The sequence below is a fragment of the Corticium candelabrum genome, chromosome 5 (assembly GCF_963422355.1).
Source record: "Corticium candelabrum chromosome 5, ooCorCand1.1, whole genome shotgun sequence".
Taxonomy (NCBI): domain Eukaryota; kingdom Metazoa; phylum Porifera; class Homoscleromorpha; order Homosclerophorida; family Plakinidae; genus Corticium; species Corticium candelabrum.
The window spans coordinates 3187016-3310525 of record NC_085089.1 but is presented as its reverse complement, the minus strand read 5'-3'; the positions used below and the strand labels follow the sequence as shown (position 1 = coordinate 3310525).

General features: G+C 40.7%; 13 protein-coding genes and 2 long non-coding RNA genes across 21 annotated transcripts; 4 read left to right on the top strand and 11 right to left on the bottom strand.

Moving 5' to 3' along the window:
• Positions 1-7406: 7406 nt before the first annotated feature.
• Positions 7407-23332, bottom strand: LOC134180286 (tubulinyl-Tyr carboxypeptidase 1-like). 3 transcript variants are annotated; one of them, XM_062647410.1, is made up of 11 exons: positions 23090-23332; positions 20182-20270; positions 20057-20113; positions 19915-19989; positions 18012-18089; positions 17835-17928; positions 15983-16028; positions 15834-15913; positions 15681-15769; positions 15550-15612; positions 7407-7669 (listed from the first exon to the last, which is right to left on the bottom strand). In XM_062647410.1, exons 1-11 carry the CDS (start codon positions 23261-23263, stop codon positions 7621-7623), a joined length of 894 nt encoding a protein of 297 aa, XP_062503394.1. In that variant the 5' UTR covers positions 23264-23332; the 3' UTR covers positions 7407-7620. The 3 variants fall into 3 exon arrangements, with proteins under 3 accessions (XP_062503394.1, XP_062503393.1, XP_062503395.1); XM_062647409.1 differs by having other exon boundaries at positions 15550-15626; positions 15686-15769; XM_062647411.1 differs by having other exon boundaries at positions 15686-15769.
• Positions 23333-23397: 65 nt separating this feature from the next.
• On the top strand, positions 23398-30580 carry LOC134180284 (thyroid receptor-interacting protein 11-like). Of its 2 annotated transcripts, XM_062647408.1 has the most exons (17): positions 23398-23508; positions 23578-23654; positions 23752-23862; positions 24022-24270; positions 24330-24386; positions 24438-24603; positions 24674-24720; positions 25758-25844; positions 25902-27551; positions 28854-28975; positions 29038-29201; positions 29262-29365; positions 29423-29522; positions 29581-29662; positions 29726-29840; positions 29909-29983; positions 30043-30580. In XM_062647408.1, the coding sequence occupies exons 4-17, from the start codon at positions 24034-24036 to the stop codon at positions 30436-30438; spliced, it is 3402 nt and encodes a 1133-aa protein (XP_062503392.1). In that variant the 5' UTR covers positions 23398-23508; positions 23578-23654; positions 23752-23862; positions 24022-24033; the 3' UTR covers positions 30439-30580. The 2 variants fall into 2 exon arrangements, with proteins under 2 accessions (XP_062503392.1, XP_062503391.1); XM_062647407.1 differs by having other exon boundaries at positions 25758-27551.
• Positions 30581-31571: 991 nt separating this feature from the next.
• Positions 31572-33833, bottom strand: LOC134180374 (cation channel sperm-associated auxiliary subunit gamma-like). Its single transcript, XM_062647522.1, has 10 exons — positions 33683-33833; positions 33492-33613; positions 33357-33437; positions 33235-33285; positions 33014-33164; positions 32461-32623; positions 32318-32398; positions 32167-32262; positions 32013-32109; positions 31572-31947 (listed from the first exon to the last, which is right to left on the bottom strand). The coding sequence occupies exons 1-10, from the start codon at positions 33777-33779 to the stop codon at positions 31783-31785; spliced, it is 1104 nt and encodes a 367-aa protein (XP_062503506.1). The 5' UTR covers positions 33780-33833; the 3' UTR covers positions 31572-31782.
• A 135-nt stretch (positions 33834-33968) lies between these two features.
• LOC134179272 (uncharacterized) lies at positions 33969-34463 on the bottom strand. The gene is made up of 3 exons (XR_009969858.1): positions 34398-34463; positions 34212-34325; positions 33969-34151 (listed from the first exon to the last, which is right to left on the bottom strand). It is a non-coding gene; the product is annotated as an uncharacterized LOC134179272 (long non-coding RNA).
• A 91-nt stretch (positions 34464-34554) lies between these two features.
• On the bottom strand, positions 34555-36618 carry LOC134179340 (uncharacterized). The gene is made up of 9 exons (XM_062646207.1): positions 36436-36618; positions 35958-36367; positions 35673-35880; positions 35497-35595; positions 35377-35428; positions 35188-35307; positions 35058-35120; positions 34876-34992; positions 34555-34820 (listed from the first exon to the last, which is right to left on the bottom strand). Exons 1-9 carry the CDS (start codon positions 36616-36618, stop codon positions 34555-34557), a joined length of 1518 nt encoding a protein of 505 aa, XP_062502191.1.
• A 1043-nt stretch (positions 36619-37661) lies between these two features.
• On the bottom strand, positions 37662-66949 carry LOC134180283 (echinoderm microtubule-associated protein-like 6). The gene is made up of 36 exons (XM_062647406.1): positions 66753-66949; positions 66538-66632; positions 66416-66480; positions 66258-66356; positions 64803-64929; positions 64616-64743; positions 64415-64550; positions 64243-64358; positions 64094-64179; positions 57135-57272; positions 51077-51333; positions 50799-51011; positions 48089-48545; positions 47840-48026; positions 45406-45511; positions 45243-45336; positions 44881-45184; positions 44581-44820; positions 41949-42147; positions 41787-41879; positions 41589-41720; positions 41268-41533; positions 40772-41094; positions 40618-40705; positions 40162-40561; positions 39834-40060; positions 39620-39777; positions 39441-39564; positions 39317-39385; positions 39138-39257; positions 38897-39069; positions 38682-38844; positions 38529-38623; positions 38310-38463; positions 38148-38248; positions 37662-38086 (listed from the first exon to the last, which is right to left on the bottom strand). The coding sequence occupies exons 1-36, from the start codon at positions 66947-66949 to the stop codon at positions 38062-38064; spliced, it is 5955 nt and encodes a 1984-aa protein (XP_062503390.1). The 3' UTR covers positions 37662-38061.
• A 62-nt stretch (positions 66950-67011) lies between these two features.
• LOC134180340 (CB1 cannabinoid receptor-interacting protein 1-like) lies at positions 67012-69248 on the top strand. The gene is made up of 2 exons (XM_062647475.1): positions 67012-67220; positions 68896-69248. The coding sequence occupies exons 1-2, from the start codon at positions 67042-67044 to the stop codon at positions 69206-69208; spliced, it is 492 nt and encodes a 163-aa protein (XP_062503459.1). The 5' UTR covers positions 67012-67041; the 3' UTR covers positions 69209-69248.
• Positions 69249-69342: 94 nt separating this feature from the next.
• Positions 69343-73654, bottom strand: LOC134180339 (zinc finger FYVE domain-containing protein 21-like). Its single transcript, XM_062647474.1, has 8 exons — positions 73517-73654; positions 73398-73454; positions 73210-73301; positions 70253-70329; positions 69927-69993; positions 69764-69864; positions 69547-69698; positions 69343-69482 (listed from the first exon to the last, which is right to left on the bottom strand). The coding sequence occupies exons 1-8, from the start codon at positions 73622-73624 to the stop codon at positions 69453-69455; spliced, it is 684 nt and encodes a 227-aa protein (XP_062503458.1). The 5' UTR covers positions 73625-73654; the 3' UTR covers positions 69343-69452.
• A 1537-nt stretch (positions 73655-75191) lies between these two features.
• On the top strand, positions 75192-76833 carry LOC134179879 (uncharacterized). 3 transcript variants are annotated; one of them, XR_009969911.1, is made up of 4 exons: positions 75192-75393; positions 75521-75849; positions 76248-76322; positions 76398-76833. It is a non-coding gene; the product is annotated as an uncharacterized LOC134179879 (long non-coding RNA). The 3 variants fall into 3 exon arrangements; XR_009969909.1 differs by having other exon boundaries at positions 76248-76318; positions 76398-76829; XR_009969910.1 differs by lacking the exons at positions 76248-76322; positions 76398-76833 and having other exon boundaries at positions 75521-76056.
• Positions 76834-80915: 4082 nt separating this feature from the next.
• On the bottom strand, positions 80916-83239 carry LOC134179339 (uncharacterized). Its single transcript, XM_062646206.1, has 3 exons — positions 83026-83239; positions 82216-82959; positions 80916-81600 (listed from the first exon to the last, which is right to left on the bottom strand). Exons 1-3 carry the CDS (start codon positions 83206-83208, stop codon positions 81082-81084), a joined length of 1446 nt encoding a protein of 481 aa, XP_062502190.1. The 5' UTR covers positions 83209-83239; the 3' UTR covers positions 80916-81081.
• Positions 83240-85417: 2178 nt separating this feature from the next.
• On the bottom strand, positions 85418-91151 carry LOC134179817 (copper homeostasis protein cutC homolog). Of its 2 annotated transcripts, none has more exons than XM_062646785.1 (8): positions 91061-91151; positions 90762-90821; positions 87758-87926; positions 87662-87702; positions 87568-87603; positions 87360-87493; positions 87251-87278; positions 85418-85752 (listed from the first exon to the last, which is right to left on the bottom strand). In XM_062646785.1, exons 1-8 carry the CDS (start codon positions 91149-91151, stop codon positions 85532-85534), a joined length of 780 nt encoding a protein of 259 aa, XP_062502769.1. In that variant the 3' UTR covers positions 85418-85531. The 2 variants fall into 2 exon arrangements, with proteins under 2 accessions (XP_062502769.1, XP_062502770.1); XM_062646786.1 differs by having other exon boundaries at positions 91051-91100.
• Positions 91152-91407: 256 nt separating this feature from the next.
• Positions 91408-97814, bottom strand: LOC134179816 (tRNA-dihydrouridine(47) synthase [NAD(P)(+)]-like). Its single transcript, XM_062646783.1, has 13 exons — positions 97726-97814; positions 97602-97672; positions 94205-94938; positions 94055-94144; positions 92901-93080; positions 92659-92835; positions 92507-92603; positions 92361-92439; positions 92247-92294; positions 92054-92141; positions 91941-91993; positions 91756-91884; positions 91408-91693 (listed from the first exon to the last, which is right to left on the bottom strand). Exons 1-13 carry the CDS (start codon positions 97776-97778, stop codon positions 91621-91623), a joined length of 1872 nt encoding a protein of 623 aa, XP_062502767.1. The 5' UTR covers positions 97779-97814; the 3' UTR covers positions 91408-91620.
• A 1885-nt stretch (positions 97815-99699) lies between these two features.
• Positions 99700-100722, bottom strand: LOC134179338 (zinc finger MYM-type protein 1-like). Its single transcript, XM_062646205.1, has one exon. The coding sequence runs from the start codon at positions 100720-100722 to the stop codon at positions 99700-99702; it is 1023 nt and encodes a 340-aa protein (XP_062502189.1).
• Positions 100723-101331: 609 nt separating this feature from the next.
• Positions 101332-103308, top strand: LOC134180086 (rho GTPase-activating protein 5-like). The gene is made up of 4 exons (XM_062647165.1): positions 101332-102565; positions 102630-102751; positions 102810-102824; positions 102879-103308. Exons 1-4 carry the CDS (start codon positions 101478-101480, stop codon positions 102998-103000), a joined length of 1347 nt encoding a protein of 448 aa, XP_062503149.1. The 5' UTR covers positions 101332-101477; the 3' UTR covers positions 103001-103308.
• Positions 103309-106212: 2904 nt separating this feature from the next.
• On the bottom strand, positions 106213-107867 carry LOC134180145 (small ribosomal subunit protein uS3m-like). The gene is made up of 3 exons (XM_062647235.1): positions 107678-107867; positions 106770-107610; positions 106213-106691 (listed from the first exon to the last, which is right to left on the bottom strand). The coding sequence occupies exons 2-3, from the start codon at positions 106803-106805 to the stop codon at positions 106281-106283; spliced, it is 447 nt and encodes a 148-aa protein (XP_062503219.1). The 5' UTR covers positions 106806-107610; positions 107678-107867; the 3' UTR covers positions 106213-106280.
• Positions 107868-123510: the final 15643 nt, after the last annotated feature.

Sequence of the window (123510 nt, the reverse complement as noted above, 5' to 3'; positions counted from 1 at the left end):
GATCGACAATGTCGTGATGACTTCGGTATTCACATGAAGCCAAATACAAACGAAGAAGAAGCAGGTCGCACTCGATTTCGGCTCATCGAGACGTCTGGGAGAGGCGTGAAAATTATCATGGCCATCGTCACGTCGTTCGCGTCCGTCTCGTACAGCTGTAAGAGTTGGAGAGTGCCGATTCGAGGCGCAATAAATGCGAAACCAAATAATCCACGCGACCAAATAGTCCCTGCAGGTGGCCGAAACCAAATAAGCCCTAGTTAAACGGTTTCGGGAACCAAATAGGAGCGAGATAATTGCCCGCGACCAAATAGTCCACGGAACCAAATAGTCCCTGTACAATGTTTTAGTGCGTAGAATGCTGCGGCTAGCTGCAGATTTATGCATCGATCCTGCATGGCATCGATTGATTGATACTTAGGTGCACAGCGACGTGTGCGTACTGTCTACGCAAGGAAGACGATCTACGTCTCTGAAATTGGTTGCGCAGGACCAAAGATCGGCGATGACGTTCAGAACAGAAGAGAAAATAAGTGAATATATGTAGTTCGAGAAATAACTAATTAAATGTATCTGATATAAAATCACTTATTTGCACTTGGTCTCTCAGATGAGTATTGATGGTTGTTTGTTTGCGTTGTTGTCCACTATCAAACAATACGTTTTGTAGGTTAGTTAATTAGTGGAGCCTAGTGAAAATCTTGTTTTCTTGTATACATGCATCTTTTGTGTCTTTCTGCCATTTAGTCTGTCCGCCATTTAGTCTGTCCGTCTGTCTATCTTTTCTTTGAATGGTGACACAGCAAAATGTCCTGCAGTAGAACCAGGATATGCAGGCAAGAAAATGAAGACAACAACTATACTAATCAGCATGCAGCTATGCGCATGCAAGCAGATATGAGTGTATACAGAGATGCAATGCAAGAGTGATCAGTGGAAAGTGTCTAAGTTAAATTGACTCATCAACAATGTAAAGTAGAGGACTTCTTATACGACTGAAACATTAATTAAGCTTATTACGTTAATTGATTTAGAAATTCTAGCTTTGTTACCGTCTTGCGACTAGATCATATAATAGTTTGTATTGAAGAATAAATAATCTGTCTGCCTATCTGTCTGTCTGTCTGTCTGTCTGTCTGTCAAATACATATATTTTTCAAATCCAAAGAAATTTCTATCAAGAGCTTGAAAGGTAGTCTCTAAGTAAAGTTCCTCTAAATCAACAACAAACACTTTGTCTGTCTGTCTGCCTGCCTGTCTGTCTGTCTGTCTGTCTGTCTGTCTGTCTGTCTGTCTGTCTGTCTGTCTGTCTATCTGTCTGTCTGTCTGTCGTTTGCTTGTTTTTGTGTACCGTGCTATTGTTGTCCAATATTATTTCTGAACCAATGCTTAAGTTTTGGCTGCTCCTCGGTCTCTTTGTCTATCTCTGTTGTTTGGTTGTTCTTTGTGTGCCTTGGTAGTGTATTCAAGATTGTTTCTTAGTTGTAATAATTAGGTTTTTGCTTTGAATTCTAGATAGATCGGTGATAATATTCCATTGAAACTTTGTACCACTTCTCATGTTTCTCACTTTATGGCGTTATCAGTATCCTGAGAGAAGCGTTCCTGAAAGTATACGCATCCAACCAAACTTGGCGTTGCAGAGTATAATGTAGTTTTCTAGAGTGCGAGGGAATAGTCTAACTACTAGTAACTGAAGTTCCGAGGCTAGACGAATATTGTACTCTAGCGAATTTAGTGTAATATACAAACGTTCTAGTCCGCTGTCAAGCGACTTTCCACTTTGCAAAAGTTGTGTTATATCTACAACTGTAGTCGTCCTCGCTAGTGCAACAACACACAGATGTTTGTTTACCTTGTAACCTACAAGACATTCTTACTCCGCCTACTTTAGACACGCCCGCTACCAGACGAGCCGAGATTTGCCTCAAAACGAAACGTCAGACACGCAAAATTGCGATCGCCAATGTCGTGATGACTTGGGTATTCATATGAAGCCAAATACAAACGAAGAAGAAGCAGGTCGCACTCGATTTCGGCTCATCGAGACGTCTGGGAGACGCGTGAAAATTATCATGGCCATCGTCACGTCGTTCGCGTCCGTCTCGTACAGCTGTAAGAGTTGGAGAGTGCCGATTCGAGGCGCAATAAATGCGAAACCAAATAGTCCACGCGACCAAATAGTCCCTGCAGGTGGTCGAAACCAAATAAGCCCTAGTTAAACGGTTTCGGGAACCAAATAGGAGCGAGATAATTGCCCGCGACCAAATAGTCCAGGCGACCAAATAGTCCCTGTACAAATGTTATGACCAAGGGTCCCATTTCGAGAAATTAGCAGCGAGTTTTCCGTCTTAAATTATCTCACTCTTTGTTCTCCAAACACTCAGGTACTCATGTGAGTGATCATGGTAACTCATCGCAATTTCTATTAATTTTCATTGATATCAGTACGTACTTTTCGGCCACCGTACACGTACTCTAAAGCCATTGGACGTCGTCACTTCGAAGACATACCTGCAGCTCTTCGACGCGCGTACACGGGCGACCAAGACCCGGATATACTAAAAATATCTTGCCATTTTTCGACGTCTCTGACAAATAGGCGACACGCTTCGTGCGTACCGTGCGAGGTCAGGAACGAGCAGTTTAAATTCGGTGGAGATCCGATGCGCCGTTTCAGAGAAATTCGAGCGCGTGAGGAGGTGCGGGTTGGATCGGCAGGAAATCGCGTCTTCCCGAGAGAAGTCCGAGACGACGACAATCTTACTGTCGAGTTGCATGGATTCAGTGTGCGCGAGCAAAAATTCGGGACGCTGCGACTCGCCTTTCTTGGAGATCTTCTCTTACATACAAATATACACAGACAGACAGGCAGGCAGGCAGACAGACAGACAGACAGACAGACAGACAGACAGACAGACAGACAGACAGACAGACAGACAGACAGACAGACAGACAGACAGACAGACAGACAGACAGACAGACAGACAGACGGACAGACGGAGGAAAGGGAGCTGGGTCATGGCTGGAATTAATTAAGCCATTCCTACTGAAGAGATTCTTGCACTGAAACTCGACGAATTTTGTTTGGCAGCATCTCTGAGATTGGACATACCTGCACTTTTTGTCAACTGGAACATCCAGTGTGAATGTGGCAAGTTGGCAGATGAATATCATCTTACATGCAAACATGGAGGTGGGCCTGTGTGTCACACGATGAAATTGTAAATGCATGGAGCACTTGTCTACATGAATTAAAGATTCCTCACGAAAAAGAACCTCGACATCGTTACTCTGGAAATGAGAATAGACCAGACATAGTTGTGTATGACTGTGGGTGTAGCTATGACCTTGATGTAGCTATGGCTCATCCTTTCAGCCAAGACAGTTTAAAGCAGGCAGCTTTAGAGGAAGGTTTTGCTGCAGCAAGAAGGGAGGAAAAGAAGATGATCAAATACGAAAAACAACAATTTGCTGGCAATACAACAAGCCTCAATTTCACTCCTCTGGTATTTAAACATTTTGGAACTTGGGGATCAAAAGCTACCAACTATTTAAACAAACTAGTCAGCAGATCAAGAGACATTGAAGGCTATACAAATGAAGCTGACTCTAGAGGTTTTTGGAGGAAAAATTCTCAATAATATTACAACGATGTAACGTAAGCTAAAGTCATCCTCCACAAGCTGACACGTGTCTTCCCTGGAGAAGTAGATGAGAACATACACCATAGAGACTATCAAAGTAGTTTGCATTAAACTAAAGCTAAACTCAGTAGATTGCTTGTATTTAGTGTTAGAAATGTAACGTAGAGTTTGTGTTTCAATGAATGAAATTGACAGACAGACAGAGCTTTTTAATGCTAATTGTTATTTGTGTAATTGTAATTGTAGTTGTGACACTTGTTGTTCATTAGCTGTTACTTTAGTTTCACCTGTATTAGCTTTGATGTATAAAAATATATGAAAATTTGACAGACAGACAGACAGACAGACAGACAGACAACAACTTGCCGGCAATACATCAAGTCTCAAGTTCACTCCTCTGGTATTTGAACATTTTGGATCAGAAGGTACCAATATTTAGACAAACTAGCCAGAAGATCTAAATACATTGAAGGCTATACAATTGAAGCTGACTTTAGAGGTTTGTGGAGGAAAAATTCTCAATAATGTTACAACTATGTAACGGTAAAGTCAACCTCCACAAGCTGAATTGATATATCGTGTTTTCCTGGAGAAGTAGATGAGAACATATACGATAGAGCCTATCAAACAGTAGCTTGCATTAGACTAAAGCTGAACTCAGTAGCTTGTTTGCATTTAGTGTTTGAAATGCGCGTGTAGTGTAGAGTTTGTGTTTCAATAAATGAAATTGACAGCCAGACAGACAGACTGTAGTATTTAGTTGCTTTGGTTAGATGGTGTAGAATATAGTTCAATGTTTGAAGAGATATGTGACAGACAAACAGACAGACCACAGAAAAGAACCAAGAGACAGATATACAAACAATGATATTGCAGACCCAATATCGTGGTGTTTGCACTGATGGGGGATGAAACGTTGACTTAAGACGTTGCCTTTGCTCGTCTGTGGAGCTCTGAAGTCTCATCAAAATCGGCAGAAGAAAATGAATTCGCGGCTTCAGCAAGCTTAAGGGAGGAGCGAAAGATGAAGAAATATGCTAAGCTAGCCCTGTCCGGTGGAGGTACTACTAGCCCAACACTCGTCCCGTTAGTCTTTGAACATTTTGGGAGATGGGGGCAAGAAGCAGAAAGGTATTTGAATACACTCTTGCGTCCAGAGCAAGGGACTGTAAAGAAAAGAAAAATCATTCTGAGTTTGTCTGCTACTGGAGGAAACGTATAGCTGTAATTGTGCAGTAAGCTAATGCTGGAGTGATACTAGGAAAATTGAAGAGGGCAACAGCTAGGAGGTCGGGAGATGGGGTCATGGGTGAACATTTGGATGTACAATGTAGCGTGCACTAGTTAGTTAATTACATACAGTTTAGATGTAGTTTATGGTAGTTAATTAAGATTCTGCGTTTGATGTAAATGGAATAGGTGGTTTTAGCCTTTTAGGTTTGAGACAGACACAAGGATTAGTGTATATTTAGTGTTGTAATTGTGCTTAAAATGTATTGAAATAAATGAAGACAGACAGACGGCCAATTTACTTCTGAAGAAAATCAGTAATGCCTTGTCGGGACAGGCCAAGTGCCCAGACTCGTAAATGTTCTATAGAGAAGGAATCACATGATCCCTATTTAACCAAAATTAGTAGTTAAATATATATTGTAGTTAGTTGTTAGTTGTTTTCTCTTGCTTTTATTGTGATAGGACAAACGTAGTTAGCCATTTGCTATTGTATCCTAATTGAAATATGAAAAATATATCTAGTGACTTTTATGCCACTCAATACTTTAGCCACTAGCTGACACTGCATGAGGGCTTTGCATGTAGTAAACAACTGCTTTTAGAGTTTTTAGAGTTATTAGTTCCTTCAAGTGTTGTTTTGAGTTTAGTTTACTAGTAGTTCACAAACACTGATAGTAGACAGACAAACAGACAGACAGATAGGTATAATTTATTTTCAGACAGACAGACAGACAGACAGACAAACAGACAGACAGACAGAGAGGTAGACAGACGGACAAACAGTCAGACAGACAGACAGCTCTCTTTATCAGTTGCTTCTTTGATGTGATAGTAATCCAGCTTTTGAAAGACACGTAGGACAAGTTAGACCCAAAGTTGGAAGAGTTCTAATGGTAGGTACATCATGATTATACACTTCTGTCGTTTTGTTTGAATAACACTAAATATCTCTAAATTAATTGATCACTCAAATCATGCCAGCGATTGATGGTAAATTTTACGCCCTAGCCTTCTGTCTTCAGTGAAATGCTCAAAGTTATCCTGCAGGATCGATTGATCGAACAGCGTTTGAGGTTGTCTTTCAGCAAATCTTTTGAATCATAGCAGTACCGTGGTCTAGCTTCCTTGACGTACATCGCTTTCCTTGTTTGAGCTCTTCAAACAGCAACTGCTTCAATGTATTGAGCAGTTTCTAAAGCTGTATAACTCGCAAACACACAAACGCCACGCACGCACGCACACACACACACACACACACACACACACACACACACACACACACACACAGTGCGAGTCACAGACATCATTCATCAGGTAGCAGCCCCTTCTTTCCGTCATAGATAGATGTATACTTTCGGTGGAAAAATAGCATCTATATAGGTATATGCAATTGCTCTTTATTTATGCCTGTCGTGTTCCAGCCTATTATTCTTGATCATCAACTAATTAATATTTATTGAAGCAAACTACCTGTAACGCTCAATTGTAAGCTAGAGATCGCTTGACAGATGAACACGTTTGATCTTGGTCAAATACAAATTAAGGTAGCCCACAGACTGCACTTGCATTTTCTCAGTAGCAAAGCATACCTATGATATTGTCATGCCTCGGTGCGCAGTGTGTGTGTGTGTGTGTGTGTGTGTGTGTGTGTGTGTGTGTGTGTGCGTGTGCCGCTGAACGTTTGTTTGCAGATGCTGCTGCTGTAGTAATCACGACAAGAGCATGCAGGCATAGAAGAGGCAGCTCATACTCTTGATAAGGTGACAGAAGAATGAGGACTGACAATGAGTATCCAGAAACCAACTAAGCTGTTAGTGGCTGGTTAAGTCGGACATGAATTAAACGCTTCCACATTGCATGAAAAGAACTTGTCTAAGATAGCCAGAGATCGCTCCTTATGGAGTAATGCCTGCACTATTAAACCTTTTATCAATGTGACTTTCAATACAAGCAGTCAGCTGAGCAACAGATAGTATTTTATGTCTGCAATTAACACTTGTGTTAGATCCCTACTTCAGAAGGCCTCAAGATATAGCATGGCACAAGTGCATGTGATGTAATTTGATATAATTTTAAAGACAAGAAGGACTTCTGGGTGTAAGAAGTGCACACCGAAACATTTACATGCCCCCATGCTTTCATTTAACTAGTGTCATCATACAATATTGTGTAGTATACGAGTCATTGTCGTGATGTAACAGGTTGGGGCCATTGGAGAGGTATCACTATCAGTGGCCAAAGTAAGAATTGGTTATTGTGTGTTCAAAAAAAACTGTTGTGTAAGCTATAGTTTACTGCAAATTAATAATTATTAACAGCTAGTTTGGTGGCATAAATTTAAGTGACTTTGTGTTACAAAATTGACTCACAAGTTCACATGCACGTATATATACGTAGTCTACCCAGGCCTGTAGTCTACCTATACTTCTCAATCTTCCAGTGCCATGCAGAAATGGCACCATTGCCATAGTGATTGCATCCCTGATTGAACACATGCAGCGGCTTGTTGTCAGTACTAACAGAGAATGTATGTTGATCATTGATTAATCTGTCTATAGCTAGCATTGTAATACAAGTCACATTATTTGAGTCATGAACTATACGTGTACTGTTCAGATAAAATGTGTAGTAAATATCATTTAATTGTCTGTTGAAAAAGTTTTGAACTTTTACTTCTGGCCGTCATCAAAGTCCATCACTTTCTCACAATGAAGTAGCAATTAATTAGTGAAGCATAAAATCAAACTTGCACCTTGTAGGCAGACTTTGTCTGACTTGCAGGCTTAAACCTGCAAAACACAGTTGCACGACAAGTAATTTCACTATATCATTTGCAAACAGACAGACAGATAAACAAACAGACAAAAGGCAGACAAATCAGCGGACTTACAAATAAACAAATGATGAGACAGAGAACAAATGGATGGACCAACATACATACATACAAACAAAAGGGTGAACTGACAGACAAATGGACAACAGCCACATATTAAATTAATTAAGATAAGAGATTGTCTGATATTGGGAAATTATAAATGGCTATGAGTTAGTTACACGATTGAATTGACTGATTTCTGATCAAGAAGTCTGAAAAATGGTCAGATGCCTGTAGTAACATTTTCTTGCTCCTGAAGAAATTCTAAGATTCAAATAATACCTATTGACATAACCTATATTAATTAATCGCTGCATCAATACATCAAAGGTAAACAATCTAAACAGATTGAGTGCCTGGTGGTTTGTATGTGAACACATTCATTTTGATTACATTGACTTAGTCAATAGTAATGTTGATGTCAGCAGGCAAACGTCTAGCTGCTTACATTGCCCAAGTCATCGCCTAAATGCATTACTGTGTGTGATGCAATAGAAATAAATATTATTATATTATTATTATTATAAAGCCAATTGCTAAAAAATTCTTGAGGTGGATTACTGCCCTGAATGCTCTGTTCCAACTGCGTCTCCAGTACTGTATCCCGTTGAAGTGCTACCAATAACAAATATACTTTTTTGCTGCATCATGTTTGCATGGTTGCCCTCTACAACCACCAGATGCAGAACTGTAATAAAGCTGATGCTAAACAGTCGCAATTGTGTTAGGCTATGATTACCAACTGGCAAGCATGATTTCAAACTTGTCTAAATCATATATATGTATATGTATATATATATATATATATATATATATATATATATATATATATATATATATCAGTCCTTTGACAGACCGAGGAACATTTGCCACCCAACTTTACTCAGGGCAGACCTGCATACTTGATGTGTCCATAAGGAACTCCTTCAATCCTTCTCAGATAATCAATGCTGCAAATGAAGCTGTGCAGCTGCCAAGTTTGGTGAATAAGAAAGGGCAACAGACACGACGACAACGTAACAGCAGTAGGAGGTCTTTTCTACCCATTGGTGGTGGAAATGGAGTATGGTCAACTCACAGCAGCCTGGAAGTCATCAAATTTATTGCAAAAAGATCGTCTTTGCTTAATGGACAAACTCTTAGCAAAACTCTTTGCAACTTGCATGAGCAATTGCCATGCAGATTATGGAAATACAATGCACAGTTGATTTTAGAAAAATTAGCTTTAGCTGCTTCAATTACGGTGTTCTAGAATAAGGTGACTCTACTGGGTCGCCGTTAGTCTGTTAAATATATGCTGAATATATATATATATATATATATATATATATATATATATATATATATATATATATATATATATATATATATATGTACACACACACACACACACACACACACACACACACACACACACACACACACACACACACACACACACACACACAGAGTATATATGATATGATAATGGTATGTCCACTGAGTCAGTGATGACGATTACTGTCTCTTGCTTCTTTGACGTGATAGTAATCCAGCTTTTGAAGGAAACACTTTGGTACATGTAGAACAAGTTAGACCCAAAGTTGGAAGAGTTCTAATGGTAGATACATCACAATTTTTACTCTTCTGTTGTTTTGTTTGAATAGCACTGATCCTTGATAGCATCAAATGATTGATGGCACATTTTTACGCCATAGCTTTCTGTCTTCAGTAAAATGTTCAAATTTATCAGAACTGATTGAACAGCGTTTGAGGTTGTCTTTCAGCAAATCTTTGAATCATAGCTGTGGTCTTCCCTGACGTCGCTTTCCTAGTTTGAGCTCTCCAAACAGCAACTGCTTTGGTATCCTGTCATCAGGCATGTGTGCTACATGCCCAGCCCACTAAAATTGAGACTTCATGATGTAAAATTCTATGCCACACATATCAGATCGTGAAAGCACTTCGGTATTTGGAACTTTGTCTTTCCATTGAATTTTACAAATTCGACGAAGGCATCACATGTGGAAGCTGTCAAGTTTATGTATGTTCTGTTTCAGTGGTGTCCAACTCTCACATTTGTACAGGAGGATTGGAAGAACAACTGCCTTGTAGACAGACTTTCATTTGCAATTTGATTTCTCTTTGTTTCCACAATCTTGATTCCAGTTTGCCAAAAGCATATTATATATATATATATATATATATATATATATATATATATATATATATATCTGTACATTTCCAATATTCCGTCATGTAACATAGGTATTCACTGAAAAATTTAACTACTAGAACCATTCCCTTTGAATTGCATCAGTAATTACCCTCGCATTGTGATTATTGTATGTATACACAATAGAATTACAAAGCAAGTGTAATTGATTGCAAGCATGCTACAAATTAAGTTAATCCTCCCATGAAAACCTCAAATCTTGCTATTGTGTTATCCTGATATACATATTAATTAATATTTAATTTGAGTAATAACTACACAGACAGTTCACTAGCTGCATGAAATCCATGCAATAAATAGATCTAGTGTTGCTATCAAAGTTAGAAGGTTAGTTAATCAGTATTCTGTAATGATCTCTAGCTCCTTGCCGTTCCATGAGCAAATTCCTGTTTGTGACACCAAAAGATGCAAACAGTCACTTAAAAGGGCCATACAGCTCACATCAATCAGTTATCAATTTACTCATCTGGTTATTAAATGCTCATGCACGTGTGAGACGTTTTGCAAGCTATGCATGTACAATTCCTCATCAAAATCTAGCAATCATGACAAAAATTTCGTTTGGTAGCTAGCTATCATTAGCTCAGTCAGTAGCCATGCATGCCTTTAGCTGCTCTCGAGTAGACACTGAAAAGTGAAACTGATTTGATTAGATAATAAGAGTTATACCATGGTCACGTGATGTGCAACCATGCACTCATGAGTACATACCTACTGTATATATGTATTGTACGGCAAGTGTGCAATAAGTTACTTCTGGTGTACGTTGCATGCTCACTTATATACATATCACATAAACATGGTATAAATTACTTACACATTTGCTTCGCACACATATAAATAGTGTAAGATACATATAAAAAGATATAAAACAAAAAGAATAGAAAAAATAGACAAACAGATAAATTCCATCAATCTCTTGAAAATGAGTCAATACCAATTTACTACTTTTACCATAATCAAACAGCAATGTATATGCAAAGTCTGCCGCCTCACGCCTTGCTTAATTGCGATAACGATGTTTCCAAATGCACCCATGTCCTGAGCTATTAAACTTTTTGACAGAATTCTCGCGTGTCTTTGTGACAATAATGGAACTCCCATTGCCAAAGACAAAAAGACTGCAGTGAGTTGTTCAGAAGAGATGAAATGTATGCAATAACCTCTTTGCTAAATTGAAAAAGAGAAGACAGGAAGTGAAACTTGCACTTCTGCAACATCTCAGGTAGAGACAAGATTCTCGTTGCATAAATCATAGCGTTGACGTGACATCCTCTATTACATTGCAAATTCTCCTTATAGCATCGTTCCAGGCAATCAAAATTTTCGAAGTTGATTGTCAGAGTAACACCACAATTGACATCCATAAAACAAAGATGGAAAGTCTTGCAGAAGACGACATAAAATTATCAAAGCAGCTCCCTTAAACTGATGGTAGAACGAATTAAAGAACGACAAAACCGTTTCATTTCAGACACAAATAGGCAGTGACTCCCTCATATCATAACACATAATATGACCCAGGTGTTTCCAGCTTCCTACAAACTCCAATTCTTTACCATCAAGAAACAGCATAGGTAGACAATGACAAGCGTAAGCACTTTGTTTTTGATGGATTGAAAAGCTATTGACGTTCAACAGCATATGAAGAGCATACATAGGTCAAGCAATCTTTGTAATCTATGAGAAGAGCCTGATAGAAGACTGAAATCATCAGCATACGCTACTGCACCCACGTTGACTTTGCCGATTTTGCACCCATACATCCTGACTCATTAATTTGTACTAGTATAGGTCGTCAACATAAACCAAGAATAGTGTATGGTGAGAGAACACCACTTTGTCTTACAACATTAGACACAGGAAATGGGTTAGATAGGACTTTCCCCACCTAACTCTGGCTTTCATATTACTCTACCAATATTCCAAAGGATGCAAAATGACAGGATTGAGACATCGATCTTTCAGGACATCAAAACACTTATCATGATTAACTCTGTAAAAGGCTTTGGACGCATCCATTAACAAGCAAAATGAGGAGATCCCCTTTTGGCTCTTGAATCAGAAATGAGCACATAGTCGTACTATATATGCTTTGGATTAAAGCCAAACTGATGATTACTAGTCTGCAAATTTTGCTTGCACATGTCAACTAATACAAGCTCCAAGACCTTGCATATAAATGAGGACAGTGTGATCCCTGTATACAGTTGAACATGTCAGATCTGCTTGCAAGTTTGTCTTTCACTAGTGGGACTATAATTCCCTCTAACAATGAGTTTGGGAGATAACCATATTTCAGCTAGCATACAGGTGAAAGGATTCACTAGGTGAGCAATGACACCTACAGCCAGGAGCATTTATCAGATGCTCTTCGCATATACCATCAAAGCCAGAAGCTTTGTTTCCTTTCAAAGAAAAACTGTCTTTTCAACCATTTCAGCATCTATCAAAAATTCGAAGTCAGACGGCATTTGGGTGGCCCATTCTCAATTGTGCCAGACATTAATATATTTCAGTAAAGTTACGTCTCCATAGCTCTGCAATGATTTCATCTTCTGAACAGGCTTCCAAAATTGTGAACCAGAGTCATTTAATATATGACGGACTAAAGCATCCATACATATCTTGTTAATGTCCTTTTTTAGTCTTCCTACTGCATACTAGTCGTACTCCAGCGGCATACATTGAAAGTTGGTTGGGGTTCACGTTTAATTTGCAGCTCTGAATGTCACTAATGACGTCACTATACACGTAATCTTACAATTACGTCATCTCAAGGTAGGCTCGTTTTAAACAAATTATGAGAGATTCTAAACTTATGAGATGAATCTCACAGAGAACTTCTACATATGCTCTTTGGAAAAGTCATTGGCCAAACCGTTTTAGTGTCCTGGATGTTTTACTATACCAAACATGTATAATGTCTACCCTTGGGGCCCAGTAATGGCCCTCATCTGTTGCTCAAGAACGTCTCAAAGGACACTCACACAATACTTGTGCCACTTTACCTAATTACTAAAGATATTTAATTAAAGCTGTATTAGTTAATTAACTTAACTATTAGGGCATATGGAGTGATTACTCATGCAGGGGGTTCACATGCAATCTGTGAACAATGGCATGTACATGCTTGGTACTCAGGACCAGAGGTTGGTCTTCGAACATGCACCCAATGATCGAGATTGTCGTGCAGCCATCTGATAATGACAAACGTACAAATTCAATCCATAAGTACGTCTGCAATTTTTGACATTGATTTTTCAGTGGCAGTGCATGATACTGTATAACCGGTTATTTCTGCAGTCTTAACTTTCTGGCAGTGCATGATACTGTTTAAGTTAACCGGTTATTTCTGCAGTCTTAAATTTCTGCGATTTGAGAATTTAGACAAAAGTTTTAATTACTGCAAATTAAATTCTGTGTTCTAACCAAGTAGACAGTTACTGGTACACATGTATATACATGTGTCCAAACAGTGACTTCTTGGGACTCCAAGGATATGCCTAAATATCTACACATTTTATTTGTGTGTTCCATTATTTCTTTGCAGAAATATCATAATCGCAGAAATAACTGGATATACGGTATGCAGCTGACAGTAATAAAGAGACTACCTCAGACAAATAACCACCCAACTGTTGATGATGGTGTCTAGAAATACATAACAAAAGACACCGTGCCTAATAGACAAGAAACCTTGCTTCTGCAAATGGCTGCCACAGACAGTCTTGATAATTATGAACATCATCTGCACTAGCAGGTTTCCACAGTGGTTGTTCCAAAGAACCGACTTTGTGATAAAACATACTATACTCCAAATTTTTCATTTCATATGCTTGAGGAATTTTAACAAAAGCTGTTAATGGTAAATGGTCAGAAAAGTAGCCACATTTATCAACCATATGGAATATTGACAATGCTATTATGTTATGCAGGGCCGTAGCCAGAATGAGGCAGAGGAGGCATTTGCCCCTTCTGATTTTGGGGATGTCATTAAAAATCAAGGTGTGATCGACTATCGAAGTAGACGCTCTAGCCTATGACAGAGCACCGCCTACTTTCTAGTAGGTGTTTAAGTATTAGTGGTTTTTCAATTAAGCACATTCGCACTGATATAGAACCGGCTAATATTTGCCAATGCCTTCCAGCTTTGAATCTGGAGTACTTCAATGGAAAACCAAATTCTCAGCTGGAGACACACACGATCTAGAGCTGCTTGACATCATTAAAATTACAGGCAAAACTTTTTATCCAAATATCTTTCCATCCTTCTTTGCTTTTGACTCTTCCCGTAGATTCCTGCACATCTGAACGCTATTTAGTGCACTGAGGTGCCTCAAAACCTGGCGCAGAACATCAATGGGAGAGAACCAACTACATGGCTTGCGCTTTTCACATTCATAAGGACCATCCACTCATCTCTCACCTAGACCCTTGATGTGCTCAAACAGTGGGATGCATCACTCCACAGAAGAATTGCACTGGCTTTCGACCACAGTTAAGAAGAAACATCATAAGACTAAACCAAGTAGCAGTTATACTTCTCTAGATATCACACAATGACACGATGTAGACCATTCTCATCTAATCTTCCCCTGAATAACAAACTAGATGTTATCGCCGTCTTATGATAAAAAGTGTATCTTAGCAGTATAAACACATGTCTCGCCTCCTCTAATTTTTAGGTCTGGGTACGGCCCAGTGCAACTACTTACCATGGATTTTGAGCTTAATGTGTGATCTATCCATGATGCTCTTGAATCGTCATCAGATCTTTAGGACACTGAATTAACTGCTGGGTCTACGAACAGCTGATCTGGAACACTCAACTGACAATCTGCAACAAATTCTCTCAGAGCTGTCCCAAATGTAGAATCTCTCTTGGGATCGGCATTAAAATATCCAATAATGCAGATTTCATCACCAACATGGATCTAGATAAATGTTCTTAACAATCCAAGACATTAAAGAAAATGAAACAAAATTCTGACAATCACCATAATCAGTTGGAAGGTACACTGATAATAAATACAAACACCAGTTATCCATCTTCAGTTGAATCCCACAAATTCCCTTATCTCCAAATTAAGTCTTGTAACACACTGACAGAACAGTAAATACTCCGTCTCCATAAACAAGCAACTCCCCATATCATATGATTAACATGCTATATGGCTTTACCAGCACTAGGAGTGATGTTCTAGCCTTTGGCTTTGCCTAAGGCAATAACCCGCCCGTTGTGCTTGTACAGACATATAGCATGCTAATCATACGATTACCTATATATGTAATTAAAAAGAAAATTGCCTGTCATATCACACTACATGTTTGCAAGGTTTACAACGTACTGCTAGTATGATGAGCATGTGCATAAAGGCAGGCAAATTAAGCAAACGGATGTCTATAACCAGTGGGCAGACAAATAGATTTGTTACAAATGCATATATTGGCAAAGCTGTCATACAGATTAACAAACACACAGACAGGTACATATGATCATAAGCAGGCAGACAACCAAAGACAGAAGTTTGTTAATACCATATATTGCACAACTGTTCTCTAATTCACTGACTCACCCATTGCTAGATCCACTAGAAAGATCTTCAGTTGGACTAGCTCCAGAATGTAATAAAGGAATTCTAGCATAGAAGGTCTAATTGAAAACCAAATTTATCACACATTTTGTAATCTATGTCTGCACACAAACCTTACCTTGGTTTTCATTTCCCGACTGTAACGTTCTAGCAAACGCTTTATTTCATTGTTTGCCATCCCCTGCAATTCAATTTTCAGATACTGCACCGCAGTCAAAGATGAAGTCAAAAACAGCTGCTAAAACTGATAGTTAGAATCGAATTACCCCCCAGCATATCTTCTCTCCACTGCAAAAATCATGAACAACAGGAAGACTAAGCTTGACTCTCACTACCGTATGGTAATCTAGCAACACAATGACACCATGCAGATCAAACGTCATATACTGTTACAGGATACAAAATTATGTCTTACATTGCTTGTAGCTGGTTTGGAAATCACACACAAGTTCATACAAAGACTAGAAACAGTACATTAAGTTTTCATAATTTGCAATGAAGCCGTTGTTTCTCTAAATACCATATAACATGAATACTGTCGGGAAATTTATTTTGGCAGATTGTTGAATTTTTAGCAACCACCAATATAAAATCCGTTATTAATTTGGCCACCGGGATATGTTGACTTCATCAGGCACGTGGATCACTATCTAATGGTAAAGTGGCGGTATATCATGTGGCTGAGGCCCTGAGATGGCAGGTAATCCCTGCTTGTCGTCTGTTGTGCCTATGAATGAGACTGTGAGGCTATGGATGAAGCTGGACTGTCACGTTCACGTGGGTCCCGCTCCTTGTACTGACCCAGCAGTTCTTCATCACTAAGCAGTAGTTGGAGACCAGTAACTTAAAGAAATGTGAGCCATAAAAACAGCTGTCAATCACAAACTCCTCCATGACCATGTAAGATAAGAGGTACATCAGTTATCGAACAACGATGTCTAACCGCAAAAATAAAATTTGCCAATATGCTTTGTCCGTCAATTTCTTAGCAAACCACCATATACATTCCTGCCAATGTTTCATCTTATACGGTATTATGTTTACGGTATAACAAAAAACATAATTAACATCTATGAGCACCAAAACAAGAGTCTTAAAATACTGTCATTCTGCATGTCACTCTGTCATATGGCACAAAACGGCTGGATAAAAACATTTACTTAGGTTATCGATCATGCACTAGCATCATCCTGGGTGTCCATCAGAAAAGTGTGGTGCTATATATATAGCTCAGTTCATTAGAGTCATACTAGAGAGTGAGCTAGTATATATGCATCCGGGACCCATCAGGGTTGCAAGTTCAAGTGACAGTGATGGTGAGCTATAGCACAATCTAACTCTCAACTCAGGGGTATAAATGAGTACCTGGTCATTGACTGGGAATGGACAAGACCTCTGGCTTGTCAAAAATTATATCCTGCAGCAATCGGGTACGTGTGGGCCTTGGTGTCCACTCCCATACTGGTGCACCTGGATGCTCTGGCTTAGCTACCTCCAGGTGGATCGTTAGCGCTGGCCCAGAGCAGACAGAGGCCCTGTCCCTGGAGGCAGGGAAGCTATCTTCAGAACTGTCTCGTTAGAGATGAGACACTGCCAGAGTAAAGTTCTTAACATTTGTCAATTTTTCCATTTATACTGTGCACACTTGTGTAAAAGTAATTCCATATTTACCAGCTAGCTGATTTGAGAGTCTGCTAAATGTAAAACCCAAAATCTTTGAGATGCAGAATTTCCAAACAAGTCAGCCAAACAAGACCATGGCTGTAGCATTTTTGAAAAGTTTTAAAAACTAAAAACATTGATAACAGGCTGTCACGGTCTAGGTTCCCAAGGAATTGTCCGGGACTTTGGATGCTAACACATGTGTAAACAGTGTGTTGTCCATGTAATGTAAACAATCACATCTGCTATCTTTAGATCACATAATATAATTAATTGTTAATTATGCCCACGTTGACCACATCTCCTAGTGTACGTGTCTATGCACTATAGGTTGTAGCACTTTGGATTTACTTCCGCTGGCCTGTATTGTACATTTTTGTTAAGCATAGTTACTTTCTATAATAAGAAATATAATGGATATTAAAGATTTGCCTATAATATTTACAAAAAAATAGTATAACACTTAAAGTTACTATGTGCAAATTGAAAGTTGAAATTATACGCATAGCTGCTTGCAATAGCTTCTCTTGTTCACTCTAAGAGTTAATTGAGTACTGTACCAGATACTAAAATTAAACTTGTTAGCAAATTAATAAATCTCTTACTTGATAAACCAATGGTTTATACATGAGATCTTCACGTCTACTCAGTCCCACACAGCCAAACAACCCTTCATAGTACACTCCCAATACAACATGCCTGCAAATGTCAGTTACAACATGTAGTACATTTTGTACGTTTATTGTGCTTAATGACAATCAAAGGATAGTATTGGTACTTACTTGTGATAATGGCCTTCACATTTTGTCTTAAAGCCAATAACAAATCGTGTAACTGAATACAGTCCACATGTCAAATAACTGCACTTCAAGTCAAGGTCAAATACATATAACAACACCACTACAAGACTAAACCAAATATATTAAAATAATGGCAACACAAACACCACTAAAGGTCATCAAACTCAACAAACTACAAAAATAAATATATGTAACATTGAGTGCACGTACAGTAAAAGTCTATAAGAAACCAAGTAGTCGATTCAACTGAAGAAGCATCCACCCTAGTGGTATCCACCTTCTCACTTGCCAAATCAACAGCTCTTTTCAATTGTAGTGATTGACAGTTGTGGAATTACCAACATATATACTTGTCTTTGCAACTTTGCTGTTGCTTTTGTCATTTCACGGATACTGAAACTGGCTTTGAATGTTGGAGACATCACTCAGATCTCTTCGTTGTTGTAAGATTGCTGCAGTAAGAGAAGCTGTGACCGTGTACATAGTGAAGTTGGGTGATGTATGCCCAAGCCACATACCAGAGTGACAAGACAAAGAAAGCAATCTCCCGATGTCATCGTGTTTATTCTGGCCTGTGAGCACAAGAATGAGTTTGGTTCGATAACATATTCATTGCAATGGCGCCAGATCTGCTGTAGCTAGTATATTGGAAAGTCCTTCAATCACAGGACATTGTACCAAAGCAGATTTCGAATCATGAGGTTGCGACTTAGTAATGGAAGATAATCGTTCTATTTCTGCTATCCAGTTTGTCACTTTGCCCTTTTTAAAAGAATTGCAATATTCTACATCACCCAGAAGTGCTCCTAAATGATTTCTTCCTGATTTGATTTGGCTATAAGCAAACATTTTGGTTTCTTCCAAGGACGTGTACTGCTCTATCAACTAACCAGGATTTACTAGCCTTGGACAGCAAAGTTTCACTGCCTACAAATAGCTGGCAAAGTGTTGCAAGGGTAAGTAAGTCCATATAATGGTTGATAGATTCTTTCAAAATAAACACACATTCTGAACAGCTATGTGACGTACTGAATCCAAACTGCATGTCACAGGAACCAATTCCACTCTTTATTCTCCCAAGAATAGTTCCTTCTAGTGGCTTGGGTGCCACACATGAGATAGTAATTCCATGATAGTTGCCTTGGTTTGAAACGTCACCTTTCCTATCCTTGATGATTGAAGCAGTGTATGACTGTATGGAACGACTGACTAAGAACAAAGTGCCTCATAAATGATGAAAATGTAATGCTCATATAAACTAAACTGTAAACCAAAACCACCATATCTCAAATGTTCTACTTCAATTCCGTCCATCCCTGCAGAATTGTTTAGTTTCAGGTTTTTAAAATATTATCGACCTCAAAAGGATAAACTTCTACACACTACCCAGACAATCTTGCTGTGCTACCCATCTACGTAACTTTTCATCAAACAATATATAATCGATCTCTGTCAACATTCTCTTGAAATTTGCTATCTATGATGTGGTAGCTCCAAAATGGGACTTCCAAAGGTCCATTCACCTATTCTTACTGGCAAATTAACTAACAGATGAAAGCCTACACCAATTATTTAACTTTCTTCTGAATAATGTCTGTTATTTTCCACATTCATGTCATTGACCAAATTCTTGCAGAAGACTTTGCTTTCCTTTTTTCACCTCTTTCAATTTGTGTTTACAGCGCTGTCTGGATTCGTACATGGATAAATAATCCATTTTAATATATAATTTACAAGTAGTTATTAATTCTACATTTCACATTTACAAACACATGTACGTAACATGCTCTCTCTCTCTCTCTCTCTCTCACACACACACACACACACACACACACAGCCATTTTAGTAAAAGTATCCATGCAACTGCAGTGTCAGATGTTGATACAGTCCAAGAATAACTGCTTCCAAACACTTAATAGGAAGTGCTACTTTGATCATCTCCTTAGCTTGCTCCATCATTCTGCAGAAAAAGACAGCGCATATGAAGCTATATAGCAATAGCATTGAATTAACACTCTTCAACTCACCGAGATAAACAACGACCTTTCTTCATTTCAAAAAATTGAGTGCCAGTGTGATTATACCTAAAGCCATAAGCAGTCAAATAGTTAAGGTACATGCAGTCGCTCTTTCAGTATAATTCAAGTTATACTGAAATTCCTTCAGGTAACTCTGAATGGCTTGAACTTTGGCAGCTACAGTTGTAAATTCAGTAAGATGGGGTGGTTGAGGAATAGCTATCTAAAATCAGAAGCAAAATTTCTGAATTTGAGCTATTTCATGTCTATTGAATAATGTCAAGATTCTAGTAATAGGACACACTCTGTATATCATGTCAACTATTGCTGTCTGCATGTGTGGATTTTATCTGTCCTAGTAATTAATTTGTCTGTTGTTTGTTTGTCCAAGTGATTTGTCCGTTCATACAGCTGCCTAGGTGTTAAAAACAGTGCAAATATAATCCAATCTCGACATTCAATCCAATGCAGATTTACGAGATAAAGCTTTGTTCTTGAGTTATCGGTGTTTTATGGTACATGCATAGTAAAGCAGAGGTGCCCATCTGGCGTTATGGCACTGCATGTAGCGCCAAGCCAATTTTTTCAATGGCAGAGCAGCACCAAAATTGTAGTAATGCTTTGGCATGCCTATTACCAATTATCATGCGCAGCATAGGTAATACATACATACATACATACATAAATACATACATATATTAGATTCAGATGACCCTTTACGGGATTTGCCTGTTATGTCTGTTTCTGCCTTGTTGTAAGGAGCAAGGCATATATATCAATATATTTCTCTCCTTCTAACCCTCTAATTACTGAACCATGTTTTGCTATCTGAAGGTAGATCCCACGAAAAAACTCAACAGCATCTACTAGTAAAACTTGATAAATTATTCTAGCATTATACATCCACAGTTATATTGAGAGTTGTTGCATCAGGTTCTTCTGTGTCTGAAAATAAGTAACTTGCTACAGCGGACACTCTTGAGAAGATTAACTCTAATGTTTGCAAACTTGCAGGAGTTCAAAAGCCATAAGTCTCAATAACAAGCGGGTAAAACTCTCCTCCCTCTGCCATTACTCTGGCCTCATGACAATCATTCCTGGCTTCAGCATGTTCTGCTGCAGCACCTGCTTTAAGCGGCGGCTTTGATGATATCCAGAGGCTGTAAACTATTGCTCACCGTGATGCCAAAGTATGCAGCTCAACAGTCTGAAAAGTCAGGGTAAATATATCACCTGGACGACTGGCATCACAACTGGAGCATCGTTGCTCTCTTTCACATACCTGTTTTCAGTCAAAACAGTACGAAAGATGACGCTACAGAACAAGTTATGCCGTCTCGTCCAGAGTGGACCATAACCACAACATGGTAAACGATCCCCAAAATCTAGAACTTGGCCGCAAACACACTTCACGGATTGAGGAGGAAAGGAAAGAGAGAAATTCCAAGCCATAGCCTTACAGCTAATACAAATTCATGCGGTGACATGGCAAGGCTTAGGTGAGGGTTCGGTATATTGCCCACAACTAAGCACAAGCATGATTCATAGAGATGTTGTTAAGCCGTGCTTTTTCCCTAAGACTGGCTTTCTGTAATATTTATGTCAATATGTCAAAGTGAAGAACGATCGACTCCTACTGGCCAAGCAAAAACGGGTCCTGGTCCTGAGATAGAGACAGCGGCTGTCATACATATTTTACATACTTTACCAGTCATACATACATATGTAGCGTTAACTACTAGTAATTCATGCAGTCATTAGTAGATTACAAGTGTAGTGAGCATATGTAGAAGAAACTATAAATACCTAGAGTTCAATCATTTTCAGTCATTTGGTTTTATGTTAGTAGCAACTGTGTCTCTTTTGAGTAGTGTCTAAAACGCTACATTAGTGACCCTGACGTGATTCCAACAAGCAACCTTCTCACTACACTTTATCAGTTAATGGGCAAAAAGAGGTTGTGTCTTTGGATCGCCTCAAACCAGCTTACCTGGCCGCTTCTCTTACACTCAATCCACTAACCCTAACTGAAGACATGAACTCTCCAACATCCTCTCCAACACCCTCTTCAATAGTACTCCAGCCAATTCTGCTCCAAGGAGAATCGCACGTTCCGTTCGCCTTGTGCATTGGCCCAGATGTTTCGCTTATTAGCTCACTGGAGGGGAGCTATGTAGCGTTAACTAATTCATGCAGACATTAGTAGATTACAAGTCTAGTGAGCATGCGTAGAAGAAACTATAAATAGCTAGAGTTCAATCGTTTTCAGTCATTTCTGTTACAGGCGTTTGGATCGCTTGGTTTTGTGTTAGGAACCACCATGCGTCAATTGAGTAGTTTCTAAAACGCTACATATACTCTACCAGTATGTGTGAGAGTGTACCCATTGAGTTAAAGTATGTGCAGTACGTGCCAGTAGATTTTGGCACTGCATTTTCAAACTTGGGCGTCCCTAAAAAGTATATGGTATTTTAGCTGCCCCGTCTGTATCTCATATATACTGAACAGTCTCAACCTTAATTAATCCACATAGATAAAAGTGCATTCTACTGCCAAACTTTAATAGCTAGACTGTGTAAAACTATAGTCCATGCATGCATTTAATTAGCCTATTTATAAGATTTATATATATAGTTTCCAAGGCAATGTGTAGTTGCAGTTCCCGAGATATAACGTTAATGAACTTGGCTTAATTAATTACCCAATTGGGTTGACCTACATACTGGCATGCAAAATCTACTGAAAGAGTTCGTAATCACTCAACCCAGCCCAGAAATACGCAAGCCACCCACAATCAACCTTGAAATCAGATTGCCACTAATAAGTTAATTGTTGTTCTGAAACTTAGCTAGAACTTGCACCTTGGGCAGGCTATCAAATTTTCATAAAGGAGTGAACCGTGGATTATAACGAGAAACAACAAACAAGTAACATATAACTGAATCATTAAACTTTAAACTTGTTATAGTAAAATACGAAAGTGCCTTTAATTAATTAATTGTCTAGCTGCTCTAGATTCATTATAAAGTTGAATATACTTACATGTTTCAAAGCTGTGTTGCCTCGTATCTGGCCCATAGTTTCATGTTTGTGGGGATGAACCTTCGCGACATGATCCCACATCTTCTCCCATGTCGTTTCGTCAATTGGAAATCCTCCTCTGTTCACGAAGCAAGAACTGTACGAGGAGCAGTCATTCTCTGTACCAGCTTCCATAAATACTCTAGTCGTTACAGCAGTAACTAGGCTAAATAGTAAACAACACTAAGATAATCGTTTCCGTAGAAATAACGACAACATACGGGATTTCATTAAATGCATTGCAGACTTCCCGTATAAGATCATGGAAAAATGGCTGACTGGTTCTTTAGGTAGTGTTTCACACAGTCTCTCGAATATAACCGGCCAGATATCGTCGTTTACAAAAGACGTATTAAAAGAAAGTACTGATGAAGTAGATGGTACGGTTCAATAATATTTTTCCTATTTCAGTTGACGCTCACATCATTCAAGGTTAATTTTGTTTCCAGATCATCAGACTGAGCTGAGAATTGCAAACGGGAAAGTTAAGGAACTAGAATATGCAGCAGAGGCTCAGAAGCAAGAGGTACTAGTATTAGGAATTTCCGAAATTTGGCAGAGTAGATATAGGATATCACATTAATTAAGTCAAGTCAATACAATTGTTGTTGTTTTCCCGAAAGTGGGACCGTATTCGAAGTGAGAACACGGAACTGAGAGAGCAAGTGGAAGCTGCAGAGCTACAAATATCCAATATATCAAGGCAATACAGAGAAGTGCTCCAAGCTAAGGAGGTAATTATTATAAGTACAGAACGGTACAGTACACATACGTATTTATGAATACAATGAGATGAAGGTCAATTCAATAATATTGGCACTCTAATAAAGATTTGAACAAAACTTGTTTTGCTTTACGACTGTACGATGATTTTGGAATATTGTATTGTAAAGAATGAAGTTGCAATGCTCAAGCATCAACTGGATGAGCTGGAAGAACATCACAATCAACTGCTACAACATTCACCAACTAAAGTAGATCTTTCTTTGCCCCCATCACACATATCAGTACGTGAACATCATGAAGAGTCATCAGTTACTGATCTTATAACAGCACAGATGGAAATCAATCAACTTTCTAGCAAGAATGAAAGACTTCAAGCTCAAGTGAAGCACTGGAAGTCTATTTCTCAAAACAAGCAGGCATGCAAGCGAGTGTCATGGACATTCATGAACAGCAGTAAATGTTACTTGTTTTACAGGGCAATGAAGCGAGTTCAAATGAAGATAGACTGCTGGAGCTTCAAGTTCAACTTGAAGTATATTGAAGTTTTTGTTGCTATAGCGAAACTGACAAAGGGCTTTATTAGGCTGTGCGGCATCAGTTAAGTGAAGAGGTTGACTTACATCAAAGTCAGGTGGCAGCATTGCAGAATGAGCACTTGAAGAAGTTGACATTGATGAGAAATAAGCATGAGCTTGAAGTGGGAGAGAAAGATGAAAGAATCAATGATTTAAATCGACAATTATATGCTGGTACATGTAGATGCTCTGTATACTTGTTTACCTGCAAGCTACTGTTGACATAATGTTTGTTTTATGACAGCTGGCAGACAGAGCTCTGTTTTAGAGCCAGAAGGAAATGCCGATAAGGTACTGAGAAGGACAGCCTAGACAGTAAGATACAAAACTAATGGTTTGTAAGTAGTAAGTTTTGACAAATGGTTAGTTACTTCAAACATCTTACATTGTGTATACCAATGTCTTCAATAGTGTACAACTGATTACTTGACCAGAAATGTGAAGCAATGGTAGCTATTGATTGTGTACTGTTTACGACTTACATTTCATTCTGGCATTGAATAACTTATTGCCTTCTCATGAGCACAAGAACGTGAGACAAAGATCAGGGTTCTAAGATAAGATGGTACTGCATATCCTTCTGCATTTGTGAAGTACAGGTTTTGTGTTAATTACGCCCAAGGTCTGTGTGACAAGCATATTAGGCAGTAATGCATCTTTAGCCTGATTTTAGTAAGAATCACTGACAGTTTCTGTTTACACTTATACTTGAAGTTTGTAGGGAGTTGCTGGTTTGACCCAAAAGGTATTGTTTAAGAGTGTATTGGCATTGCAACTGAAGAAATTTGATCTAGATTTTCTTCTCTGTTAGTTCAGCAATGAGACATTAGGCCCCTATTTGTTTCATGTCTGTTTCTCATCGCCCTCCCACATCCAAATGAAAGGCCACACTGATTTCACTATTATGTCATTATTCATCTAGTGTGAATGTGCAATACAATCAGAGCACGTGGATCGTACGTGTTGATGTCTTCCCTGTCTGATTTTTTACAGGATGCGCAACTACATGGCATATTGGTAGGATCCCCAAATCAGACCTTTAGTCTAGTACACCACTATAGACTAATGCTGATCTGTTGTGTTCCTTGAAATAGCTGTGCGTGCTGACTTCCGGTTCCATTTGTACATAATGGGTAAGAATGGTAATGGCCTGCCTGCCCGAGTCAGTTTGAGAGAGCCTTGGTGATGAGAAACAGACATGCAACAAATAGGGGCCTTAACCTCAAGGCACTCTTGCATTTTCAATTAGCTAAAGAAGTCATGCATACTTTTTAATAATTGAATTTAATGACAAATATTTTAATGAGAATGTACGGTATATGTTGTAGAACACTTCAAAATTGCAAGAGGAATTAGATGAGTTGCACATGAAGTATGCAGTAGGAGAAGATACTAGAAGACAACTTTCAGAGCAGGTGGTCATGCTAGAGAAAACTTTGGAAAATGTTGAAATGAAGAAAGAGCTTTTACAGACAGAGAAAGAGCAATGTGAAAGTGAGTATCGACAGTTGGCTGACAAACTTGCTGAAATGGCGCATGATGATCATAAGCCATCTGTTAACCGTAAAGATGATAGTGATGGTCTGGACAGTGATAGGTTGGAGTTGTTGTCTCGATTAGATGAATCAATGAGTGACTTGCAAGCTCAAAGTGAGGAAAATGAAATTCTGCAACAGAAAACTATTCAACTTAAGACAACTGTTAAGGACTTGCAACAACAGCTTAATGAGGAGCAAGAGAGAAGTTTGGAACATCTCTCTGACTTAAGAAAGGAGAATGTTCATCTTCGTGATGCTAACGTTGAGCTGCAGTTACAAGTCAAACAGAGAAAAGATCAAAGTGATCACGAACTGAAGAAATGGAAGCAGCAGACTCAGCAGCTTGATGAAGCTTTGAGTAGAGTGAATGAAGAGCAAAATGCTAACAGAGAATTGAAATCAAAACTTGAAAAAGTACAGCATAAGTTTGATGTAGTCTGCATTGAAAAGGAGGAGAGAAAGAGTGAACACACTGCTCAAATTTCTAGCTTGAAAGATAGCAAAGACTCATTGCAAATCGAATGTCTTGAGGTACGTAAACAGACAGAAGAGTTGGTGAAAGACAAGATGGAACTGGAAGGCACCAAACAACGACTGGAGACACAGTTAGACGCACAGCTGTTAAAGCTTGAAGACAAAACACAGGAATGTGTGGCTATGCACCAACAGCTGTTGCAGTTAACATCAGATTTAGAGACAGTACTACAAGAGAAGTCTGATTTAGAAAAAGATGTTTTAAGAGATTCCGAGCAGCACAAATTCAAAGAACATGCATTTGCTGCTTTGAGAGAGGAAAGAGACTCACTAGCTGAAGAACTAGCTGCAGTAAAGGAAGAACTCCAACAATTGAATGAAGGTGTCGAAAATCAGGAAATTAATTCAGACTCCGGTGTTATTCAGATAGATGGAAGAAATACAGGAGCAATTGCCCAACAATCAGATGAAGCTGGAGACACTGCTGACAGTAAGAATGAGACTCATGCACAATTGTATGCTGCTTTGCAACAGTACCAGCAAATCCATGCAACATACACTCAAAACTTGTTAGCCTTTCAAGCTGAAACAGAACGCCTGAAGAGTTTAGTGAATGAACGAGACAATCAACTCGCACAACTTCAACAAATGTACTCTAGTCTAGTGAAGCAAATTGAAGAAAAGGACAGGAATTTTGGCTTTGAAGCTGGCAGGCTAAATGAGCTAGTGGAATCCACGAGGAGAGATCTGCACCAAATGAAGGAAGAACATCAGACTCTTGTAAGATGTGTTGCCAACGTAAAGGTTGAAGGTGGAGGCGATTCTTTATCACAGAAAGTTGAACAATTGATCATAACAAACAAGCGAGAGAGAGATGTAGCTCATTCGTTGCGAGATCATAATGGGCAGCTTTTGGAGACAATTGCTGAAAACAAAGGACGTCAAGCTCAGCTTGAGAGAGAGTTGGAACAACTAAGTGTGAAGCTCCAAGGACGTGAAAAAGAAATTGGTATTTTGAAGTCAGAACTTATTGTTGGATCAAAGACTTCTCAAGCAACAGTCGAGAGATCGGGAAGAGAGCTTGATCGTTTAAGAGCTCACCTTATTGAGGTAACAACAAGCTGTCTGTTGCTCAGTGTTATCTTTACATTGTTTGTTAGTATTTTAGTTAGTTGTTGTGGACTTGTGTCGCTGCCTGAATTCTTCTGCTTGTGTAGCTTTGTTCTGTTGCTCACGTTCTTGCCACATACTTTCTATGTTCCTTGGTCTTGTCTTTCATCTACCCACTTGTTCACTAACTGATACTTGTACACTGATGGGTACCTTAATTAACCTGTTTAGTGCACGACTGTCTTCTTTTTTGCCCAATATTACACTCACCTGTATTCTCATTGTGTTTCAGCCAATTGTATTTACGGCAACACCCACTGTTGTTACACTCACTGACTTTATCCTTACGAACTCACTTAGTTGTGAAGTCGCTGCTGCCATCAAACATACTCACCTTGCATTTGTGAAGTTATTACTGATAAAGTGACCTCTGTATAAACACAGTTACTTTGAGTAGTTTATTTTCAAATAGTTTATGTTTGAATACTCTACCTTTAATGCTTTGTCCTCTACAGCTTTAATGTTTGGTGCTTTGGCACTCATCGTACTTGTCACGCAGTCTGCCTTTACACTCAACTGCTTGTAACACTCTCTTGTATATAAAATCATGCACCTGGTGATGTACTCATTCGCCTCCCTTTGCAATCAATTAACTGACGATACACTTGCTTAGCTGTTTTGTCTTTACACTCACTTGCGTGTCTCCAACTTACTCCACCTTTACACATACACATGATTTTGTCATATCATTTGCATATTGTTTGTTCACCTGCAATTGATCTTTGTTTTTTACCACCTGGGTATTGATACCTTTGGTATTGACTATTCGTGTAGACTCAGCTTAGCTGCTCGGTATCAACCTACGTATTACCCACTTGCGTATCTACTTACTTACATGGGAACCACTTGTTTATCAATTGTGTTTTGATTTATTTACGTATTGACTCAGTTATATATGAGCTATTTGTGTATGACTTAACGGTAATACCTGTGTAAGGACTGCTTGTGTTTGCCTCACTCTTTGGTGAGTTGACACACTGTGCCTAGACACCTGTTTCGTCACTTGTCTGTCCAGCACTTACATTGTACGTGTCTAGACTGTCAGTTTACTCATTCGTCCAACCACTGTTTTACATACACTGACCTACTTGTGAATTCTTCTGTTGAGGGACTTGTCTGTCTCTCATCAATCTACTTACCTTCTAAGTTGTGGAGATGGGTACACAAGATCATCTATTTACTACCCACTGAATCAGACACTAGTCTGCTCACACCTACCTTGTCAATGTTTGTATTTGGTAGGTTGAAGAGACATACACTAAAGAAGCTGTGAGGGCACGTGAGAGAGAATCTGATCTTGTTAGAAGTTTGCAATCTGTGGAAGACAAATTAAGAGTAGCACAGCAAGAAGCCGACAGCAGAAAGTTATAGAATTAAATTACTTATCTATTTACTACTGCAAATTGACAGATGATTATGTTAATAGTAATTTCACGCAGTCACAGTTGCAAAGTCTGCAAGATCAATTAAACAGTGTTTGTTCTCAACGGGATAGTGCAATGGAGCAGCTGATTACGTGTCAAGCAGATCTGGATCAGAAAATTGTACAATTGACTAACTTGCAAATGGTACTGGAGCAATTCAGTGCAGGTTGGTGAGTAACATAGTGGCTTTCTTTTGGCCTAAGTGTTTGAGGTATTGATGGTACAGATAAGGACCAGCAAATTGGACTTGTGCAGCAGACAATGCAGCAACAATTTCATTTGCAACAGAAAGCGATGGAAGAACTCAGGCACCGGCTAACGGCGTGTCAGGTTAGATTTGTGGATGGCTGAAGTGGGGCAGTGCGTGGGCGACTAATGTATTACCAGGTCAAGTTGGCTGAAGCGCAGGAGGCTGCTGCAGATTGTAACAGATTACGTGGTGAACTGGACAGGTCTCATGACACGGAACAGTCTCTTAGACTTGATGGTTAGTAAACAGAATTTTTGTATTAGTAAATGTAAATGTATGACAACACATTGTGTAGTTGCCAAACTGGAAGCAGGTCTTCAAGCAACAATCAAGCGGCTTCATGCGGCCAAGCTAGCAGAAGATGAATTTGTGGAAAAGTGCTCTCATTGTGTAGTGAATAGTGTTAACAGATCGATTTATGATTATGACTAACCTAACAGGAAGCTTGTCAAGAACTGGCTACTGGGCTACATGTCTAGCACGGAAGACAAGAAACAAGGCATTGAAAACGTACTGGCAAATATTGTCGGTGTAACAGAAGAAGACTTGGCTAAGGTCACATGGTTGAGTTGTAGGCTGCTGTAGAGGTTTGACTGGCAGTTGTGATATACGGTAATATGTAGGTCAGACAGCACAGGTCGGGATGGCTTTCGCGGTGGTTGCCTGGTAGAGCTGGACATGACCAGTCCATTGGAAATGTAAGTTCTTGATGTGGTAAGCATGCCAACGTAAATGAAGCTTCTACCTATTCATTTAGAACTCATTCTCAGAACAGTTTGTTCGTTTCTTGCAAGAGGAATCGACTTCTTCATCTTTGGTCACAGTAGCTCTTCCTAAAACTCCAACAAGTGTTGGCCAAGCAGGAGGAAATAGTTTTGTGAGCACAGCTGTGGATACTTCTGGTCAACTTGCAGCTACTCCAGACTCACCTAAACCATGGAAGTATTCTCCACAGGCAGTAACTTTGACAGGTAGTAGTTTCCACTTGGTACCTACAGTTAGCACTCCCAAAGCTCACACAGGAGGTAGGGACACTGAAACAGAATTACTGAGAACTGCTGCAGTTGCCTCCTCACAGGAACCCAACTCTCCATCATTCCAGACACAGACATTACTAGAAGTTCTTGATAGCTCTCAGTCAGGGAGTAAATAGAAGTAGAAAAGGCATTTTGTATTGTAACATGTATGACGAAATTCATGTGAGTTATGTATGCTGGGAAAGAAGAATAACTATTGGCTGCATTCACTGCAGTCATCAACAGACTGAGTGTTTCAGGGACTATTGATACTGAATTATGGGTACGATGGTACATAGACAAAATTGTCATTCCAGTAGGGCTCTGATTTCCATGATGTAGTAGACTTACTGTAGTTTTGAGTCTATTCAGCATTTGTTGTTTATTCAGAAATCATGTTTCACTAGCATGTGAATTCTCTAGAGTAGAGGGATGCGTTAGTTGATTTAGGAACGATCATTGTGCAAAAGAAGTTTTATTGATCAACCCTTCTACAAGGTTTTCACGAGGTGGCTCAATTACAGAATGGGCTGTAGACCTCATTTGAAGCAGCAACTGTTTTTGCTGTGAGTGCCTAATATGGTGGGACCAGTCAATGTATGCTGCCAGACGCTATTATAAATGTGCATGTAATGTGTTGCTGTATTAATATCAAATCAACATATCTTTGTACATTTAATTATTACCTAGTACTGCTTCCTAAATGTTGACGAAGTATGTCATGACTGGTTTACTAAGCAAAGCATTAATTAATTATGTCATCTTTTACCTTATCGCTAATATACACTTGTTGTAAGACCATAACTTCTCTCTGCATCGACTGTGTTTGGAGCTAAACAGATCAGATGAATAGCTGGAGGCTCCTTCCAAGCAGGATTGTCTTGCTGGATCCATGATGTCACAGTGGCTTACAAAAGTCAGTTCCTTTTTGTCAATTTAGTAATAGTCAAAAGCCCAGTTATAACAATTTCATTAGAAACCCCCCAAATTACCCAGTGCCATAAGTTTTGAGTCTGGTGTCACTTTTTAGCATGTCGACAAATGATGATATCCATATCATTGGTGAATCATCCAAGCTCCAAATCAATCCAACTCAAACTGGTCATTGGCAGACTGCTTTGGCCAGGTGATAGAATAGTTTATAGTCTCTTGTATTTACAGGCTATGACAATGAGCAGACTGGGAAATAGCGAAAAAGAGAAAGGAGGACTCAATTGATGTACTCAGAGGGTGGGAAGTTGGAAGACTATGAACAGCTTGTAACCCAAAAGTTTGACTATTTGTCAGTTCTATACGATAAGTCACATCTGTACTGCATAAGAATAGAAACAGCCTCAAAGAGTAACAAGAAAGTTATTGACTATATCACTACCATATTCTAAGACAAAAATGTTCACTGACTTCAATTTACATTATTAATTGACTGTCTGAACAAGCAAGCAATAACAGTATAGACAAGTTCTCCAAATCCTATCTTGGTGTCACCCTTCTCCAGTGGCAAAAGCTGGATGCACTCTAAATCGTTGAAGAGCACGATGCATCCAAAGCTGCACTCGATGCAGCAAAGTTTGCAGTTTGCTTCCAATTGCAAAGGAATGAAACGTGTACATAGCAAGCAACAGGGTGACCAATGACGAGAAACTTGCCTGTAAAACAGCATGGTCACTCACAATATTTGCTGTCAGCTATTTCATGTTTGAGTTTCCAGTACCAGTAAGGCAGTGATGGTGGTTATAGATCCAATTGGGATAGACCTGAGCTGAATTATAAATTGAAAAGTGAAATCACAGTAATCTTGGCTCACATTTCTAGAAATCCCGTCATTCGTTTACTAAGACATTTGTGTAATTCATATGTTACGTTACCTATTTGAAAATTCTATCAGTAGGTACAGTTTGATTGGTGCTGTAGCACTAGCTGGTTTGAGCTCATTACATGGGGAGCCAGGACCACAAACCCAACTGTAAAACATCGACTATTCATCACAAACCAGTGTGGTGAGAATAGTATCAACACCTTATTCCATTCATGGTACTTCCTTGGAAAACAGACCCTCTGGTTGTTTGTCCATCAGACCTTGTCCACAGTGCACTATTTCTATATTCAGATTACCAGTTCAATAAGTCAGTGCAGACACAAATTATCAGAAAGGGTGGTACCCATTTACTGAATTGTAGTTGAGTCTTTCTGCATCAGTGAACAAAGTAATCGACGTTTCAGTCAATCCAGTTCCCATACCAATAACGTTCACACTGTACAAGTTATCGAATAAACTAGAAGTTTCAGTCACAAGATCCTCAACTCTGAACTGTGGTCTGAACACTGTAACAAGGTCACAAGTATCACTTACACTCTGTTACAATATCTTGTGATAAATTTTGTTACTTGCCCTTAATAGTAGGGGCCCATGTACTCAGTTTTGCTTGGAACATTCCCTGACAGTCACACACATACCCTGATTATACTCTATATATTATTTGAAGTGGAGGAGCATGGCTCATTGAGCCCCATGCGGAACTCTTCCTGCATACGCAGGCTTGTAGTACATGAAGTGTTCAGTAACTAGGAGGTTTTTGCGGTCAAATTATCTGGAATCTACCGTAGTTGTAGAAACCATTACTTTAAGAACAAATTAGAGGCTTTCATTTGAGAAATATTTTAGTTTGTATAAAGTCCCTACGCAGCTTGGTACTCTAGTGCACAAATTCTTACCAGTTTCGTAATCAAAACATGGACTAATTTGCTGCGGTCCGTCACACTTCTCATTCCAATGTGGATCAGAGACTGCGGCAGTCGATCTAGCGTCAAACGAGATACGCAGTCCTGGTGGACAACCCAACTGTACTGTCAGAGGGTGATTGTACTAGATTAATTAATTAACGGTAGCCACAAGAATGTCACGCATCATACAATAATTATTGATTGTCACATACCAACATATTATTTGTCTCATTTGAAATACACTTTCTTGATCTGTGCCATCCCTGTTGATTAGATGAAGTGCTATAGCAGTCGACTCAGTGTCCTCACAAATGACATTATACATGCTCTATACCTGTAGGTGCAAACCGTTGGTCAGCATCCCTTCACCAGGCCGATGCTGCAGGGTCTGAGCACCGCGATCTCGAACCTCGACCTACTCGCATATGTATGTACAGGTATACCGCTTATGAACGAGATTATATGCTACCGTGTACTGAACACTGTTGTAGACATAATTGACCGTTTTCTTTACGACAACACGAAGGTAGTCACGACTCGTGGCGTGGATAGACAAATGAGCCTGATCAAAACACTCTTCTTCTATTCTTCCTTTTAATACAAACGAAACGTTTTCAATTTAAAGTGACGTTAACGTTTCTTGGAGTAAACCAGACGTACTTGGTTCAGAACAGTTGTCCGTAAACGTGATAACAAAGCGATAAACGTCATGTCGATTGAGATAGATCACAGTTGGCAGTGTTCGTTCCCACACCATTGTCTCATTGCATATTCCGACCGGGTCGCTGGTCGCTGTAGTTTCAAACCAAAAATTGCGGTCGTTTTTGACAACTCGACCTACCGGCATGGTTCGAATTCTATGCCGGTTGTTACTACTGCTGTTTGCTATGCGCTGCGAGCCGTCACTGGCAGAAGACACCAGCGACACATTCATCGCAATGGCCGATTGCTTCGTGATGTGCTGGCGAGTAAAGTATGATGTAGTTGGTCCAGACCACGTCGTTATTTGCCACGAGACACGTTGGCATGTAGTCGAAAGCAATCCACTCTTGTAAGACGAGTCTGCACTCCACAGGAGCTTTCTGTCGACGCACGTCGAGTCGGATAGGTTTCCTCGATCGATCGAAATCTTAGAAAAAAGGACAATAACGACACTAGCGTATATGCTGATATCTTGAAAAACATGTACCGTGTGTAGTAGATTGTCAAGAGAGAAAAAGTATGCATAGGTGTGCGTATACGTACGGTTCGTTGCACTACTCAGATATGTGACACCGTAGTTATTCACGTGGCCAAGTAGAATCTAGTAAACAGAGCTAGAATTGCTTAGAACGAGCTGAGTTTGGCATTGCATGCTGCTTGTGCTTCATGTAACCTTGCCGTCGACCACGACTGCGTAATGACCACTCGTGGACGAAGCAAAATATCGAGCTGTTTGCTGGCCGGTCAGAACTGCAAGTCTGTAGTAACTTCGACCTTCATCAAAACTACAACATAATGAAATGAGTGTGTGTAATAATTGCATGGCCACGTTAATGCGGGCACCTGACGAGGAGTTCGCTGCCCCAGGCGAAGAGGTACGGCACCGGCGTCGTGACGTACCGTATTCCATACAATTTCAGACTACGGCAAGTTTGACCGGCAAGAACATTCGATTGAGTCAACAAGCCTAGAGCCCGTAGATTGTTTTCTATTGTTACAACCGGAGGAGAAAATATCGTTTTTGATTTACCGGTTACGTTCGAGGTGATACAGGACGGCATGCTCGCAACAACTTGGAAGTCTGACATTTCGCGATCTACTAGATTATGCTTATATCAGAGTGTGACCGTGCCGTACTCTTTCAAACAAACCAATCTGGACGACGATGTAGTCATTGCCGATCCAAACCAGAGCGATCCCTTCGCTCGACTGTAATTGATTGATTGTGAATGAAATCAATTGGCAATCAAAGGAGGATAACATTACTTCTGAAAAGCAAAACTCAATCTTTCTCAATCAACTATAAAATAGTGATAATATCTTGCAGCCTCACCAAGCTTGAAACATAGACTTGTTTCGTTTCTGTTACTCACTTCTGTTAGTGTCAAGGGCACACCTGACGAGGACAAGGTGGATTTTGCTTGGTATATAGGGTAGATGCGTCAGAGCAGTCACTCTCTAACCTTGATCGATATTACCAACATACAAGTGCTTTCTGTCCCAAGCAATAACGTTTACAATCGAGTACGGAGAATCGACTAGCTCCAATGTGACGGATCGATTTAGAACGACGCTCAGAGACTCTAACGTGGAACACTGATCAGCAAGAGACGTGCACAAAGATAAACGATATGTGGTTACCCAATTCTTACCGAATAACGTCCAAGGACTACTTTCATCCCACCTTGCTTCCCATAAACCATTCTAAGAAGTAGATCGAAACTCTATCATACTAGATATCTGTGTTCATGTGCCAAGACTTGCATGCGTACCGAGGTCGACAACAGAATTCTGTGAGACAAGCCAATCACCTGGACGACAGTGAAGTTACTGCGAAGCGCTTGCTCACGATACCATGACGTGGTGCTGTACTGCAAGTTTTAACACCTTTAGTAGTTACGCCAAGCACTATACTAACGGTACAGTGTGCCATATTTCGGTACAGTACCTCCACCAAGTGCGCTGTCTGGAAGCCGTCACCCGATATGAAGAAGGAACTTTCTAAGTTCACTGCTAACAGTGATGTGGGGCTACCGGTAGCTGGTAACAGAATGTCTCTGTTACTGACGGGGTTTAGTTCAGTAGCGTGAACATCTGGAAAATTGTCGTCGCTCACGAGGAAAGACCAAGGAAATGATGGCATCCTTAGAAAGAGCCTGGACCCGCGTGAGAAACACGGTAGGGTCATCCATACAATGATGCGTAACCTACTTCAAATTAAAGTACTACGTACCTTTTAGGTGGTATTTCTGCGCCTGCGCTACCCTCCACGGTAACAATCAAGTCGTACCCGCGTTCCAGCACAGCGTCTAGGACCCAAATTTTCGAGATATTTTTATATGGTCTCCATGCATCGACACATTGGCTTCTAGAAGCCTCAGATTGGCAACTAGCACTGGCAACACAATCATACGCAAACCTTGAACCGCAATCAGACACAAACACCGATTGCTGCCTAGTCAAGTTGCTACCGACGACGGAGAGCTCGCCGGTCACACAAACAGCATGAGTTGTCTCGTCTACTGTCGGTTGTAGCTTGCAGTGAATAGTTACGTTGCTGTAATAATGACTGAGTGAGAAGCCACCGTTCAGTGCTGTCTCCACAGTTATTCGCGGAGATGAAGCAGTTAACTTGCCCTTTTGCTAAAAATGCCGATCGATGTCTCCTAGTAATATATTCATTCTAACAAACACTAAATGCAGTGACATACACCCAGATTGTCCAAACAATTGACTTGGTAAATATACAAACAGATAAAGTCACTCGACTCGTCACCAGCTAGATACTTGAATTGAACGTCCCAGTGAACTTCAGTAAAAACTAGCGGAGAGAGAAAGCAGATCCAGCAGCCATATGGTAGAAACATCAACCTAAACTGACGTTTCAACTCCATAGTGCTAACTTCAAACTCATTTACTAAGCGACAATGATTTCATTCACCAATATTATTGATATAAACTATAACTCCTGCCAAATGCAACTGTCAGCTGCAGCTCTAGAACTAAATTGTTGTTGTTGCAGTAGCAGTTGCAGGTGCCGTCTAGATCGTCCTTCAAGCTCGTTTGCAGTGGTAGTGTGTGTAACTTACTGTACTTCACTTGCTCTCTAGTAGCATATGCAGGGATCTCTTCCAAAGAGCATTAATTAATTACTTATTGTCGGCTTCAAGGTCGATTGCTATAAAGTCATTATAGGTGTACGTACAACAGCAATGTGCATGGAGCTGAGAAAGGATTTATGAATTTTCTTTTTACCGAGCAACTTGATACAGTGGCAAAAACTGGATGTTCAGGGGGGTGTAGAGTATTGTACCTCCTTGATAGGCTGGTCAACTGTAGCATATTAGATCGAAAGTACACTTTTTGAAATGGTTTGGACCGGCTCTGACGTCTATGTAGTCCAGTAGGTCTAGCAAAACAATGTCATGACAAGAATGGCATTCCCAGGCCAGCTGAATTAAAGAAATACTGGAGAAGTGCTTAATAATCATTCATTATCCAGATGTGGATTGCACAACTTAAAGTCGGCATGAATAAACTGAACTGTTTACGTTTTAATACTAGCTCTTATCTGCTTGCAAGACTCCTTTCAGCACATGCACCAGTTTCCTGTGAACTTCCACTTATTTGCCTTGTGTTTCCATGTAGAGATTAGGAGAAAAAACAGAAAACCAGAGAATTGACAGACGCAGAGAAACAGACAGACAGACAGGAAACTGAGGAACTTGAACAGCTTAGATGATGCGTCTGTCCATACTGCCCTTTATGACTGGTTTCTGTAATGTTGTAGTATTGCAAATTTCAAAACCTTTACCTCAGGATAGTAATCATAAAAGATAAGGACACAGAGATACTGACAGAGTAAATTATGTCAGCAAAACTAAACCATCTATACAAACCCAGTGCCATGTGCATTACTTGTACATTGTAATATGTCTGAAACATAAAAACCTTTGCAGTTGTTTCATTAATGAAGTGATTGCAAATATGGAATGAGCAAAATAGAACACATTCAGCAGACTGCAACAAGTCTAAGGTTACAGTTTACTAATGACTTCATCAAAGTCAGCAAAGTCTGTCTCACAATTAAATTACAGCAAACCAGTTTTCCCATCACTTCAGAAATAGCTCATACGCCGCAAGGAAGTCCAGCAGTTCAATTAGTACAGTTAAGCATCTAATTATGTCGCAGCGCCATACATTAAAATCATGTCATCCATAAACAACTATCTAAAACTGGATAATCTTACTCTCATTGCTGTTAACGTAACAAATTGTTTACTAAGAAACAGTTAATTAGCAAACACACCAGCAAACCAATAGCACAATGAATTTCATCATTGGCATCTCCACACAAACACACTATAAAAATAAACTAATTCAACAGTTGCATAGCATAATCTCATCTTACACTGCATCTTACCAGCAATCATCACCTCCAGTGCTCACCAAATACTTATCATCATGTGAGAACCTCACATTTGTAACATGTGCAGAATGGCCAAAGTATTGCTTGTGCTTTGCCTGCAGTAAAGCCACAAGAGACTGTCATGAACACATACGCAACTGCCAGCATCATACTCACATATTTTTCAGTGACAGGAAAACCAAATAGCTTGACAACACCATAGTCATCACCCGTCACAAGAGACTTTGCAGAGTGAGACAGATGAGCACAATTCACATCTGCTTTGTCTGCATTTCTTGGCCAAATTCCAACGACCTCTCGACCAAGGACGCTATATCAGATGACCACAATATATGGTCATGCAGCCCCAAAGCATCCAAGCAGCTACTAGTGTACCTGGTCCATGTGGCCCACACTGTACTTCCCGGCTTTGACACAGGATTCCCACTAGGAGCTGCAAAAACCAATGTTTCATATGTGCTGGTGCTCACCTGCACAAAGAAGAAAAAATAAGTGAAAATACTAAACCCTGCAAGTGCAAGTAGAGACTTTAATCAGTTTGCTATCCTCCGACCAGTCTAGTTGTAGAACAGCACTTGAGATGTTCTTGCAGTAGCCTGCTCTTGCAAGTCGTGCACCTGGCCGAATACTATAAAAATCTACACTACCGTCATCACTTCCAACAGCCAACAGCTGACCATCAGGGCTAAAGCTAAAAATATCTGTGTAAACAAGTGCATAAATAACAGACTGATACATCAAACCGAATGTCATGAATTCTTGAGCATCGATCTCTCTTCCTTGCCACAATTTCCAAGGTATCTCCTTTCAGTAAAAGAAACTCGCCATTTGTTAATCCAGTGGCAATAAGAGACGCGTCAGGACAAAAACCAGCACAGCATGCAGGAGCACCAGCATCAGCCTTCTTTATCAAAACCTTTAGTTAAAATAATTGTATTGTGATATTACACTGAATGAGGGAGAAGCAATTCATTGTGTACATACCTTTGACCCTATATCCCATAATCTCACACTCTTGTCTTCACTGGCTGTAACAAATTGAAGCTTTCCAGGATGCATGGCTAATCCCCACATTTCTCCTTCTCCATGACTAGAAAGCAGCATCTATAACACAAAGCAATGTCTGAACACCGTTAATAAAAACAGTACAAGAAACAATTTACTTGTGAGCTGCCTCCCTTCTCAACAACTTCAAACAAATTCCCATCATTTGTTCCAACCAAAATCTTGCCCTGAAAAACATCTCCCAACATAGATTCACAAACTCAACACACTGTGTTAACATACTCTGCCATTTCTTGATACTGATTTGACAACACAATGAAGTGGCCCATCCTTTCCTAGCTGGAAAGATCGACACCTCTTCATTTCTTGATCCCATAGCTTGACACAGCCACCATCACGAGTTACACTGCAAAAAAAGCTAATTCAGCACAATAAGAATAAACTGCCAGCTTGCAGCTGACCTCTTTTCCTTAGCACCAGTGACAACTAGTCCATCTTTTAAACATGTGTGCATTGCAAAGATAGGCCCAGTATGAGCTCGACTTACTGTACGAGCCAATACATGACCTGACCAGACATAAACATCACCACTCATTGAGCCAGTAAATGTTGTCTCGCCCTACAAAATCATCATCTACACTTACAAACTTCTATTTTCATTGGTACACAACTCACTGCTCCAAATGCAACTGATAACATAGTCTGCATCTTGACTGCATCTTCACTGACATCTCGACCATTTCCTCCTAACAAGCCTCTTTGACCAACCAATTGATTGCCTGTCAAAGTCCAAAATTTGACATGCTGCACTCCACAGGTGACAAATTTCACATCAGAGTCTGGCCGAAATTCTGCAACAAATATTCTCTGTCTGTGTCCTCTGCTGCTAGCCAACTTGGTTCCTGATGTACACATACCAGAATGTGTCATTAACTATATGTGATTGACGTACATACACAGCAAACATGCTACATATTTAATCAATGTAGCAACTGTAGCTTACCATCTGACCACTTTGTGACAGCAACTGTATGATCTGCGTCAAGTCCAACTGACACCAGTAGCTTGCCACTGCAGCTGAAATGTACAGAGCAAACACCATCAGAGTGATGACCTCGAATTATTGATAGGGTTTGCTTGTTAGCCAAATTCCACACATGAATAGGTCCATCCTTGCCCAGCTGACCCGAAGCAACAACATTCTGTAGCTTAGGATGTCTGTTAACTGTTAAACACAGGATATCATCTGTATGCTCCAAGTAAAATGTTTGAGTTGAATTGGTGAGATTATAAACAATTCCAGCTGCAGCTGCATGATAAACAACTTCAGAATCCGATACATAATGTACATTGTTCCGTGTATCAAATCCACGATAACCATGAATGTGATCCAGCACAAGATCCTTGATTAAACATAAAGAAATGACAAAATAACTTCAGACACACATGCATTCCATACCTGCACTGAACTCTTATGCTTCTTTCCATCAGTTGGCTCAGCACAATGAACAGAATGAGGACGAGACTTACTACGACTGACGGCAGGTCTAATGAAATTAACAATGCTCTTCATATCAATACTCAGCTAACTGTAATGCAATGGTAGCACATACTGTACTGAAGCATCTGCCACTTGTTGAAGGTGTGGCTTTACACCACTCATCTCACGAATTGGACTGGAGTAAGTTTTGGCCTTGTAGTCCAATTGTCTTTCTCGCTGCACATCACTGTCATATCCACTGTCTTCTTCAACTTCAGAATCAGATTCTTCACTCCCTCCTTGAGTGTCATGTTCACTAGCGCCACCATACTTCCACACCACGAAAGCAGTATCAGCACCACCAACAGACAATAGTTTAGAATTGTCATATGTCCATCGAACATTTGTTACATGAGCCGAGTGACCGACATATTTTTTGAACTTTGCAAACTTGCCCTAAAACAAACATTCACAAGTGAGATTTAAGGTAAATTATCACATACCATTCTGATGCAGGCACCATCATACAATAACACCAAACCACAACCATGTAAAGAAGTTAAATGTAACAAAGTTTTATGTTTCATTACATGAAAACCAAACACAAACGTGGCAATGTAGCACCAAACCTTGACTGGATAGTCAAAGAGCTTCACAAATCCAAAATCATCACCAGTTGCCAACACTCTTTTATCTACTGAAAGATGTGCTGCATTCACATCCGTCACATCTGATGATGGAGGCCATATTCCCGAACATGTACTCCCGAGCACACATGTCCATGAAGCCCAGTCCATCTTCTCAACTTCAGTACTCCTGATAGTTTGCCGTTTTCCACGAGGAGCCTCAAAGTACAACTGCTCACGAGCTCCAGTGTTAACTTGAAGCAGTTTTTCTGAACAGCAAAGGTAATGATACAACTGAAGCCAATCTAAAGACTTTCATCTGACCTCTTCCATCCCAATCAATGTGAGTTATGTAACTTGATGCACCTTTGCAGACACCAACACGTTTGCTGCTCATGACATTGTAAATATCCACAAAGTTGTCATGTGAAGCAACAGCAAGATATTTACCAGAATCTAAAATTTTAGAGAACATCGTGTACCTTTAAAACTATTGTAAGCAAAATACAGATACACAGATACCTGGAGAAAATTTGATGTCTGAAATTTCTTCTTTCCGATGATGAAAGCTAATAATATCTTCTAGTGTTGTACTGTCCATTACTGAAAAACTTCCTAGAAAGAAAAAAGGAGATATAGACATGTCTCTCAGTGCATGCAGCTGGCAATAATATAATAACCTACCATCATTAAATCCAACTGCAAGAGCTCTGGCATCTGGGGAATATGCAACACATCTTGATGGCTTCTTCAGTTTGCGAATCATTTTCAGCCGATGTGAAGACAAGTCCCATATCATACATGTCGAGTCATCACTGACTGTGGCACATATCATTTCAGCTGGGTGCACTGCGAGTCCCCACACCTCTCCTTCCATGTGGCCCTATGCAGACAAAAACCATACCATTCTCATTGTAATCAATCAAGCAACACAACTATTCATAACATAGCACTCTAGTATTTAAGCACCACGCATCCATACTGCAGATCTGGACAACTGTACTTTGTACAATTCCTCTTTGTTTTGTTTATTCTGAGACAAAAAATACCATACTAACAACATAAATTGCAGAATATGGTTTCAACATAATTCCAGGTGGAAATCTTTTGCTTTCCAACTTTCCAGTCAAAGTAACACCCTCCTTTTGCTTTGGATGTGACCAACCAAATAGACTAACTTTGATGAAGGCTGATACAATACAATTTACTAATGGGGACGCACATCTTGAGAGCGGGAACAGTTTCATTGCAACTGTAAATTTTAGTATTGTCTTGGCAGTCCTCCTGCAAAATCTATTCAATAAGGGCTAGTACGTACATTACAGACAAACAGACAGATTGTATGTCACTGTCACCCTCTAGGTAAGATGAGAAATCTTTGCCTTCATCTCTGTGTCCATTCACACAGCAAGAAAGTCCCATGGCCATAATACTCTTGTAATCAATTGACCAGTTTCCAAAGTGGTCTGCTGACAGCCAGCCGTGTTTTGGTAGTAAAAACATATATGGAATATCTACTGCATATCATAAATTTTAATCTAGAAAAGACTCTGCAATGCTAGATTTGCTTTGCTTGATGTTTCTAGGGTAAATTAGCTACCAGCCCATTTAAGTCCAAGTCTTTAGAGTTTCACAAGTACCTTTTTTGCTGTGTGCACTCATTTGGATATTACTATTTGGAACTTGTGGAACGGTATTTGTAGATGTAATAATGTGATGCTTTATAGCTCAATGAAACAGCTCAACTGCCACAAACACAACAAATAGTTGGCACTAAAGAACTTAACAAGCATGATACATAGACTTGGACAATTGCTGGACATGAAAGCAAGGATGTGTTTGCAACCAAATATGGTTACTGCCAAAGTAACCAGAACTGGAAACTGGTCAACTGCATGAACAATACAAGTTTCTACCTCTGAACAGCACAGCACACTCAAAAGATTTCATCAGTGAATAACAGGTAGACACATGTCCTTATTGCCAACAGTGTGAGACCAGATCTGACATGTTTCATATTTGTAGTCATGTTATGTATGCATGTAGATCAAATATAAAAAATTGTCGTACAAAGTGCAGTAATCCAATACAAACAGTTTGTAGTAGAAGATAATTACAACTAGTATTTCCCCGATAATTCGTAATGTCAACGTACCTAGTCATACATTATCACAACTATTGATATATGACAAAACACTTCAAATACCAGATAAAGTAGTCACATATAAATGTTCTCAATAATTTTAGATTGCAAAGGCCATTGCAACTATCTTGATCACAGTTCTTAAGCTCTTGACCACTTTGTCATATTAAAAAGTTGCTCTCTGTCACCATATAAAACCAGTAACCATTATTAATTAATTAATCAATTGATAATCCAAAAGATGATTAAGTAAAAACAGCGTTATCTGAATTCAACCCAGACAGGCCAGATCAGCTCTCTGAGGCTGCAGTGCTCCCAGAATACAATACCACTTGGTGTTAAAACTATATTAGCATCAGGCTAGTCAGTTCTCATTGATTTACCTCTAGAAAACAGTACTAGTTTGTGTATTTGAGCAGGAAGCATTCCACTATGACAAGAGGCTGACATACAAATTAATGAGAATTCATATCACTTGCTCTCTTATATGTATAGCTAAACTACACAATAAAACCTGCTGTGCCTTAGCCAATAAAACATCTATTTACACCACAAGACATTGACCATATGTTTGCATTACCTGCTGTTTTTTGGCCACAAACATAGTTTTACTTTTTTAGTTCAAAGTAGTGACAAACTGCCTATACTTTCTTAACATGCCACTTGAAATATAGTGAGACTTTCTATTGTCCATCCACAATATTGTACAATAGTCTGCTCCATGTGTGACCTTGTCTTGCCCCAATTCAAGTGGAATAGTTTGCTTGCAATGGCAAAGTACCAAAATCACTAAATGTAACTACGGTATGTTAACATCAGCATGCAACATCAACCACCATGTGCAAATAATCTACAACCAATAAGTTGCAATTTGTAAAGCGCAGTTTCCAACTTGTTAAAATACCATTATTTCATTCTGTCACATCATAATGAGCTAATGGGGCATCATTAGACACATCAATGTCATTATGATGTGTGTATGTGTGGCTTATGTAGTAGATGTGCCAAAACTCAGACAAAACAAAAATTGTCAGCCACCGTGTTTGCTTTTGTTTGGCATAGGAAAAATTTTTTCAGTATGTGACAGCTTCATTTCTTTCGTAGCAAAGATATGCACACAACAACAAACTATCCACAAGGTAGAAAATAAACATTGCAATAATAACTACTAACCTGACTTAGGACAGTCATTGGTCCTGTCTTGTTGATTTCCAGTATTTCACCATTTCTTGTCCCCACCAGAATCTGCCCTTGGCCAAGAGCTATTGAACGAATAGGAGGTAAATCTGCATATAGCATTGATGGAGGATTGGCTGATAATGAAGTCCGTTGAATCTTGAAAGATCTTAAACATTGCTTAAAACTCTCATCCCACAATGAAACAATACCATCCTTTCCACCAGTCACATAACCCTAGTATATAACACAATTCCTTCATGCTTACATCTTGATAGAATCAAACCAATTTGCTACCTTCTCTACTGTCTGAATTGCAAATACTGGACCTGTATGTGCTTTTACTGTCTCAGCCAAATTTGTTCCATTCCAAATGTAAACAAGACCATTAACTCCTGCTGACAATGTCAAGTGTCCATCCTGACTGAATGTCACACTCATCATGGTGTCCAGTTTTCCTACATCTCCAAATGTACCTCGTTTAGATGTAAACCCACTGCCTGTCTGAGTCCAAAATTTTATGTGTTTCATGCCAACTGTCACAACCACATCACTCAGTTTAGGATTCCATCGAATAACGAAGATCTTGTCTTGGTGACCTCTGAATATATTCAACTACATCAAAAACTTGAATGACATTCTAATGAACTTCTTTTCACCTAGCAGAAGCGAGCTTTTCCCCTTTCCTCCAGTCCCAGACTACTATTGTGTGATTGTCATCCAATCCAACTGATGCCAATCGCTTACCATCACCTGTATTAACAAGTACATAGCACACTTACATGTGTATTACGTTACCATTTATTCCAATTGGTTACAGACCTGAAAAATCAACAGCACAAACTCCACGAGAAATTCCTCCTTTCAATATGGAAACAGTCTGAATACTTTCTGCATCCCAGACATGAACAGTTGCATCTCTACCAACCTGCACAACACCAATGATGAACTTCATATACTCAAGAAGCCAAACAAATGGTGTACTATATACTGTACTGTTGCTGAAACTGAAAGCTTTCAGATTTCCCAATTAAAATGTCAGAAAGCAATCACATGTCACTTTATGTATGATCTTTCTATAAAATGCTCACAGAACATTAACTACCAGTCGCCATATCATTAATTAAAATATCTAATCTGTGTCACTATTTTCGATCATGTCAGAATAAATGAATAGTGCCATATGAGCAAGATTAGTTTCAACATTTCTCAAAAAGTTCATACAGATATATGTCTTAGAGGTCAGTCAAAATTATCAACAATTTCATGAACATACAAAGCGCATGCTTTTTTGATGCCCCCTCCCTTCTCCAAATCATAAGCAATACCGTTAATGCACAATTCACTAGCTTGATCATGGTTCCATCTATTAGTGGGTTGACATGTGGTCTTCAAAGCTTTTACATGGTTACAGTTCTTCTTCTATTCCAGTTGACCTGCTCAAATGATGATGATGTCAGCTTGAGGTTTCTGGTCATTCATGAGGACAAAGACAAAAACATTGAGAAAGTCGTGATAGAGACAGCTAGGCTCTTATGAACAACTGATGTTGTTCTAAAACAAAACCGGAATAGGCTGCCGCGGTCGTACATGTTTGCAAATCCCGTACACACGGGTGACTAACATGGAAACAGTGCATTTAATATTAATATTCAATTCCGGCCATGGAAAACAGAGAAATTAGCACAGACCATTTGCTATCGATCAACATTTTATAAAGCATAGAGAGGCCAAACCCCTCCCTACCGTGCACTTTGTACGCTCGTGAAATTGTCAATAATTTTGAACGATCCCTTACTCATGCACAATAAACAGTTTCTATTCATACTGACACACACACACACACACACACACACACACACACACACACACACACACACACGCATCAATTAGTAAGACACTACTGCATTAAAAGGTGTGGTGTAAACTGTTTATGCCATACATCATGAAAACATCATGTAGCCTCAAAGGTTCACATCTGCATGGACTTCCTTCCATTCAGTATGTTGCTAAATATTATGACTGTCTTATACTGTCTCAGGCATACTTGCTACAGTTAATGGCTTTACGCTAACCAAAAGACATTAGAAGCTGATGGTCTCGCTCATCTGTTTGACTTGCTAATTACACTTCTACTGTATTATTATCCAAAGCCACTTATATGATTTCTGCAATCTCTACAACCCTCCTCACAACTGCTGCTTATCGAATATTCTGCTTACTAAAGCTATCAAACAAATAACAAAAGTCATTTCTTGCAAGCCATTCAAATTGAGAATAATAAAAGACTCAACATTGTGATAGGAAAAACCTTGCCTTACAACTCAGCTTATTCAATATGGAGATATGTTCAAGTGACACATAAACTTGTACAAAAGCAGTAATCATTGAATTATGTACATATTAAATTATGTCTATGTCCATGGCCAACTGCAAAGAAATGTTTAGCCGATGAAGTGACAAAAATAGTATACGTCATCATATCTAAAACCTTAGTATTATCATACAGTAATCACTATTGCGAGTGTGCAATACCATAGAGTTAATCTTCTACAAGCTAACATATCTGCAGAACGTGCCTGGTATTGCACTATGTTGGCACTGCAGATTATTGAAGTAGATATTTACACTGTCTCCTAATGCACTAAAATATCCCTTTGACTCATTGCTATAGTAAGTCAGTTGCTACAAAATGTTGCAGCACTAACATCTTCAATAATGTCTCAGATTAGCTGGCACATTTTATCCAATTCCCATCTTGCTGGCAGGCAACAACAAGTAACAGAATAAATCCCTTTTATACTCCCAATAAAAATTTCCAAAGTTAAGAACAAGCCAATGCTTGCAAGTATGCCAAAGAAAAATGAACAAGGTTGTACCGAAAGATTCCTTTTTGGTGAGACTTAAAGAGAAGCAGTTAAGTATGTAGCATAGTGGTGTACAGTGGCACGTTTGCCTTGGAATCAAGTACAGCTGATAAACTTAAACAGGCACTGACTAAAATCTTTCAAAAATTAAAATTTGACAAACAAGTTTTCATGATAATGACAAAATTAAGCGATTGACCATATTTCCCCATTTACAGCAATCACAACTGCTTATGGCAAACACGGCACATGTTTGCAATAATGAAGTGGCCTTGTAGGTACTCTTCATACTAAAGAGCTACCTTGGCATGAAGTCAAGGCCTAATTTATGACATAATCTATAGCAAAATACAATAATATCCACTGAAACATGTAACAATAGCACCTACCTGTCCAGTTGCCACCAAATCTTTACTTGGGTGTAAAGCAAGACAAAGAATGTCATCAGTATGAGCAAGATAGTGCCTTTGCCTGTGAGATGGTTTGTTATAGACAATACCGACAGCAGCTACATGATACACAACATCTCCTGTTGATGTGTAGACCAAATTGCTTCTGCAATCATAACCACGATATCTACAAATGTGCATACTTACTAACTGATCAAACATAATGCTGCAACCACAGAGACATCATACCCATGCACAAACTCAAGTTGTAAGCTCTTTGGCGGAGCCCTATGCCTTTTCTCTGTTTGCTTGCGTGCTTCTTGTGTGGTTTCATCCTTCTTTGTACGACTCATTTTAGCTTCAAGTGTTGCAAGGTCTTCTTTGTACACAGCACGATCGTACTTGATCTGCTGCTCCTGTTCAACATCACTATCTGCCTCAGGAATGTCCGACAAGTCTGAATCACTTTCTTCATTAGCTGAATCACCCAACCCTACAGTAAAAACCTTACTCAACACCTGCAACAGACAACAAGCACCTGTATATTTACCTTGACTGTCCTCAAGTGGCATACTTTCACCAAAAAATCTCCATTGAAAGACAGCATGATCAGCTCCACCAGTTGACAAAAGACGACGTTTGTCATGTGAGAACCGAACATTAGTAACATGGGCTGAATGGCCAACGTACTTCCTGAAGCGAGCTCCTAGCATTACACAGCATGTTGCCCACACTACAGTTTTAAGTAACTGATTTGTATAAAACGTAGGACACAGACTGTCACACATGTACTAACACTGTAGATTACATATCACATATCATATGGCATGCTACTACACAAGAGTGAGCAGGCTGGCACTAATACCGTATTCGCCCGTAATAACGCCCTGGGCATATAGAAAAGAAAGCTGAAACGCTTTTTCCGGGTGTATACTATAGGGCATGGACGTTATTGAGGTCCTGGGTGTATGCATGGTCGCAATATGCTGCCGTCTGGCCAGTCATCAACTAAACAGCCAAAGACAGATATACCACAAATGCCCATTTGCATGCAAGATCAAAGGTACTGGTATCCACTACGTAGCTACTTCTACTTATGATGGTGACTGGCTATCGGGTGGCTTGTGACAAGTTGTCCTCTTCCTCGTCCGCTTCCAAGACAGCGCAGGCAATCTCAGAGCTTCAGAGACACTGTTGCTGAGCTCAAACCTGTACGGTCTAATGGCTCCCAGCAGATCTTCCTCATCCTGCGATTATGCGATGGCGGAACAGTATCATCACTGAAAACCTCCGGAGGGCTCTTCAGAAGAATACCTGTCGCTGTCATCACCTCTATCATAGTAGCGTTTCCTTGGATATGAAGATGTAGTCATTTCTACAGGCCGCTGACTATACAGACGCACATGCAACTCCCCTCTGTGACGTGTACACTACACTACGCCCGTTACCGGAACTTGAAGAACGGAAGCAACTTTGACCTGCTATTTCTCAGCGAAGACTTACCTTAAAATCTAAAACTAATTTTCCTGTCATGTATGCAACTAGAACTATCGATTTCCAACATAAAAGAATTTTTGATTCTTGCATTGCAGTTACCCTTTAAGTGGACACATCATGGAGGAATTTGCGATTGACAGCTGCGTTTGTGGCCATCACATTTCCCTAACTTACTGTTTTCCAACTACTGTATTAATGAAGAATTGCCGTGTCTGTGCAAAGAACGTGACCCGCGTGACTCCTCCTGCTTCATTGCTAGCTTCACGGCCTCATTGTCATGTTTAACCTCCTTGCTAGACAGAGTATCCGCACAACAAATGGCAAACAGGGGTTACCATCTTGTGGCCTCATCTGAGTCACATTAGATATCTGATCCATGTGGGTGATGACGTCAACATACCCCAGGGACAAATTAATGGTGGATTTATATTGGCTACCTAAAAAATCCGCCAATCTGCCAAAATGAATTCCTTGCCAATATTTCATGTTATACAGTATGTTGAGGTTGCAAGCACTCAATGTTGTTACAGCCGGGTAAGTCCATTGCCAGTGCCTTGCAAAGAGAAGACATGTTGCTGCACGGTCCTTAGCAAAGCCAGGTGTGAGTGAACTTCTGTGGTTGAGAACCGTTGATGTTAAAAGACGTAGAGATGCAAACATTGGCCACAGAAGTCAGATGGAAGCTGGCAGAACGAGAAGAGAAAGCAGTCCATGTGCAGCCATCGTACATCCGGGCACACACACACATGCACTGTTCAGCAGTTATACCTTTCAATTCATATCATGCATATTTTAGTGTTATTGGATTTCTGGTGTCTTTAGTAAAAGCAATTTCTACGCTAATTCAACTGCAGATGAGTTCAGTAGAAAAGCAAAGCAGCTGGGGAATGTTACTGTGTAGGTTCACTAAGCCAGGCCCAGGCCACTGCTAAGCCCACCATTCACCAGCACTATGTTGAACAACAGCTTGCACTGGCTTTCACGTCTAACCAATAGCATGCGTTCTCCGCAGAGAACGACATTGTGCTTCGTATAACAAACACAATTACACTAAAAATGCTAAAACAACGGATTTAAGTACTACGTCACCGATGTTCTCAACAACAACTAGGCTCTCCTAGCACTGGAGCAATTCTGACAAAGGCTCCTCCTCCATCCGTGATTCACATGCATTCAGCTTAGTGACAGGACGAGAGAGCCTGGTTTCCGAGGCTATTGTAAAACCTTGAACTGATATGATATACATCATGGACCAGCCAGTACTAAAATCCAATAAAATAGTCAATAAGATATTTTAGGCTTTGGAAGTAACTATTCTTGCATGCAAATGCATAAGGTTAACAGTACTTGGCCATAATGTCACCTTATGCATTCACATACAAGAATGGTTACTTCCAATGCCCAAAATAGTCTTATAGACCGTACTATTACACCAACAAGCACTAAATAACATAAAAATTACCTTTTTTCACACAAGGAAAACGAAAGAGTTTGACAAGACCAAAGTCATCGCCTGTTGCAACAGCCTCCTGGTCAAACACTGTATCTGCTGCATTAATATCATTAGTATCCGTGTATTTCTCCCATATGCCATTGACTTCTTGCCCCAAGACGCATGTCCAAGTTGCCCAATGAATTGTTTTCAATTCATCTCTGTTTGTTACTCGCTTTCCTGCTATATAAAACAACTTCAAGTCAACGACCCAAAACACTTTGTCATGTCATTGTCATGCCACTCACCAGGCATTTTGTAGTATAGTCTCTCAGCAGCTCCAGAGTTTGTTTGAAGATATTTACTGTCTTGAGAAAAGTCAAAGTGAGTGATGAAGCTCGAGCTCCCAGAACACTGACCAACACGCTTATAACGTTGAGCAACTGAGTAAATGTCAACAAAGTTGTCATTAGAGCCAACTGCTAGACAGCCCCCATCAGGAGAATATTTCATTTCATGAAGAACCTCCTTCCTGTCTTTGAGGTGAGTAATTTCAGTCAGATCCCTATAATTGCACAATACTGAATTCATACATAGATATGCTATGTCTGTAAATATACCAAGTAGCTCGTTCTTTGCTCTATTAGCAGAATACAGTACCATAAATAACCCAGGGTTCTAGCCAGGACCGTCTTTACCCTCATTTTGACAGTTGGGAGCATTTCTAGACGAATGGGGAGGTTCCAACCGTCATTGTCCTAATGATAATGAGAAGCAATGAGGTGGAGTGTTGTTTGCTGCCTAAGCAACAGGTTTACATAGGAATGCCACAGATGTCACTACTATAGAAACAGTGTAACAGTTGCAGTATGAAAGGAACACCTCGTTTATGGGGTTAGGTTGTACAAATACATTGCACTACATTTTATGTAAAAACACTTAAGGCACATGTTGGTATTTAAATACTTCCCATCAGTCACCAGTAAATATCCAATTAATTCTAAGCTTGCTTGCTTAATTAATCCTAATGAAGTGTCACATACCCAAGAGGAGTGACAGCTGCTTCGCCAGCAAGCCTCATGTGTCTAGACCATCATGAATTGTTCGCAAATTATCTCTGTACTAGAGAGACTACAGCGAGGTGATTTAATAAAGACATATACAGAAATCTCCCCGACCAGACATTCCATCCTACAAAGCAGGAAATAGACCAGGAAGCGAGAGCATCACCTACTATAGTAGAGTTGCATATTTGTAGAGTATTAGTGGGCGTGGTTTTTAAAACTGGTGACGGTTGGCACCTAGTCCTGGCTAGAAACCTGATAACCATACAAAGACTCTTTATAAATAAATGCCCATGGGCAACAAAACAGACACAAAACTGGTCCCAAATTTGTGAAAATGTGTACAAATGCCCAAGTTCAAAATTGACGCCTATGCTTGACTTGGCAACAAGGCAGCTTAATTAATTGTGTAAGCATGCACAAGCCAAATTTGGCAAAGACGATACATGCCAACAAAGGAAGTATGTAAGTAAAACAAATAGACAGACGGCTCTCCTCTATATAGTAAACTGAAATTACTATAAACTTGGCTCTTGATTAAGGTTCAGGCAAGGTATGTATGTACGTATCATATAAAAGTGTGTGTGTTGTGTGTGTGTGTGTGTGTGTGTGTGTGTGTGTGTGTGTGTGTGTGTGTGTGTGTGTATGTGCCGTGCTGTATAACGTATATCATGTATTTAACTGAATATTATGTTCAAACAAGGTACAGCTGACTGGGTTGCAGTGAAGACCAAGCGAAAAAGAGAGGCAGTGCCTCATATTAAGTATTTTTCTCAGCTATCCGATCATGAACCCAAGAGGTCTACTGAAGAACACAGTAGAAAGTTGTCTGCGTTTTGTAGACTTACTATGAGACTTACTATGGTCTATACAATATCCATGTCATGTAAGGTGAGTTTAAAAGTAGTAAATGCAACAGGACTATGACTGAGAAGAAGTCAGAGTAGGATCTTCATTAAACTGCATCGCAGTCTTGTACTGGGCAACTTTGTTCATCTTTCCCAGACACAGACTCATCAGACTCTGAATAGTAGCAGCATTCTGTGGTCGATATTGTTTCCTCTTTGGCTGGTTTGTTTGAGTGGCATGCCGTCATACAGCTGGACAAGTGGACAGCAGGGAATGTCGCCAGAAATTTCCAAATCTGGACTTTCAACAGCAATGTCAAGATCATCTAGCAGGCTTGTGTGAAGGCGTGCGGGAAGTTAGACTTCACAACCTAACAAGTTGAGAAAATTCTCTTGATTTGGCATTAGAATAAGATAAATTGAAAAACAAGCTCATACAACAATAAAATGTTTTCCAGTTACCAGCATCTGGGCACACATGCAAACAATACTATATCTTTTGATAAGGCACAGCAGCCAGGGTTGTCGCCAGAATTTTTCCTAAGCATAGAGGGATGACATTATTATCTAAATTTATATTAATGTTTACAATAAATAGAAAAGCACTTACAGAGCTAAACCCTCGGCTGGTGTATATGCACACCACATGCTAAGACATGTGTACGGTGTATGTAAGGCAGCTGAGGATCAGGATGTACAAACACTCATGAATTTGACACCATTGAAAATCCCCTCACGTGGCTTAATAGGCACAGGTTGTCGTAATGAGATGACCCCAAAGCCGCCAGAGCCAACACAAATTACAGGTCAGTCACTTCGTCCGACAAACAGACGTGCTGTCCTGGACAATGCACGTTCCCTTTTATAAATTTCCGTAGAGCACAAAATTTTCTGTTGAAGACGACACCAGTGATTTTTACAACAACACTGTGACCGATCAACAATGCATACCAACAATTCAAGCTGTCAGACTGCAGAACCACTATGCAGAAACACTGTGGAACAAGCAAAATGTTACAAGTCAGGTACATGCAGCTACATGTACCGCATATGGCGCCTGAATTCAGCACCTTTGCACTCTAGACGCCAGGTGGTTGGTGGGAAAACATTCACGTGCAAATGTAGACTATAGGCATTGTTTCTATGTGCTAAACTCATAAAGCAAAGGAATAAACACCATGTACAGGATGGATGCCCGATGGCTGAATTCTCGTAGCACAGCTGCCATACAAAAGAGAGGTGGAGCCTTATGATGACATCATGTTCATCTATTGGTTGGTAATGACACCACTTCTCGTCTATTGGTCGGAATAGCTTCATTTGCATCTGCACTAATCGAGTATAAATATGATCGTACGTATAGTCGCATGTCAGACGACTACTATACCCTTAGCCCGGACTTCCAGGCCTTGGGTAACTAGGGTTGATTGTGTTTAGTTTCCAGCTGTTCTTGCTGGAGTGCCTTTTCTAAAAGGTTGACAAACTGAAAAATCTGTCATGTCACCTGCTGAAAGACTCTGCTGGTATTTAATTCCAGTGTAACAGGCGTGCATGTCTGACTCTGAGTTGCAGTGAAGGTATTTTTGCATGCTCAAAGATGATTTTTGCATAAAGATGTTTGTTCTTGCAAGTTCATCTGCACAGATAGCTCTCAAGGTGTCACTTCCGACATCGGTTTCATTCTTTTCAACCCCGCTTGCTTCCAAAGCTATGGTGGTAGCATGAAACAAGCAGTTTCTATCACCTTTGATAAACACTGATGCCACACTGTCAAGGGTGTCTAAAGGCAGTAGAGAAGCAGCAATGCCGTCCAGTTGGTAGCAAGACTGCATTGAACACCGGTTGTCGTTGTGTAATAAACAGATGTCAGAGTACATATGTCAGCAGCATTTATGCTACCATTTTGTGCAGTCTGCTGGAGTCATAACAGTACCGTACTGACGCGATTAATACCCCAGGCCTCGAGTAAAGTCACATCCCCACCTTTGGTCCAGGTCTTAAGATTTTCACACCTTTTTGTTCTTTGATTGGTGCTAATTGGCGTTTTCTATATAGACTAGCTTCTTTAATTGCCTACGAATTTGGCAACATGTTCTAGACAGCTATGCCCAAGAGATATCGTAGCCTCACTGTTGAATACAAGATCAGCGTTGTTGAATGGCATCGAGGCAATGGCTTGGTGGTGTCAAAACCGCCAACCAATTTAGCATTGACAGGAAGTGTGTGCGGGACTGGAATGCAAAGTACGAGGAGCTAAAGCGACACGAAACCACTCCGAAAGGAAAGAAAGCAAGAAAGATGCACGACGGACGTGAACCATTAAGTGTACAGCTTGATGACCGGGTGTATGACTTTTGCAAGAGGCGAAACTTTGGCCTGGCAGTTTCTAACGTCGCACTGATAAACAAAGCAAAGCGAGTTGCTGCAGAACTAAACATTGTAGGATTTAAAGCAAGCAATGGATGGCTTGTCGGGTGGAAGCAACGCTTTAACGTAGGACTACAGCGCAAAACGAATGAGTCTCAAGCCCTTCCGGAGCATTATCAGGATGACCTCGGATTTTGCTGACAAATTATCCAGTTGTGTGAGACACATGACAGGTGGTTAACTACTTGTCAATTGATTAAGTTAATTACTTTTGCCAATTAACACCTCCAGGTGTCAGGTTTTGAGTAAAGTCCCATCCCCTAGTTTACCTTTGATGCTAGCCAACCAAGGGGGTGGGGTATTAATCGCGTCAGTACGGCAATTTGATATAATATGCCCGTGTCTATGTCTATAGTACTGGCAAAGCTTATCATTATGAATGTCTACACAGCTCAAATCTATAAACAACAGCAAGTTGAAATCGTTGCAGTGCGGAATTTGGGGAATAAAATATCTCCCAGCACACTGCAGTACAAACCACCTTCCTTGATGCAAAAGACAATCTTGTAACAGACAAAGACGACATCAACAGAAACACATAGTCTAAAGAAAATGAGTACAGCATTTCTTCGGATAATGACATGATGATCATTTTGTCTTAGCACTCCCATATGCACTATTAAACGAAGGTAGAATTTGTTTATTGACTGCTTTGCCCATCTTGGGAATGTAGATATGGTAGGCTTCACCAGTCCAATGAGTTCTGTTGCTTACTGGCATGCAATTCCACACTTTGAGACAACATGCTCCAAAACAGCTACACGAGATGTTTAAGGTTATTTGGAAGCAGGGTTCTCGCTGCAGCATGGCAGCGTAGCGCTGCACCACGCTCCAGTAAGAGTGCGCCACACTCAGAAACAGTAGATAGGAGTCCAAAGTTTACAGCTAAGGATTGTTTGAGAATTGCATACTGCTGAAGCACATACTATATTACTTAGTAAAGGTGACAATGCACAAATCCAGACTCTTACAAAATAACATGGGATGACACTCAGTAACAGCCTCTCTCCAAACGTGTACAGTACAGTACAAATGCTGACTGCAGTCCCGGATGTGCTGTCTCTCATTTTAGTCCCGGATGCCCTTCCAGTGACCCGCAAAGCACACCTCTTGTCTGGGAAGTAGCACCTAGAACCTACTCTAGCATAGTCATGGCTTCTTGTGAAGCAGCAACAGTGTTCCACGTCAATTGCTTGACTAGACAGACTTTCTGTAGTTTTGTCCATAAAATGTGCGCATGCGCAATCTCTGAACATCGCTAAGAAGGGCTTAGTGGTGATCGAAGTAAATTCCTTGCCAGGACTTGAACGTATGTTACACACAATAGCTACAACACAAATCTATCTTACATGAGATTGGCTCAAGTGCGCATGTGCGACTTGGACCATGCAACTGCAAAAAGCAGAATGCATGAATCGTGGACCACCCATCCCGCCACGCTCCCCAAAATCTCTAGCAAGAACCATGGAAAGAAAACTCGCCTGAAGCAGTTTTAATAAAATGATGCCTCCAAATACATCTTGTAATTTCTCATTAAATCCGAAAGCTGTAGATATTGCTTCATCCATTGGATTTGGCCTGGGCAGTTGTGAATTTCACGTGGATGAAGGCAGAGTTGGGAATGGATTCACATGAAAGATGTTTAAAAAGAAATCAAAAAGAACTGTTTAGCCTATGGAGAGATTGCAAAGCTGACCACAGTAAAATAGGAAGGACACTGCCAAACTGGATTGTGTTTCAGAAGAAGTAGAAAATAATTACACCAAACGCATCTCTCCACATAGCTAGTTAAATAATCAATAAATTCAGAAATCAAAATCAAACAGAGGCTGCATAGACAAATTCTTACATTAGTACAATTTTATTATGCACGCATGTAGGGTAAATAAGGCGTGGAGTTTATTTGAGACCAGCATTATTTGTAACACTCACACTAAGTGACTTACTCCCAGGTCTGGCATTTCAACAAGGACAAAGTTTAAGCAACGAAATAGGTACATTAGATTCTACGTCTACCCTGAACGTACTTTGTTCTCAGCACAATGAAAGATCCATCCATTAATCCAACAGCTAAGTGAACACCATCTGGTGAGAATGCTGCCGATCTTGCCTTCTGATCAAGTTCCTTTCTTGCTAAAGCACTTCTCTCAGCTATACTCCACAAGCTATAGAATCAGCAAACATTACTAGTCAGATACTTTTAACATAAAGTCTCAAGTTTACAACAGAAGCACGTACCAGTAAATACCATGTTATAGATAGATAAGATGCTAACAATAGTATTATTGGCATTAGCTATTCATGTTTAATGTTGCATGATAGACTTTTAAAGCTATAGCTGCAAACATGAACAGTCATGTGTCACTTATCCGACCCCCTTGGGACTGGACCCCTGTTGGATAAGTGAAAATGTTGGATAACTGAAGCTGTTACGAACTCAACTATTTTTCATATTATACAGCATTTTTTCCACATTAGGTATACTGAATGTAGATGTAGAATGAACGTAGATGTAGATGAATGTAGAATACAACGACAAGAAACGCTTGAACTCACTGTCAAACTTGTTTCAAGAAACAACTGACATGCACGTGGATGTACATGTATGTACACGTATGCAGCTGACCAGCCACGTGATCACCCATGTGACAAGCTTGACCTATCGGATAACGGGCATGTCAGATAGGTGAACGTCGGATAAATGACACGTGACTGTAGGTGTAAGTCAAACAGAGTCCACAATACCTCAGGTTTACATTTGGCATTGAGCAACAAGCATAAGCCTCTATAAAGAAAACAATGTCAAAGCATCACTGTCCCTTGCACTACCAACTAAATGTGTCAGCCAGACAGTTAAAACTATATAAAACGAGCAACACTAAAGTCCTAACCCTTAGCGTTGATTGTGTAATTACCGTGCTTGCAGTGTTATGTAGCAACGACCAGTCACATGATGAGGCACCTATTCGACACAAATGAAGGTTCGCCGTATTTTTTAAGTTAAGGACCCCAATATACTAAAAAATCTTGCTTTTTATCCATGTCACTGGTAAAATGACATGTTCTGTGTGTACCGGCCAATGTCAGGAATAGGCATTTCAGATTTGATGGAGATCCATTGGGCCGTTGTGGAGAAATACAAGTGAGAGAGCGAGTTTGATCGGAAAGAAATTGCATCGCCCCAAGAAAATCCTGGAAACAGCGACACCTTCAGTGTCTACAGCAATCGCATCAATGTGTGCGAGTAAATTTGGTGGAGCTCCAACTCGCCATATATGTACAGTGTTCTAGCCACATTTGTAGCAAGACGTGCCGGAAGGCCAAGTTTTGGGGTCATGGCCCTTTTGCAGTTGGAGGTGTGGTATCCTAAATACCTTCTGCACCTTGCATCCCGGCTCCGGTCGGCAAAACTTGCAATTATACATTTTGCTCCTATAAATCTGAACAAGGGCAAAGTAGAAACTACCAAGACCGAGCAGCACTTACCGTATTACCTCGCCTAGAACGGCATGCCGTTATGGAACGAACTTTATCAGGGTGCTGTTATACCTCGAGGTACGACGGCATGCTGTTGTAAATGAGTGAATTTTACCAGCGCCTCAAGTTGCACATCCAACAAATTCTAATATCTTTTTAAGCGGTACTACTAACAACTACTAAGTCTTCAAAAACATGCCATGCAAAAAGATTACCAGTAAGCACTAATCAGTTCTACTTCTTCGTGTTCCTCATCATCATCACTGTCTTGATCTGTCAAACCTGATGGTTCGTCATCTACTAATGGTTCTTCGCATGCAAAAAACCAACGGCAACATGGTCATTAGCATCATCCTCCACATTGACACGTGTCTCCTCCATTACTGCAATACTAATATCAAAAGACAGGCCTCGTATTACTGTGACTACCGTACCTCGCTCTACAACAGCACCTCACCCTATAACGGCATGCCGTTATAGGTACCAGCTGGAGTTGTAGTGGATTCTGGTATAATTCACTTATAACGGCATGCCGTTCTAGGCGAGGTAATACGGTATGTAGTCTTCAGTAGCCTGCTACTCCTCCTCCGTATACTTTCAATGGAGAAGGCCTGAAGCAAATCTTTGATGTTTTGTTGCTCTCATCATCTCACCGCATTCTGATAGGGTAAGAAGATGTCAAATTGTTCATCAAAATGCACATAAAAGCATGTGTTGTGCATGTTACAATGCTAAACTTTTAGGGTCGACAAAGCGATCCATGTCTACACATAGGCAACTCACCCTAAAAATATTACGCAACACTGCTAGCTGGTAACGTGTTGGATCTGTCCTGTGTAACAGCTCCTCCCTCTCTTTGCCGTCCACTAATAGAAAAGAGTAGGTGGCTACACAAGACTGTTGGATTCCTGCATTGTGAGTGTGAAGTACTAAATGCTGCACAGCATGCTTGCATTGCATTCTGCCAATTGCATTATAAGCCCAACTAAGTGGCAAAGCGATGCCGCCATCACGCACATTTGCACTTTGCTAATCCAATTAATTAAATTTATTAACATCTTTGCTGGGCAGGCCGAGTTGTCAGCTATACTTAGCTGCAATTCCCATTGAACACAAATTGTGCAAACAAGGCTTTTACATCAAAGGCAGTCTCCTAATATGACGACTTTGGAGAAGACTGGGTACACTAGCAAGTATACAGATGTAATGGCTTAGCTGCAAAGATGGGATGGTGTAGTAGCCATTGTCAAGGAGTAGCGACCTAGGCTGAAGAGTCTGGGCCGCTACGTCTTAGCATCCCTAGCTAGAACCCTACATACATGCATACCGTATAACCAGTTATTTCTGCGATCATGATATTTCTGCAAATTCTGCAAAGAAATCACTAAGCACACAAATAAAATTCGCAGATATTTGGGCCTATCCTCGGAGTCCCAGGCAGTCACTGTTCTGACACAAACATGTGCACCAGTAACTGCCTTCATGGTTGGAACACAGAAATTTAATTTGCAGTAATTAAAACTTTTGCCTCTCAAATCACAAAAATTTAAGACCGCAGAAATAACGGGTTATATGGTACATACATATATACTTCAACTGTATCAAACCTTCAGTCAATAAATATAACACATTTCAATCCAAGCAGTGACTTTCATCTGTATAGCTGACGCACTAAAGAGAGTTCACTAAGATTCAAAACAAAACGACATTTTTCACAAATAACCCATACTATTATCAGTCACGAATGTAAGGGATCGTGCACTTTTTTGGGCATTTTTGTGGGCATACAAAGTGTATTCTTTTTCGTACCCCCTACCCCCTTCATAAGAGTATGACACAATGTTGGTAGCCAGCAACAGTACTAAATTCACATATTAAACCGCATCGTGAAAGAGCCTCTATCAGTGACACAACAGATGCATAGTTGCTCCTTTCTAACTTATCAACAGCGCATTCAAATAATTCTTTCTTTTCTGATGACTAAGACGTTCAAAATTTGCAAACACGAACGCATTCACAAAGTGTTTATATAGCGGCCATTTGGCTCAACTGAGTGAGGCGAACATTTTCTATGCCAAGTTCCATGCCAAGCACACCACACACATTAAAACCAGGATATTCAAGAAGGCCCGCTAGGAGTAGAAATAAAGTACAGTATTTAATACTGTTAAAATGTTTAGTATCAGTTTGTGAGCAACCAGCAGTTTTGTTCACCATCAGTCAATAAAGTTCCTCATGAATACACCAGAGCAGGCCCTTAGCATGTGACAAACATTTTGTAAAAGCGACAGCAAGTGCCATCCCCCTACCCTTTAGCGTAATCTCTGTACGCTTGTGAAAATGCCAAAAATTGATGACTCCTAAGTGTCTATGTGTGTCTCTGTCTGGCGATCTGCTCCTACATGGCTGCATGCAAGTACAAACCACTGGGACCTTGAGTTCCCTTCAACATTCACTCATCACTGGCCATTTTGTGACACTGGAGCTCCCATATAGCAAACGTTGGCAAGACAAAGTCATGTTCATAGTAGCCCAGGTATGAATAGTGTACTCTGGATTAGCAGTTAGCCTGGATGTATAGGTAGTTCTCATAATGGTGTACAATTTAGATTTTTACTCATTAAAGGCGTAGGAACCAAGGGGCACGTGCCCCCTCAACTTTCCTACCTGTGATTGAGAAATCATTAACTACAAAAAACTGTCAAGTGACCTGCTGATATACAAGGATGACAGATGTAGAAATTGATAACACTGACGTGATATAATAATGACAATACTGTAAATGCAGAAATTTTAGTACTCATAAATTTTAGTACTTCTGCCCATGAAGTAGTTCATACACATGTTATTTTAGTACAGGACATCGATACTGTACTGTAGCCGAATTTAAGTGCATCTATCTATAAATTTAGTATTCATATTATTTTAGTACAACTAGGTATCTGTATGAAAATAACTAAAATTTCATGAGTACGAAAACTTCTGGATTTACAGTATTGGTTTTATTTTGCTTTGCTGTGCTGCAGCATATTATGTATGATTAATTAATAATACATTCAGCCGTTCTGCATAATACCATGCCCTCTGGGCAAATTTGTGCCCTCCTGGGCAAATTTATGCCCCCCAACCACATCTAGGTTCCTACGCATATGCTCATAGAAGTTCTTGGCTAAACCACAGTGGTGCTATTCCATATGCTATAGCCTGCACTACCAATGACCAATGTGACAAGCAGTCTATGCAACAGCAATAATAACATTACTAGACAATGGCAATAATCCATGCCTAAAGGTGCAGAGTCACGGTCAGACATGTGCACTTGAGCTGAGCTCAAGTGAGGTAGCTTTTGCGTTGTAGCTATTCTACGTACCCTATGTTCAAGTGTCCTGGCAAGAAAATCAGTTTCGATTGCCAGTAAGCCTTTCAAATACTGTTCATATGTTACGCATGCGCAAAGGTCAATAGACAAAATTACTGCAAAACTGGCTATTTAGGTGTCAATTGACGGGCATGGCAGCAGTGTAAGCTTTAAGAAATACAAATTTTTGATGCTCACTATGAACTAGCACTTGGTTACTCTGAGAGAAATACATGACTACGACAGATGCCACATACGGGAGGTGACGTGTGCTTTCTGGACATGCACAGAGCATAAGGATCTGATCTGGCTCAAAGTGCAAGGGTGCTTGTCGAATTTTACCAAAAACTGCAGTGTGGCAACCTCAGTTTGAATTTTAGAAGAAACAGCCCGAGAACTACATCTAGAAAGCCTAGAATTTAGCTAACAGAGTCACAGTCTAACGCAATCACATACTGCAATGTCTTGATCGTTCCAATTCAGGCTATAGAGAGAATTCAGTCAGCTTTGCCTTCAGTGCAAATTAGAGCGTCTAAGTCCTCGTGGTTGCTGAGTGTTTGAAAAAGTGCACCCTTTTCAAAGAGATGCAGTGCACATGTCTGACCGTGACCCTGCACCTTTAAGTCAGTGCCATTAGCTGATAAACTAAAGCCAGAGCAAAGACTATGAGTTAGATGTATAAGCTGTTAAATATTGTCATGCCAACATGTAATATTAAACACATTAGATAAATGTAAAAATGAAGAAGCACTATACAGTGCAAACCCTCAGCACGCCATAGCTATGCTAGTCTCACGTAGCCAGACTATCTTTGCCTACATCCTTCCGGCGAGAAATGGTCTGGGGAAATGCCTAATTCATTCTTGTTCTGCGCTCCCCAAGAATCGTGGGGGACAAAGACCTCTTTAGAGATAGCAGGAGGTCTTGGTAGGTGTTACTCAATCGCATTCTGCTCGTCTCAAGTGTTACTGGTCAATTATAATTGTAATTAATTAACAAAGATGTGAATGGACGTCCTACTAATAAAAAAGCAGACGTTTGTTTGTCGATCTTGTGGTCTTCGAATAGCGCGTTGAACACAGTAGCGCAATAACGAGACAAAAAAGTGTGAATTTCGCGTCTATGTGGTCGAATTCCCACAGTCATGATGATCATGCTGCATGATCGAGAGGCGTTTTTAGTCCCTCAACACGTCAGACAAATACATGTAAGAACACAAAGGCGCTATAGCAGCACTCTGCATTCAAACAAAATGCTAAAACAAGCAGCAACTAAATGAGACTGGAGGATGGCGAAAGAGCGCCACGACTAAACAAAAGCACGTCCCATGTTTACGTCAGACTCACAAGATCACAACACTAGACAGAAATTAGCACCAAGTCAGACGTCGATCGGTGAAGAAGCACAGCCTCACGGACAATTTGGCCACAAAATGTACGTCCCTCCTGCAACAAGACAGTAGTTCAAGGCCTACAGGTCGACGAACAAATATCTAACTAGGACGCGTTCGATTGGGCTCTTCCAGCCTTCCAGAAGAGGCTCCATGTGCAAGCCCCTCTTCTAACTTCTACAGTTCTGCCGCTATAGTTGGAAGAGCCAACTCTACCAACTCTGATGCTAGTTGGAAGAGCACGCCCCTCTTCCAACCTCTACCAGCTCTGCGCTGGAAGAAGTTGGAAGAGGGGTGTGCTCTTCCAGACTCTTCTGGAAGAGCCCAATTGAACGCGCCCTTAGTGTATGTTCAGCCACAGAGCATGCCTGTAATCAAAACACGTGAAATGAGCGGAATGCGATTGCGTGACACCTACTTATAGACCTTCTGCTATCTATAAAGGTCTTTCCCACGATTCGTGGGGAGCGCAAAACAAAAATTATATAGGCATTTCCCCAGACCCTTTCTTGCCGAAGGATGTAGGCGGGAAGGGTCTGGCTACGCGAGACTATAGCTTTGCAGCTTGATTTACGCCCACCATACAGGACATTTATCTGGTCACGTGTTACATGGTTACCTAGCAGGTTGTATGTACGCTGTCACATGACCGTCTTCCCTATACCTACTAGTAGAGTTTCACGAGTCGGCAACTATTGTTTATTGCACATTAACAAACCCACAACTAGAGCTTACATTGAAAAATAAGTATGATCTCTTACCGCAAGGTCTGATCATCACTGACAGTCGCAAATACAGGCTGTTTTGGGTGTGATGCCAATCCCCACAACTCACCTTCAGCATGACCCTAATAATAACAATGCAGAGACCTCATAAATGACAACAGCTCCTGCTGCAACAGACAATATACCTGCATTAATAGCCTTGGCTTGTCCCTCTCTCTCACTGAGATCTCATATATGTCACTGTCCTTAGTGCCTATTAGAATATGTTCACCCAGCCAGCTGATACTTCGTACAGACAGTCCTTTCCAGTTATTTGCATTGGCAAAACAACAAACCTGTAATATACAAACACTTTACCTTTATATCCTCCCGTCATTTCTGTCAAATCTAGTTTTGTGATTGGTTTGAAGGACATGTCCCATAAACGAACTGAGCCATCTCGAGAACCAGTTGCAAATCCTTCTTCATTTGAATTCAAGGTAAACACGGGACCCTGACAACAATGCTTCAGGGTTAGAACAGAATCAAATTAGCTCAGTCAGTCCAGTGTAAGCATACTGCATGAGCTCCTTGCACTGATGCAACAAGGTTAGTTCCTTGCCACTTGTAGACATCACCACTGAGGGTCCCTGTGTATGTGACATCATCTGGTCCAAACGCCAAGCAGAGAAGAGTTTGAATTTCACCTGAAATAGTTGCTTATTATTAAAACACGGAAGCATTACTTGTTGTATCAAAATCGCACCGGTTTTTCCAAACAATCCTTTTTTTGAATCCAGACTGTTTCCACAAAGTGTCCAAAACTTTATATGCTTTACACCACAACTCACAAGTGCATTGTCATTGCCTGGATGAAACTGTGCATCAAACACCTAATGGATGTGATAAACAAAACATTAACATTGTTACAACAACAGTTACACTATATACTAAAAGACCACCTAAACCAACAAGCATGGGCAAGACAATGACTTAGCAGTAAAACTCATAAATTGAGGTAATCAGTTTTTCATTCTTTGCTACATGCAAGTTGTGTGCATTGTTGAAGATCATTTCCAGGAAGAACCTTACTACAGCCCACGCAAGTGTAAGAGGCATCCTATAAGGGAGATGAAAATATTCTAATTCCATACCATAATGAAGAAGCACTAAAATGCTAAAGGCTTGGCTGCTAACTTTTTAGGTTACAAAGCGTTCATCCACCTTGAATCTAATTAGTCAGAGCCATGAGAAGGGGCTGAACACATTGACTGGCACGTGGGATTGTCGACATCTATAGTCATTTGATACCTCTTGAAAGCATGCAAAGACATCATCACATCAATAGGCTTTAAACTTTAAACATAACAATGAGCATATGCACTGCATTCCAATTGTCTGTTGTCTGTCCCTTTGTTGGTCCACAAAAGCATTACTGTAACCCTAGAGCATGCGCACCTAGGCCTAATGACAATATTCCCTACGAATTCACTGACATTACAAACAGAATAACAGTAATACCACATTCACACTAGAGACTTCAGAACCGTGCTAGGTATAGTTGAAAGTGATCTACATGGCCAAAGTCAGCATCAAAACGAGGCCTTTATCAAGTGTTTAGAGCAGAGTAAAGTAATGACAATCTTGAAGAAACCTTATCTGGTCCAACTTGGTTCTGAAGTTGCTAGTGTGAACGCGGTATAAGACGGTGGTTGTAGACATAACTCCTATAATAGATACAGTACTGCAAAAGAGCACAGAAACAAATGAACTAAATGTAGTGTCTTGTGACAACACTGGTTAGAAGAATTGCTGTTTGAGGTACTATAATAATGAGATAACTCTGTTCAGTTAGTATCTCATCCTTGAGAACCCGGAGTTACAATTATCCATTACCCTTCAGACCTCGATTCCTAATGCGCCAGCAATCTTACAAGAATATTTGCAACAAGTAAAACAAACAACTTCATTCAACTGAAACAACACTTGTCTAAACATCAATCTATTGATAATAAACAAGTTTAACTTTACTAGATAATCCTGATGACCCGAATAATACTTTTCAGACTGCACTCACTTCCAAACAATGTGAAAGTTGGAAAGTCTACACTAATTAGATAATTAGACACCTAACACGTTACAGAATTATTCCTCAATCTCACTCTTCATCCAGTTGACTTTAATTTAATCATTATTCTCAAAACATGTATTTTATGTTTACCCTGTCTGAGTGACCAGCAGCTGTTGCAAGTACTCTTCCTTTTTTCCAATTCCACACAGCAATAGTATGGTGATCATTCAACCCAACTGACACCAATTTCTAAAACGCACACAAACATCAATCTGGCAGGCCTAGCCAGATTTAGGCCAACTTCGTACCTGGCCATCTCTACTGAAACCTAAGCATGTGATTCCACGTTCATGATGACCTTGCAACATGGATACTGCAGCAATAACAAAGTACACATAATTTATAGTAACCCTAGGAGCACAAGCTTTACCTGTTGCCATGGTAACTGAGTCCCAGATACATATGAAAGGTTCTTTACCTACTTGTCCAGTAGCAACAAGTCGACGGTCAGGATGTAGAACAAGACTATTACACATACAATAACAAATATATTACTGAGCATGTCATTTTGCACCATTGCTTGTAATATGCTGTCGCAAAAACATCTAACTCTACTGCATACTCGTCCAGTAGCTACACTCTGACCTGATAATGTCATCATTATGGCCTAAAAAAAAGCGTTGGCGGTGCTCTCGGATGTCAAAGACCACGCCCACGCCTGCCACGAAATAGACGATCTCATTGGTTGCAGTGTAGAAGAGGTTGTTTCTACACTGGTGACCGCGATATCCGTAAACCCACTCTAAGCGCAATTGACATTTGGGCACGGTTTTGTCCGTCATCGGCTTTCCCACAATTGCCGCCCAACAGCACGTGACAAAGATGTTTCGATATCCCGGATACACAATTAAAAGCGTGAGTGTCCGCTGATACGATGTCGGGCGTCGGTCAAAGTTTCAGGCTCTTCGTCTCTGTGTATGCTGCATCTGATGGCACACCGCTTTATTTCAAAGTGGATGGAACTAGATTCAAAGAGCAACGCACAATCAAAGCTTGCTGCGGCGTTCAGTACAAAATCAAGATTGTCATCCGGCCAGTAGTTGGACTGTTAAAGTAAGTGTTATTGTAATGTAGATTATTCAATAAATGCAAGCTATTTCTTGTATTGCGTCACTGCGCCAGATGAGCTGGGTCTTCGAGGCATACCGCAATTTATTCGTTTACATAGCAATTAATTGCTGAGCGTAGCGAGGCTTCTAATCCGGGTTGCACAACAGAAAGGGGCGTGGTCCTATATGGCTCTCCATTGAGCTCTTGGTGTGTGTGTGTGTGTGTGTGTGTGTGTGTGTGTGTGTGTGTGTGTGTGTGTGTGTGTGTGTGTGTGTGTGTGTGTGTGTGTGTGTGTGTGTGTGTGTGTGTGTGTGTGTGTGTGTACACAAATCTCAAATTTCTCCTCCCCAGGACCATGTTTCATGATAGGACCTACCTTAAAAATCATTTCCGTGTCTGACTACAGATGAGTCTAAGAACGATTCGTTTAAGTGAGCAAACGGCGACGACAAAGCTTCATGAACTTTCGTCGCCCCATCCTTTTGTATTGTGGCTAGGGATTGTGTGTACATGACAACCAAGAAACACCTTCAGGAGTTGAATGCCACCTTCAGTCAACTATTCACACGTCCCCTACTACAGTATGATCAATCCTTTACTACACTTTGTGATTCCGTTGGACGTGTTACTCCCGGACGCAAGACGCTTACCATACCATACAACTAGTTAGTTACTAGATTGATTGATACAATTGCAAGAGGTCAGGTTCTTCCCACTATTTTCTAGCAGGCGCTTTCCTCTGTGCACGTCCAGCTTTGTTGCAAGAGTACTGGATCTATTTGCAGGCATCCTAGACTACAATACGCCAACCCACGCTTCCGTCTGTCTGTCTGGATGTTTGTAACGCGCCGATCGACACCACGCTGGTCGGATCGTCGTCGACCGTCCGAGACGAACGGTTTCTGCCTCCGACGGTCAGAGACGAGACTCTGTCGGCCTGAAATGAGATGCGCCGGAGTTTGTTTTGTTCAATTACCCGAGTATTTTAGTTCGCTCGCCACTAATTCCCACAACTGGTACATGTAGAGTGCAAGATGCGCCCGCTGCAGTCAGAGTGAGCCGGCTCACTGGGCCGCTTTTGCTTGCGTGCGTGCGTCCGTCCGTGTGTCACGGAAGGTGTGGTGCGTCTTCTTCGCGGAAGTGGCGTACAACAATAGATTGCCACCGGCCATAGGGCGGGGTAGTACTTGTAGAGACTTGTCTAGATATGAAGGTAGTCTGGCGGCAACATCCTGACTGACATATATAGGGTGCTTTCACAGAAACGCCATGCAAATTCTAGGTTCTCCAACCATGTGTCAGTGTTGCTATACTAATACCAAGTGCTCATGTAAACTCAGAAGCTGTGCAGCAAGCTATTCGACCACTCTATTACCATTACCCTATAATTATATTATTGCACTTTCAAAAATGTGCATTACATATAGAGGAACTTGGATGGGCAGATACGCATTATGCTAACATTTGACTTTGTAACAGCATAATCGTGCGGGAGGGATTTGGGTATTGTGTTATGACAATTAACTAATAGACTCACCAAGTCTTGCAGAGGATTGACAATCTGGGGAATGGCAAGGTTGGAGCAAGACTGGGTCGAGTCTACTATGACAACATTATAAATCACAGTCATTAGTATGAAATTATAAATAAATGTATGAAATGTGATTACTCATTTTAGAGATGTTGTTGTGGGTGGCGATGACTTAGGAATCAAGCAGACTCATCATGCAGGACAATCTTCTACCTTTGAGTGTCTCTGGACAAGTAGTGGCTACCAGCCGACAAAGAGTGGACAGCGAACAAAAGTGCCTTTGCTTATCTACATTGACGGTGTGGGCAAAATGGAAGCTTTTCTTCAATTCAAATTCTACCAACCCAGTGATAAAACACACAGTCAGTGGGGAGATCCAATTAGACAGCTGGAGTTTGAGTGCCAATCTCCTAGTGGTGGGTCAGGAATTATTGATGTTGTCAGGATGACTGTCAGGTAGTTTACAACAAGGTTATGACTCCAAATTTATCAGATGCCATCATTATCATTGAGATAGTTTGTCGTACATGTTGATGTTACTGTTTGGTACAATTGATTCCTGTTCCTACTAAATTTATATTCACAATTGAAGTCTACAGATAACAACCTTGTCTGTCAATATGATCATAACAATCCACTAACAGCACTTTCTTCTATTCACGGGATTAGGGCCACAGATAATTCCACCAAGATGGCAGTGTACATTACTTCTTCCGGTGCAAGATGGTTAGTGCCTATTGAATTAAATAATGTAACTGCGTTGTTATTCATTACAGTCAACATGACAAGATTACTAACCTTTTTCAAAGCCAAAAGCCATTCTTTTCCATGTTTAGCCTTATCCTCCTGCTCGACAATTTTCAATTGGATGCTCACTTCTTCTTTACTGTGTGGTGGTCTATACACGAGGACTAATCCGCACACTTCTGAAGAAAACGAACCTCTTTCCTCTTGACAACAAAGCAGGATATAACATAACTCCATTCTTTATTACAACTACACTACTAATACATACGTGTTGGCAGCTGCTCATTCTCTATATTGATTACTTCAATGATTCCTTTCAAATTGATTGGATCACGACTATCCACAGAGGCACCCCCAAAGAGAATCTCACTTGATAAAAATATTAGCACTACTGTAGTCTCACATAAGGCAAACAGGGAAACTCATTCAACCTATGGTCATCTGACAGTCTGCAAACAAACTCCACACCAATCACTTCTGCCAGAGTGAACTTTGCACCTGCCACATAAACAATTATATGATCAGTTCAATAGTTACAGGTTATCATATGATTAGCATGCTATCTGGTTTTACCAGCATGAGGAACGGGGTTATCACCCCAGGCTTCACCTTAGCCTACTCTCGGGTGATAACCCCGCCCCCTACTCGTAAAAGGCATATAGCACACTAATCATACGTAATTTATACCATGGTCACGTAACATGTTTATAAGTGAGTGAGATATTAACTGGAAGTAACTTATTGAAATTTGTATTACCTGTGGTCAACACCTTGAGGTGCTTGCTACAGAATATGTTGTCCTTCTTTACCTCTGACTCGCAATGCTGACATAACCTAACAGTAATTGACATCAACCATACCAATCAACCATCTCTAAACTAATATAATCAAGCTTTCCCAGACAAGGATGGTTCTATTGCACATGAAGATACACTGTAAATCCACAAATTTTGTAAGTAAATAGTTAGTAAATTGTTGCAAACTCTTGTAAAAATTAATGTTCGCAAACTCCCCTCATGTAAACATATTCGGCAGTAGTGAGCCAAAGTGACCAATCCACATCCAGGTAGGTGCCTGCCAACATACCTTCTTTTCTCAAATGTCCCTGATTTCTTGACTTGCCAAAAGTCAATTAGTTATCTGAATGCTACCCTAGCTAGTTCTGCTATTCCTGCTCCATATGTTAGGGGACTCGTTTAAAATATGTTTCAATCGTTCAATGAGGCAAGCGGACTTCACTCTTGTGCATGCAATAGAATAAATACACTAGTAATCAACAGAACCAAGTATTGATGAAATATTTGGAGAAAAGTTACTAAGCAATTTAAGTTAGTAAATTATTTGCAATTTATGAAATTTATAAAATTAAACAGCGTACAAAAATTTGTAGATATACAATAACCCACTCATGGTGCTGTCAACAGTAAGTACAGTATGTGGTAACAAGAACTACAGTTTGCTGTTTGACATTAACTAAGGCCACTCCAATATGCGATTCTTTGTTTCCATTCCCCACCCAAGTCCTTTCTTGGGCCCTCTTGCTTTTTATTATCACCTGTTCATTTTCAGGCATGGATCCAGAGACCCAAGATGAGTGTATGATTAATATCAATAAAATAAAAATTGATATTAGCACAAAATTATCCTACAGAACCGGTAGTTATTAAACTGTACAATGCACTAATTAAAAAATTAAGACACCTATTGCAGCCATCTGAGTCTAGAATATGGATTAATTCCATCCGTCGGAGATGTTCTCTGGCAAAGATGAATTGATCGTACTCTATTTCCATGTCCTAATGACAGTGTAGCTAGGTGAGACCGTTACGTCTTTGTGGAACGCAGGTAAGTCTTAAGTTGTCATGTTCACTGATGCTCTGCTCACAACTAGTGGTTACTCAACATAACTGTTTGTGTGCATGCATGCAAGGAATTCTCAAAAGTGTATTTAATAATTGAAAAATATACTGTATATCTGTGCCGGCTGCTAGAGCTTGCTGCAAAGTTGAGGACAAGGTTTCTACTTCAAGAGCATGCCATTGAACGATCCAACATACCAGCTCCTTGTCCAAAGTCGCAGGACTGTGGACAGATCTGCCTGGTATATATAAAACGCTCCAAGCTCTTCCCCGTGTTGTTTGGAAAAGGGGCTGTACACATAGCTAGAGGGACAAAGCTTAGTCCAAGCACTGACGTCTTCTGCACTTCATAGAGTCTTTCGATCCCTGTGCGTTGCACAACAAAAGAAATCATAAGGTCCCAACAACATTTGAGCCATAACACTTTACTCTATTTGACCAAGGAAGTGATCCAGAAACAGAATGACAATAATTCTTCTGTAGTACTCTTGTACTGTCTTTGATAAAACATTTACGTGGTTCCTTTGTGTACCACAATGACGAGGTAAGGACGGCACACAGTCACTTCCGCGGTATATAGCTTCATGAACCTTTTCAGCTGCATCGGTGACTGTGTTCCCGACACGTCACTGTGTTCCTGACACGTCACTGTGTTCCCGACACGTCCCTGAAATGCTGCATCCCTTGAAAGTCCTATCTACGTCTTTACATATTCTCTAAAATCTTCTTTATAGAATTTCTATAGAAATTCCTCAAGACACACCCACTGGGTTAGGAGTGCACCAAGTGCACCATGCCTGGATTCATGCCTGATTCTTACCCCCATTTTATGATGTTGACAGAATATGGATGCTATGGTGTTGAGCAGTGATTTATCTCATCTACAAATAACCTCAATGTGAAACATGCTCCTATCTTTCATCTATCAGGAAGTAATGAATTATTACTACTTGACAAATAGTTTTTTTTTTGTTGTTTTTCTGGCTTCTGTCAAAAATCACCATAAGCATGGTACATGTTCACTCTACCTCAATGTTTGCAACTCCTTCCATAAATGTGTGTATACTACACTTGTGCATTGCTCCCAATCATGCATGTAGGTCTCCCTCCCATGAAATCAGTCTCTTCCAACCACAGCATTCATGTGTACTTTCCCTATGATAGCATTTGGCTCAAAGGTACAGTTAAGTGGTTTCCAGTAATGAATAATAAATAACAAACTGCCCACACCTTAGTAGGTTTCCGATGGTAATTAATGGCACAAGAAATCATATTGCAGTGGCCTAAAATTACAAGATACCAACTATACATAGCTTTCTGGTAATGAGAGTGGTACTTTTCTTAAGGCATGTCGCGATCCGATCGCAATCCAACTGCAACGCTGTACACACTTGCAACTGGATCGCGATCGGTTGAATCCAATTTTAGAAATAGTGAGCGTTACCTCCATGGTCGCTACGTGTGTAGTCGGAACATCTAGCACTCCTCACTCGTCTTTGTTGTCGCTGTATCAATGCTTTCCACAAGCAAAGAAGCCACACGCACACATCGGTCATCAGTCACGTGATATCAAAAATGAGGTGGAGGTACAGCGTTTTCAAAGTGCAATGTGAATGCTCGCTATCCCGATCGGATTGCGATCAGCAAGATCGTGATCGAATCGAGATCCGATCGCGATCCATTCTGGTCTAGTGCGGACAGGGCTTTAGCTTTGGTCCATGCCAACTAATTTAATTATGACTAATTCATATCTCGTTATTCCTCACAAAGGTGTAAGTCCTCTTTAAACAGTCATGTAAACTTGCAACGATCTCCTTAGTGTGGGGCGACTCACACGCAACTCATTTTCACGCACCTCACTGGATCAACGAGTCCCATGCGCAGTACAGGCTGCTTATGGTCACAACAGTTTCCACAAAAGACTTTGCCACAGACACGACAGTGATGCTATGCAAACAGAAGTAACAAGTGTACAGAAATTGTAAAACAACTGCAAATCAGAAAAAAAGGTCACTCTAAAGTCGTACAATAAAATTACTGTACCCGCCGATGCAGAACGTTGAACTGAGCTGCACAATCGGGGTTACTGCATGATGGATGCTGCAGTAAGACACATCTGTCACAATGTTCTGCAGCCTAGTAATTACTAGATATCTTGTCACCTTAGAATCTTCATCCCATGAAGGCTCTGCGAGATCAAAAATAGACCCATGTCCATCCACTGATATCATTCGTAGGCCACCCTTTCCGCGCACTAGGCGTTTCGCCATCGCGGTTGAGACAAAGACGGTTTGGTGATTTGTAACGCGCGCTAGGTACACTTGCTAGACCCCTGTGCTGCCAGACCCTTCTGCGCGAATTGCAAATTATGTAAGGATATCTAAATGTCGGCAACAAGTGCGGTTGGCAAGTTTCTCTTATCATGCGGAAGTAAATCGTGCTGTTTGGTTACGACGAATCAATTTCTGAATAGTTGTGTTATCATGCATGATATGAAAATCACTAAAATTTTAGGAACGGGAAGAGCCTCAGCCGATCGATACGAACGTAGTTGGCTGCTTGACGTGCTTTATCTGATAACGTAAAATTAATTTTCCCGGATCGATAGGCGGTTTCCTCGCCTTTCAAAGGGTTGCTGTAGCCTCGCAAGCCAGGCTCTTCCGCGCAGTCGCTGAGCTAACCGCACGTGAATCACACGAGGAGGAGGAGCTTTTACCGGAATTTGCTCCAGCGCGAGAAGAGCCTGGTCGCTTTCGAGAACGTCATAGTGACGTGGGACCCCCGATCCGGTTTCATAGCTCGATAAAGCTAATTCTATTAGGTAAGCATGTAGGTACGAAAGTTGAGAACACGCGACATCGCTTCACGCACTTGCTTGTTTTGCACGAAGTACGTAGTTGACATCATCGTTCGCTTCTAGTACGTACGTAGACAGCTCAGCCATGTAATATTCTGCAGTGTCACGACTCCTTTTCAGCATTCAGTTTCGCCAACAGCACACCGCCGAATCTAGATCTGCAGCGCGGTAGTTTGTGAAATGAACTCATTGTACGCGGTTAGTGTATATATGTAGCAGTCAGAGTTCATGCACTGAAACAAGTCGTACGTAGTACACGTGCAACTACGAGTCAACTCTACACTTCCTGAACATGGTAGGTCCACTGCACTGCTGTTTTCCCATGCCTACATGTTTCCAGTTCACCGTGAGTAGAGCCAATATCGTACAAAAGTGCTGCTTGCTGAGTCGAAAGTACCGTCACATAGACTGCGTTAGCAATACACGCAAATCTGATCATGACGTGGAGAGGTCAACAAGCTCTAGGCCACTGTTTTCATGAACCGTTGAGTGAAACTGGGCCGGCAATTCTCACACCATTTCCCCCACAGACAATAGATGTCAGAGTAGACGCGCAAGAGTGGTGAATAGTTCTACGTCGGTTTCAATTCGCGCAAACCTGCAGATGAGTTCAGTAGAAAGAAACGTTGCTGGAGAGTGTAGCTTCAGCGGACCAGTCCCATGTAGGCCATTCCTACGCTCAATATTCACCAGCACTTTGTCCATCAACAGCTTCACTGGATTTTGTGTTCACGCGCTCTCCGCGGAGGGCTACCTCTCAGCTTCGTGTATCAGCGCAATTACAGTAACGAGCTCTTTAGGAAATCGAATTAGCCTTATGCAAGCTATGAAACCGGATCGGGGGTCCCACGTCACTATGACGTTCTCGAAAGCGACCAGGCTCTTCTCGCGCTGGAGCAATTCCGGTAAAAGCTCCTCCTCCTCGTGTGATTCACGTGCGGTTAGCTCAGCGACTGCGCGGAAGAGCCTGGCTTGCGAGGCTAGGGTTGCTGTAAAACGCAGACTGCAGACTGCAGACTGCAGACTACGGAATGGGGACTTTGGCGGTTTCATGCGCACATTCTTCTAGACATACCTTCACGTGCTGATGTTTCCAGCCTTGCCTCATGACATCGTCATGTTCAGTGAAACAGCACGGCTGAGTCTATTCGAAGCTGCTTCTATCTCCATCTGTGCGAGCACGTACGTCGTCTTGATCTACGTCGATTGCATACGCGACAACTAGATAGTGAAACCAGGCGACCGTTTTAGTGTTTCTCCATCAGAGTCTGTTTGTAAAATGTTTCTGTTCATATATTGTGTGGTGAAGCGACGGTTGGAAGCACGAGTTGAAGAATGGACGATAGGGCAGTCTACTTGAAAGAAAGGCGGTGACTTGTTGTCTCTGTCATATTTATCTTTGTGCTTCCGTCTTCGGTCTTTAGATGCTAGGAGCTAGAGCAGGTACTTGCTTTCGACCAACGTATGTTGCAGCCCACCGCAGTCGACTAGAGGAGATATATGTATGGATTCAGATAGCTAGGCTCTTTATGCAGTATCAGACAATGAAGCTGCGTTGCCAGGACAGTGAGAAGATCACGGAACTTGCTGACAAGGTGAAAAGTTCTTTTGCCTTGGAGACGATCACATCCATCTGAGGTAGACTAAAACTAACATTTTGACTGGTTATATATCTAGATATGATATACAGGTAGATATAGCTTGGCCATGCAGGTACAGTAAGCACGTACATCCCATTGCAATAACTAACAATGATGATGATACAATGATAATTGGTTTGACATTTGCTGTATTCAATACTAACCGAAGGTACACGACTGCGTAAGTCATGCTTCAGTAAATATAGATGTACAGATAATGTTGTATTAATGGAGTTTGATTTTTTCATACAAATTCCACAGTTTGATCAACTCTGTCTAACTTTGACCTTGCTGGTTATTTGTGTGGGCTCATGTCTTGTTCTGCAATTTATTGATGTACTGCTGCAGATGGCAGTTGCTAATTGAGCTGACTCGTGTGCCTTCTAATCTTCCTAGGGCCAGGAGTTGATTTCATACAACTTGTAGCTCATCTGGGCAATACAGCTAGGCAGCAAGATCAAAATTAAGTGGGTAAAACAAGTCACATACCAAAGCACAGCTACTATTAATTGGAGCACTTTCTTCACTTGACTGTGGCTGGATCAGGTGTGGAATGTTTAAACTCATATGATATCTAGCTTGGATTGATGAACAGAGGGAACACTGAGATTCTCCATAAAAAGAAAGCCACCCGTTAACATTTATCCATTGCTTGCATTCAACAAAAAACAAGAACTTCAATCTTCAAGATGTTGAAATATCAGAGGAAGATCGTAAACGATTTCTTGCAAGCCACAAAGAGCTCCTTAAAGTTATCTTGGGTGTTGACATGTAGCTTAATAAAAAAACTGCTAAAAGATTTAGTTAGAAAAATATTTTGTTTTCAATTGTTGGGGAGACTCATTAATCATAGGATCATTTTAGCGTAAACAAACAGCTAAGAACAGTTCAGGACATGCTACAATACAATCTTATCAATTTTTTCTTGCTGTTATCAAAAGAACTGTTTATATAATAAGTGCTAACCTAATTAATTAATACCATTCAAACACACACTTTCCTGTACTAGTGTTATACTAGTTAAAAGGATTAAAAAACAGTTCCAAACACTGGTTAGAATTTATACACAATGAACATGTACGCGCGTGCAAGTACATTCCCACACCTAATGAGGCCGCCAGTACTTTGCATGTTGACAATGCGCTTCCCGCACCATTCTTACATTGAAGAACCAAGATGCAGCAATTTCCGTGATCTTCACTGTCCTAGCCATTTTAGTGCAGCTTCATTGTCTGCGCACTATAGAGCCTATCTGAATCCATACATATATCTCCTTTAATCGACTGCGATGCGCTGCAACATACGTTGGTCGAAAGCAAGTACTTGCTTTATCTCCTCTATAGCATCTAAAGACCGAAGGCGGAAGCACGATAAATATGACAGAGACAACACGTCACCGCCTTTCTTTCAAGTAGACCACCCTAGCGTCCATTCTTCGACTCGTGCTTCCAACTATCACTTCACCACACACAATGTAAACAGAAACATTTTACAAACACACTCTCGGAGAAACACTAGGCGTTGGTCGCCTGGTTTCACTATCTTATTGTCGCACATGTGATCGACGTAGATCAAGACGACGTACGTGCTCGCACAGATGGAGATAGAAGCAGCCTCGAAGAGACTCAGCCGTGCTGTTTCACTGAACATGACGATGTCATGAGGCAAGGCTGAAACATCAGCACGTGAAGGTATGTTTATAGGAATGTGCGCATGCCTTTGAAACCGCCAAAGTCTCCGTTCCGTAGTCTGCAAGTCCCCATTCCGTAGTCTGCAGTCTCCAGTCTGCGTAGTCTGCAGACTGCGTTTTACAGCAACCCCCTTTCAAATGGTGTGAGGGATCCAATCATGTTTGGCCATAGGCCAAAACGTAACCCGTATTGCTATTCCTCTGCAAGAGCATGTTTAGAAGTGTGAGACGTCTGTGTGGCGGCTTGAGCCGGTTTTTCGATGCGGTTTGACTGCTAGGGTAAACCAGGAACGTGTTCGAAGTGCGAGAACTTGGATGTCAACTGTTGTTGTGCGTTTTTTACCAGAATGTCAGCGTGTCAGGGAAGCAGTCACGACTCACCGCAGCAGGTATGCAATTCGATTGGTTTGGTTGTGCTGCCGTCAGTGGACGCATATTGATCAACGGCTAGCGATGTGCGAGTTTTGTTTCTGTGAGTTTCTACAAATTTCTAGAGATTGTTTGTGATCGTGGACGTATGATGCTCCCCGTGTCTAATCGTGTCTAAATTAGGGCAGCATACGGGTCACATATCCTCGTCCCCAGGCCAGAGCCCTCTATCTAGAGTATAAAAACATTTTGAAAAATGAGAAAGGTGTAGGGTTGCTGTATGAAACAAGACCATGTAGGGTGTGTGCTGTGACATCTTTCATGAATTCACTCATACAGACTGAGCAATACGTCATCTCTACATTGCACTATTACGCTAGAAGATGGTGCAATGTAGGGATGATGTATTGCTCAGTCTGTATGAGTGGATTCATAAAGCATGGAATAGTTGACCTCAGATCAATATACTTATAGTTATACTGTAGCAGGAGTTAGCACATTGCTAATGTACATGAAAGTCAAGCATTCATTAATTGTGACTTAATTGTAACACAATTAATCATTCATCTTATTGTAGAGCAGTATAAACATGTCTTAGGAAAGTTCTTAGTATGGGATAGTGGGATGCTTGCCTAAGTATTCTCAAAGTACTAGTACAGCCACCATCATTAGAACACACCAAAGGGTGGCTCAAATGGACAACGGGAATGATCACACACTCTTCTTCTTGCAGGGAACGTGTAAGTTGGATTCGGTGCAAAGGCAATCAGAATTTAAAGAGAAATGCTAGCGGTAGAAGAACGGCTTCAATCAGCCTAATGTCTTTGATCGCTGGAACCTCGCTCCTCTGTGCAGTGCTCACGTGTCACATGACTAGGCTGTCGGAGCCGAGGAGATGCCTGCTAGATTCCAAGCACGTCATGATGACGTGGGGGCCCCCTTTCGATTGTATAGATCTAATCCGATCCTAATGATGTAGAAAACATCACGTGAGGACTACACTGTAATGTCGCGTGCATAGAATGACCGCCGACAATGCCAACAGAGTGAGGTGTAGAAATCTAGAAGATCCTAACCATGCATGTTGGCTGCAATTCCCAGTTAGTAGACTGTAAGTAACAGTTGGGCGCAGAGTAAAGTTTTGTTGATCTAACCTTTCGATGTCATGATGTGAAATGACCATAGTGCGTTTTGGCCACTGTGGGATCTGTAGTGCACAACATGTTGAATCTCACCGAATTTATGCTTACGCTAAGCCAAAACAAGACTTTTCTTCCTGAAAGAGCAACGACAGAGTTCAAGAATCTATGCCCTTCACTGTACCACGCTTCCACCAAGGCACGTCTGTCTAGATCTACGCACGTCTTCAAGCTTTAACAAAAATGGTTTCAAAGTAACAGACGCCTTTGTTTGTCAACCGTGCTCAGCTAACATGTGAGTCATTAACTAAAATAACATACATAACTCAACAAGTCCCGGACAACTACCGGTATGCTACTACAGCCGATCCTCTGATAGCTGCGCTTGAATTACTGGTTATTCCAAAGGTTTCAAAGCTGCTGCCGCTGCTTACCTTGCCAGATGCTCTCGTGCTAGTCGTGTCCAGTTCTCAATATGTTCTATATAAAAGGAGAAATGGTTTATTAATTAGCGCCCAGAATCGTAAACCCTTTACTGTTGTATGTATCTTCTAAGGTTAATTAATTAATGCTGCATAGTGGTGTGCAGCAAATTCTAGCCACCTGCTCAAGCATTTTATACCTTGTTTACACTGACAAGACAAATGAGGACCAGCCAGCCCGTTCGAGTATTCCAGCAGTGTGTGAATTGTTGACCGAGCCAGCACACGTTTACACTGTGAGGTTGCGAACGGCCAGATAGGCGTGTTTTATAATCACATGACTGTCATGTGTCTTAATACCTATGTAAACATGGATGCTAGAGGAGTTGCTTTGTGCGTGCTCTTGTTTAAAAAAATTGAAAGATAGAGTGTGGAGGGTGAAGTGGCGCAAGAGACTGCAGCTATCGCACAAAAGTGTCATTAGACCACGCCATATCAGGGAATAATACATCTGCTGTGCATGTTTTATCGATGTTCGACCGAACCATCTAGCCTACTTGCATTTACACTACACGAGGAGACCGGGCTGCACTGAGCCAGCTCACTCAAATCGAACGGGCTGAGTCAGCCCACTCCAGCTGCTTCCAACTTGGTCCTGTTGCATTTACACTGGCATGTTGGACTGGGTAGCTTCGAGCTGGCACGGTCCGGCCCGTTTGAACGTGCCAGTATAAATGGGGTATTAGAATTAATTAGTAAAAATAATATTGATACACAACTTTATCCGGTCTTGTTTTTTGGGAGTCATCTACCACATGGGACTTTGAAAATCATCTGTTTACATGGCTATTGGATAGAACGTAGGAAGGAGATTCATAACTATATAGAGCTCGAATAGTGTTGAAATGAAGTTTAGGATTCTAGATTTTCAGATTGGTTTGTAGAATTTAAGCATCTTGAGTCTGTGAAAATGACCGAGTCAAACACAGGTTCTGGAAGAGGGCGGCTATGACACACAATGACTTCACTAAGGGAATGAATTTATTTGAATGTAGAATACGAAGTGGTTGTAGCTTTTCTTAGCATGTTAAGTTAATGGTGTAAGTCTCACTGTGTCTGCTCCTTTTTATATTTGTGTATTTGCTCTTTGCTACATGTTTTTCTTGACGATTTCTGTATCTCTTTTCCCTTGCCGGCCCAAGAATTGAGAGGGAACTGTAATCTTTGTGTGAAAACATTATATCCACTCATGGTTTTATTAGTTACACCTAAAGTTCTCAGTCAGCCTTGTTTATACCAAACTAATCAGAGGATTCAAAGTCAGAAAGTGTATGACTCATGACATATATGCACAGTTTATGTTAGATGATATTCTTGCACAAATCATCCATTTTCTCTTGTGAGAAACCAATACACAACCATAGAATATAGTATACATCCTTTGTTAAATACTTGTATTAGAATAATTACTATGATAAATACTATGATAGAATACATTGTTAAAGTGCAATAAGTGTTTATAACCTGTCTACCAGTAGTTGGTCCATCAACCTAAAAGTTATTAAAAAATCAAAACATGTGGACAGCTAGCTAACAATCACTGACATCAGCTAGCCAGACATAGCAAGACCTGTCACGGTCAGAACGAAAGCAAGAAAGGCAACCAACTGCACCACTACAACAACTTCTGGCTGACTATACCATCCACTGTAAGGAGTATCATTTATAATGGCCACGTTATCACCAATCAAAGCAGTTGACTCGGTTGAATCTTCTTGTTGAAGATCGATCAGTGTATTTGCAGTAACTGTTTTAATCTCAGCCATCCATCTCTTTCTTGAAAGATACTGTAGCAAACCCGGTATAAAGTAGATCAAGAAGAACAAGACAAGACCCAAATACTTGAATTCAGTCACCAAATTACTCACAAAAATAGATGGAATAAGACGGATAATTGCCCAAAGAAATCGATGAAAAGATTGGTCAAGTCTAGAAAATTGCCTGTTACCACCAAACAGCTGAGATTCCATTGTGTTTGCCAAAAAATAGAACCCATTCCATATTGAATGGACTGCTCCAGTGATGGATAAAGCACAATCCAATATGACAGCACTTTCACAAAAGTACTGCTTGAGTCAGAAAGAGGTACCTATACATCATATCCATAATACAAAAGCTCACATCAACCAAGAGTTAGCTATTCTGCTTATTTCTATTTAAGTTATGCCTCTTTGCACATGCAGAGCAGAGGTAGTCTGCCCGTGTGTGTGTGTGTGTGTGTGTGTGTGTGTGTGTGTGTGTGTGTGTGTGTGTGTGTGTGTGTGTGTGTGTGTGTGTGTGTGTGTGTAACATAATGAACCTAATCAAAGGTTACACAAATGAAATTGCTAGTTTAAATAAGACAATTACAATAAACTTTCTAACAATTGTGCAACAAGCCAAAACACACATAGTTTGGAGTGTTGTTTCCAAACCATTTCTAACACTGCCAGATCAGTGAATAATATATACAAATCAAGAAATAATTAAACATCCTAAACAGCAAACAAAACACAAATGAAGAGAACACTGAATGAAAATATTATCTGATATCCATAGAACAATCTTATTATTTTGTGTTCAAGACAACCTTAATAAACAAAATATCCTGGCCCCCCGTGGATTGCATCCCCCTAGGATGTGCTGCAATCCACACTGCTGCTGGGGCGAGGCTATAAACAAAATGCATGTCAACGACAACTTACCCAATTGAGGGATGCGATTTCATTTACATGATGTTTAAAACGAATTGCAACAGTAAGACCTAGAATGCCACAAAAACTTGATGCTGTGATGATTATTCCCATCCACATTTTAATCAGTCCATTTTTGTTAGCAACAGGGCCTGTGATTGATGGTAATGCAACAACAGTAATAAGTGCGTAAACTATGGTTGGAATGGCAGCCGTAAGTCCGTTGAAAGAAAATTGAAACCATCGAGCTGTTCCAGCTTCTTTTTCATCTTCGCCTTCTACAGTTGTCACTACACTGTATATCATCATAGCTCCAAACGTGGCAAAGCGAAGAATTCCTATTACTGTCTGAAGTATCCTCATCTCGGGAAGCTTGGTAAGAGAAATAACAATACCAATTACTCCAACTACCAGTACTGACAATACATATGTGTTCCAGCAGGTGCCCACAGGATGTACGTGGAAGTGAAAGTCTTCCTCGGTACAACGTCCTAGAAATGTGCCATGATCACTGCCAGGAACAATAGTGGCAATAGCAGTAGCAGAAATAGCGATAGTTGTCCAGTTACAGAGATAAATCATGACAAAGGCAGTACACACAATACCGGCCGGCTTTCCAATAAACAACGTACACAGCTCCTGCATCTCAAACTTTCTCCCAGTTCTTATCTTGCATAAGGACATGGCTTCCGTCAGGTTCAGACGGCCGTATTCTTTGTCCGCCGTTGCTTTCCTCTTTTTGATAGCCTCCAACGCCTAGAGACGCACGTGGCGATTACGGACAGAAGAACTAGAGTTAGGAGAAATAGATCGATTGCTCACCTCCGCTCTGGACATGGTTTCGAGTAACCAAATTGCAGGTATCAAGGTTGCTACTAGAATTACAAGCAGTGCGAGGAGACCAGCGACTATGCCAGTATGGTAGACAACAAAAGGAATACTGTATGGACTGATTATCCAACTAGTGCCAGTGAAGTAACCAACCAAGTTGCTATATGTTGTCATGTTGAGGAGATATCTTTTCTGGAGTAGCTACGGAACTTGCAACAGCCGTCACCAACGGACAATCTAGACAACCTTAGCTATGTGTAACCTACCAGTAGGACAATGGGACCACCTAGCGTTTGGCACATGAATAATGAAGAAGCACTAGAAGTGCAAACCCTTCGCCTATATGCATCTTGAAGGTAATTAGTCGCGCTATGACAGAATGGTTTATGCAATACCAATTAACCGTCACGTTAGCGATATGCGACTACCGAGCATTTGGCACATGAATAATCATAATCACTACTGTCTGTTCCCCGTAAGTGTGAACTTTGAAAAACATCAATATCTCCGCTGTTTTTTGGACTTTCGCGATGATCTTGGTATCGTTAGAAACCGCTAGGTCTGACATTTCCGTTTATTAAATTATCTAAGTCCTTCCTACAAACGAAACAAAAAATAATACTTTTGCATATCAAAGACAAACGGGTGGAGCAATGGTTATTATCCAATTATCTTGTAAGACCAACGGATGAACTGGAACCATTGAAGATAATTGGTGTAACATGGTCCAACTGGAGCAGCTCCTAGTGCTCTAATGAGCACACCTGGTGTGACCTCTCCTTCATTACTCACTGCCGAGTTCACACTTACGGGGAATAGACAGTAGATACCCCGAGGAGGAGTGTGGACACACGACCAGTGTGCACACCCAGTCCTCCTCCTCGCGCGCGCTCCACCTGTTTTGGCACGTGATTTTTGCCAGGAGGACTGGTAACATATTATGTCATGTGACCATTTTCTTACCTGAGGCCCGGATTTTTCAATAGTTTAGATACCGATCCTGTAAATTGTTGCCACCTGCCCTGATCAAGAGAATTGAAAAAAGGTTTTTGAGAGTACTTTCTGGCCTGAAACCAAGGGAATCTACTAGAAATATGTCTTCTGTCTTCTCTAAATTTGGTCTCCAATCACATCAGGCCAGACACTCTTTCTACCTAGGTACACGCGCTCACCGGTGTCTACATTCTCTAGCTCTTAGATAACAGTGTCAACTTCCGGTATCACTCACTTGAAAATCATCATTATCACACTCGTCTTACTCAATCAGGACTACATATGCCTAATCCAAACACTGAAGCACTTCGGCAGTCTTCATTTTATCGTGCTCAAGAGTTCTGGAATTCTCTTCCATGTAGGCTAAGAATAGTCTCTGAAGTCTCTAGTTCTAAGCAGCGTCTACGGGAGTTCTGTTACAGTGTAGATGATATTTAGATCCATGTGTTCTGAAATATTAGATAATGTTTCACTTAGACTGTATAGTATGTATGTTAGCGTAAATATTCAAATACAATTACAAATACTGATGTCGAGTAATTAGTCTCACGAGAGTACTACGCTAGACGTCGCCAGCCAACACAGAAACACCTAAATCTTTACGCTCTTTCTAGAGGCAGGAAGGGTCTGGCTATAGTGCGATTGTAATGCTACTCTCTAGAATGGTGTTACGCTAATCATGATTATGACCGGTGTGAACAGCGGCCGCGTTGTGCACTATACGTCTACGCCCGGTGTGACACGCTCTCAAGACGAATGTGGGCGGTATAATTGTCACGAGAGCGGATGTTATCTAGAGTAGAAAGTTGTTGACAAACGCAGGAGATTCATTGTTTCGCGGACTGAACCCAAAGTTAGTGGCATGGGTATGTCGACTTGTGTTGTGCGTGTCATACTTCATTTCTTCTTTGGTATAGATGCCGTGCTGATTTGCAATTGCAAATACCAAGGTACAGTACACATGTACCAAGGACGTGACCGGATCTAGTAGGCGGTGTCTCCCGACAGGAAACAGAGCGATCCCCTATGAATGCAGCCAAACGGTGCTCGAGCGTCGGACCAGCGCGCAACTTTAGTGACACTGTGCAGCAGCTACATGTTCCGTAACCTAAAAGCTAGCAGCCGAGAGTTTTTAGGCAATTTTGCTGCTGTACGTTGATTCGCTCTGCTTGATGAACTGCATTCTTGTCAATCACAAGCTTTGTCGATCTACGCATAGGTTTTATACCTCCGAACTCCTTCAGATACGTTCTTTTCTTTGACATAACCTCTTTCTTAGTGGCAGCTATTTAACCACACTGTTGAACGAATGAAAAACAGTATATAGTTAATTTAATTTGGTGCTTATCATGTATACCTATTATGGAAAACATGTCTACATACTTGCATGTCTAGGTATGAACGTCTTATATAATTAGACAGTCAACAGAATATGACAAGATCTCATCAAACACTCTAGTACATTGACAATTGAACAAAATCACAGAATCCATAGTCGATACAATTAATGCAAATACTTTTCAAAAACAGAAACCAGTTCTTTGCAGTTAGCAACAGCACACATCTTTGTGAAGAACTCGGGTGGTCGAAGTGCTGCACCCATAAAAACATTTTTTTGCTGGTATATCATTTGAGATGAAACGGTAGAACGAGCTGAGCAGTGAAATTCTTTTGCACCAGTTGTTGACAAAATTCTTCCCAAGTTGCTAGAAGAAATACCCCCAGCTGCAAAAAAGTATAAAACATATTACAATATACCAACAAAGTATAGTGGTCTAGTGGCTCCGATGCTAGTGGCAAATTTCTTCTTAAAATTAAAATAAACATTATCCCGGCCTACAGCAGCTGTTGTAGCCGACTGATGTACAGACAAAAGATGCAAATGTTAGTTGTGACAAGAAGAAAAACTGTATGTGGACTATAAGGCTCATGTGATTGAGTAACAAGCAATCTATAAACATTACTCTAAAACCATGCTGCAGTGTACTAGTTTGGCTTTAATCACAATAGAAGCCTTAACATGATCACTAACAGACAAAATACAATGAAATTTGTTCATATTAATTACAACTACATCTCTCTTACTGTTCATGAAGAAATCATCCTAAAAATACTATACAAAACTTTCTTCACAAGTAAAAGTAACAACACTTACACAAATATACACAGGTATGTTTATTTCGTATTGTCCAGAAGCACACTGTTATCATCCTAAATGCACACCTCAAAGCTAATGCTCAAACTGGTGTGTGTGTGCACATGTGTGTGCACGTGTGCACGTGTGTGTGTGTGTGTGTGTGTGTGTGTGTGTGTGTGTGTGTGTGTGTGTGTGTGTGCATGCGTGCGTGTGTGTGCATGTGTGCGTGCATGTGTGTGTGTGTGTGTGTGTGTGTGTGTGTGTGTGTGTGTGTGTGTGTGTGTGTGTGTGTGTGTGTGTGTGTGTGTGTGTGTGTGTGTGTGTGTGTGTGTGTGTGTGTGTGTGTGTGTGTGTGTGTGTGTGTGTGTGTGTGTGTGTGTGTGTGTGTGTCTATGAGTGAGTGCACACTTGTGTCTGTCAGTATTTGTGTTGCTATGTCACACATGCATATTGAAGTGATCTAACTCTTGCCGGCAACTGTTTGCGTAAGAAGAACTGACCAGAGTTTACTGCATTACACTGGTAATATTCAATGTACAATAAAACAACTTGTTAGCATTCAAACTATAAGGCAAACTTTCATAATAAGGTAACGGTACACAACACTTCAACAATGTCATACAATATACCAACAAATTTATATATATATATATATATATATATATATATATATATATATATGTACAAACTTTAAAAACAATTGCTAGAAGGACATCTCTCCGTAGTAGTATTACTGTTAGCAGGGCTATCGTTACTTTTCACGGGCAGCTCTCTCTCCGCCTTTGGCAATTTAACGCTAGGATGATTTTGGACCGTTTGTCTTTGTTAGGTTTAGACAGAGACTACTCTGTTTGTTCTTCGTTGTGAGGCCCCTCTAGTGGAGGGGTAGCTATTATTTATATTTGAATAAACTATATGTAAAAAAAAAAAAAAAAAAAAAAATAAAAAAAAAAAAAAAAAATATATATGTATGTATGTATGTATGTATCATCTGAATTTAGTACTTAAAAGCTGACTAAAAGTATTAATCACATGCAGCAGGTATATACATGGCGTTGCATAATTATAATAGATATACGTAAGTACCTGGCATAATAGTTATTCTTCCCTTTGCCTATAGTATTTGTAACAAAAAGCCACAACAAAAGACCTCTTTCAGCTATGTGACTCTCTTCATCTGCTGCAACACTTCAACCTGTTCTATTAATTTTGCAATAAGTGGTGATCCATCCAATGCAGATGCGTCTTGGCCACTTGTTAACACGCGCTGAAATCCCAATTCAATAATCATTTCCAATGATGCCACTGAATCATTGCACATATCAAATGCTAAAATATAAAGCAGCTTAAAAATTCAGCTTGAAGTCTACAACATAACAGTAATAAGAAATACCAAATACAACCTCTATGGAATGTCGATGGCATTGGTCTGGCGAGATCTTGACAACATACAAGTAATTAATTGTCACAATATAATGAAAGATCAATGATCTATACCTAGAAGATTGCTGCATCTTTTCCTGTCAACAGAACCATCCCTGTAAACATAACCATGATTGAGAAATCATACTGATGACTGAGAAAATACTATACTTGCACAATATACCAAATACGAAACCATCACTCCCTGCCTCTTTAAGAGCTTTTACGTTTTCCTGCATCACTGCAAACTCATGATCATCATATAGAAAGTCCCCTCCCCTTGGACGAATTATCGAAAACACAGGTGTAGCAACAACACTTTTAATGATCTTCAACATGCCTAAAATCATGAGTTCTGTGAGGGTAACATACATAAACACACACTTGCACATTCACTTTCAGTCCAGTTCTACTTTAGTAATGACTTTGCTAGAGTAAATCTGTGAGATTGTGAGTCTTGTAATGTGCAGTGTATGTACTTATTTATAATTGATGATCTTGATGAACCACTGAAGATTATCCTTAAGTGATAACAAATAGGTATGTCATGATCATCCTCTTCATCAATCATCATGTGCCACCACAGCTATGTAAGCCAGAACTAACAGGACACCTTAGATTAACAATACACCACAGCAAAATAAACCTCTATTTCTCAAAAACAAGGCCTAGGCATCCTGAGATGGGTAGAATAAAATCATTCTGGCTTTGTTTTCACCCAGACTGACACAAATTGCCTTAACTAATAGCCTAATAAATAATAATATATTTTCTCTAATAAATAATAATATATTTTCTCTCGTACCCAAATAAGATGCAGTTCCCACTTGGGGGCAAGACATAAACTACACACGGACAAGCTACATATACACACCACTATCATCCATTCACTACAATACATACATGTACAAACAAAAAGAAAGACAACTACACATCACAACTAAGTATACCCATCTCTATGTATTATATACTATTTCTTGAAACCATTTATATGTTGAGTGCAACAGCATCACAAAGTCATGCAACTTCTTCTTCCACAAACTTCCATGATTGAGATGACTTCCTAGTAGCCAATGTGACATCCACAACCAAGCGGTATTTGCTGTGAACAGTTCTATGAATAAATAATAGCTACTGTCTCATCATCACTCAACTTGCTATCCTCAATCGTCAAACCAATCTCCAACTGTACCTCTCACAGACTTGGTATCCTATTCCCAGCCCTTTTCTAATCAACCGTCTCCACGCAGAATCCACTAACTTGCAAACTCTTCTGGTTTCTAAGTTCCACAAATGGCTCCCATAACTAATATATATATATATATATATATATATATATATATATATATATAAGACAGGTAGTAGTTGTCTCATCATCACCTGTCTCCAGGTTTCTTCCCCTCTACTCAACACGTTGATTCTTCCTATAACTGCATTCGCCGGCACAGTAGAATTTTTCAATACGCACTTTGACAGATGCAGTAACATCTTTGTCTTAATTAAATAGACATCCCAAATGTATGAATTGGCGAGTCACAGGTATGTTAATGTCACACAACTGCAGATGAGGGTCAGCAGTAATCAATTTTTGACTAATCATTGAGAAGGAACACTTCTCCTTCGCAAACTGACGACATACATCCAACATAGCCTGTACTCCATCCACAGTAGGCAATAACAGCATGATATAAGTTCCTAGGGCTAGCTATTAATGCTGGCTACCATTCTCAAACATTAGCGGAAGCCACATAACCAAATATTGTGCTATGGATATGTAATGTATGTATAAACATATGATAATGATTATAAGCTAGTATGCTACTATATCAAATCATTATTCTGTAATAATTCTATATAATTTATCACTAAAGGATCTGGTAGTAATTTTAAATAACAAAACAGTTGCATGCCAATGTCTAAATTTAACATATAAACATGTGACCCCACCCATCTACAGCTGTCTGATTCTAGGCTCACAGGTAGTGAATGGTACGATTTAGTGTGCACCTCTGATATTGCTCTCCATTGCCTCGTTAGCACCTATCGCAATTGCAACAACACACTTATGCTGTGTACCTGCTAACCTAGCTATTACCATTGCAAATCATGAGGTCAGCTGTAATATTTGTCATCAAATAACTGATTTTCTCTTGCCATTGTTTTGTAACTGCAGTATGTAGTTTGGAATAATAACCTTTATTATTAGCTAAAACGTTAATATGTAACAATACATAACGCTTCCTTGTTCACCTAACTTGTTCACATGCACTGACCTTACATTTCAATTAAAACCGATATCATATCTGCAAATTAGCAGTTAAATTGTCTAAACAATGTTCATACAATACCGTAAAAATGGGTTCCAAGTTTCTTCCTGTGCAGTATGCAACAAAGGCTGCAAATGTATGATTAGTAGACGCCGTGTCCACTATAGTCAAAATTTTTAGTAGAATGATTCTTAGCATGATCAAACAAGCAAACATCTGTGCCAGCTAGCCTTGTTCTAAATTATTCTACACAGGTTTGGTAAATGACACCAAGTTAAACTAAACTATGCTAGACAACACAGTTCAGGACAACTCGACAGAGTTTGATTTTGCAGTATAAACGGACTCAAACTGATCTGGAGTAAATGCACATGCAGTGGCATTGTCTCCGACTAATAACTAGATGAATACCTAACAACTAGATGATTTATCAAGCAAAGGTGGCAACAAAAGCAAAAAACCAAAGCATGTCCCACAAGCACAGATTGATATCAATCACACAAAACATAAGTGAGTAGTCATAACATGCACACATTACTTTGGCCACACTCCATACAAGATTCATGTGCTTGCCACACGAATGTGAGTTAGCTCATAAAACTAAGTCACAGAGTTATTGTACCAGCCAGCATTAGTCTACACACTCTCAATTTGTAATCATGGCAGTCTGAGCATATATTTGATGGCTATCTGCAGTAAATGTAATCCAAACACTATTAGTAAATAATTGAGCTACCAAATATAGGTTACTTCAATATAATAATTGTAGATAGCATATAAATTATTATTCTTGCAATACAAGTACAGTAGACATGCTGCAATAGATCAATTTGTAATTTTTTAAACTAAGGCGAAAATAGTTAATTGTATAATTGTAATTGTTAACGTTCACTATTCAATTAATATACCAGTAGTTGGTGTAGTTCCTCCTTCCATCAAATTTGCACAAAGCTCCAACCTCAAAGCTCCTGTTAAAGCTCAAATATAATTCACGATAATGACAAATGACACACACACACACACACACACACACACACACACACACACACACACACACACACACACACACACACACGCACACGCACGCACACGCACACGCACACACACGCACGCACGCACACGCACACACACACACACACACACACACACACACACACACACACACACACACACGCACACACGCACGCACGCACGTACGTGCACACACCTCCTTCCGCAGCATTCAGAGCCGATTGCACAGAATCAACACACACTTCCATGTTGCCGTTGCCGTAGCGTCTAGCGCGCGTTCGTGTCATAGGTCAGACCATTTCCTCGTTCTCAATTTCTGGAGAGACATGTCATACTTTACTCGTGGCAGCTGTTTAACATGTATGCAGCATGTACTGAACTTTCAGCTACTGATGCAACAAATGTGTTATCTTCTACGTACGAATCAAAGAACTGAGCGTGAACATGCAGGTTATCTAGCTAGGTCACTTGGTGGAACTACTGCTTGCAAATAGATATTGGTGTAAACAACAACGCTACAGACCCTTTTGGTCACATCTCTCACAGAGACTATACAAAATATATATAGAGTTGTTAGATTGTACTAAATGTAAGCTGGTGCATGGTCTAACACATGATTATTATAGAACAGGTGAAGTAGAATGACAAAAGTAGACAGCTTGACAAACTGTGGTATTTACAGCTTTGGCAATGCACATCACAACAATATGGACGTTATAAACATCGTAAACAAATATATCAGTAAATATGAGACAATCAACTGTAAGAATTAGCTTTGTGCTTTGGTAAAAAAGAGAAGTCAGGAGGTACAGGACCAAGAAGCATCTCACTGTCAGAAGAGAATTTTGTGTTTATTACACTTCAAAGAAAGAGTGAACAAGGTAAGCAAACCTGATTTTGATCCAATCAGAGCAGCTAGAACTAGCCATCAACGTCTCAAGGTCACTTCTACCAACATACGCAGGTGGACGCTCATTGATGCGCTGTGGTACCTGCTCCAATACACCAACTGGAATATATCTAAAACACTCATACTGTAACCGATGTAACGTCTCATCATTATACTATTGCCTTGCCTATACAAGAACGAGAGCCATTCTAGTAGAAAACGTCTTGTCTTGTTGATTCCCTACAATCACAGCAATATGAACTTGCCTAAGAGTTGCCAAATTTTTCTGTTTTTAACAACCTGCTGATCTGAACCCCAATGCTCCAATCCAAAATCAGTATATGTTTTCAAGATGTCAAGCCTCTCGTTTGCTGAGATGTCCCAATGCCTAAACAATAACAAACTCTACAAGTATTGCAAATGACAAATGAAAGACTAATAAAACAAACAATGACACACACACATGCTAACAGAACGACTCCAAACTACATACCTTTGTTCCTTCACTTCAGTAAACAACCATGGTTTGATCAGTGCACCGCTATCAGCATCCAATAAAAAAAGACATCAGTTGTATTACCTTTTCCTTCCTACCTACATGATTCACCGTGCAATCATAATTCCAGCAACGGAGCTTTGTTCCAGCTTCAAGTTGTAGTCTTCAAAAGACAATATATCACCATTTCCTACATGCAAAATGAACAACAAGACATTATACTGTACATTACACACAACAACTAGCAATATGTCTACCAATGACAGGCATTGGATCTGCAGCCTTTACACATTTGCCAATGTACTCCCAGTTCGCTTGCTGTGTGTACCTCTGCTCTCTTGATCGACCATGTATCTGTGAAATCACGTAAATCAAATAAGAAACTTCCATCCACAAAAAATCCTCTCACCGAGACAAAATCAACTCCCAAGTCTCTCAACTTAGGAACCAACTGACAGGCATTCCACTGCTTATCATAAATGCCCACACGCATTTTGACTGATAGTGGTACATCTAGTACAGACTTCATTCCTTCAACAATTTCTTTAAACCGTGTCGCCCTTTGCATCAAGGCACAACCAGCACCCTTTACATAAACCACTTGTCAATAACTAACAGCATTGACACTAGAATCAGAGTCTTAGGACTAGCCTTGTTAAAAACCAGGTCAATTGGACACCCAACATTGATGTCAATGAAATCTATATTGATATGCTGGTTCAAAAGTTCAGCACATCGACACATTGTGTCTGGAAATGAGCCACAAATCTGCACTCCAAATAAGTCTTCGCTCCGATGCCGCCTGAGAAGAGCCCATTCAGATATTTGCCCCTGACAAACAACACCAACAGCTGCCTTAATTAACCTTGACACACAAACGAAGTGCTTGGTGCAACAACCTGGTAACCCCCATTGACATCAAATGGAGAGAATGGCCTTATACTCGGCGCCTAAGTTCTGCTGCTTCTTTCGCTCGTTCTTAGCCCAGCTGCCTTCACAATGTTTCCACTTTCTCGATCTGACACTTCATTGCCACTGAGTGAGCTGCACATGAATGGTTATCACACTCACCAGCATCAGCCATGCCAACATCCGGAAGACGTGGGAGAGGGTTACCAGTTTGTTGCGCCAAACCACAACTAGAATATTAACCAGAAGCTATTGTTCTAGTATGATTTCTTGTACCACAGAATGATGGTAAACCACAAAACAACATGCCCACAATTCTACACGATAGACCAGTTGCCTCCATGATAACTCAATTCAGCCCAGAATGTGGGTTACCAGGTTGTTGCTCCAAGCCCTTCATTTAACAAGCCATAATGTGAAATGGCTATAAAATCTAATTGTCTTGCTATTTAATTAAAGCACAAAGAATGTTTGCCCAAGTGTAGCATTGAGAATTGCATTTTTCAGTATTAGTCTGAATGAAACACATATTAGATAATGTTCCTGTATTCGCCACCTGCATTTACCCTGACTACTTTCTACAGTCACAAAATTAAAGAATATAGATTAAGACAACACAAATTATCTCAACTGTGTAAACTACACTTGCACTATCAAAACCGCTTTGCAACTGCATTGTAGTAAACAGAGATTCACTTGCATTGTTTCCTGTGTACTGATATCACAAGTAGATAACAATAACAACAACAACAACAAAAACAACAACACTACAATAAATAAGCTATGCAACAACAACAACAGCAATAACAAAAACAATAATCACAAACAAACAACTCTACCACTGCCACTACAACAAACAACAAAATGCTACAAGATCAAATATTTACAAATAATACCTGCAACAAGTTAGTGCACATGGCCATTTCTCCACATGTTACATCAGCACCAAACGACTTGCACACTCGACGAAATGGCAGATTGCCAACCTGTTTAAGTTAGAGTAAATACAAACATAAGTGATAATTTTCATTGCTACAACCACCTACAGTAGTGAGTGGAGCAAGAAACAGTTTGTTACGACAGTCAAACTTCCTCTTTTCAGAAGGTTGAAGTCGAATCTGATCCTCATCAGTCACACAGCCAAGACCCTCAGTCTCCAAAGACACATTTGCCAATGCCACACTGTCAGCACACGTAGTTTCCTCTACATTCTTTACAGAGTATGTATGCTTCTTCAAGTCATTCAGCCTCTTCAAGTATTTGTCTGTCCTAGGAGAAGGTACTTGCCTCTTCCTTAACTGAGATTTCAGGTCAAATAGTAATTGGTTACATGTCTGTGGCTGAGGTAAAGATTGATAAAGTTCTTCATTGACAATGTTCTGAAAATCATCTCCTAGATGAGCAGATGCAAATCGGCAGGTCACACCATAAGAACACAAGCCAAGACGCTCAAAATTCGGACACTTTGGCCCCAAATCCACAGACTTCACTGCCATGTAACCCTTGATATCGTGGCTAAATTTACAGCTAGATCCATAAAAACACTGAGATGGATCTCCATGCACTACACTTGGACATAATTGTTCTTGTTGCAGTTGTTTCTCGTCTCTTGGTCTTTTCTTGTTTGTCCCTCGAAATCGCTTCTTTTTCTTCGGTGGCTCAGCTTCGCCATCCTCCTTGTTAGTGAGCAGCTGCACAACATCAACTGGTTTCTTCACCATGTCATAACAAACTTCATTCTCTTGGTCTTTTGATTTAGTAGCACATGCTTCATCCAAATCTACACAGACAATGCCCATTCAATACTGGTTGCTTTCCTACTACAGTTAAAATCATTGCAAATGTTCAGTTTCCTTTCAACTTTGCTAGTAAGCAATAGAATCTCAACTAAAGAAAGCCCTAAACAATCTCTGTTGTTGTAAAATTGCTGATATACTTAATACCCCTAAAGATACTATATGTATTATAATATAATAAGCTTTCAATCATTAAACTATAACGTTATATTTAGGTGTATATGACAGAAGTCAACTTCTTGTTTGCTTCCTTCAGGTCCATACAGCAATTTTGCAGTGATCGCAATAATTGCATGATGACTCCACTGTAGTAGTTTACTTTTTGTTCAAGTAAATACTGTGTCTATATATAGCAATGTCCACAATACCAATTGTTCAACTCCATCAAGAAAGCAACAACTACTTGCATTTATCAACTCTAACACATGCCCCTTGTGTAGTAGAGCAGCTAACAGGTACCTTAGGTTACAGTTACCCATTTCCATCTACACCCATCCTAATCTAAGGTCAAGTAGGCAAAACTTCACACCAGCAAAATGTGTCACTTTTTATCAATTTATGAGTTCTGAATGTGTTAAGAGAGAATGCCTCCATGACATGGTATTGCAGTCATTCTGCTGTTGCCTGCTATTTAAAGTGACTAGACCATTATCAGGTCGAATTTACATGGCATAGTTGCATCAAGTAAACATCAAGTTCATGTTTGTCAACTCAAGCTTGTTCATTGTCACATCAAATTGGTTACTGTTAGATAAAACTTAGTCAATTTCATATTTTGTTAATTGAATCAAGAGTGTTCCCAGTCACTTCAAATTTACATAATGCCAACTTAAAGTTATGGCTAGTGATTTCAAACTCACAAACCATTACATCAACCTTGACCTACGTCAAAACAACTGTGCAATGTGTCATTCAAAATGAAGACAGTGTTAGAATTGTCAATCAACGTTTGAATCGCATCCATGTCTAAAGAAGTAGAACAAGTACAATGCATGTACGTGTAAGAACTAGTAAAGTATCTTCAAGCAATGAAGTGAGACTGTGTGACCTTAATGGTCATATAAAATGAGACATTCTGCAACCGTGAAAATTCCTTTAAAGTAGACAATGTTCCATCCCAATGCAACTCTTGCAAAGAGTGAATCAATAAAGCAATTCAAGCAGTCTAGAATGCGCATTTGCTATGCACCAATGTTACAGAACACCGGTGGTAACCAGATATCACCAGTATTGCACAATATTGGAGGTAACCATAGAATGGATACCACCACACCCTCCTTAGTCAGACTAAACAGCGAGACTGTATCTTATCCAGGAATGTGCATAGAACCAAATGTAGCTCAACTGAAAGATAAATCTTGCATACATCATAAAGAAGCATGGGTTTAGTCAGACGGCAAATGCTGGATAGCTGTGTTGCTACAGTAAGTACGTATATGTGCATAGAACTGAGTAGTGAGAATTCTCACCAGATTTTCACTGTGTGTACCCGTCCTAACCATGCATATATGGTTACCACCACTGTGGATAAGGTCAATTGATGTGTCAGGTTTAACTTATTAAGGTCCATTGACAGCATGCTGGCTTCAAGCAAAATTTGATTTGATGTGGTTTCATTTGAAATGATACAATGCAAATTGTTCTGACACTGTCAAAGTTGATGTGACAGTTCGTGAACTTGAAATCACATCCAGATCTAACATCACACCAACCTGATGAGACAAGGAACAAGATAAAGTTGACATACCATGAACTTGATCTGACATAAAACACTTGATGTCATTGTGACTACTGTGAATTTTAACCAAACCTGGTGTAGACAGCCTTTTAACCAATGTGAGTTTTGTGGTGCCTTAAACACTCTAGAACCTGTAAAATTTTCTTTCTAAACTGAAGTTGGCATTCCCAACTTTACACATGAAACTTCTTAATTAATTAATCAGCCATGCTTCAATATGCTGTGGCTATACATCAGCATGACAGTGTGCCTTATGTTTTCATCTGGAAGTTAATTATATTAATTAAAGGAGATGTTGATATCAACGTATTATTGCCTAAATTGACGTACGTCTAACAACAACAGTCAACAAACCAGAATGCAGTAACGCTTCTAGACTAGTAGATAAGACGTTCTGCAGCTTGGTGGATGTGATAGAAAGTGAGCGCCTATATAATATCCAGTATGGGTTTGCATACTCAACTGGCCCTGGCACAATAGTTTACTGTTCATAGACATCCTATATAACCCTATCACTTTATACTGTTAGTATTCTTGCTCATATTCACATCCACTCAATGGCAATAAGCTTGTGTGTGTGTGTGTGTGTGTGTGTGTGGATGTGTGTGTGTGTGTGTGTGTGTGTGTGTGTGTGTGTGTGTGTGTGTGTGTGTGTGTGTGTGTGTGTGTGTGGATGTGTGTGTGTGTGTGTGTGTGTGTGTGTGTGTGTGTGTGTGTGTGTGTGTGTGTGTGTGTGTGTGTGTGTGTGTGTGTGTGGATGTGTGTGTGTGTGTGTGTGTGTGTGTGTGTGTGTGTGTGTGTGTGTGTGTGTGTGTGTGTGTGTGTGTGTGTGTGTGTGTGTGTGTGTGTGTGTGTGTGTGTGTGTGTGTGTGTGTGTGTTCACCTAACACTAATACAAATTTGAAATACCTCTGCCCGCGTCCGATTCTTCATTACCGCTCGCAGCTACGCAGTTTGGAGATTTCTTTTGTACTAAAAAGCTAAAGAGATAACATAAGGACCATTTACAAAGCTATAACTCTCAATCACGCACTTGAGCTTTATATGTGCTTCTCCTGGACGTCTCTGCTTCAAACTCGACATCATCTAGGTCTTCAACATGAGAGTGCACGCGCGTTAGACATTATGAGTAGGGCGGTGCCAAGCTGTAACTAGATTACGCTTGCGCACTGGCGCCTGCATACGTTCAACTTCTAGCGTTCAAGGTTCAAGTGTATTGGCTAGGAGACGGTGAACGCACACAAGATACGGAATGACGGTAACAATTACGGTAGCCTACTGGTGTTTACTTGTGAGATTGTTGAACATTTTTTACCTAGATTACTATTAAAAGTGTAGGTAGTCTCGCGTGGCCAGACGTTCGCGCGCGGGGGGAGGAGCGTGTAGTACAGTACTTCGAATTTAACCGCATCGCTCGCTCTATTGGTAGCATGGACGTAAAATGAGGTTTAACAATGCTGCATGCATGGTCTCACTAGAGTTGCATTTAATTAATACTAGATAGTTGATATTACTGTACTTACACGGGGTAAATTATGGTTAATTGTTTATTCTAGTGAAAGTTGCAGATCAGATATCCATGCCTGCAAGGCTACAAGCATAAGTCAAATGTTCGATTAATCAAAAAGTTCATTGTGTCGAGAAGAGTTGTTTAGTGATGATTTAACGTGCTGTCTAGTTAATAAATCAATGATTTTCGCCAATTAACAACTTTAGGTGTCAATTTTTAACAACAACTATCCCTTGACTGTGGCTAATCATTGGGGTGAGGTAAGAATCAATCGAGTACAGTGTACAGTATGTATTGTGAGTATACCAATCTCTGACTGCGCAGATGTTAACAGTATGTGGTCCAGTGTCTGTTGTCGAGTCCCACCTGTCAGTTTAGTTTAGTTTAGAGAGTCTGGGGACGAGGCTAATTGCAGCGCATGTCTTGCAGGGGCGTAGGAAGCAAATTTGGATTGGTCCAGCGTAGCGCGCGTTATAGGGGCGTGTACCTCACGTGACTGCAATTAACTAAAGTGCGTAGTTACTTACGTCATTAAATAATTATCACAACATGGTTACGATAATTGACTTTGCTGGTTCCTCTAAAAATTGCCAAAAATTCTAAGGCGGTGTTCATTTCCCCGGACAAAATCATTAGCAATTATATCCAAGTCCAGACTATCCAGTCTTTCCTTAGCAGCAGAACGTGATTGAGCCTTGTCTGACGCATCGTGTTTGGTAGGTATGTCTTAAGACGTCTCATGGCAGTAAAGCTTCGCTCACTTACAGCATTTGTAGATGGCATTACTAGAATAAGACGAGCTAAGCAGCATACTTCACTGTAGAATGATCGCTGGCCATCCGACAAACTTCTAAGATACTGCAGGCAATCTTGCAATGATACTGCTTCCTGCTTCTTCCTTGAAAAGCACGTGCCGAGGTTCAGCAACTGTGCTTCCAATTCTACAGGTTTGAAGTCATCTTCGTAAAATGACGTTACTTGCTGGAAATAAGCTTGGAAGCACTGCTGATTGGCAGCAGTGACAAGCAGCCCTTCAAGGTTCTTGTATACAGCGTAACCAGGCTGATCAAAGCGCTTTCTGATGCCAGAAATAGCCAGATCAAGGGCTTCAAAGTACTGACAGTGATAGTGTTCCTCAACTGTTGTGCTGTGAAAACCATCTCCAGATCCTACTTCTAGTCGAGAAGGAGCTTTCCTTTTTCGGGAAAGGACAGGCTCATTGGTACCTGCATGCTGACAAGACTGGCCAACTAGAGTGAAGAAGAGGCTGAATGCTTCATCAGTACGCATGCCTTTCAGGGTCTCCAATGACATCTGAGCAATTTCTTGGCCATCTGCTACCGACATTGACTGTTTCTGGAGTGCTCGGATAAGATTGTTGGTAATTTGTAATACTTTCTTGCTGAGATGCAAGCCGAAGAGAAGATAGTACTGTGACATTTGAGTGTTGACACCAATGATCCTTCCTTTGACATCTGGAACAAGTCTCTTGTCAAGTCACTCATCCCAGAGCTGCTGGAGTGTATTGTAGTTGTCAATAATACTCTGAATGGCATCCCCACGAACAGTCCACCTTGTTGGACAAAATGTTCTGATACCCACAGCCAGTCCTTCATTATCTGCTGAGTTTTCTACCTTGATATGGTCAAAGGCTGCATTCCGCTTTGGTGAAAATCGGATCAGCTTGGAAATTTCATATGCCGTGTCCAATGCATCTCTGCATATCTTAGACTGCTTCATTGCATCTCCTATGGCCAGGTTTAGTGCATGCCCATAGCAATGCGTTAGTACAGCTCGACTCTCCTCTGCCTGAAGTTGAGTTGCAACACCATGCTTGCTTCCAGTCATGTTTGACGCACCGTCATAGCATTGCCCACGGCATAGTGTCATTTTCAAGCTCATGCGCAGAAGGACATCTCGGATAGTCACTGCCAGACAATTTGCATCAATGGTGCCAACATTATACAATCCAATCACATCCTCATGGTCTGTTAGACTGTCATCCACCCATCTAATGTAGATTGTAAACTGTTCCTTGTTTGCTACATCTGTGCATTCATCAGCCATAATAGTATAGAAGCCATTTCTACAGATACTATTGCTAACCTGCCGCAAGATGTGCAAGGTCATCAACTGAAGGCGCTCATTTTGAATGTCAGGAGAGGTATACTTATTTGTCTTCTTATCCATCCACTCCAAAACTTCGGCACAGTCAAATGCTCTTAAAAGCATCAGCTGTCTAGAGTTACTTTCTGCACTATCACCGTGTCCTCTCAGAGCTAAACCTTGACAAGCAAGGAAGAAGGAAGCGAACATTCTGCAGTACTCTCCGAAACATATCTCTATTGAGTGCCTTTTCCTTGCGGTGCCAAGAGTCGAGCAACTCTCCAACGTCATGTACGTGTTTCGGTAGATCTTGTATTCCGGACACTGCCTCGCGATGACAAGCGCTGGCCAGATGCTTTTTGAACGCAATCGTCGCCTCCTTCCAGTTAGTAAATCATTTACTGATAAAGGCATGATCTCTCTTCGTGCTCGCCAGAAACTTTTTCTTTAGTTCAGCACTCATGCAAACGTGGCAGAACGCAGCATCAGGGGAAGCGTCGTAATGCAGCCAATCGAACTTTCACACCACTCTGCTTTGAACGAACGAGTCTCGCCCTTTGATCCAAACTCGCGACGGGGAAATCTGAAGGTCTTTGGTGGATGGAACTTATCAACACGGACGTATGCAGCTGGGCAATCCGCCATCTTGAGAGTCGAAATCACGTGAGAACCACTTGCCAGTGGGGAAACCAAGACAGGACACTAGGCAACAGTCTGAAAGCCGAGGCAAGACTGGTGTGGCAGTAGACATTTTGCAGTAAATACATAATTTATTTAATCGCCTATACCAGTAAACCGAAAGTATGCACCATTGTGCCGCTGGCGAAAGTCAACTTTTTGAATATTGGTCCGGCGACCGCCGGGCCTGCCGGATCGGCTCCTACGCCCCTGCCTTGTCCTCAATTTACCGTATGTTAATTAATTAACTTTGCACACACACACAGTGAGCGTAAACATTTAGAACATAGCCACATCCCATCGCAATCTTTCACTCTCGTACAGCCCGCCCCTATATCCGATTGTAGTTGCTATAGCCACTTACGTAAGTACGTCGGTGAGAAACTGCTATAGGGGAGACGTACTCTCTACCCTGGTATCTAGTGGTGGAACGTCTGACAGTTACATATTTCGTCACAAGTAGTCTACTCTAGTGTCAGACCTCTATTTACATGTGTGCACTCAAGCAAGTCCCCGTGGCCGTGATAGGCTCGAGCCGCAATGATGTCGATCAAAACGGCCGGGGCATTGGTAAATCATCATTTTGCTCTCGTTTTGTTCTACCTGCTCACGACGACTACCGGACGGTGAGAGACAGTCTGTCGTCTTGCATAAGCGAAGCAGATTTCTTGCAGAGGGAAGTGAATCGGTGCCATTTCCTCTACTTTCCACCTGTCCGGATGGGCGAAATCGAATTTCACGTGGTAGAACAGACGACGTTGATATGCGACACAACGCTGCGACCGTTTTCGGGCAGCGAGAAATACACAGAGAGAGCCACACGCCTCTCTCTTCGATCAGACGGGAAAGTGGCGTATACCAGTCGAGACCACATTGGAACGCTATCAGACACAAGATGGTTTCCCAGCGAAGTGTTTGAAAAAGTTGGAATCAAAGGATTTATATGTTTGATCGACCCAACACTGAAAGGGAAGGCCATGGACGATCAGGTGACTACAACCTGTGAACTTCTGTCAAGCATTCAGTCAAAGAAGAAAAAGATGCCGGTAGTATTAACACTGTCTAAGTGTGATGTTATCTGTGAGCACAGCAGCGACACTCTCAATTATGACAAAGTATATGCTATAGCCAAGCAATTTTCTGTCCCAGTGATGTACTCATCAGCCCATGAAAATCTAAACGTTAGAGAAGTCTTTCTTCTTCTTGGCCAAATGATAGTCAGAAAGGCATCACCATCTAGGGTGCCTACACTCGAAAGAGCTGATTTTGTTACTGTGATGGAAAATCATAGAGAGAAACTGCGTCAGATTGACATGAATTACAGTCAACTGTTGGAAATGATGGTGAGGGGCATTTATGTCACGTGGTCTTTCCTGGGAGCCAAACTGAATGGTAAAGAGGATTTTGAAATTTTCAAAGCTCAGTTTGGCGGTGAGCAAGCCAACATAGCATTCAAGGCTAAAATTATGCTAATTGCCATGGAAACAAGCTTAGAAGTGATAGATAATATAGCAGGAGCGAGCAGTATTCGGAGACAGTGTATAGTGAGAGATTTATTAAGAGATCATGAGGATATTGGGTTTGTGCATTTAGATGCTGAATACTTGTACTAATTTATAATCATACTGTTGTTGGTCTTGTAGACAGGTGAACATTTCTCTTTACAAGGAGATTGAAAGGTACAGACGTTGTGGTTATCGTAGATTTCTAGCTAACATGGGGTCTGCAATTGATGAGATTCTAACAATCTTAAGAGAAATGACAAGTAAGTATATCACCTTTAATATGAGTTTTTTGTGTGATTGAATATGTATGTTGAATAGCTCCACTCTTGGCTGGTAAGAATTTATCTTTGCATCAAACTTTTGCCAATAACATTGCTCTTGAAATAGCTGATCTCATTGCGAAACAAGGAGACAGCATTGTTTCAAATGGAGTGGGAGTTGATGGTTTGGTATCTGATGGCCAAGAACGCAGTGAACAAGCAGCTTTAGTTGAAGAGCCATGTCTGTAACTTTGTGCTACCAAGGTAATAAATAATATAGAATAGACATGACGACTTGAATTTTGATATGGGGTAGTGGTTGGGTAGCTTCATTTCTAAATGGTGTGGTTACTTAGTATATGTTACTGCATGCCTATTTTTACAGCATGCTTGCAGATAGCTTACATAGTTCATGTGTTGCATGGAAGCAGTGAAAAATGGACTCAGCTGCATATATTAATTAACAATGTTAATTCTTGGATATGTAATCATGGAAATTTGGATCATTCTTGTATACATAACTATTAGTAGACCAATTCAAGACACAAATGAAGCTAATGTAGTATGAGAACGGGATGTTTTGTCTAATCACACTGGAGGCACTTTGAGTATGCTAACTTTTTAATGTGAAATGCCAACTGATGTTTGTTTTGTTTGTTTGTTTGCTCTCAAGAGCCTGTATGTTGAGGATAGAGCATGATCTTCTCATATATCCATGCATGTTCGAGGGGCCGTTTCTGTAACGAAATACAGCATCACTGAGTGTATTCTTCTTGTCCTGTGTCGTCTCATCAGCAAAACCCAAAGTCTAAAAAATATCGACATTAACTCACTAGTTCTAGCAAGGTGCAAGGCCAGTACATAATGCAGCGTCGCCAAAATATTCTATAGTAAGCAGAGATCCAGTGGTTGAAATTGCAACCAATGGCATTTCTGCTATCTTTGCACAAATTGCTTAGACTACGATGCTTCTTCAAGTGTGCAGGTTAGTAGATGTGCCAAACTTTGTGTTGTGTGATATGTGATGCAAGCACGAGTGTGCACATGCAGTGTTGATAAATTTATTAGAGTATAGTCGTAGACAATTTTTGAAAAGATGGCTGCCTCTGTATAGTAAGAGGCTGGTCCAGTCAATTCGCCATTCAAAGTAAGTTCAAGGAGACAATGAACTCATATAGAGGAGGTCTGCACAAGCGGAAATCATAGGATGCAAATGGTTCAAGTAACATACATATAATGTCTCACAATGCATACAAACAAAGGTACGTTGCTCCCCTTTGTATTTTTGTGTTTGCGATTAATGAATTCAGGGTTGCCACACCCTTTTTGTCAAAAATTTGCATGTGAATGTCACTGATGGCAGCACGCCTACCTGGTCTGTTGGAACCATGCCCACTATTGTTTAATATTACGGCAGACAATTCAACCTTTGGAAACTGCGTCCTTTTCAAGTAATAGCATTCAGTGATGTATACTGCAGTGCTAATCGAATCTAGCTATAGAACACAAATCATGTACACCATGTTTGTTACATCGTACGTACTTGCTACAAGTTCAGATCTTCTCTTTTCCGAGTCAAAGTACTGGATAGAGAAGCAACGAAAGTGTTAGCAATCTGAGTTTGTGAACTTTTGGTTTTAGCCTCCTGAGGTTGGGAATCACACAAATGATCAAGGGAATGTGGTGAACATGATGCTTGATCACAAAACAATGATCTGCTTATTGTAGGTCCACCTGTAAATGTCGTAGGCGGTTTTGCAGCAAACATATTAGTAGACTACGCATTTATTCGTAGGTGTGGCAACCCTGGAATTAGCATTTGGTCAACTCCAAAAATGCGCTTTACTCTGCTGTGGATTTAATCTCCACTTTAGAAGGCCATGCATGGAATGTTGGAGGTTCTAGGCTTTCATGAACCAGCTGTGGTAGGGTAAGTGGACAAGTTAATTGATGCCATTTGTTTTGTATTAATTGGAGTATAGCTAGAATTTTGTTACTGTGAGGGATCTTGTCAGGTATCATCAGAAACTAAATGTAGTCCATGAATAAACAAACTATTGGAAAGAACACAACAGGCATTTGCCACTGACTTCATGCAACAGAAAATGTCATGTTTGCTATTCTGAGATATTGTTAAATCTAGAGACCCGTTTTTTCACGTTAAATTAACAAAAATGATCACCAGTTTAGTAGAAATCCCAGGGTTACTTATGGTTAGGGTTAAAGTTAGAGTTCCGGGTTAGGGTTGCTAATCACTGGTTATACGGTATTTGCTGCCTAGGTGAGAAGTCAAAGTAGAAACAATAAGGAACAAAACCAGAGCAGTGTGTGACTGGAAGCAGTCACCTTTCAGGTCTGCAGATGTTTTAATATACAGAATTACTGGTAAAGATCCACTCTTCCATGCTTATCATTATTTCAATTTCTTCTTGTGCATCATGTCTACTGCATCTCTTACAAAGCAGACTTCTGCTTGAGCCATGATGTTCCCCTTCAACACCAGGTAGGAACCGGGGTGGGGTGGGGGCAGGTTGGGGCTGCACTCGCTTACTGTAGGAATTGAAATTTCTGTGCTACTGACTTTTGTTGCAAATCTGTTGCAATATCCATATAATTACTCAACAATAGCTTCTGTCTACATGAGCTACTGATGTTGCAAACCTAACTTTCTCAAACAAATGCTTTACTTAATTCTTGGTGTCAAGGGCACTCCTTTTCAAATCATACCTTCGCAGGATACTGATGATTTCCTACACCACAGCCATGAAACACACAGACACACTATCCTCGTGGTCAAGATAACAGTGTATAGAGCCTCATCTAGGAATGTGTTCATCGATGTCACTCCAACACTGGATGACTGTACAGCCTAGTTTCAATTGCACATCAGTTCTCTGCTTAACGATATCCTTTTTTTGTCACCCAGTTTGATTAATACATGTGCAGGAACACTGAAAGTTGTCACCTTGTCGATCTGTTTCTTAAGAAAAACACCAGATCCTCCTTACTAATGATGTTGGTGCCTGTGACACACAGAATGATGATGATTGCTCATTTTGACAACATTTTCTTGATGAGATGCTTGATGGTTGGCCTCCGATGTACGTTAAGAAGGTTATGCAAATTGTATTTGCACAAAAACACAGATGAAACCTGCAACACTTAACCAACGAGCATCAACTATACTTATAGATCATTTAATAACATAGACTAGTGACTGTAAAAATCCCATCTGAATTACTACACCCAAACCATCATCAATCACTATTGACAGTGCACCACAGAGTACATGTTTCATTTAATTATCATGGAGGAAGATTGCGAAACAGGACATATCATGGGGCCCAGAGAAGCAATGCAAGGGTGCAGGTCTCTGCTACTAACACATTAACAACGCACATGACCAAATACAAGTGTATACACAATTAATTAATCTACACACCCGTGTTGCTATCAATATGTAATGTGGATTGATATAATGAGTGATAAATATGTTGCAATTAGGACAATACCATTGGTACAGCACAAGTCACACTACCCTTAGATCTAATTTCACACGGCATCCTGTGCGTATCGATTGAAATGTTTCTACGTAACCTTTAATCCACCACAGCTGCTCGACTGACGACAGGTTTTTCTGCTGTGCTGCAGCCACGATTGTAATCTCGTCATTTCGTCGCTTGATGATAATAGGAAACCAGGCTACGAGTAGCCTCTGGGCTAGTAGTGTTCCTGTCACAAACTTCCGCATGTAGAGGTCGTCTACGACGAGTTCGGCGGTTCTGCCACGAGTTGCTCCCCCAGCATGAACTGTGTTGTGTCCGAATAGGACCCCCAATCTGTACGGTTTCACAGGCTTCGGCTCTCGTTTTCTACGATCTCTAGAGTTTTTAGTCGTCAGTCTAGCAGTGAGGATTAGCCTTGTTACACGAGCAAAACCCTAAAAAGACAAAACTGTTAATTCGTCTTGTGCTCTAGGTCTCTGTTCGAATACCAACAGGCAATTTGTTAGCTTTACCATTTCCGTGACTCGATATCTATTTGACAATGCCATGACAAGAACAGTGTAGACCTCGCTTGCCAGACCGCTGTCACAGTCATCCAGTTTTCATATGCCTAGCGCAAGAGCGCATGCTCTAACCTTACACTTTGGCAGGCACGATGGATGAGCAGCAATATGAAAGACTGGTCCCTTAAATTGTCAATGGAAAGTATCTAGATGGACTAACGAAATCATAGAAGTTTGTACTGAGGCGAGCGAGCAAGAGCTCTCAGTGAATAGAGATAGTGCGTGCGGGGGCGGGGAGTAGGCGTTCTCTGTAGTACCCGTATTTGCCGCCATTTTAGGGGGCAAGTTTCTGTCCTCGGCAGGTATCTCTCTTTGCGACGGCGGCTTGTACAACATTTCAAGGACGTTCAACTGTGTGTTAGATAGTACGGCGACAGTATACTAATTGCGAAAGATTTAAACCAAATTCTAGCGGTGAATTCGCGAGTTTGACGTGATTTCTTAGTCTGATGGTCGAGTGCGATAAAGCTAATTCTTAGAATAGAGACTAGGGAACAGAAGTCTAAAAGCCTCTCCGACGAATCGCAGAAGCGATACGAGGAGAAAGTTGTACCTGCGGGCCTAGAAACAGGTAGAACGGAGGCTCAACTGTGGACGGAGAAGCAAGAAGTATTCCCGACATGAATTGGAGTGACATGATGTTGTATATGATTGTCTGCTGCTAGGTGTACTAGACCTTTCTTGAGACGAACAAATCTCTCTCCACTGGAAGTGATCGTAGCAACCTAACCCATCCTTGCAGATGGAACCCAGTCAGGGTTAGTTGAGTCATACACAAAGGATGGCTTCCCTAGAATTATTCAGAATAGCATAGATTACTCTTTTAGTACAGAATATACTAGAAATGACAGCTCTACCAGACAGAAAGTGCTCAGAGCAAACACACGAATGCTGCGATGGCTTCCAGTCCTTTCTGACTAGGCTGGAGATCCGCGCTGCCCGTTGTCTGTTGCTCAATGACGCGTTTCAGGTCCCTGACTGGTTGGTATAGCCAGTATAGACTAAAAACGTATGTTGCTGCCCTGAATTCTACGATTGTGGCAGCCGAAAACAGAGCAACTCGTAGCCATGCTAAAGTCCGTTCAAAGAATGGAGAGCCCGTGGGAAAATTCCCGTATCTGGGCAAGTACGCCCCCTACGCCGTTGATAAACATATCATTCGAAAGCACGTGACTAGGTGGAGTCAGATCTCTGGACAAATTAACTGTATAGATCCTGGGTTAGTAGATACAGCATGCTTCCTGAAAGAGACTCCTCCTATACATTATCGACAAAGAATACCGCCAGTAAATGACACCTACGAGACTAATTGTATTAATCATTGTTGTCATTCTCATCGTCTCCTAGGAGGATCTCTTCACTGTCTGAAGAGTTCTCCTCACCTACTAATCTTTCTACCGCTTGTTCGAGCACGCCATCTGACGTTCTGTAATAATTTCTACTTTCTGGATGACATGGTCGACATACTGCTTCCATTTCGCCACCGTCACATTTTCAACGCCTTCTCTGGCCAGTTCGAATGGCAGAAAACTGTTGAACAGGACGGACCCTGACGTACTAAAGTAGATAGATAGTAGGCAGTGAGGGGTGGGTAGCAACCACTGCTCTAAATGCTCATTTATCGATTGTTAGTATTACAATCCAAGATGAGAGCAATATTGTTGTTTCCGCCCTCTAGGCCTTATCTGGTAACCACATTTCCCACGGGCTCTCCATTCTTTGAACGGACTTTAGTACGCTTGCCCCCTAAGATGGCGACTTCCGGGATATCACGTGATTGTGACGTCAAACGCACTATCTCTATTACGAGGACAATGTAAAATGGTTATCTAATTAAATTAATTTGTTTTTCCTGTAGTAGCTTTAACAATTAATTAAAGTAAGTGGCAGTGCCAGAAGTTCGTTGAAAGTACAGCACTAGGCGTGTGGTGTGTATACAGTACATGTAAGCTTACATCTAATTAGGTAGAGCAAGGGAACACTTAGCACTAAATTTTCTAGGTGTGCTGTGCAGAAGAACAGCTATGTACCGGTCTACGTCGGGAGGGGGACACAAATCACTATGGATATGTGTGGTTGTGACCTGACGAAATCACAGGGTGTAAAAAATTATTGGGAGGTCCAATCTAGAATAGTGACATGCCCCGTATTCCAGAAAACAGCAGTTATGAAATACTTGAGCACTGAGCGCAAGTGAATGTGATTGCATGAACTTGTTTTCAGTCTCTACAAGAATTATACGTACACTATTTTGATTTTACACTGTTGTGCGTGCTTGTATTATGAGCACAATTTCCGATTCTGCAGTGGTGTTGCAATGCATGGACCTGGGAGGCCATATTAGTAGGTGTGGTTTCCTAGATGCTACACAAGACCTCATACATATACACACACAAGGCCTCATTAAAGTTAAACTCAAGCGACGCTCTTGGCAGAAACTAGCTGATGGTTCATAACTAGTAGCTGTTGGTTCGAAGTCGGAAATTAGCTGCAAATGCTGTGGCACATGCTCCATGTGTGCCATGCCATCTTGGTACAAGACAAGTGGGCGTATTTGTGTATCTAGGACAATGGCCTGTATTTTCAAACGTGTGCTTTTTAATAGATCATACTAGACAGAGTTCAGGGAAGGAGAGGCCATTTGCTCTTGGTTATCAGCTTCTCTCCCAGTCAGTGTGCATATTACATTAATTTTGAGCACAAGAGTTTCTTCATCATATCTTACATATATAATGTCAGTAGTGACATTGGTAAGCTAGTAGTCTTTACTCAAATTTTATAAGGGTAATTGATGCTCTAATTGAAGTATTGTCATGATGACAATGTCAGGCAGGTGATGAGTCTTGCTGTCACTGTTGTGTGGATTTCACAGAAGCCTGTACATTATTGGGACCCTTAGGTCCCTAGTACTGGGTTGGTGCCACTTGCTGGGCAGCAAGACCTTGCTTCCTCTGTGTGACTGAGATATCAATCACACACGCAGCCTCAGGGCATGTCGACCAACGACCAATCGGATGTGAGAGAGTCACTAAATGGATGTGGGCGGTATTACGTGTTGTATGTGCTAAATTGTTAGGAGAGCGGATGGCGTCAATTGTCCTGTTTGTAGACAAACGCAGGTGCTTCATTGTTTACAAAACAAAGTAGTTGTATGGGTATTTCGAAATGTGTTTTGCGTGTCATACGCATAGTCCATTTCTTCTTTGCTGATTTGCAAATACGTGACTGCAGATCTACGTCTACCTACTAATATATGATACAATAGGTGGTGTCTCCCTACAGGACATGCTAATGAATACAGTGCTTGAATGGCATCAGACCAGCGCGAGTACAGCTCTTGTACAGTACTGTACATTTCTGGTCATGTGATCTCGACGTGTAATCACGCACGTTAGCCCACCACATACCGAGATGACTTACTAAATATAATAATAGTGTAGCAGCTGCATGTTCCGTAACCTAAAAGCTAGCAGCCGAAGGTTTAGCATTTTAGTGCTGCTTCATTTCATTGTGTCTAGAGAAAGTCTACCCAGCCATCTGAACTCTGTACTGGTTTATTTAGTTAATTAGAGGAAGTCTTCCACCATAGTGGCGAATCCATCAGACACCCTGTTTGTAGTAGAGTAAAAGAGCAAAAGGACATATACAGAGTAGTTATCTTAAAACTATATGAAGTAGTTCTTAGTGTTTACTCTTCTATAATGTATATAAAGTTTTTCTGTGTACATAAATAATATAGAGTTGAAACATGCATGTATTTACAAGAACGTTAATTAGCATGTCCATACCGGTTGGTAAGAGTTATATGTAATTTTTATGTAATTTTAATTTTAAAAATTGAAAGCATAGCTGGTTGAAGGAGACGATGGGAGTGAGTTCCATAGCTGCTGACACGGTAGAAAAGAGTCGTTTCTAGAGCGTTGGTCCGGGGAGAGTCGACTTGAACACCTCTCTTGGGAAAGACAGGTCAAAGGATATCGGTAATGTAAAGAACGAAAACGGTAGCTGATACTCTGCGGAGCTAGACCATTGATACTTTTAAACTATAGAGTTCCAATTTGTTTGTTGTGCCGAAGAGTGAAAGAAGAAATATTGAACTTAGTATAGAACTTGCATCGAAGTTCCTCCAATTTACCAGTGAGTTCATAGAGGCGAAGACCAGCTAGAACACGGATCAACTGTTTCTCAAGCATTTGAAGGCGATGTGATATACGCTGCATGGGTGAGTTATCAGACCAAACCACCGAGTAGTAATCTATTTCCGACTGGGCAATAGAAGTAATATAATTCCTTTTCGCGTGGAAAGATAAATTCCGACCACAACGACGAAGGACACCAATCTTCTTTGAAAGTTGAGCAAATAGGTTGTTCCTATGAGGACGCCGGCACAGACCAGAATCAAAGTGACCACCAAGGTGGCAAGAACTGTCTTGTGACGGAACGACAGACGAGGCAACCTTGACCGAGAAAGCAATTGGTTTTTGGTGCAATGAAATTTCGGAAACATCACAAATTCACTCTTCCTGGTGTTTAACTGAAAACCAGACAGTTAGGGTGATAAATCTGATTCCAAATTGGCCACCACTTCCTCAGGGGAGGGGTCCCGAGGAATATAGACAAGTGTCATCGGCGTAGAGCAGAATCTTGCAAGTATTGAGAACATCCGGCAGGCCAAATGTATAAAAGATGAAAAGCAGCGGTCCCAGCTTGATCCTTGTGGGACGCCACAAAGACGTGAAAATTTCTGAGATTGGTCCAATCCATTTCTACTGACAACCTGACGACGACTGAGAAGATACACCAACATTGGGCGAGGTTATCCAGACCACAGTATTTCAGTTTCTGCAGTAGCCGACAACGATCAACTGCATCAAAATCTTTACATGAACGCACCATAGGCTGACAGAAGATCGTTGACAAGCGTGCCACAAGTGTGTTTATGCAATCGAGCGATATTTACGAAGCCAAGCTGATGATCAGGAAGAAAGCCATTCCTTTCTAAATATTGATACAGTTGGTCGAAGACAAAACCTTCAAAACCTTTTGAGACAGAAGTCAGCAGAGAAATTGGACGATAATTAGCCGGGTCGTCAGCATTCCTTTTTAAAGACTGGAGTGACTATGGCTAGTTACCAATCATTTACAAACGTGCCCTGAGTCAGAGAAAAATTGAAGATGTGTGTCAACGAAGGAGCTACATAGCAATAGCCGTAGCACCCAACGCAAGGAAACGGGTTTGGACGCCATCGCAACCATCTGCCTTTCCGGGGTTTAATAATATGAAGCAGTCGCCACTGAACATCATAGATGTCTATGTTTTTAAAAGAGAAGCAGCAGGACGAGTGGGTATGGCCGTGTCGGCCAATGAACGTCGAGTCGCTAAAATCGTTTATCCCAACCATATATATATATATATATATATATATATATATATATATATATATATATATATATCTGAAGACATCTTCAATTTCAGCTGACGGCGGTTCAGGAGTGACCATAGCAGCTTTCTGACGAGTGATTTTGTCGATAAGTCTCCGAAATTCTTGCGGTTTGTTCTTAACAGAGGCCAGGGATTCTTGAAAAGTAGCGACTTTGCTGCCGCAAGCTCTTTGTGAACTTTGGATCTTGCTCCCTTATATAGATTTTGAAAGTGAAGCAGCTCTTCTTGGGATCGTGAGAGGGCGAGAGATGCTCGACGAAATCTATCTCGTTGCCAGATGTAATACAGTGCCGTAAAATTCATCCAGGTTTAAGTGACGGTTTCAAAAGACAACGGTGCACGCTTCTTCAGGGGAGCGTGACGATTCACAACTTGGTTTTATCCAGACGCTCCATTTGTCATTAATGTCATCAAACGGTTCGATTGTAGACCATATGATACTTGTTCAAGGTCTTGTATAAAGTTTTCGTTGTTAAAATTCTTCATGTTCCGAGCAAGTCGCACAGGAGACAGGCGAACACTGTACGAAGACTGACGACAAGTGATGACTAAATGATGATCACTAATCCCCATTGAATCCAGGGATTCTGCCGAATAGCAGAGGGAAGGCTGGGAGACTAGAAAGCTAGCATCTAGCAGAGATGATGAAGTTGCAGTCACACGAGTCGGGGATTCAACAAGATTTTGGAGTTGAAAAGTTCAAGAAGATAAATAATATCTTAAGGGGTATTTAAATTGTGAATTGAAATTGATATCACCCAGAATTGTGACATCATTTAGAAGATACAGATTATCAGTGAGAACTGAGAAGTCAGTAGTGAAATTAGCAACCGAACTCGATGGAGGGCGATAGCATGCAGCAGGTAATGACTGAACGGCTTCCACGACAAGGTGCATGCACCACAATACTGACATATTCCAAGGCAATGATTAGGTAAGCGACCTACATACGTAGAAGACTTGAGAGACGACGAAACGTAAATACCAACTCCTCCGCCATAACGTGGGCGATCTTGGCGGAAACATTTATATCCAGAACTTGCGACGGAGCTATCAGAGATTGCAGAGCTTTGTTTCAGAGACACACAACAGATTGATTTTGCCAGTGTGAAGGAGGACTCGAATGTCATCCAGTTTTGAGAGAAGGCTATTAACGTTGAGGTGAGCAATCACCACACCGTTTGGCTTTGATAAACTTTGTAATTCCGAGAAAAGAGAACTAGTTGAGCTAACATTGTCGGAGGGATTCAGAGCATTTGAAACACATTCAAGGCGACGAGTCATTGGAAAGATGAATACCGTATACTCATCATTAGAGACTGAGATGCAGTTAGCAAGAAAAGCCGCAATCACAGATATCGCAAAAGATATACCTCGTTGGATCGAACACTGGTTGCAAACTCCACAGGGGAACGCACAGGACCATGGGTTAACCTCAATATCACCACAGACAAGGAGAAGAAGACACAGAGCAAGACGAAGAAGATATGTAGATGAACAGGGTTTTCTGTGGCCGTGTTCAGACTGCTTAGTTATATAACCTTTAGTTATATATTCAACCAGGGTCTAGTAACTAAATTACAGTGTGAAAACTAGACGTGGTTATCGCGTAGTTATAGCGTTCATCAAGCTCTAGCTCTAGCTAGCAGTTAACTATAGCTATAACTAGCAGTGTGAACACGGCCTGTGACGTGGTAGAAGCTGAGAGGCACCCCGCGGCCGACGAAACCGATCACGTAGGAGGGACATCAACGATAGACGACAGCCACGAACCACTATGCAATTCTCAAGGAAAGTTAGAGGAAACATCATAATGCAATCGCTAGATGTTCCAAATGACGTAGCACCAAGAGTGACACCAAAGGGGTACCAAAGTTTGGCAATCTCTTCAGTACCAGAAGACGAACGCTCATTACGAAGCAAGTACGAGGATACACCAATCACAGGCACAGCAACTCCAAGAATGAGGAGGATTAACTTCAGCCACGTACGCGTGCGCATCATATGCATGATTGCTAGGTCACTGTCTTTAGCTTTGTCAGGAACAGAGTTTGTATCTTCGAGATTTTATGAAGAGTCTGATGCCGTATATCTATAGTCAGGATGAAGAAGAAACTGATAGCCACTAAGCCAGGCATGCATGGTATCCATGGAGAAGAAATTCACACCCATGAAATCTTGCTTCCTGGTGGTCCACTGATATTATAGATTTGAGTGTAGTTCTCGTTATGCTTCAGCACAGAGCTATCTCAGAAAGCAGGCGAAGATCTTGTTCAGCTTCTTACTGCTCACTTTTCAAGACAGTAGCCTCGCAAGCCAGACTCTCCCCGCGCTGTCGCTGAACTACACGAATCACGGGAGGAGGATGAGCCTTTGCCGTCATTGCTTTTGCACGAGAAGGGCCTGGTCGCTTTTGAGAATCTAAAAGAGCTCTCTAGTAGGACAGTAGCCTTGATACACGAAGTGCGAAGTAGCCCTCCGCGGAGTCTTGTTAACCCGAGGCCGAGCCTCTGATTACAGTAGTGAGTTACCCAGTGATTTAAAATTTTAGTGAGTTACCAAGTGACCCAACGAACCATTACACGGATGTGGGCGGGTCGATAGACGGATGTAGGCGGTATTCTCGTATAGTTGTGTACTAAATTGTCACGAGATCGGAAGCGTCAATTGTACTAGTAACTGGTTGTACGGTATCCGTAGGCGCCGCGCGTTGGTGAGTAACACGTCGCAACGGAGTTTTCTCATCGTCTACTGAAACGTCGTCGTGGGGAGGAGAAATTTGAGGTTCGTACACACACACACACACACACACACACACACACACACACACACACACACACACACACACACACACACACAAACAGACAAACACACACACACACACACACACACACACACACACACACACACACACACAGACACAGACACAGAGACACAGACACAGACACAGACACAGACACAGACACAGACACAGACACAGACACAGACACAGACACAGACACAGACACAGACACACACACACACACACACACACACACACACACACACACACACACACACACACACACACACACACGCACACATACACCAACCGAGAGCTCGATAGAGAGCCGTAAAGCCTCGCTACGCTCGGCAACAAGTATAAAAGTATAAACATACAAGTACAAGTATATAAACATCTCTCACAAGTATGGTATAAGTATGGCTTGGGGTTGTATAGTTGTACTAAAGGATAATGATAAGGGAACCGACGATGGGGCCTCCTCACCCTCATCTGTGATCAGACCTATAGACTTTGGCGCTACACCCAGTGATGTGCTATAGGCAATTATAGAAGCTATCGCTAGCGGTACTCGTCGAGTTAAGTATCTAGAAGCTTGGTTTGCAGATGGAAAACAGGTAACACAGGATTGCTCGAGAAGACCCTAGATACCTGTTTGACCAAGGATGATCGTATAGTAGGATATGTACCTTGGAAAGCTATGGAGGTGCACTATAAACAATAGAACGCAAACGAGATTTTCTACGAGATAGTAGACAAAAGATAGAGGGACTGTGGAAGACGGTGCATGCAATCCAATTTTCGGATAATCCACGTAGGACCCTGCATGATATGTATGAACCACCTGTTGGGTCGGATGAGATATGTCCACCACCAGGTGGGTATACATGAAAAGATCTATATAGGGATAAGGTATAGAACCTTGGTCTAATAAGACGCCCTACTAGAGAAACAGGACTGTATAATATATGCTATGAAAATCTTGCCGGTATGAGATATAATGTAAACTCAAAAAAGGATCCAAAAAGAAAAAATATGTTCTATAATAATAATCATGGTGTTGCTGGTGCAAGACCAAATGTTTTTTGTTCTCCACAATATCTTCAACCCGTCTCGGGGCCTAGGGAGGTGCAGCCCCGAGACGGGAGGAAGATACTAAAGACTACAAAATATTTGACTATCATTGTTTGCACGCAATCCCAAGCGAGAGAGAGGGGTGTCTAGCTAGATCTCTGCAATACAGAAAGATGATTTTTGAAGCGGTATTTGAGAACTCCTCACTCTACTACTTAGCAGCAGCTTACTAGGGTGCTGCTAACTTCATTTGTATCACAAGACTATGAAAAGCACAGTAGACTTCAAGTATGCATAATATGTATGTATGTACTAGCAAGCCAACATTTGAACAACAGATTTTCTCTGCCATAGTATTATTTTGTAGAAAGTCAATGCAGCTAGACAAGTAGATGCAACTACAGCACGAGAGATAATTGGCTGCATAAGCTCATAGGACAATTTAGCACTTAGCCATACCGTAATAATACGAACCTTCCCACAGCATGCAATTAAAGGTATTTACAGTCCGTTTCGTTGGCTACGTGAGTTATAAGAAATGCTAGCCTCGGCCTCCCAGACCTGTGTAGAGCCGATTCGAAAGCGAATTTTTTTGGGCCCGGTTATTTTAGGTCTCGGATAGATATCCCGGATATTCACGTGCTTGACTTGATAAGCACGTGTATGTGTTTGCAGCGAATACGGCACCACTGATAGTTCTCTTGTTTTCGACCGTAGGTCGTTTAATTGTTGAATATGAGTGCGCGCATTGAAGGAGAACACTTATCTGAAGGGACCCCAGTTTGGGAATTATTTGCAGCAGCTGCTGAACTCTTAGAGTCTACTATTACATATGTGGACTTCTTTGCGACAAAGAAAGAATTTCAAATTATGCAACACAACAGAAATTCAAACAAATTGAAACCGGTACGTTTTAGTTCATAAATTGAATATTATTGTTCAAACAGTAAATTGGCAATATTGATATTACATATGATTGCAGTACGTACAGCGTACTAGCATGCACTGACACGAAAGACCCACTGAGCATGCATACTATAGTACTTTGATTTATGTGCTGTTGTCAACGGTTCATCCTAATAATTTTGGAAATGGTTGTACACTATTTACAGGTCAAAATTGTCACTTGTCACATTCAATTTGTATTCTGTCACACCGAATTAGTTTGTAGTCAGATCAAATTTTCAAGTCGTAAAATCAAATTTGTTTATGTCAGATCAAATTCACAATGTGTCAAAAAATCAAATTTTTTAACTTGTCAAACTACCTTAGTTGTCTGTCAAATTAACTCTGGAGGGTGTCAATTCAAATTTACAAGTTACCTGCTATTACTTAGTAACTAGTAATCAAATTTGCAAGATGTTCACCTAAGATGTTAACCTGTAGGGTTAATGGCTATGAATTTCAGTGCTTTGACTTGGATTTCGTGCAAAGTTAGTATGGTCAACATCTTATTTAAGCTTATTTCACAATATCTGTAGGACAGCAGTCTGGCAAATGCACCTTGCCACACCTACTGAAGCCAGAGTGCAGCCAGAGCAGCAGTGGTAGCCAGACAGAATAGGATTTATTCTATTTTGCTCGACAGCTGTCGAGTAGGTCCGGCAGGTCTCCAGCAGATATTGTGAACCAGGCTTTAGGTATTAGATTGGACACTTTTTGTATTTGATGTTAACTTCAAACTAATTTGATTCGGCACAATAGGAATGTAATGTGACAAGTGACAATTTTGAACTGTAAATGGTGTGGAGTAATCAGAGGTGTGATTGGTATTTTATATAAATTCTGATATTGGGAAAATTAATAAGAGTTAGAACATGGTTGGTGAGGCAATACTTTAAATATTGATCAGAGACGCGAGAGCTTTCTAACATAATTAGTCAAGGCTACTTGTCAAGGATAGCTCAAGTGGGTGAGGGTCAATATTTGTCTTGTTCATCAGACCATGTTTTGAGTATTTTGTTGCATGTTGCCCCCTTTTGTGTCACATTTCATTTACAAATATATTTTGAGCTGTAAGGCACTGAATGTGGATGGTTTTTTCACTTTGGGGAGGAAGAAGGGGGGAGGTTACACATAGTTGTACTTGAGGTGTGATTGACGTGCGATTGATTTGTCAAATCCCCAAAGGAAGCTAGCCTTGCAGATTATTTACTGATTGCTGTACTATGCAATCCAAGCTACATCATTTTCACTTTGTTTAATTTCTTATTAATTAATTGATGATGGAGAACAGTTTCATTATGCGTTTTCTCTTGGTAAATGTAGGATTTTTTATATCTGTATACTTGTAAGATGGAAACATAGGCCATGTTTCCACTAAGTGCACTTTAACTTAGCTTAAATGCGTTTATAAACTAAACAAGTTCAAGAAAGCGATTGTTTCCTCTTAGGAACTTGCACATCCGGGCTGTGCAAGACAAATAGTTTAGGAACACTTGTAGGCTGGTTTGAAGTATTGGCTGCTCTGTCGCAGAGTCAGAGCAACTGTTGGTTGTCACATGATAGTACTAGGAATTTGCATGACGATGACCAAGGACACCATCTTCTCCCTCTCTCTCCTTTAGTTAATTAACAACTCTTACATCTTTCAAGGTAATCCTATACCAGCAAAACAGTCAATATCATCAAACAGCATTGTCGAGAAGCCATCTAAGCAAGCGCGCTACTGTCACGACATAGTTCAATCTAAATCACTTTGCTAAACCTACTACAAAGTAGGTCTAGGAAAGCGGTTTAGGTTTAGAATATACCCTGGTAACTGGTTTAGTGCAGGTGGAAACATGTTAATCCCTAAACCAGTTTAGCTTAAACCACTTGTTAAACTGGTTTAAGTGCTAGTGGAAACGTGTCCATAATTTTCTGTCACGATTGTGGACTAATGTGATGTCACCCATTGTTATTGCCGAAAGTTCTGATTGGTTGGATATTCTAAAGCAAGAGAGGCATGTGGCTCAACAAACAAACACAAGATATGTAAATGCATGTTTTTGGTCAATCTAAGACTAAAAAGTATTAGATATCCTGTTGCGTACATTTGTTAGATGTCATATATTGCAACTGCTGTAGTAAGTATTTTTGTGATTAGTTACAGCTTAATTCGAATGTACTGAGAAGGGATACTATCAAAGATAGTAATGGAGCAGTGCTAGGTGGTTGCAATCTACCAACTATAAACTATGAGGTTTCAGCAGCTGGTGTTATCTTCTTCTGTCCATTTGCTGTGGAAACTCTCGGTCTATGGTCACCTTACAGTTTCAAGATTCTATGTTCTATAGCTTCAAGAATTATGCAGTGAGAAACAGGATGTTTTTCATAGTCATTAAACAGTTTATTACAACAATTGTCTATCAGATTGTGGTCTTACATTGCTAGATTGGTGTTACAACATTTAAATTTAGAGATAGTGGATGTATGGATGAGTTACGACATGCATGCCTTAGTTGTTTGGATGTTGAGGCGGGACTGTTTATGTATGTAATAAAGACAAATATGGGCGTGTGTCAAAATATAAAAATTAATATAGCTATTTGTATAAAGTCAACCAAAGTTCAAATTTAAGTCATGTAAACATCATCGATTTAAAAGAACCTTTGCGTTACAATGCCATAAACATACTGACAGTTGTTCATTCAAATGTAGTACTGCTTGATTGTTGCATATACAGTATGTTGTGTTCCAAGCACGGATTTGGACAATCAATAAACTAACTACCCGGCACAATCCATGGTTTGCCCGTACAAACCATGCATTCCGAACCCTAATCCTAATTTTAACCCTAACTCTAACCACTAACCCTGACCCTAACCATATCATCCTGACCCTAACCCTTAAATTACCCGGCAAAAGTAGACATCCACTACACATCCACGGTTTGTCCATATCCGTGTTTGTGCATAACATATATATACACTATAAATTATAAATTTTATAATAAACAAAACCCAACTTTTTGCTTTTGTGTTGATTCATTAGCAGGCATTTTATTTAGTGCATGAGCAGATCGATAGATAGTTAGTACATCTGTAGCAGAGCATGAAATAACGGCCGGCCATAAGAGCATTGGTACACTACTGGAAACAAAGTTACGGCATGGATTGAAATGTTCGGGTTGCTTTCAGGGGTATAGTTTATGATGCTAGGAGACCACAGCTTCAGGCGTCCTCTGCGCTCGTGCGCTTCTGACAACTCACCAGCAGTCAAGACAGTTGAGCTAGTTCATGATCAAATAATTCACCCACCTCCTAAAACCACAATGTAGTGACATAACCACTGTGCAGGCAGTGAGACTGTCCACAAATGACTGTGACAGACAACCGTTAGTACACACACAATACAGGGCATTTGTACAATCATGCAGGCAGCCGATAGGCATCACACAACAATGCTGGATATATAGCTGAACTGATTAAATATTTCTATTTAATCACACTGTTTAGCATAAACATATCCAGCTTAGGCAACACAAATCACATCACTCTACCAGTTATGACATGGATCAGACTCGACGAAGGGTTACGTAATTAGTCATTCATTTCTCAAAATGGCGGCTGCAATAGAGCCGCTTCAAAATGGCAGCTACAGCTCTGACTAAATGGCCGATCAATTTGAAATCCTTATTTCAGGGTCTGTGTAGAATAGTAGACAAAGCAGACAATAGTTGGACTTATGAAAGCAAATTTACTTCAACATTGTGAAAGTGGCACAACTAAAATGACTGTCGCTGCTGTCTCATTTGAACTATGCAAAGAATTAAGCAAAACTGAAAGCTAAAACAGGACCTGTTACTGTAAAAATCATTTACGTGTAGTGTAGCTACTAATAAAGTTATTGTGTTATAGCGCATTTTTAGTGTTTCCCTTTAAACTGATTGCCAGATTGTGTCCTTTCTTTGATCGTTGAATTCGTTTCGGCATTACGTATCTACTTGCAGCAGCAGCAGCAGCCACCTTTTTACTAAATAGCGTGGGGCGCCCCACCTTTGCTGGAACAGAAGCTGATGTCTTGATGGGCCGTCTTCTACTGACAGCTGTGGGTTGTACATGTATCTTTTGCTTATGTTTGGTTAGCCCTATATGGCTACCAAACATGTGTAACGCAGAAATCAAGCGCTGCTGTTTGTTGGATGGATGTGTTAGTTTACCCCGAATCTTCCAGTAGGTTGAGCAAAACTTTTCTACTGCAGCCAAGAAACCATCTTCACTTGAGATACTATAATGAGTTACTGTTTCAACTCTGTTGATTTCATCCATGCCATTACCTGTAATTATGTGATCTTGATCAGTATCATGTCTAACACAGTCTTGAAGTGGGTCATCAAAGGGTGGGAGTGGACCTTCCAATGATTTCTTTACGTCTTCATTAGACCATTGCACATCAACGGAGAGAGAACGTAGTTGCTCTTCATCTGCTTCTTGGTTGACACTACTGTAGAAACTGATGTCTTGGCAGCTGCTCCCTAGAGCAAGAACTGCAAAGAATTGTCGTCCTTGTGGAGATTCAGTTGGAATGCTATTGATACTATTTTTCATGTATTTTGCTGAGGCTGCAAGCTGATGTTTGCATCGCTTACCATTGAACCCTATAGGACAGGAGCATTCTCCGAGTTGTAGGTCGACTACCCATTGGATGTCATCATTTGATTGACTTTGCACAACATAAACATGTGGGTCATCCGCAGGCATAACATCATCAAAAGAAATGGCTCCTGGCTTGATTCCAGCAAGGGTGAATCTCAGTGATACAAAGTGGTCAAGTCTGTTGCTTGCATAGGATAACAGTCGTCGTTGATGGTATAAGTCTAGTGTTTTTGTTATCAGTTGAAACAATTGAATTGAATTCCACGCTTTCCTTCTTTGGAACAGGATGTCCTTTGTAATCCGAATACTTGCTTCTGAATAGTTGTTGGTGAAGTTTCCTCGAGTAGGGAATTTTGTACGAAAACACAGTGCCCACTCTTTTCTTCTCGTCCAATAGCTATCTATCCTTGTTTTGAAGTTTCCAAACTGGGTGTTGTCAATTTCGTTTTTAACGTTGTCTAGGGCTTCCTCTGAAGGCGAATAAAGAAGACGTTTGGTTAGTAGCATACAAGTGACTCTATCATTTGCTGACACACCAGACCTAGCACTCCATAGCCAATGCCACATACTTTGGAGAAAATGAAACACACACAGATGTAAAACTGCTTCTGGCCAGGTTGTCTTGAGTGCTTTTCTTTCACTGGCAGAATCATCTGTTAAAATCATTAAGGGTCCAACTGTTCTGCCTCTCCCGAAGAAGGCATAGTCAGGTAAAACATCAACAAGTGCTGTGAATGCTGATGAAAGGGTCTCAGCGTCTTCACTAGACGTCGTTACAGCACCCAATGGTATTGCACCAGCTGAAGTACTGCAGCTCACAATGAAGACTGCAGTATTCAAATTGTTCAAAACTGGCTGTTGAGTCACAGTAAACTAATTTGCCGCTTTGACGTAACAGTTTGTGGGCTCTTGCCATCAAAGGTGTGACTACTGCTAGGATAAAGGGAACGTGGTCAGATATTTTTGTGACTTTAGCTGCCGGTGGTTCAAATGAGTCATCAGGAAGCCCAGTTTTGTACTCCACCTCTAACTTATATTGTTGAAGAAATGCTTTACCACCATTACTAGCATGAATTTCATTGAATTGTTTTACTTCTAATGACAGACGGTCAAACATTGCTTTGCCGTTTTCAGGACCGATACATCTTTCTCGCCACTTTTGGAACAAACGTTGAACATCTTGACAGTTCGGATTGATGGATCTATCGGCAAGAGTTTTTTCAATGTCAAGAATGTCATACTTCATTTGCAGTTGATTTGCATATTCATGCCTAGCTGTAGCTGCTGAGTTTCCTGCCTCGAATAAACTTGTAAACTGCTTCTTGACAGCATTGTCTACTGGGCGAAAACTGAGGACATGAGCAGAGTTGACTGGGTGGTTATGGCAGTACTTAAGGTTAATCATGCAAAGATGGTTTGGATGAGCGGCAACTGTTGAGCTGATCTTTGGATGTAGTCTGAGTATGAGGGTACTAGGGCAAGAAGTCTTTTTGTTTCTTATACTTTTCTGAATGAGAGTCCGCTTTAGATCTGAAGGTGGGCATTGTTTTGACAACTGTGTTTTTGTCAGCTTCTTTTGCCGATGTTGGCAGTGGCGAACAGTTTTAAAAAGAATTCTTTGTCCAGAAATTTGAGTGCCTCGCGTTACCCAGTATGTTGTTTTTGAAGTCTTCTCAAAGTCGTCAATCCACTGGACTGCTTTGGTTTGGTCTTCTGCATTTATCCATGCTTGCAAACTAAAGGTTTGGGTTTCTGCTCCAAGGAATGACTCGGGTGTATGTCTAGTGTACTGATCAACTATGTAGTTGTAGG

Bases quoted from the DNA above. Each gene is read 5' to 3' on its own strand.
- LOC134180286 (XM_062647409.1), bottom strand. From the start codon at position 23,263: ATGGAAGCTGGTACAGAGAATGACTGCTCCTCGTACAGTTCTTGCTTC. The intron at 18,090-19,914 runs GTATCAACATCT...CTTGAAGTGCAG, and splicing joins GAAGCAGTTATTCTTGGACT to TTATTTGACATGTGGACTGT. The intron at 15,627-15,685 runs GTAAGGTTTGTG...GTTTTCAATTAG, and splicing joins GTCGGGAAATGAAAACCAAG to ACCTTCTATGCTAGAATTCC.
- LOC134180284 (XM_062647407.1), top strand. From the start codon at position 24,034: ATGCTCAAGCATCAACTGGATGAGCTGGAAGAACATCACAATCAACTG. The intron at 24,721-25,757 runs GTACTGAGAAGG...TATATGTTGTAG, and splicing joins CAGAAGGAAATGCCGATAAG to AACACTTCAAAATTGCAAGA. The intron at 29,366-29,422 runs GTTAGATTTGTG...ATGTATTACCAG, and splicing joins ACCGGCTAACGGCGTGTCAG to GTCAAGTTGGCTGAAGCGCA.
- LOC134180374 (XM_062647522.1), bottom strand. From the start codon at position 33,779: ATGGTGTGGGAACGAACACTGCCAACTGTGATCTATCTCAATCGACAT. The intron at 33,438-33,491 runs GTAGCATATAAT...ATATGCGAGTAG, and splicing joins ACAACAGTGTTCAGTACACG to GTCGAGGTTCGAGATCGCGG. The intron at 32,263-32,317 runs GTGTTGATACTA...GATGTTTTACAG, and splicing joins AGTACCATGAATGGAATAAG to TTGGGTTTGTGGTCCTGGCT.
- LOC134179340 (XM_062646207.1), bottom strand. From the start codon at position 36,618: ATGGAGTTGAAACGTCAGTTTAGGTTGATGTTTCTACCATATGGCTGC. The intron at 35,429-35,496 runs GTACGCATGCAA...TCTACTTCTTAG, and splicing joins GAATTCTGTTGTCGACCTCG to AATGGTTTATGGGAAGCAAG. The intron at 35,121-35,187 runs GTTAGAGAGTGA...TGTCCTCGTCAG, and splicing joins TGTTGGTAATATCGATCAAG to GTGTGCCCTTGACACTAACA.
- LOC134180283 (XM_062647406.1), bottom strand. From the start codon at position 66,949: ATGACGGACAAAACCGTGCCCAAATGTCAATTGCGCTTAGAGTGGGTT. The intron at 48,027-48,088 runs GTATGATGTCTC...GCACATTTGTAG, and splicing joins CAACTTGAGTTTGTGCATGG to ATATCGTGGTTATGATTGCA. The intron at 38,624-38,681 runs GTCTCTACTTGC...TTCTTTGTGCAG, and splicing joins AGGATAGCAAACTGATTAAA to GTGAGCACCAGCACATATGA.
- LOC134180340 (XM_062647475.1), top strand. From the start codon at position 67,042: ATGTCGGGCGTCGGTCAAAGTTTCAGGCTCTTCGTCTCTGTGTATGCT. The intron at 67,221-68,895 runs GTAAGTGTTATT...TACTCATTTTAG, and splicing joins CCAGTAGTTGGACTGTTAAA to AGATGTTGTTGTGGGTGGCG.
- LOC134180339 (XM_062647474.1), bottom strand. From the start codon at position 73,624: ATGGCGAAACGCCTAGTGCGCGGAAAGGGTGGCCTACGAATGATATCA. The intron at 73,302-73,397 runs GTACAGTAATTT...CTGTTTGCATAG, and splicing joins TCAACGTTCTGCATCGGCGG to CATCACTGTCGTGTCTGTGG. The intron at 69,699-69,763 runs GTATGTATTAGT...TTTGTTGTCAAG, and splicing joins GAATGAGCAGCTGCCAACAC to AGGAAAGAGGTTCGTTTTCT.
- LOC134179339 (XM_062646206.1), bottom strand. From the start codon at position 83,208: ATGACAACATATAGCAACTTGGTTGGTTACTTCACTGGCACTAGTTGG. The intron at 82,960-83,025 runs GTGAGCAATCGA...GTGCGTCTCTAG, and splicing joins AAACCATGTCCAGAGCGGAG to GCGTTGGAGGCTATCAAAAA. The intron at 81,601-82,215 runs GTAAGTTGTCGT...TTCTGACTCAAG, and splicing joins AAATCGCATCCCTCAATTGG to CAGTACTTTTGTGAAAGTGC.
- LOC134179817 (XM_062646785.1), bottom strand. From the start codon at position 91,151: ATGACACGAACGCGCGCTAGACGCTACGGCAACGGCAACATGGAAGTG. The intron at 87,604-87,661 runs GTATAGATCATT...TATGTTGTCAAG, and splicing joins AAGATGCAGCAATCTTCTAG to ATCTCGCCAGACCAATGCCA. The intron at 87,494-87,567 runs GTTGTATTTGGT...TTTATATTTTAG, and splicing joins GCCATCGACATTCCATAGAG to CATTTGATATGTGCAATGAT.
- LOC134179816 (XM_062646783.1), bottom strand. From the start codon at position 97,778: ATGATGTCGAGTTTGAAGCAGAGACGTCCAGGAGAAGCACATATAAAG. The intron at 92,836-92,900 runs GCTAGTCCTAAG...GTTTATGTAAAG, and splicing joins TTGACCTGGTTTTTAACAAG to GGTGCTGGTTGTGCCTTGAT. The intron at 92,604-92,658 runs GTGAGAGGATTT...GTGATTTCACAG, and splicing joins TGGGAGTTGATTTTGTCTCG to ATACATGGTCGATCAAGAGA.
- LOC134179338 (XM_062646205.1), bottom strand. From the start codon at position 100,722: ATGCCTTTATCAGTAAATGATTTACTAACTGGAAGGAGGCGACGATTG.
- LOC134180086 (XM_062647165.1), top strand. From the start codon at position 101,478: ATGTGTGCACTCAAGCAAGTCCCCGTGGCCGTGATAGGCTCGAGCCGC. The intron at 102,566-102,629 runs GTTTGTGCATTT...TTGGTCTTGTAG, and splicing joins AGAGATCATGAGGATATTGG to ACAGGTGAACATTTCTCTTT.
- LOC134180145 (XM_062647235.1), bottom strand. From the start codon at position 106,805: ATGGCATTGTCAAATAGATATCGAGTCACGGAAATG. The intron at 106,692-106,769 runs GTAAAGCTAACA...TTGTCTTTTTAG, and splicing joins GATATCGAGTCACGGAAATG to GGTTTTGCTCGTGTAACAAG.